This window comes from Lepidochelys olivacea (genome assembly GCF_965140295.1).
Source record: "Lepidochelys olivacea isolate rLepOli2 genome assembly, chromosome: 12".
NCBI classification, from domain to species: domain Eukaryota; kingdom Metazoa; phylum Chordata; order Testudines; family Cheloniidae; genus Lepidochelys; species Lepidochelys olivacea.
In genome coordinates, this window is record NC_140422.1 from 35,300,829 (window position 1) to 35,412,830 (window position 112,002).

A 112,002-nucleotide genomic window follows, 5' to 3' on the forward strand; every position below is an offset into this window, starting at 1 on the left:
GGGGTCATACTGACAAGTCTGTGAAGTCTTTGGAGCTCTGCCAGCTGAATATCTGGTTCATTAACCCGCAGAGTTTATTGTCCCTCATACAGTGGGAGCAAGAAAGGGCAGGCCTCTATATGAGTGGGCCATGAAAACTTGGGGAGGGATTCTTCCTCCTGCAGCAGCCTGTGTACACTGCAACAGCATATAAGCCCTGCAGTTGGACAAGGAAGAACTCCCTCAGCCATATGCCGGCTCTTTGCTGCCCTGAGAAGCCCTCTCACTGCAAGCCCTGACATAAAGGTGTGCTGAGGGTGGGAGTCAGGGGTAGCAGAGGGCAGACCTGTAGCACTGTGTGCTATGAGGCATTCTTGGTAGTAGCAACAGTGTAACTTAGGAAAAAGAAAAGGAGTACTTGTGGCACCTTAGAGACTAACCAATTTATTTGAGCATAAGCTTTTGTGGGCTACAGCTCACTTCATCGGTGAGCTGTAGTTCATGAAAGCTTATGCTCAAATAAACTGGTTAGTCTCCAAGGTGCCACAAGTACTCCTTTTCTTTTTGCGAATACAGACTAACACGGCTGCTACTGTGTAACTTAGGGCATCCCCCCAACCTCCACACACTCTGCTTAAGTTATACCAGGGGTTGTGCCATCCTGGAAACAATCCAGAACAGGGCTGGCACAAAAGTGTCATCATGCCACGTTTCGTCTCCATCCCCTGGAACTGAGAGTTCTTTCCTGTGCCAGCCAGGGGTACAGCTTGGAATCTCAGCCAGGGTTCTTAAAGGGCCCAATCTTGGTTCCTGTTAAATTCAATGGCAAAACTTCTGTTGGCGCCAGCAAAAGCAGACCCGTGTTTTTGTGCCAGACCCCTCGCTGTCTTGCCTTTCTGATTTCCCCCCACAATCAGGAAAAGAACTGATCAGGCTGAAATAAGGCAGCGTTTCAGAAAGTGGAACACATTTTCCCTAGGTTCGCAACCTCTTGAAATCTCCCAATCAGCTTTGATATTTTGCCCCACCCCTAGTAAAGTTACGTTGTTAAATATATAACTGCGTCTGCTGATTAAGACTGACAAGCATTACAAACAAACGCAAGCCAGCTTTGAAATCATGTTTATTTAAGTATTTTATAGCTTTTTTTTTTGTTCTCAAAACTCCTTTATATTTATTAACTTTGAAGCAACTATTTTTTGGCCCGCATGTTGTTCCAATAAACTGTATTTTACATATTCAAATATTTGCTTTCAAATTTTTCAGAGGGATTATAAAGAGCCTGGGGAATGTGGCTGGAGCCAGCTTTTGGCATGTTATACAGGATATATCCGTTGGCTCTCAATTTGTCTAAGCCCAAGAGGAAATTTATTTTAATTATTTTGGCCTGTGCTGGCCAATGTGTTACTTGACACTGGAAGGCGGAGGTACCACCTTAAGCTTTGATGGGGCATGGAAAATTGATTTTATGTGGTTATTAAGAGAAAAAAATAACGTATAGTTCCCCTGGGTAATTTCATGCCGTTCTATGTAGCTGGGAGAGAAAGCATGGATGTTATTGTCAGGAAACTTTTTAGAGATCAAGAAGTTGATCATGTACTAGATAGCAAGGGCCTGATGCTCTTCTCACACTGAGGAACCCATTGATGATAGTGGCGATACAGGGTGAAATCCTGGTCCCATTGACATCAGTGGCAAAACTCCCCTTGATTCAAGACGTTTCATTTAGTGACAATGAAGGGGGGGGATATGATAGAGGTCTATAAAATCATAAATGGTGTGGAGAAAGTGACCCCCTTCAAATAACACAGGAACCAGGGGGTCACCCAATGAAATTAATAGGCAGCAGGTTTAAAACAAACAAAAGGAAGTACTTTTTCACACAATGCACAGACAACCTGTGGAGCTCACTGCCAAGGGATGAGGTCAAAAGTATCACTCGGTTCAAAAAAAGAATTTAAGTTCATGGAGGATAAGTCCAACAAGGGCAATTAGCCCAGGTGATCAGGGATGCAACCCCATGCGCCGGGTGTCCCTAAACCTCTTGACAACCAGAAGCTGGGACTGGACGACAGGATGGATCACTCAACTGCCCTGTTCTGTTCTTTCCCTCTGAGACGCCTGGCACTGACCATTGTCAGAAGGCAGAGCTAGATGGACCATTGGTCTGACCCAGAATGGCCATTCTTATGTTCTTATATCTGGGCGAGTGAGAGGAGAATAAACTCCATCTGTGAGAGGACATTCTTCTTTTCCGGGATTTGTCTCTTCAGGGTCTGATCCTGCCTGCTTGCACACCTAGATTCATGCGTTTTAAGACTAGAAGGGACCATTGTGATCAGCTGGTCTGGCCTCATGCAGAACATAGGCCATAGCTCTTTACCCAGTAACAGCTGCACCAAGCCCAAATTCCTATCGGTTGCTCCAGGAATGCAAGCCAAGTCCCTGTCTCTTCACAATGCTTTAGCTTAAAAGCCTTTTAAAGCTTATTTTACTAACATAGATTATTTTAGTAATTTAGGGGAGGTGAGGGTTGTTCTAACAAAAGAGCAGTGTTCAGCCCAAACTCTTGTGATTTCTTTGATTGCGGATTTCCCTGGGTAAGCTCAGAGCAAGAACTGCTCAGATGGAAAGCAAAAAGGAGGAACGTTAATAGAAACTGTGTTTCATCACCAAAGGGTGAGAGCAGCTATGAACCCATGGGTAAAAGCAAAAATGTCAATGATTAAAAGATCTACAGGTTACTGTTGGCAAATCAGCTAGGGTTTAGCAAATCTGCTAATCTTAGTATGGTAATGAGTTTGTGTGTGTGTGTGTTTGCCATCTCCTGGATGGAATCAAAACTGCTCAACTGTATGTCATAGATCCTGCACTGCTCACCGCTCATGGTACATCAATAATATGTCACAAAATGTGTCTAGGACAGGGGTTTTCAAACTGGGGTACGGGAGCTCTAGTCAGGGGATACATGAAAAAAATCCTGTAATGGTAGACAATGCATTTTATTTAGTAAGACTTGGCAATCTAATCATAGGTATATTGTGACCTTATCTCCGATGGGGGTATGTAATAGACAACATTATTTGGAAAGGAGTACACAGCCTAAAAATTTTGAAACCCACTGGTCTAGGCCATGATTCTCCTCTCCAGTTGCTAGGGGCAGTGTCACCAGCTAACCAGTGAAAAAACACTTTCAGAAGAACATCACAGCACCAACATTTAGCTGCAGCCTGATTATGATATTTTCTGCCATTGTCAGGCATAGCTTGGACCTTGACAGTAATTCCCTACTGACTTTGCAGTGTGACCCTTCCTTTGCTTTTGATGAGAGTGAATCAGTGATTTGCAGCCGCAGTGTATCCCTTTAGTCATTTTCCTGTCTCACTGCATTATAGAAGCCTGTCACGGACATCAGAGTCCCCTTGTATACTGACGGTCACTTCTCTGTCACTCCACTTTCCTCACAGGGCACCTTGCACACATCTCATTGACTTCTAAATTATATCGCCACCTATTTCCTTTAAAATCTCTTTGCCGTCGCACAGTGTTTTCTACTGAGAATTCCCCTCTCATTTAGCAGGGAACTAGCCAGAATCCCATTTAGCAGAAGAGGAAGGGCAGGCTGGTTATGAACCCCATGTCAAGAACCCAGACTCAGATGTGGACTATCCTTGAATCTCCAGCTGAAAATCCAGGGATTCTGTTTTTTTAGCCATTTGTGGCAGATAAATTGGACTTGATTCTCCATTGTGCCTAGTCAGATGGGGCTGAAAGGAAGCTATTGTGGCTTTTCAATTCTCTCTTCATAGGTCATTATTTGCACTATTATTTACCAGTCATAGGATTCTCGATTGTTTAATGAGAAGTTTTATAAACAGGAGGAAGGCTTGAACAAATCTCTTTTGATGGGAACATACATAAACAGTAGCCAGGGTAGGAAATGGTTTTCCTGTTTTTTTGAGATCAAAAACTTTTAGTGTCCCAAATTGGGACAAAAAGTCAGTATCTCAAATTTTCACAAACCAAAAATTTGAAAATTTGTTCGGAGCAGGTCAACTCAGATGTTCCATTTCAATTATTTTGAAATGTTTTGTTCTGATTTTGACTTTTCGCTCTCCTTTTAAGTCCTTTTCTAGTGTGAATTAATTAAAATTTCTAAATGAAAAGATGCCTTAAAAAGAAGAAAAAGCCAACAGCCTCCATATAGGCCCCTAAATAAGCGGCAGGATTTGCAAAAGAGCTCAGGTCCCATTTAGGCACCTAAAAGTAGCAGAGATTAGGGGTTTGCTTGGCCTAATTTTTAAGCTCAGTTAGACCCAAGCCCACGCAACCTGACTTAAGCAGGTTGAGCTATTTTCTGATCCAATCCCGATGCTTCCTCCTGAACCTGAGTCTGCACTGCGATCAAGGCTGCCTCCTGCCTGAGGAGTCAGTGTGGGGGCAACTGCATGTCCAGTGCCAGCTGGCCACTGCCCCCTTCTGCACTGTGTGGGTACTGCGGAGCCAGAGTTGCTGCAACTCTACTGCACACACAGTGCGGCAAGGGGGCGGTGATCGGCAGGAGTGGGGGACACAGCCGCCGATGTGTTGACCCGTGGGTAGGAAAAGTTAATCAGAACCGAGCTAACCCAAGCAGGTTGGGTTGTTTTCCAGCCTGAACTTGACACTTGAAGTCAGGTCCCATCAGGTTTGGGTTGAGTTGCAAGGCTTTAGAGAACGTATTTTCAAAATATGGGACCCTTTTGAAAAATCTGCCCAACATTCTCAGTGTTCTCCTGCATTCTCAGCATTTTGAAAATCAGACCATTCCATTTAGATGCCTAAATGGGAGCTGAGCTCTTTTGGAAATCTGGCCCTGAAACAATACTTTGTAATTATAGCACAGGAGTCAGGGAATTAAAGTTAAAAGAACTCACAAAGGGCAAATCTTCAGGTGAACTGCAGGAATGCAGAACATCTTAGTTTCATTCCCAGAATACAGTCCATGTTTCTCCTCAGCTGAACAATTGAAACTGTGCTGAAATTACTGGGAATTTGAATGGCTGAATTCATTAATTTTAAATGTTGCCTGACACCAGAGTCCTTGTGTGATCTGCACTTGTCTACTTGAAAGTGTTAGAATCCATCATTTAAGCCTGATGGCTGAAGCACTCAAAGGCAAAAAGAAGTTAGAAAAATAGTTTTCATGCTAATGGAATTTGCTCAGCAGAGTGACCAGAGCTGGCATTGCTGTTTCCATTTTCCCCTGGGTGCTAGAATTGAAGCTTCAACTTTGAATTGATTTAAAAGCAAAACAATGAATTCACTGAATCTGTCTGATGGCAACAAAGCAAAAGAGGCTTTTAAAATAGAAAAATGAAGGAAGTGGCCTACTATTTTGGTTTTCCTGTGTAGCCTCAAAAATCCTGGAGGCTCAATGTCTGAGGGTATGTCCTCACCGCAGAGTGAACACTCATTGTCTAATGTGAGCTAGCCTAGCTCAAGTAAGAGCAGCCACACTGTGAAGTAACACTCGCACTGTTGTGTCCACACCGGTGCTGGACTCACGAAGTGTGACACTAAAACTTCTGGGTCGCAGCGGCCCATGGTTCTTTACTCTGCAGTAAATGGAGCTGTTCTAGGAACTGTTTCCCAGTGAATTCTGGGAGGATTTGTCTGTGCTTTCTGGGCCCAGGGGAGGAACTGTGGGAAGGCGTGGAAGGACTGGCAGTGAAGTTAGCCTGCATCCACACAACAGAGTGACTGTGTTAACAGCCGAGGAGTTGTGCTCAAGCTAATAATAATCTCACCCCTAATAATAATCTCTCTGGTACAAACTTCCAAATGTGTTCAGCAAAAGAAATCAGTTAAACCAAAAAGATACCCCCATATGATTGACTCGGTGCATCAAAATGATGCAAGCATGGAAATCCGGAACATTTTTGCATGCAGTAGTAGTGCCCCAATCATTAGCATTTCAAGCTTTGAGAGATGTTTCACTAGAAAGGAATGTGTTGGCTTAGTCTATTCTGGACACAGATGAAAGGTTCACAAACTCAATATCAGAAAAAGAAAATAAATAGCCTTGAGTTATCTTCCTTTGTGAATTGAAGTTTTCTCTGTGAATTTAAATAGCATTCCCAGCTTATTGGGTTTTCCACACCCCTGTAGAGCAAATAACGTTAAATACAGTGCACGTTTAATGCTATCACCACAGTAGGTGTGAAGTAGGTCACAGACAAAACCCTTGGTGGCAGTCGTAGCAATGGGATGGCCTGTGTGGTATGTCATCTGTATCTGACCTTTGTGGTGCCACTTTTTGGTAAGGAATCAACAAATCATTTTGGAGAGCTATTAGACCAAATCCTGAGGTCCTTAGATTTTGTTTGGCCCCTCAATCAGTTTGACTCCCTGGCCCTGATTGCGGGTTGTGCTCCAGACACGCTGAGCCCCTGTGAGGAGCACTATAGGTGGTGGATTTAGACTCTAAAGGATCTCCCATCTATAGGGAGAGAGAGGAGTCACTGTTTCTGCTCTGAGTTTCTTGCAGGAGATGAACCAAGAGCCAACCCAAAACTCACACCAAACCAAACCCAAGATTTATTTGAGGTTTGGAAAAAGAATTGGTTAGCTCTTCGTTAGGCCAAGTCTTTAGTCAGTCAGAATGTCCACTGCCTTCAATGTGAATGTTGTTATCGCAGGACAAATTCTTGCTGTCCCTTATATACAGTGTGAGGGGCAAATGGGGTACCCCCATTTTAGTAGCCCACAAACAGAAAAGTGGAATCACAGCCCCTGTGCTTGGGAATAGCTGTTTTTTCCCCTTCTTCCCAGAGGCATCTGGTGCCACAAAGAGGGCAAGGAAAAGGAAAGAACATGACTCTGCCATGCTATGCTCTGGCCTGCTAAGCAGGTCAACCACACCCCATAAAGGAGGCCATTTCCAGCCAGCCAGGAGCTCCAAAAGACATTTTAACCTTTTGAGACAGAATGCCTCCCAGGACTCTCTCTGGATATGTGCTGTTCTTTACTCTGAACTGTGCCCAAATGGCACAATAAACTGCTGAATGGGGATTGAGTAAAAGCTGTTGGATTTTGTCCTCTACTGTATTTGGATGAAATTCTGCAGTCTTCAGTTGGGAGTTTTGTTGTATTAGAACCAGAGGATTTAGCCCTTTGTTTGTATGTCCTCTTCATAGGATGTACTAGTTCTGGCCAGGACAGGAAGCAGTGATACTAGGAAACCGCAGGATATGTTCTCTCCATATTAGCTTAGATGCAATCAGGAAGTGCAGAAAATTTCAGGCCAGGAAATGATCTCACAAGATTTCCATCTTAGCTTTAATACCAAGGAAGTTCAGAGAAGCGTGAGTATACATTTAATATTCTGGATAGTTATCCAAACAACTATTTGAGATTCACCCATCATTAGTATCTGCTGACATTAAAAGCTACATCAGATCAGTGTAGATAAGGACTTTATGACTTTGAAAATAATGGATTCTGACTCGGGTACAGTTTACTGTGCAATTATTGCCATCACAGATATACTGTGTAAAGATAAATGTTTCATCTTGAATAACTTTCCTTGTCTGTTAAAAACAAAAGTAAAAATAATGATCTGGAATTTTGCACCATGCTTCTGCTATGCCTGGCCTTTTTTATGCCAGTTACAGCAAATTATTGATAACTAGCTGCAGAACAGAGACCTGTTCCCATTGAAATCAATGGGAAATTTGACATTGACTTCAATGAAAGCAGGGTAAAGCCCTGAAGAAAGAAATATCTGCCAAACAGTAACATTTCTGCTTTTAGCCTCATTTCTGACAGTGCTGAAAGAGAGCTGCAGGTTTGAACTTTGGGCAGAGGTTTTCAAAAGCTGCTTATGAGATTTGGATAGAGCTGGGCAAAAAATTTTCATCCACAACTTTTTTTGTGGGTGGAGTGGTGAAAAAAGTCCACATTTTGTGACACTGAAACATTTTGTGAATTCATGTTTGTTTTAAAAAAAAATCAAAACATCTCCATTGATTTATAAATTAGATTAGTTAATGCCTAAGCCAAATGCCTCTGTTATCAGTATATATGGACATAAAATAAATACTGTAGTTTTTAAGTTTCAGCTCATACTCTTCACTTTGAAGGTTTCTCAAATTTACCTCTTTAATACGCTCAGAGCAGTGGGAGCATACACTGGAGAACAGTTTGCTTATACAAAAATATCAGTTGTTGATGATGATTTATTCTGTTGGCACTGACTGTATACTCAGCATGATCCAGAAATAAAAACTAAATATAGTCTCTGCCCCAGAGATCTCAGAGGATAGAATGTATGAATCTTCTTTCCCTACATTCAGTAGGGATTAGCTCAGTAACTTAACTGGTAGGGAGAAAGAAACATATACCAGGATCTGAGCATGCATCAATAAGAAGTGCAAGACTGTTCACCTTGACTTAATGGTGGAAACTGGCTGGGAGACAGAATATTATGCAATTGTTGCACCATAGATACAGTATATACTAAAGACTAATTCTTCCCCTGTCTATTAAAAAAAATAACAATAATGATCTTTGGTGCATATCGCTAATGAAATCTTCTGCGTGACTGTTTGTGTAAGTTTTCATCTAGATGCTTAAGGGTTGCACCATATACCCCAACTTCAAATTAAAATATGATACATTATAACACAGATGCAATCTTTGTACCTTTTAGAATGGCAGAATACCATTAACCAGAGGGTTGTTTTAATACTTTTTTGTTATGTTTTAATAATTCTGCCAAATAGAGACAGACAACATACTTAACCATAGATATCAAAAAATCAAATGGCAACTTACTATACAATACATGGCACAGCACTGTTTAAGTGGAATAGCAGCTTTTGTAGTCAAGGGAAATAACTTACAAGAGCAACAGAATTTGGCTGCTAAATACACCCTAGGAATCTATTCAACATTAAATACAACTCAAGCAGTAAAAAATTACACTGTAGAAACAAGGGGACTGATTTTATAGCCATCTGGTCTTGGTAAATGTATGTCTGCAGCCATAAAATTATCCACTGATGATTTGATTTCACACTGCTTATTATTTCAGCAGTGTGCTGTTCCTAATTGTACATTCCCCCAAAATAAATGGTTTGCTGGTTTCTGTGTTTTGGCTATGGACCTTACCCAGAGACCACCTCTCTAAGTAGGTAATTATATGGCCTCCATCACTTGTGGTGTCTGAGGACCTCACGCACAATAATGAATTTATCCTCACAAAACCCTTGTTAGGCAGGGAAAGATTATTATTCCCTCTTTGCAGATGGAGAGCTGGGGCACACTGGAACTGACATTCTGGCCAAAATATTCAGTCCTACATACCTAAAGTTAGGCTTTTAATTCTATATTTAAGAAACTAAAAAAAGCTATACTTAGTTATCTTAATATAGGTTTAGGAGCCTAACTTATCTATCTATTTTAGGCGCTTATATGGCCTCCATTGCCACAGTATCAGAGCACCTCACTATCTTTAATGTTTTTATCCTCTCAACATCTCTGTGAGTCAGGGCAGTGCTATTACCCTTATTTTACAGATGGGAAGATGAGGCACAGACACTAAGGCCCAGATCTAAGGTACTTAGGCTCCTAACCTCCATTGAAATCAAAATACTTTTGAGGATCTGGGTCATGTGGTCATGTTACTTAAACTTTCTGACCCTCAGTTTTCCCATCTGTAAAATGGGGGTAAATCCCTACATTTTTTGAAGCATGTGGAGATCTAGGGATATAAAATATTATGAAGTATTAGATAATATTATTATTAAATAATATTATTGTGATACTGGTGTAACACCGACGGACCCCGGTTATTGACGGGCAGGATCGAACTTCTGGAGCGAAATGCATGAGCCTCTACTGCATGAGCTAAAAGCCACATGGCCCTTAGCTAAGGCTGTAGAGCAGACTCATTAATTTCTGAGTGGTCTTGGTGCCACTAGATAGGACAGAGCACCACACCCAGGAGGTTTGTGGGTTACACTGGCATATTAGCTGATGAATGGAGGAAAATTTAAGTTGAAGCCTGATTCTGCCCTATCCTTTATATACAGTTCTAGCTCAGGATGGAATTCTGGCTTTATCTTTGAATTTCCTTCATTATCTCATGTTCTGTGATACTATTAAACTCTCTTAAGTGTATATAGATATGCATTGTGGTTTATGAGTGATGGAAAATTTACTGTATCATCTCTATACCAAATTTTAATATTTTTAGGATCATTTTGCTTTTCCCACTAATTACTTAAATGTTTGAATCAATAACCGTCTCAGTGTTCTACCTCTGCATACAGTACAGCCTCATTTGTATTTAAAAATAGATCACACTGATCAATATAGAAACACTGAAGTCTGAAAAATCTTCTCCAGACAGTCACCTAGCCAAAAGAATTAGAGTTTTGCATCAAACTAAGATCTCTCCGAAGTCAGTAACCTGTCTTAATTCATCAAAGATTTATTATCTTTTCTTTGTCCAAAACTATCCTCTTAGTTTCTAGGCATAAGTGTGTCTTCTCATTGAAACCATGTGCTCATCATTGTTCTCATTCTGTGTTCTCTTCAGATATATAAGAAACCAGATTGACCTATTGCGAGAGCACTGCCTTTGAAAATTCTGGTTCTCCAACACGTTCTCCCCAATCCTTCAATGCTGCAGATGGGCAGTATTAAGAAAATAATTCTATTACAGAATGTTTTTATTGATCTTTATATTCAAGAGGCCTGAAAATTTGTGTGCCTATATTATGCCATCCAATTTCACTTGTGGCTACTGTACAAAGCACCTACATCCATACACTAGACGCCAAGTTCTCTGAACACCAAATATGGAACAGGGTGCCATAAACTATGCACCCCTACTCAAAAATGGGCAATCTTTATTGCAGAAAAATAAAAGTTTTCCCCATCATATCCAGGGGTAAAAAAATACAGGTATTGCATTAACTGCTGCACCCCTGAGTGGGTACTTTTAATCCTTCATTTTCCCCTCCCTTGTAAGGCAGTTTCTTCACCTTTCCCAGATGGCAGGGAAGGACTCAGGTAACACATTTATGTGCGGGGAGAGGCAGAGCACAGCATCCACAGTTCAAATCTCAAAACTCCAGTAGACATGCAGTAGTGGCAGCTGGATAAAGTTTAGGCCATCGCAGTTTTTCATGCACAAATGGCATATTTACACAATGGAAAAGATTTGCTCTTGTCCCTAGAGGAGAGTCTCATGTGTTCAACAGCTGGGCTGCTGCCTTCTCACAACCTCAAGAACACGGTGACACAGAAAAGTTTGGATAGAAGTAGATGCTTTTTCCTTTCCCTTTTCTTCTGTTGCACAAACAAGTGAGCAGAACAGGGAACAAAAAAAGATTAAAATGTGATTGTTTGGACAAGATAAAATGACTTCCCCATGACCAGCTCAGATGAGAACTGTCTATACTACTACCAGACCTATCTACAGATGGCTAATAAAATACCTGCTGTATCTTTGGACATGTACTGTAGAAAGCAGTATTTGTTGGAAGGAAGATGGCGCTATAAGAAAGTTTCTGTTCTGTAGTTTGCTTAAGAGAGCAAATGCAATCCTAGGATGTATAAACAGGGTACTATTGAGCACAGGGGGTGCTGTATATGACATTCTGCATTTCTGGTGGCCACACTTTAAAAAGGATCAGAAAAGAGCTACAAGAATGATTTGAGGTCTGCAAAACCTGCCTTACCATGAAAGGCTAAGGAAGCTCAATCTATTTAGTGCATTCAAGAGAAGGTTAAGATGTGACTTGATCACGGTCTCTAGGTACCTAGATGGGGAGAAGATTTCTGATAATAGAGGTTCTTTACACTAGCACATAAGGGCATAATCAGGTCCAATGGCTGTAAGCTGAAGCTAGAAAAATTCAAACTATAGATAAGATTCAAATGTTTAACAATGAGGGTAATTAAGTACTGGAACAATTTGCTTAAGGGACCTTGTGTATTCGTCATCATTTGAAGTCTTTAAATCAAGACCAGATGTCTTTCTAAAAGATATGCTGCCGCTCAGCCAGAAGAGATGGACCTGATGCAGGAATCGCTTGTTGAAATTCTCTGTGATATGCAGACGGTCAGGCTTGACTATCATCCAGTTCGCAGCTTACCCAGGAATGGAGTGGGGTGGGGTCTCCAGCACTCAAATCAAGATTGCATGCCTTTCGAAAAAATATACTGTAGCCCAGCCACAAGATGTGGTGCAGGAAATATTGGGTGAAATTCTATGGTCAAAGTTATGCAGGAGGTTAGATTAGATGATCCCTTTTGACCTATAAATCTATGGCCAGAAGGACTATTGCAACAATCCAGTCTGACCACTTGCATAAATCTGCTGAGGGACATACCCACATGATGCATGAGATGGAACGATTGACGTCTATAATTAATTACTTTTCCCCTTATGTATATAATGGCTCCATTGAACTGATTACACAAAAACCATGCTTGGGTGTTCCCTTCCCACAGCTAATGAGACAAGGGATCTACACCCCACCCCACTGGATTTTCCCTGGCAAGATAAATCAGAAATCCTTTGGGAAAATCTTTCACTCCACCCTAAACATGTGAAAGGAAGAACTTGAATGGGTGGACTCTGCCATTTCAGGGAACAATTAAAAGGAAACAAAAATAAATGAAAGTTAGATTAAGGATGTTTTTCCCTTTGGAAATGCTGCCTCCCATCCCAGTTTCTATTCACAATTCATCTTCATAATAGGTGTTAAGTAAAGGTTTATGGTATTTACACACCAGCAGGGAATGATAATATCCACTTGATGCAGCCTGATTTCATGCATCAGTCCACTTGAAACATTTGGCTCCCTTTCTCTGACACTTGACTTTGGCTGGAGCTTAAAGAAACCCAAGAGCCGCCTGCCGCTCTATGTTGGTGGCTCTTGGCACTAGAAACAGTTTTGTTGCAGTACAGTGAAAACATTTCATTCCTTCACAGTCTGTTTCAAATCCAGAGCTCAAGAAGAAGCATGGGGATAACGTCACCAAGGCATCCAACTCCAGGTACCTGGAGGAGATCTTGTACTGGCTTTCCACCCCAACAAGAGAGGCAGGAATCGGAGCTCCTGAGATACTGCACCATGGTACACTCAGCCACAGGTTGTGCGGGTACAGGGTGACAGCCAAGGCAGGAGATACATTGTCATCATGGAGTAGGCCACTTGCCCTCGCAGTGAGGCCTGCTCTGCTGCGTTATTTTTGTTTCTTAGCTTTTTTTAAGGGTGAAAAGGGTGCGCAGAGGGCCAATAATGGTCTAGGTACCACGTAAGGCTCACATAAGTCTTTAAAATTAGGGTTTAGATAGAATTTAAGTGGTGGGGCCTTGGCTTAGTCCCCTGCAGAGGGGTAAATTTCATCCTATGGACACTTGAGCCCATTCTGTTTAGGGATTTTAAAACAGCTGGTACAAAAGGGCCCTTCTTTAGAGAAGATCACAATGTATATAGGGGCTGAGGGAGATGCCAACTGTGCTTTACTCATCTTTGGTCAGCGTACTTCAGAACCATCAGTAGGCCTGGGGTCCTGTTTCTTTTAATGGAAGAGAGAGGCTAGCAACACTTTCCCAGATGGTTTATTATAACACTGTAAGCCTTACAGGCCAGAGTTCAAATCACTGGGCTCACCCTAGAGTTACTTTTCCTTTACATCCTCTGTACACAAAGTAAACTCTTTGAGATAATGGAAGGGAAGAGATCCACATATTACCCAGCCCTTTCCACTTAGATTCCTTCCTCACCAGTGTCCCTCAGCATAAATGCCTTGAGATTTTGCCTCTCCCTGGAGTTCATATGGCCATGCTTGTCATGTGACTGGCTTTTACTACCTGTGTTTTCAATTGATGGCCACCAGGGCAGGTACTTGGGGTATAGAAAGCAGTGTGAGATGCTGGCCATAGTAGGAAGTGAATACCTTCAGGACTTAGCCAAACAGCCTATCCTTTGCTCTCATTCAAGGGCAAAGATGTCTAATTGCCATCTAACTCCTGTTCAAAGTAAATGGCAGTTAAATAACTGTTCTGCCCATTAATGCCTTTATAAACCTCCTTCAGATTTCTGTCCAATCTTTCTAGTCTACTTCTTCAGGTGGGATTCTTGAGACTGTAACTCGGAAAGCAGTTACAGGTCCTCCTGGTCTCTACTAGGACAGACTTTTGCTTTACTACTATGGCAGTATTTATTATGTATTATGGTGCCTGAAAGTGAGGTAAGCCCCTTCCAGAGCCAATAAGAAGACTCGTTGCCCATGCTGAAGAACTTAAACATCTAATTGCAACTGTGACTCAACAAGGGGTAGTAACAGCATAGTAGAGAGGAGGTGGGAAAACACAGACAAATCAGTGGGACGTTTCCAGTGAATAGCTGCTCACTAGCATGGAAAAGGTGTTGACAGGTTGGGCCTGAGCCATTGGCTGTTCAGGTCAAGAGTGATGGTGAAAAGTGATAAAGTGACCCTGAATCTCTTTTTATTTCACAGAATAGGAGATGTGAGAGCACACCCGTTACTTCCCGTTTCCCCTTGCGAGTGAGCCTCAGCATTTAGGGCTGCCAGGGTCCACTCTCCATGCTCATTCTATCTCCGTCGTAATTATCAACAAGGGTGGCGACACTCATGGTGCTTTTCAGTGGGGTGGAACCCCAGGCACTGGGAATCAGGCTGACGTCCCTCATTTGTCTCCTGTGGGCTACCAAACAGCCAGAGCACACTAGGAGTTTTCTGCCGTGGTTACTGATTTGAGCCAGTCTTGTTTTAAAGACTGAACTCATATATAATAAACAAAACAGTGATACCCTGGGAGGTGGAGGAGGCGAGCGAAGCTTGTTTCTGTTCTGAGAACCTGCTTGTCTACTACAAATATTTTCTATAAAATCATATAAAAAAAGGCGTCATCCACATAACAGCCCCATAGTCCCCTCCCGTATCTGTGAGTATTGCTTTTATGAAGCAAATAAAATGAGATTAGTAAGATCTATTTCCTTCCTTGAATGCTCTTCGGAGCCAGGCTAATCTTCTGTTATTGACCTTCTAACACAGCCTGATCCTGCAAGGTGCTGAGGAGTCCCAGAGAGATGCTGTGTATACTTGGCTCTCCATGAAAGGGGTGCTCAGAACCTTGCAGGATTGGGCCCAATGTGCATCTTACAAAGATGTGCCAGATGACTAGAACTAGTCAAGGCTGGTTTTGAGTAAGATGCAAGAATGACTAATCAGATGCTAATTTAGCTGATGTTGGCATTACTTTGTGGCTTGGGGCACAGTCCAAGGATAAAAAAATAAATCTTATCTAAGCGGGGAGTCATTTGTATGGGATTAGTTACAATGTAGTCTTTAAAAAAAAGAGAGAGAGAGAGTTAGAAATCTAGGAAAATCCCATCTACAGTTAACACTTTGCAAAGTCTAGAATATCTCCCTGATACATGGGGAAAATCCTCGCTGCCTGAAAGGTAAATTTGACTTGAGTAAATGAGGTCAAAGAGAGTGAATCTAAGATTTTTCAAAACTTGATTTTGGCACCTTTCTTGTTAGTTGTGTTACAGGGTTTGCTAGATTACATTGCGCTCCACTGATAATGGGTTCATTCAGAGTTCAGGCTATTTGGCAACCCTCTAATCTTGGCCAAGAGTCTTCCTTTTGGAAAAGCCTCTGCCTGTTCCTCAAGACCCTTCTCTCCTCCAAATTCAACAGGATGTCAAACTGGATCCCATAGAATGCCTGTGTAGGAAGGAGTCTCTGAAACACAAGCAATGTCCTTGAGGATGGAGTTGTAAAATGAGGGAAGATGTCAAGGCACCTGGACGGTGATAGCACCCACATTCCAAACACGTAAAAGTATACTGCATTCCTGACAGACACCACTGCACATGTGAGTTTCATTTCCAGTCTTCTTGCTCCCAACTCCTCAATCTTAATAACAAAAAATCTTGAGATTTTATGCAAAACTCTGAAATAAAAATAAAAGAAAATATGGAGCACTTGGAACTTGACAGGAGAAACTGGAATATTGCCTGAGACTTCAAAACACAGACTGTTATTGAGAAAGAAATGTTTATTTTGGCATGATTTTGAACTGCCCATAACCAAACGACAAATATCAGAAGACTGTGCAGAACACTGTCATGTCACTTCCAACTATTTTATTAGTTTCAACACTTCACTTTGACTGGTACCTTCTGCCTTAAGGGCCTTTATCAACAACAACTTAGACCATGGTCTCCTGAACACTGAAAGATTGAGCCTGGACAATAGAAGGGAGAAGAACAGAGATGCTGTAGGTAGGAGATGTTGGTGATTCAGGAGATCTAACAGTCTCCCATTGGGTCAGCACTGAACCAATGCCTCCATGTTGTTAGGGGCAATATGATGACAGAAGTATTGGATGAGAATTAAAACTAAGGTCTTGACTACTGTCGACGTTGTATATTTTTCTATCATGGGTTTCATTTATCGATGCACTTGTGGACTTAATTATCCCCTGGCACATGACTAGTGATATCAACTCCAGTGTCCTGCCCAAATTCTGGATTGGTTAATTACATCTGCCTAACTTACAAGTCCTCTGTAGTTTCAACTGGGAGCAGGGCTCATCTTCACTCCCATTCTAAACTTGAGCTATCAACCGTTAAATAGTTGCCATGGTTACCTCAGAGCTGTCAGCACTTCAATGGTGGGTCAAGTTCCACATACGCAATTGTACCCCACATCCCCGATCCTGCTCTTTTTACATTGGCAATATTTCTATTGCTGATGGCAGGTTTAGGGCTATAATTTGTGGGAGCGCAGGTAAGCTGTCTGGATGCAAGTTGCAATTAGAAATAAACAAAACACCTAATGTATTCAATGAACTTATTCCTTTCTTCTCTTTGCAAACTATCCATGAACAGACGTAGATTATTATGAATTTGCTCATTGTTCAAATGTTTTATATGAACAGCTCTCTAAATCTGAGGTTTGTTTGCAAACTATTTGCATCCACGACACCTTTTCATGGCTTGCGCTTTGTCATTCTTGGTGTGTGATTGGTCAGCTAAATGTCACATAGCGTTGTTTGCAATACCTTATTGGATAAATGAAATTTTTATTAAAAAGGAAGGGGAAAATTAAGGTGAGTTCAAGATTGCTGTGTGATTACTTCTGTCACGACTCTCCATGCAAACATATATGCATGAGTATTTGCAAGACTTCATTTTCTGCAAACATCCTTCCAAACAAGAATAAATCACCTCCATGAATATTCATGAATGGGAAGGAAGGATTGTTCAATGATTAGGGCACTAGCCTGGTACTTGGGAGACCCACTCTCAAGTCGCTGCTGCTGTGGATTTCCTGTGTGATCTTGGGCAAGTCACATAGGTCCAAATCCTCAAAGGTATTTAGATATCTAACTTGCATTGAAATCAATGGAAGTTGGGCAACTAACTTCCTTTTGAGGATCTGGGCCTTTGTCTCTCTGTCTCAGTTCCCCACCTGTCAAATGTAGCATCTATAAAAGGTTCCTTCCTACCTCACAGGGGTGATATAAGTATAAATACATGAAATACTCTATGGCACTGCTCAGATACCATGGTAATGGGGGCTATATAAACACCTTAACTAGAATGTTTGTGGCAAACAGATAAAACAGGTTGTGAATATCACAGATGTGACTTTGCAGGGTGTGTGTGGAGCGGGGTGTTGGGGGGTGTTAGAATGAAAGTCTGAGAGTCCCGTTTGTTTTTATTTATTTTGCAGTACTCATCTGTCTCTAGACTCCAGAGTCTAGAGGTTTGAAAGCTCATTGAAGTCAATGGAAGTCTTTTCATTGGCTTCACTGAGTTTTGGATTAGGCAGTAAGTACTACACACATGCGAAGCCTTATGGGTTCTGGTCCTCTGTAATACTGATTCCTTTCCCCCCGCCACTGGCTCAAGTGACTCCACCTGGCATTTTTACAAGAGCAGATGGCAAATGGCAGAGAAAAGTATCATTGAAGTGACCCGAGTGCTAAGTGACACGACCCAGAGCTTTGCCCTGAAAGAACAGTTCACTGTGCGAATGCCTCACTGCTACACTTTTCAAAATGTTTACACAGGGATTACCATAAACCACACGGTGTTGAACAGAGGATGCAATCCAAGCTGATTTAGCCCAGGCCTTATCTGCGTCATATAATCATGATACAGGACACAGACACACAGGTAGAGAGAGAGAGAGAGAGAGAGGTAAAGACTGGACCTCTTCCCCTCCAGCCTTCTCTTGGCACTGGGAGGGGACTGTGGGGGAGCTGGGTAATGATTTGTCACTCCAAGGTCTTGGGGTTGTCTCTCTTTGCAAAGGAAACCTTGGCCATGATTGACAGCAGGGCTGTTTTGGCCTGTTCCATTGCTGTTGACAAGTAATAATGAAGCTTTGTCAAGCCATAATGGATATGGATATGCCAGATTATGTCGAATCCCTGGACTCCTCTTACACCATGCTCGAGTTTGAAAACCTGCGGGTGCTGCCAGCTAACACTGGTGAGATTTCTGCTCAATTCCTTTTAAATAACCCCGGTTACCTTTGTGGAAAAGTTGGACTCCTAGAAAAGCTAGATAGGAGGTGTGGGGCAAAGGGTGGATGGTCTAATATTTACAGCAAGGAACTGTCCACCTTTGTTGTGGTTGTGTTCAGGCCAGAGTACAATCGGTCTCTTAAAGACTGAAATGCATGGGGTTGTTGTTAGTTATTTATTCAGCCCCCTAGTGTGCTGGCTATGTTGCAAATAAAGACCCTGCCCAGAAGAGCTTGCAATCTGTTACGAACAGTTTCAATATCGGTGGTTCTCTGTATATGCGTTCTGTTTTATTTCTAAGAAGCAGCGAAATTACTTCGCACACAAAGAAAAATTGTTCTCCTAAAATGACATAGACACAAATGTATGGTGATACTTGTAAGGGAAAAAAGACAAGTGTGTATATATACATGGTTTGAGCAATTTAATCCTTATAACCACCATCTATGTTGTTACTCACAAAATACACTGTGAGCTGAGGTCACTTTATCAAAGATATTTAGCTAGTAAAGTAAATATCCAAATGTTCTGATCACCTACCTGGGAATTACAGCTCATTTACTAAGCTTGACCCAAGTCTTTTCAACACACAAGGAATATGGCTATAATGTGTGCTTGACCCTAACAAATATCTGCCTTGTCCAGAGAACTCCAGGAAAGTTGCACAGCGGCGTTTGGGACCAGAGCATTCAGAAGTTTGTTTGATGTCATTTTAAATAGTAAACACTCTTCTAGAAACACTAGTCGTCCACCGCCTGAAATGTGAGGTGAAGGACGTTGTAAATTACGCAATGTAAGTCCAACATCATAAATAAAATTGGGAACAGTCCAGCCTGCCTGGATAGTCTAAGTAAGTGAAATGTCAAGAGGTTTATTCTAGTTAAGATTAATTTCTTACTGCATCACTTATACTTGCTCATTAGTGGTTTCATCAAAAGGAAATCAGGAACAACAGCTTTCAAAATGTGTTTTGCCAGCAACTCAAAGTTATTCTGCATGCTTATGTGGGACACAAAGGATTTCAGACCTTATGCTCAAAGGAAAATGAAAAGGCTCAAAGAAAATGAGAATTGTAAACTGATTTCAAGAAAAGTTCATCCCTTGGAAAAAGACTTTTGAAAAGTTTGGCAGCTCAAAATTGAGTATTTTAGATTTCATGTTATTTTCACGGAAGGGTTTCCATTTGCTACTATGTCTTCAGTAAAGATGATGTGCCCTGTCACTCGCTTCTTGAACAACAAGATACATTTTTTTTATCCATTGCACAAATTGTCCCCAAATCCAATGTAACTGTGACATAAAACCCTGTATTTTTGTGGTGTTTCATTAGGTTAAAATTACAGGCTCCGTTTTTTCTAAAGGCGAAGGCTATCTAAGTTGGTATTGGACTATTTGCCTTATTGTTAATAACTAACTGGCTCTCTCGGGAACTAGCTGTTTTGAAATTAGCTTGTTTGTCTTTGGTAAGTAGCCTCTTCTACTGTTTGTGAGAATAGTTTTAAAAAGAGAGGGGAAATCTCTATGCATGAAAATATATTCCAAACCAAGTTTCCAGGATGCATGACTTCCCAATCTGACTCCTTTAGCAATATTTTTATAAAGTATTAAAATGGAGAAATATTCTCACTTTAGATAGTGTTTATAAAAAACAGTGAAATAGTTCAAATTAAATCTATATACATTTTTGCAGGACCCTAGTTTGTTCCCACTGAAACCAATCGAAATTTGGCCCTAGACTTCAGTGGGAGCAGGATCAGGTCTTCAATATATATATTCTGATGACTTTAGGGCCTTATTCTGAGTTTACAAGATTCTGATCATCCTTACACTGGTATAAATCCAGTGACTTCAGTGGAGTTACTCCTGATTTACCCTGGGGTAAATCAGAGCAGAATCAGGCCCATAATGTTCTTTCTAAAATGTATTAATCACTTAATGAAATTATATGGCAGAAAATTTAATATGGAGAACAGGAAATTCCAGGTCTTTCTGTGATTTATAATTAACTGGTGGAACTCACTGCTGCAAGATATTATAGGAGCCAGTAGTGATTACGGGTTTATTTTAAAATATAAGTAAAATATAAAGGTATATTTAAAAATAGAATGTGTAATTATACTTAGCTAGGATAAAAAAAAGATAAGGGCTCTCAGTCCTCATATTTCAAGGCATAAAATGATCATGAGCTGAGAACAGGAACTTATTTCCTTTGTGGAGTATATTAATGCGCTATATCTGGGTGCAGTACGCTTTCCTTTGAAACATATAACACTCATGATTCTAAGAGAGAGGATACCAGACTAGCAGGAAGATTGGTCTGTTCCAGTGTGGCAGTGGTAAAGGGTGTTAGTCTAAATGTGTCCTTAACATTTAAAATCATCATAGTTTTGTGTTTGTATAATTACAGTAGCTATGGATAAAAGGTTATGTTTAAAGGAGCTCCATGAAATTGTCAGTTCTTCTGGGTTCAGCTAGTGGAATTGGACACTTGTCAAATACTGTGGCAATATCAGAAGCACCTCTTGAAATTTGGCTTTCCCATAAAATCAGTATTTTCTTTATACAGCTTGTCAAAGATAAGCTCCACCCACAAACTAATAATAAGTGGGCAATAAATTAAGTGGACCTAGTTAGCCAAAAGGTGAGTATATGTCATAAAAATTTCAAAAGAAATAAACATTTTTCATTTATTTCAAAGATTTACATGATTTTTAATGAACAATTTCAAAATGAAATACTTGGAACTTTTTCCAAGAATTTTATTTTTTATTCTCTTGAGGGAAAAAAATACTGTTTTCTCTTGCTTTTCTACTATTCTCCTTTGAAAACTGGGAGGAGAAGTAAAAAAGAAAGAGAAAGTATTTTTCCCAATGAAAATTAAAACTTTTGTCAAAAAATGGGAAATTTCAAGGAAACTAGTGCTGTTTTGTAAAACATTTTTGCTTTCTTTGAAACACCATTTGTCATCAAAATTTGCCATTGATCGAACAATTTCAACCAACTCTTAAGTTAACCTTATTTAGCTATTATAAATTTCTTTTTACATGAGGGAAGCCTATGAATTAATTCTGAATCTTCAAGCTTCTTAGTACTTTATATACAATTGGCAAATGTGGTTAATGTAGCAAAGGTTAATTCAGAAATGAATAAAGGGCTCCACTGTGGGAGTGGAACATGGCATTAAAATGTTGTCTATTTCAGATAGAAAGAGTGGCACACACACAAAAAAGAGGGAAAATCAATATTAGTCTTTTCTCTCCTTTATAGAGTGTTATTAACTGGAGAAATATTCCTGCTTGATACAATCCTGTTTTATTTTATCTTAGCTACAATTGCATCCTTCTTGTTACTTAGTCCGTTATGTGGTGCTCATTGCATATTTCATCACAGTTATCATTTTCCCTGTAAATTTACATTAATCACTTGGCCAATTGCAGTATAAATAAAGTTCCTGTCTTTGGTGATTCCTTTACCTACCATAGCATTCAACAGCCAAACTGAGTCTGAAGAGTTCAGTGTGACCCTTTTAAAATCTCACTCTCAGCCAAGCTGCAATCTGACCCTTGTACACTCATAGTTAAGGACAAGTCCAGCTAATGAAGATAATTATAAAGCAATAAGAAATGTTTTGCCAGTTAGAGGGTGTGAATGTATGAATATTCCACGAGGTATCAAGCTGCTTGTAAGGAGCTTTGTCCATGCTGATAGGTCTCTGATAGGTCAGTTACTGTGTGGGTTTAGGAACAGTTAATCTAGGTTGGTTTTGATTTTGATCTTTAGAATACCTCAGATTGTTGGGGGTTGCAAAAAACTGATTTATAATGTAGTTGAATTGCATCAGAGCAATGTTTCAAAGTGGGCTCCAGTCCGGCCTCTGAATTTGCATGCTGCCATTTTGGAGCTGGCCATACCACTCACATTTTTGTGTGTCCTCCAAATTTAGATTTACAAACAAAAACTGAAAATCTGGCACATTTATATCCAGTTTTAGTGCGTACAAAATTGGTAACTAAACATTATATGCACGCCATATCATTTTAGGTACATGAAAAGTTTTTAAAAATGTGACCTATTATGTCATTGCAGTAATCTAAGTCTTGTCTGGGGCATGGATGGAAGGCTCTATCATCCCTCTTCAGATATCCACTAAAGACCTTATCATTACTGGAAGTAGATCTTAAAAGCAAAATTCAGATCTGAAGTGAATTCTGAACCCTAATCCAAATTTTGGGGCATTCAAATCTTGTGTGTTGATGAAGGCCCATTTTATCTTCTTATTTATTGTTTGTACTGCAGTAGTATCTAGTGGTCTCCACCAAGATCAGGGCCCCAGTCTAAATAAAGAAAACAAAACAGTTGGAGGGGAAAAAGTGACTGTCCACGGTCAAGTGGCAGAATAATAGCTAAGCAGGGAATTAAACCCAAGTAGCATAAATTTTACAAGGAGCGGTAGCTGAGTGGTGAAGGCACTCGACGTAATCACAGCAGTCATGGATTCATGTCTTGCTCAGTCTCTCACTGAAAGGTTACCTCCTGCTCACCCAGCTGCAGAATGGGTACCTGTTCCATAAGGTTAGGGAAGTCAAAGGTGGTTAGACATGATGGTAGCTGCATCACTCTGTTGTGTACTGTTGGCTGCAGAAACAGACATGCCTAATCATGTCAGCATGGTGAGCCATTTAAGGCAGACTTTGATCTTCAGTCTCAACCACAAGACCACCCTTACTCTCATTTGCTGTAATTGCATAATTTAATGTCTTCATTTCAGCCATGCTTTGCTATTGACTTATACACAGTATATACCAGAGATCATTTCTGGTTTCCTATCTAGATCTGAACTTTCCTGAGTTTGACAGAGGTTTTCATATAATTTTTAGCTATTAGGCTAGGCTATAAATTCCCAGAGTTTATGTTGATGATACATCACTTCTGAAACTCAGGCAAGTCTTGGATTTCGAGAGTAATTTTTCTGCCAGAGAATTTTGGCAGCAAATACGCTTCAGTGATACTCCCAGGGAGCAGACTGATATTTTCACTGCAATGACCATTCTATTCTGTCCAGAAATCATCCAGGACTAGGATCAGCTTTTCAGACTATATCTAATGACTGGTCCCTATTTGAAAGAACGCCATCAGGTGCATCCTTCTAGCTAAAGACCAACAGATGTCTCACAGGAAAAGTTTTAGGAAAGGTTCTGTTTAAAGACAGTTCTGTTATATTATGGAGATGAGCAACTGTAACTCTTACACAATGCTGTGTGTTTGTGTTGGACTAAGTATATGTCCTCTAGTGACTATGTATCTCTGCCTCCTTTAGTAGAACTCAGTCCACCCCCAAACTTTATGTAGGTTGAAAATCCAGATCCAACGTTTGCAACTCGAGCACGTATCTCGTGACATTTTCATTAAAACAGGATTTTTGTTGTTCATTTGCTCTACTTCCTTATTCGGAGTCAGTCAGTAGTTTGTGATGGGGTATAAATAGTGATTTGACATTTGTACGCACACTGGCTGAGGGGCTAACTACTGCCAACCATATCACTATCATCTTCGGAAAAGGACACATCATTGCACATGGTGGCCTGAACTTTGGACTGATTTATGCTGCTTTGGGTTAACGAATCCTCGCCTAATTTTACAGCTATACAATTCCATTGAAGTCAGTGGTATTTTCATAGGTGTAAATTAGGGCAGAATTTGGTCCTTAACTTCAAAGAGATCATGAGACTCCTTTGATGCACCATGGTGTCTCAGCCACAGGGAGAGACAGTAATGCATCATGGGAGATGCAGTCTGGCCAGAACTGGGTCCATAGAGGAGGACGGGGAACCCAGAACTACAACTCCCACTAGGCAGCTGCAGAGATTAATGCCAGCTTGAAACAAAATGAAATGTTTAATTTTCATATTCCCAGTGGAACATTTTCCCAACTGATCTCTTCTCATAGAAAATTTTGATGAAACCTCATCGGATGAGAAAATGTTTCATTCAAATTTTTTCACCTGGCTCTAATGATCATCAACATTGTGGGTGTACTTGGATACAGTGAGCTACCAATGCATTAATAAAGGGCCAGATTATGCCCAATTTACTCACTGAGTAATGCTTTCCTCACTGAAAATCAGTGGGACTGCTGCTGAGGTGAGCTACTACTTGGCGTGAGAAAGGCTAGCAGAATTGGACCCCAAAAGTCTGGAGCTGAAGCCTGCAGCCTTTGCTCAAGCAAAGCTCCCATTGACTTAGCTCCAGATAGAGAAACCCTCACTGATGTTGTGAGCAGTTACTCACTCAGTGACTTCAATGCAATTACTCTTTGTGCATGGGTTTCACAGTCTGGCCTTTTCCTGGGATATTTGCCCATAAGAACTGGGCTCTATTGAAAAATGAAAAGCCCACTGGATCCAAATTCTGTCCTGAATTGCCTTGGCCCAACTCCACTGAAGTCAACGTGGGTTGCATGGATGTAACTGAGAGAACTGACTTCCTTATTTATAATTTTTGTGGTGCAATTTTTTTTTTACTGGAACTCAGAATGAAATAACCAATGAGACTTTGTTTACTGTGGCCAGGATAACCATATGCTTGTTCAGGAAAGAAATAGGTGGGTCAAGAAGCTGCAACCACTATTGACACAATACAATACACTGGAGAGATTGTTCCAATAAAGTTCATTCTATGCTTAACCGTCACAAATGTAAGACTGGCAAGATCAGTGTAAGCCTGAGGGCTTTATCTCATGAGATATTGAACATCTTTTCCAAAGGGCTGACCACTCACCACCCACTGACATCAGTGAAAGCTGGGGGCACGGCACCTCTTAGAATTTGAAAAGTAGCAAAATTGTAGCAAATTGTGATTCCTGAACATACTATTGGCTAAGAATTATGCACTTATTAATGAATATTTATTTATTTATTTTATTAGGCTACCTTTTCCCCCTATCCCATACTATGGCTCACTTGTTTGCCTCATCCACCTGTTACACCTTGTCATTTAGTTAACAAGCATTTGGGGGTCAGGGCTGTCACTTCTTATGTTTGTACAATGCCTAGCCTGACCGGCTGGCTCACTAGGCACGACCACAAGAATAATAATAATTAATGAAGAAGTCACGAGAGCTGGTAGACATTTTTTGGTTGAGAAAGTATCTTCAACAAAAATACAGCGTTTCATCAAAAACAAATGTCACTTTTTTGATACAAAATTTCAGTTTACAATAAAACTGGATTTTGGGGGAAAATGTTCAGGTTTTGAAAACTAAAGACTTTTAGGTTTTCATGGGAAAAACAATTTTTTTTTCATGTGAAATTTTGATGAAAAAGAAATTAAGCAAATTTCTTTTTGAAATTTCCCTTGTAAAACAATTGGCATTTTCCGACCACCTCTGAAGGCCACCCATTCTAACTGGGAAGAACGTTCTCAGAGTTTTAATTCTGAGTATCGTTCTGTGTCCTGTGTTACCTCTTGCTGTTTGGGCTTGCTATTCTCTCTTGGGTTTTCTCCCCCTCATCATGATATAAACTGAGGTTTCCCCACTATCGGTTTGATCCTGGGAAGTGCTGAATGCCCTCCCATCCTATTGACTTTGTTGATGATCTCACCACATCATAGAGTCAGGCCCTATATACTGGAAAACACGGTCCTGACTAATGCTAACAAAAACCTTCCACCTGGGCACCCCTGAAGAAGCGATCTGCGTCATCTGGCTCTTTTCAGAAGTGTCTCATTTCCAAACTGCACCCACAATTATAAAGATTAAGAGGAAGGCTGGTCTTGTGGTTAAATTCAGTGCAGAATTTTCAAAAATGTGTAAATTGTAGGGGCCAAATTTTCACAGTGGTGTCAATTCATCCTCTAAAACTTGTGCCTGCAAGTTCTGTGAGTGCATGAGATGTGGCTTCTTAATGTGAGCTATCTAGCTACCCAACTTACACACCCAAACAGCTCCCTTTAAAGTCCATGGAAAGACATTCATTAACCTTGATAGGAGGCACTGGTAGCTACAGTTTCTGGGTTTCTTGGAAGAAATTTAGAAGTTGTTTTCAACAAAATGGCCCTGTGCACGTCCTTATTAGTACCTTGAGGGTCCTGAAAATGGTATGGGTTCCCCTCTGCCTAGAAGCAATGGCGTAGGCCTGGTGTGTGTTTACATGTTTCGGGTGGAGGGCGGGTGTGTACAATTATGTGCATATGTCAATGCTTTCATTTCATCCTGATTCCTGCTAAAAAGGCCTCACTGACTCTGTGTCTGGTCTGCAGAACCCATAGTAGCAGAGTCGACAAATGCCAGCCTGCTTGCCAACGGCATCAGCTCCTTGTGCTCCATCTGCGGGGACCGTGCCACTGGGAAACATTACGGGGCTTCCAGCTGCGATGGCTGCAAAGGGTTCTTCAGAAGAAGTGTCCGCAAGAATCATGTCTATTCGTGCAGGTATTAAACACTGCTGGGCTTCGACATTGTAAGCTCTTTGGAGGTAGAGACCATCTCTTACTATGTCTCTGTACAGTGCATGGCACAATGGGGCCTCTATCTCAGTTTGGGCCACAGGCGGTAACTGTAATATACATAACAATAATGAAATCTGCTTTTCTAAGCACAGGATTGGGAGCTGGGAATTCCTGAATCCTAGTTCCATCTCTGACCTGGATTCCTTCCTTCTGTTACCTGAAATAATCCCCTTGCTGTTTCTGTTTCTCACTTTTCCCACCTGTAAAATAGGGGACAATTATATGCCCAGGGAACTTGTGAGGACTGGTTAATGTATGCAAAGCACTGAGTCCTATTATCAGGTTCTCGCTTGGTGAAGTTTGACCCAACGATCTTAGCGAATGCCATCGTGGCAGGGTGCCAAAATTCCATTGCATTTTCTCTGTGTTAATTACAGTTTAAATCCGCAGGTCTCCAAAACTGGTCACCTCCCAAGCCTGCCCCTCTCTCTTTTTTCATTTTGTTTTTTAAAAGCACATAAAGGCTTGCATATTGCCATATATTGATTATTCTACAGTCGTGTGGTGTGACAAAAATGGGAAAGCTTTGATTCATGTGCGTTCTGGCATGCAGGAGTATACTCAGGGGGTTATTTACCAGGAACGGGCCATGAATTATACAGCAGTTATCTTGGTTGACCTTAGAAAAATTATGTTTACTTAAAAGAAGGGGGGGAAAAGTATAGAGGGTTACTCATATAGAACTGGAACTTGAGAAGTTTCATTCTGCTGCAGCGATATTCCTCAGTTGAAGGTGTTCCAACCCTATAAAAACTTGCCTCCCTGTTTGTTTTTTGATGAACCTGCATATAAGGCACTTATCACTCCAGAATACTCCATCCACAGAAGACAATAGGTTTGAGAGATTACACTTTCTTCCCCCCCATAAAATATATTTAATCCCAGCAGCAAAATGGAAATCTCTTTGGAGTAAAGAGTAAAGTAGTCATTTTGCTGTTTTATCCCCTTGGAATCCATGAATCACAATGTGATACTTAGCGTCTTAGGGAAGAGCCTCTGATTCAAATCCTACTCAATGACAAGCACCCTCCAAGCATCCTGTGAATCGCTATTTGGGCCATTCTGTCCTTAGCTGAGCTCAGAGCAACATTGTTTATCACAGATGCCAATTCCTCAGAGAGTTCTTGGGTTGTTAATCAGGCTCTGTGCCATTCTGTGAAACCACCCCAGCTTTTACAAGGGATGTTTTTTGACCGTACGGGAGCAGAGCTTTTCCCTATGGTAGATTCATGCTTCATTGTTCTCACTTTTTAAAAGTTGTCATGTGTACTTACTGCTCATGACACGTACCAGGTTGTGGTCTCTGGAGGCTGAAAATGCTTTGTCTAGCCACAGAACAGATACAGCGGGTGTGGCCTGGATTCACATTGCCCTGCCAATGTGTGTCAAGTCTAAACTAAGGCTGGTTGAAAATTTTTCATTGAAACTAATTTTTTGACAGGAAATTGGGTTTTCCACTAACTAAAAATTTTTGTGAAAGATATCTGCTTTCTGTTGAAAATTTTGATGACAAACTAAATGTCTGAAAAATGAAAAGCTTGTGGTTTCAAGTAAAAAAAAAAACACACACAACAATCACACATTTTGACCAAACCCCAGTATTTCTATTCTTAAAGGCACCACAATGCCACATGAGAGTTGTCGCTGGAGGGGTTTTAACCTTCGTCTGCAGCCTGTGGGTGCGGGTCACTTGCCAGGATTCCGATCACCAAGACCATCTATAGATAAGACAGAGCAAGGGACATGGTAAAAGACAGTCCCCTGCAGAACATTTGTTTTTGCCAAAATTTTCAGCAGAATTAAAACCTGTTGCTGTATTATATCATATAAAAGAAAACTTTGAAACAGAGTGGTTTCAAAAAGGAAAAATTGAAACATTCCATTCTAAAAAAGTCAAAACTGAACATTTCAACCTTATCAGAAAGCTTGATTCCATTTTTTTTCCAAAATGAAATTTTGTCAAAATCACATTTCCATGAAACATTTCACTTTCGATGCATCAACATTTTCCAACCCCCCCCCCCCCCAAAAAAAAACAAAAAACAACATTTGGTCATAAAATTTCTGACTGGCACTACTCAAGATAGAAGTTGAGTTCCATGTAGGAATGATGGCGTTACTGTTTTGCTTTAATTTCAGGCTATAATTCTGTGGTAGTCAGAGTGATTGCCCTTACCCTTCTATACTGATTGTAGCTCAATAACTGACATTTTCAACCTACTTCCCAATTTACTTATGATCCAGTGGCTAGGCCACGAGCCTAGGAGTCTGGCAGACCTGGGTTCTAATCCCAGGTTTGCTAGTGACCATGGGCAAGTTGCTTCCCCTCTGTTTCCCCTCTCACTCATTGTCTGCCTTGTCTACTTAGGGCAGGTCTACACTACAGCCTAAGTCAATATAATTTATGTTGGTCAGGGGTGTAAAAAAGTCCCATTTCCCCCCCAAAGCGATGCAAGTTTTGTGCTCTCCACACCGGCGCTATGTCTCCTGCCGACTTAGCTTCTGCTTCTCGCTGAGGTGGAGTAATTATGCCGAAAGGAAAGCGCTCCCCCATTGGCACAGTGTTTTCACCAGACAGATGCATTGCTATAGTGTAGGCTCGCCCTTAGATTGTAACCTCTTCAGGACGGGGGATGTATTTCACTACAGCATGAAGCACAGAGAGATGCTGATCTTGTCTGGGGCTTCTAAGTGCTACTGAACTACACCTAATAATAATTTACAGGACTGTCCTCAAAGTTTGTCCTGCTTTCTTCAGGTTCAGCAGACAGTGCGTGATCGACAAAGACAAGAGAAACCAGTGCAGGTACTGCCGGCTGAAGAAGTGTTTCAGGGCAGGGATGAAGAAAGAAGGTAAATGCTAGAAGGTTTTGTGTCCTCTATCATTTCAAAGCTATGTGCTGTCTCTCACCCTGTTCCCACAGCAGCAGATGTCACAATCGTGTTTCCATTTACAGAGCAGAAGCAGACGGTTCCCCATGAATCACAGTGAGACGTTTATTGCTCTCTCACTGCAGAAAGCCCATTATTTATTTCAGCAGCTGGGGATTTAATGTAGAGCCACAACCCTTTTCTTGAAGCAGAAAAGCCATTTAGTATCTATTTTTCTAAATGAGTGTATAGACCCTTTGCTTCTTTACAGTTAATTCACTGTAAGGTACAGAATAATATGACCGTTGTAGGGCATCCTCTGTAACCCACTACAGTGGGAGTATAGTCTTGTGGTCAAGCTAAGAGCCTGTGAAGCACAGGGTGTTTGGATTTCATCCCTGGTTGTACCACTGTGTGATTTTGGGCAAGGCATTTCCATGCCTGAGCTTCTATTTCCCATCCAACCTTTTGACTTATCTATCAAGACTAAAGGCTCCTCAGGGCAGAGGTTCTCTTCCTCTGCATCTACCACAATGTGGCTCTCTTTAAGGCTGGGTGGGAAACAGTTTTCCTATCCCAAAAGAATTGCTGACATTTCAAAAATTTTCACATCCCAAATCAGGATAAAGAATCAAAATCTTGAAAATGTTCATGAACCAAAAATCTGAAAAAAAAAAAGAAATTCATTTGGGGTCAATCAAAATGTTTCATGTTGATAATTATTTTAAAACATTTCATTTTGATTTCAACGTTTTTCCTTTAAACTTTTTTAAGATTAATTTCCAAAAAGTTTAGAAACAAAAAGCCATTTTGACTCAGAAAAAAAAAAAAAAAAAGAAGGGTGGTGAAGTGGGGGAAAGAAATGTCCTGGTTCAATATTATTGACTGTATTGTTTTAGCTGTTTTGGTCCTAGGATATTAGAGAGACAAGGTGGGTCACATCAGACCTCCCATGGACGAACACTTTTCGCGAAACAATCACCCCATATATGACCTTTGTCCTCATCATAAAAGGAAACCTGCACAACATCTTCAGAAGATGAGCCTGGGAGCTAAAATTCACGGCTTTGCTAAACACTCAAATTCATGGCCATAAAGACACTGGATTTATGGTTTATTACACCAATCTGTACCCCTCAAATCCCCCTTTTTTGTCCTATGTCCACAGAGGCGTTAACAGGCCACTTCACCTTGAACGGTCTCTTGCAATACATGTTAACTACTCATGCTAAACAATCTGCTCCACCTTGGCTTTAGCTGTGACACTATGAGCACTTTTCTCCAAAGTGGCAAAGAGCTCTGAGCAGCTTGAAAGCTCGTCTCTTTCACCCACAGAAGTTGTTTCAGTAAAAAAATATGACCTCACCCACCTTGTCTCTCAGGTTCAAGATTGTCCAAATGGGATTTTCAACAATTATGAAACCATTTTAACCAAAATAGTCTTGAGTCTGGTGTTTCGTCAAACCTGACACTGTTTAATGAAGAGTTTTGCTTTCAACTAATCAGCATTTTCTGACAAAAAGGTTTGTCAGAAAATTTCCGACCCTAATACATGTAATAATAAGACTTGCCTGCTTCAGAGGAGTGTTTTGAGATTTAATTTACTGATGAAGTGGTGGTCCCTTGTGGTCTATGACTCTATGAATGTGATACTAGCCCTGTATTAACCTGGAATCAGGAGAGTTATAGAATCATAGGACTAGAAGGGACATCGAGAGGTCATCTAGTCCAGTCCCCTGCCCCCACAGGAGGACTAAGTATTATCTAGAAGTGTAAAGCATTATTTAATATAGGTCCAGGACTTCTCCTGTTTATGTGCGGCACCAACACGTCCCTCATAGCTCTCTCAACAATTAGGTCTTGATCATGCTCCCATTGAGATTGATGGTGAAACTGCTATTGGCTTTATTGGAACAGGATGGAAGCCCTCACTAGTGTTGCTATCAGCCTCGGCATCTGTTTGGAGACTGGCCATTCAACTCCAGCTTGTTCTATCGAATATTATCAGATGCACTTTGACACACTTCCAACTGGTTCACAAGTGAAGAGATAACTGGGGTATTATGATGTGTCTAAGCAGCATCAGTTGGCAGGAAAGACCTTTGTACCAAGATGCTGTCAAAGATTAGGAAAAAGCTTCAGCTGGGATGCTGCTTGAAAGCCTTGAACAGCTACTTTACCTGAGTTACACCGTGAAAAACACTGCCTTGCTATTTACTATGGTATCTCCAGTACCTGATCATCTATCACCTGCTTGATGGGATATTGCTGGTGATACTTCTGTACCTCAATTGTAAGCTCTTTGGGCAAGGGCTGTCTTTTAGCTCTGATTGATTCCACTCTCACTGTGACCGGATTCTCTGCCTGCCTACACATTGAATACATGTGAAATCTCAGGCTGTTTGGTTGGGCAGCTGAAGGAAAATACCATGTTCTTTGTCAGATATCTTAAGGGTGAATAATCTATGCCAATACATTAAGAACACTGGGTGAAATCCTGGCTTCACTGATCTCAGTGGGAATTTTCCCATTGACTTCAGCGGAGCCAGGACTTTACCCATTGAGATCAAATCTCTTGCCAAACGTTTGACTGTCTTCCCTAGACAAAATTAGTGAGCTAAAATTTGGCAGAGGAATTGTTTTGTGATAGGAAGCAGCAAGAACATAACTTAAATGTTAGCAAAGAGTGGATGGAGTGGTTACAAGAGCTGGCATGTTTCATTGTCTGGAAATATTGAAATCTAGTTGATCAGCACTATACTTGGTTTGTGGCTTCATTTTTAAAAATAGATTTTACAATAATGGTTGTAAAACTTTGGCTTACTCATTTAATATTGACTGCAGCTTGGTGACTCTCTCTAAGTTCCACATCATCAAATTATTTGAAGTTCAACTTATGAGTACACTGCTGATTTTGTGACTTTTTTGCAAACCGGTAGGAAATATTTTGATGAGCCTAGAGCAGTGTCTTGACTGACTGCACACCATACTGAATGCAAAAAGAGTACATCATTTTCTTGCACGATGGTGTGCACAAAAATTCAAATCCATTTCTTAACTCTGAATAATTCTAGGTAATATTCAGCTTTATGAAAAAATCTTGTCTTCTGATTGTTCAATAGCTACGGTAATAGTGGAAACATTTGTGCATTGCCTTTTGGTTACATACACCCACTATGTCACCATAACACACTGAGACAATTAGACACAAGTCTGTGGAATTTGGCACGTTCTTCATTACTATATTTTAGCAAGCTTAATTGTAATAGCAACCAGGCTTTCCAGAATGTGGCAATAGCACTGTCTTCTCACCGTACATGAACGAGATCTGACATATTTAGTATTCAGACTCAGAACATGCCTTGGGTGTGGTATTACGAGGCTGTATTATCATCACTACAGAGTATGATCACCACTGCCAGACCTACTGCTGAATATATTCAGGTGCAAGCATGGAAACTTTGTGTTCCTAAAATGTTTTCATCTTGACAAAACTCATCAATATCCTGGAATGTTGGGTCTGGAGTACAATAATAGAGCTGCATGGGAACTGGTTTTTCCATCCTGCAAATATTTTTGTGTTCAGAATTTTTCCTGTCTAATTCTGTCTAAAATCAGACAGAAAAGTCAAAATCTCAAAAATATTCATGAACCAACACATACATCTATTTTCTTTGATTGGGGTCAGATGAAATGTTTGGTTTCAATACAGTAATTTCAAAATGTTTTTTGTTTATTTGTAAAATGTAATGAGTGTTTGATTTCAACTTTTTCCAGACTAATTAGGTTAAATTTTTAATTGAAAAGTCATTTCAAACCACAAAAATGGAATTTGACATTTTAAAAATAATTCTGAAAATTTCAAAACTGTATTTCTTGACATTTTTGCAAGTTGAGAAATTCATCAAACCCAATCCTATTTCCCAAGCAGATCTGGTTTTGACAAACTGGCATTTTGGGATTTAGGGAACCAGGATGATGTTATCCAAACTGGCATTTGCCAGGACCTAAGGCTGCCACCTGTTTTTGTGAAAAGTGGCATTGGATTTCTGACCTTGGTTTTATATCTCATCTGAAAGACGCCCAAAATGAGTTGTATGCTCCAAACTAAAGAATTTGGCTTAAAGAATTAGTAAATGGTAAAGTCTCATTGACTTCAAACAGAGCAAAATTAGGCCAAAATTGAGCACTTCTGAAAATCCTACTATAGAATCTCTGACAATAGAGCACTATTTTAAAAACCTGTATCATATTAGTACATTTTAATAACACATTTAAATGACCATAGAGTAAGCAACATCTGAAATTGTGGAGCAAAAGCACTGGACTATAACCACTTCTCCTTACTGTTTCAAGTTGTTCAAGGAACTGATGTGGGAGACTAGAACGTGGCCAGCCATTCTCAGGCGACTGGTTGAACTGGCTTACGAGACTGCAGCAGGATATATAGGTTGATTAGTTGAAAGGCATTAAATATTTAACTGGTGGAATTGACACAGGAGAATGGGAGGTGACTAGGTGTGGAGATCAAATGAATATATCCTATTGTAATTTTCACATTCATTCTCATTCCTGATTTAATATCTTTGGGTAGGCGAAGCTTTGATCCCTGCTTTCTTTCACAATGCTTCCATGTAAGTTTTCTACCACTGTACACTTTACCTTTCATGAAAGGAGGAAGTGTATCTAATGCTCAGGAATCAGGACACTGGGAGCTGTTTTTAGCCCTGGCACTAGGGTGACCAGATGTCCTGTTTTTATAGGGACAGTCCCATATTTTGGGACTTTTTCTTATAAAGGCGCCTATTACCCCCCACCCCCTGTCCCGTTTTTTCACAGGTGCTGTGTGGTCACCCTACCTGGCACTGACTTGCTGTGTGACCCGGCTTCAATTTAGATAGGCTGCAATTTTCAAAGAAGCCCAAGGGCATGTCTACACTATGGGCACAACAGCGGCATAGCTCCAGAGCCATAGCTGTGCCACTGTGGAGCGGTAGTGTGGACGCTTCCTGCATGGATAGAAGGGGTTTTTCTGTCACTACAGGAACTCCATCTCCTTGAGTGGCAGTAGCTAGGTCGATGGAAGAATTCTTCCATCGACGTAGCCACATCTGCCCCGGGGTTAGAGCAGCTTATCTATGGTGCACCGGGGTGTGACACACCCTGCTGCCTATGCCACTTCCCACAGCTCCCATTGACTGGGAACGGTGAACCGCAGCCACTGGGAGCTGCGGGCGGCTGTGGAAATGTAAACAAACTGCCTCGTGGCCCACAAGTGGATTACCCTGACGGGCCGCAGGTTGCCCACCACTGGTCTAACTCCTTGCAACTTTTTTGAAAATCCCAGCTTTAAACTTTGTGGGACTCAGTTTACCCATCAGTAAATAGAGTTAATATTTAAGCCCTCGATACCCCTTTGAGGGAAAGCATTAATGTTTGTAAAATTCCTTGGGTTCCTCTGATAAAGGGCATGTGCAGAAGTAGAAAGGATTATATTAACTAGTATTATTATTATTCACGTCAATTTCTTTTGCTAGGCAGGTATCCAGGGCTTTTTTGATTAATGGTTCAAAACATTCATAACTTGGTTCTTCGCTGTAGTTTTCACATCTTCTCCGCCTGATTTTTGAAACCACAAGTTCAGATTCTATGGCCATAATTTGGCTCCCGCAAGTAATTGCAGACACAGACACACGCACTCATGTATCTTCTACACCGCACGGTACTCATATAGCAGGCTGTTACATGGATCGTGCGGTTTAGTTGCAGATGCAAAATCACACCTACAACATCAGAAGTTGGGTTCAGGCCTTTTGAAAAATCAGACCCTTCTGTTCAGCCCAGGCAACAGAAAGGGTCAATTTGTTACTGTGGATCAGAAGATTGCGAAAGCTCTGTGCTCACCAGATGTCACCTGGTCTCCTTGCCAGATCCATTATTGTGTGACTCATAGCTGTCAGTCTGCGTGCACACACGCACTTGCTTCAGGACCTCCAGTTGGCTTATTGAGATCATCCCAAGAACGGCAAAGCTGAATGAGGCCGTTGACTGTTATAGAACAATGAACTTAGATGGATGGTTATTAAACAGGAGTTTTTGCTCAAACATCTATGGAAAGTGATGGGTTTGCTGCTGCTGAGGTGGAATCAATGTTGACACTTTTATTTATTGGATTTAGTGCACACTCATGACTCATGTGTTCTGTTCCCAGTTCTAGCCTATGTGGCAATGTAGCAAGGACAGAAAGGTTTGGGAAATAAGGTCTGTTTGTTGCAATTCCACTAATTGGATGACAAACACAGCACTATTTATTCAGGGGCCCAATATGTACAGCGCTTTGCAATCTGCCTGGATTCTGAGTGGCCAGCATGTTCAATGCGGTCCTGATGGAAGAAAGGTCCAGACTGGCTCTAATGATTTAAGCTCTCTCTTTTGTGTCAGATGGAGAATGTATTTAGTTTGATTTGTACTTTCCACAGTCAGGATAGTTCAAACATGCCAGGGCATGTTGGTTGTAGCTATAACAGATTCCCTGTTTGTCTCTTCAGAGACACAGGCTTAAGCAGTAATCAGGGACCCATGGCAAGGTTCCTTCACTCCCTCGTCATTATTGAAAAGTTCTGGGCATATCCTTCCTTTCATCACCCAGCAGCTGCTGCCATCAGAAGGCTGGCTTCTCTTTCGGCTGTGTCTGCAGCAGTGACTTCCATTCCAGACAGCACCATGTGCACCGATGGATTCTGACAGGAGCAAGCAAAGGTAGCAGAGCTCTTTTGGATGGGTACTGAGCTGAAGGAAACGCAAATGAGACTATAGCTTTGCCCATTCCCCAGTGCAACACAATCACCACTATCCCTTTGTTCTTTGAGTTGTCTGTTCCATCCTATCACTTCACCTGAGGGTTGGTTGGCATTATAATTTCAGAGAGGCTAGTAAAGTCTGCAGGGGAGCAAAGCTTTCACAGTCGGAGTGTGACAATATGGTTCAGACACTAACAACACACACTATAGAGACCTCGCCCCATATTCCCGCTTAGCTGTTAGAGTCAGCACAGGTTGGTCTGCTGTCAGTCATTATATTAATGAGGAACGGTCTGGGGAAGGCATTGTTCAACCACCAGGCCTGAGCTGTGGAATTCCCCTCGGTAGGAAGTGTATCGCGGGCCTTGAGGGAATTGCATTTCCCATTTAGGTCAGGAGGTCTGTCTATGACTCAACTGAGGTCTCTCTTCACGTCTGTTCTGCTCTTATGCTTTTTCCATTCTTCGAACCGGTTGGGAAATGATTACAGCCGGTCAGAGTTATTTTGACAAAAGGCTTTTTTGTGGAAAGGTGGTGTTTCAATGACCAGGAAAGCTACTCGACAAAGGCTATTCAGCACATTAGTGGCAGACCTAGAAATGGAACCCAGATGTCCTGCAATAGGTATTCTGAGCCTCAGGTATTCTGTTGCCCTCTGCGAATAATGCCAAGCACAGATCCCTACAAGTAAAGGATGTTTCTCCACACTAGCAACACTAACAGCTACCTGAAAAAATCTCAGTGCACGTAGACCAGTAACATCCCCTCATGGCCCTAGTCCTGCGGCTATGGGCTTGTCTACACGGTGACTTAGTGCACAGCAAGCCAGGGTGTGAATCCACAGCACGTGAGCTTGTCATGTTTTAGTCACAGTGTGGATGCTGCTACAGATGCATGTCAACACGCAGGCTCCACACAGTGACCCCCAGTACGTCAATACAGCAAAATAAAACCTGTGGCAATAAGTCTGAGGCTAGGTCAACGGACTCTGGCTGGTGGTACGGTGCGAAAAATAACCGTGTAGATGTTTGGACTCAGATTGTAGCCACCCACCCCCTCGCCAGCTTTCATAACCTGGTCTCAAAGTCAAGCCCAACTGTTTACACTGCAGTGAGTTGACCTGGGCTCTGAGACTTGCTGTCACGGGCCTTTTTTTGCTGTGTAAATGTACCCTTCATGCCCAGCAGGCTAGTGCGCTGTGGAGTCTCACCCTGGCTTGCCACGCATTCAGTTGCCCTGGAGGCAAACCCTTAGGAACTCACCCCAGAGAGGACAATTTGATGCAATTTCAGGTTTTGCCAATATGTGAAAGGTATCTTGAGCAACTATTCAAGGGGCAAGTACATTTGTGGTCTTGGAGTACCTGAGTCTTGCCCTAACTGTGGAACAAACTTCTCCTGGAAAGAGTAGGCTACAGGTGACTGTGGGATACTGCACTGGATTTGGCCCTTAGTACAAGTTTGCCAACTCCAATGCAAATTCCAAGCATAATGGTTTGGGTTGCTGGGGCCATCCATTTTTCGGAGTACCAGCCTTTCAGCCATCACAGCCACATGCAGCATTTCAGATTGACCTCTCTCCTATTTTTACAAGCATAATAAATATTGTAATGCAGTTACCGTGTAGCGATCACTTGATTTCATAGTATGTAAAATATTAACTATATTCGATGTGTTATGCCACGTACTTTTAGTGATAACACCAAAATCACCTTGAGAAAGTCATTCTGTACCATCCACTTACACTAAAAGATAGACCTTATCAAGGTGTGCGGGAAGTACTAAAATATGCGCCATAAAAGCTGTATTAGAAACTTGTGTGAGATAAACAACGAACAATTCAGTTCTTTTAAAGGGAGCTGTTCAGTATGGGAATATTAATGGGTTTATTTAGCTTTATGGGACCTCTATAAAATAAGTGGTAGGGTTTGGTTATATAGCCCATTCCTCCAACCCTCCTCACACGCATAAGCATTACTCACATGAGAAGGCCCATTCAACATAACAGGGCTACATTCAGATTTCCAGAATCAAGCCCCAGGTTTGATTGCTGCAAGAAGTTCCTTACTGATTGTAGTGTAAAATTCTGCAAAGCTTGTTTCTAGTTGATTTCATGACTGGCTTTCTAAGATGGTGAGATTTCTTCTGCATGCTGCAATCAGTGATGATTTTCCTGATACACCAGTGAAGGGGCAATAACATTTAGCATGTACCCCAAGCGTAGGTATCCTACAGCTGCAATACAATTAGAGCTACTAGCTTCCATGGATGGTAAATTAAGGGGACGATCCTGCAACCACGCTTTCATTCAAGTCGCACTATTGAAAGATCAAGCCCTAAACGTTGTAAGGTCTCTGGGGTAGAGACTATCTTGCTGCTCTGTGTTTGTACACACAATGCACTCCTTGTCCGAGACCGAGGCTCCTAGGTGCTATCACCCTGCAAATAACAAGTATAGCATATGAAAGCCATGCTTTGAAGCATCTGATCTTCTCACATCTGCCTTTAGATAAGAACAGCCCAGGGTTGTACAGGAATGGCGTCAACCTCCTATGGTAGACTACTGGAGTCTTTTAAGGGGAAAGGATGGTCCAGTGGCCCAATCCTCTGCTCTCCCATGGGTGTCCTGTGTGACCTTGGGACACTTAGCCTCTTTGTGCCTCAGTCCCTCATCTGTACAATGGGAATAATAAAGCTTCCCTCCCTCCCAAGGGGGTTGTGAGGATAAATGCATTAAAGATTGAGAAGATTGACTGATGAAAAGCCCTACCTAAGAAATAAGCATTTTTTTAACAAAAGATAAGGTGCGCCCCGTGTTACTGTGGATCCCAGGTCTTAGAAGGGATGTGTACACACGGTACCTAAGCATTACACAATATTCCAGTGACACTTTTGTATGGGAATCATGCAGTGTACTCTGTTATCCCCTCCCCCCCAAAAGAGGGAAGACTTATACAGCAAATTCAAATTCTCTGGGGCCAAATACTGTATTTCTGAAGAGGGTAGATAACAGAAGATATTTATCCAGTCACTGGTTGGGCCCTTTCACCTTCTTGGCTCTTAATCTAGTTGGGTCAGGAGGGCAGGCAGGTGGTGCTATTGAGAGTCCTGCTTAGTGCCCCATCTTCTCTCTGTCATGACAAATGATTCAAGGCAGGGCTTAAAGTCTCCCCCAGTATCTCCTGGAGCCTCGGGGCTTTAGCCCCATGTGGTGCAATGGGATTTGAGGCTTTAGCCCCAGAGGACATGCCAGGGCTCCCACGGGTTTGATAATATTTACCGGAGCTTTGCTCCGGCCGGCTCCAGCTGAATTTAAATCCTGATGCAAGGCCTTCAAGACACACCCAGCTTCCACTTGGCAGTAAGAAATTGGTGAGAGTTCTGGAATCTCCAGGCTTGTGACAAGGCTGGAAAACTACCCGTAACAGCAGCTTTCTTCCACAGCGAGGAGGGTGTGGAGGGAGATACGGTCTCTTTCCATAGTATAATATTTTCCTTAACGTGAATTTACTGTCAGTGAAACGTGCCCTGGAGCCTGAAGACATCTCTACAGCCCAGGTACATCGGGGCAGCCTGCCCTTCCTCTCCACCAAAGTACTTTCCCCACCTCCAAGGGAGTTCGGTCTCCATGTCTATTCAGTCTTTGGCAGGGCCGGCCTTCGGGAAAATGGCACACTGGGCAAACATGCATTTTGGTGCCCCTGACCCCCGTGGGCATGGCGCCCCCCCCGTGCCTCTGATCCCCATGGGGTCCCAAGGCACCCCAACCGGCCTCCCCCCCCAGCCCCTGCACTGTGTCCCCTTTGCCCCAATGCCTGCTCCCTCTCTTGCACCCCTAATCCCTACACCCCCTTCACTTCCAATCTCTGCCCCCCCTCCTGTACCCAACACCTCAGCTGCCCCCTCCTGAGCCCCTCACCCCTGCACTGTGCCCCCTTCATCCCAACACCTGTCCCCTTCTGTGCCCCAACCCCTGCACTGTGTCCCCTTCGCCCCAATGCCTGCTCCCTCTCTTGCACCCCTAATCCCTACACCCCCTTCACTTCCAATCTCTGCCCCCCTCCTGTACCCAACACCTCAGCTGCCCCCTCCTGAGCCCCTCACCCCTGCACTGTGCCCCCTTCATCCCAACACCTGTCCCCTCCTGTGCCCCTAGCCCCTATACTGTGTCCCCTTCACTCCTACATCCTGCACCTCCTTCCTGAGCCCCTAACCCCTGCACTGTGTCCCCTTTGCCCCTAACCCTTGCATCCCCTTCCTGCACCCACATGGGGAACCTGACCTGGATGCACAAAGCAGCTGGCATTGCTGCTTGCTCCCCCCACCGAAGTGCTGCTCCTCTGCCCCCCACAGCCCTAGGGGGCTGTGAGGGGGGAGCAAGGAGCAATGTCTGAGCTTCCTGCATCTAGGTCACTTTCCCTGCAGGCAGGAGAGCAGCAGCTCCTGCTGCCTCAGCACAGCCCAGGTCGGGAAGTGACCTTGATGCAGGGAGCCCTGGTGTGGGTGTTGGGGCCCTGTGAAGGAACCAGTGTGGGTGTGTGGTGAAGGAGGGGGTGGTGTTGAGGGGAGTGTGTGAGTGCACTGTCTCTTTAAGAAAGCCCTCAGGGTCAGGAGCCTGAACTAGGCTTGTTCAGACACAAGCAGCTGCCAGCAGCCTCTCTGGGTCCAGAGAGGCAGCAGCAGACACAGATTCCCCATGTCCCATCACTCCAGCTCAGTAGAAATGCGGGGGACACCCCACCATCAGCCCCCCCGCCCGCCCCAGAGCAGACAGGAGGATGCTCCCAGGCCAGAGGCGACTCCAGGAAGAAGGCAGGGTGAGGGGACACAGGACCAGCAGCGGCTGCACATGTGGAGCGGAAGAGGGGCACCCCCTGCTCCGGGCTCCGCGGCTGGTCGTCTCTCCCGCCCCCCCACGCTGCTGCTCTCCTGCCTGCCCTGCCGCCTCCGTCAGCCCAGCTGGCCTCTCGACAGCAGGTCCGGTGGGAATCCAAAACCTGCGCACGGCACCCCCTTGGGCAGGCCACTCTGGGCGGGGGCCCGTACGGCCCACCCCAAAGGCCAGCCCTGGTCTTTGGTCTCTTCCTTGAGACCCCCATAAGAGCGCCAGTCATTTTTCTGCCTCAAAGGAAGAAACCCTCACACTCGTTTTACTCAGGCGGCTGGAAGGAGGGTGACATTTGGTCACTATGGCCCAGAGCCTCAAAGGTGCCAATGGGAGTTAGGCATCTAAATACATTGCAGAGGCTTGTCTCTCATTGCCAGTCTGCCAGCATCTGCTCCTAAACGGTCTGGTATTTTAAGGACACGAGTGGCTTTTAAGCAAAACCTTTTGAAATGCCAAAAAAGACGACAATGAGGACCAAGCAAATAAGATAAATAGGAAAGCACAACTCTTTCCGCAGGCTGTTGAAACATCTTCATGGGTTCTGCATTTTTTATTCAAGTGCCAGCCAGCTAATCCTTAGAATACTGGTCTCTTTCAAACTGAGGTTAAAGGGATGATTAGGTGAACATGGATGGGTATAATATTATTATTTAATATTTGCATTGCAGCAACTCCTGGGAGTCCTAAAGACCATTCCTATTGGGCTAGCCACTGTCCATATATATGACAAAAAAGAGCTTGTCCCAGGGAATTTACAACATATAGTTATACAATAGAAACTTGCAATATCCAAGGGGGTTAATATATCATATTAAGAACTGCCGCAGAACCTTTGCTTGCTAGAGTTAAATCTAGTCTGCCCATCTGAGTCAGCCCGGTATGTAACCAAAGGGAGTTTTGATTTCAGACATGTACGTAGGAGTAGATAGAGATGTACTGTACTATCGTTACATGCTAAACCTTGCTGCTTCCTGAGCTTTAAGAAGTCATGGATTGAATTTCTGAGCTGTACGTCGCCAAAATGTATGAACTGTCAGGATACTGTTGAGTCTTTGTTCGAGATCCTTCCTCGCGTATGCTTATTGCAGTGATCATTCTTTGCTGCAGCGAGTCCATAGTGTGTGAACAGAGTTCAGCAGGCTAAACTGATGCTGAAATTAAAGGGAGCTGTAATTCTCAGCAAAGCCACTTGTTACCTTGTTATTACTTTGCCTGCATTCTATGCTCAGAGCAGAACAGACCTTTCTCACAGCTAGTTTCTGTTTGCAAAGAAAGGGGAGATTTTTTTTTTCATTGGCTGGGCTTTTATTCAATCGTCAACATCCATACAGTTAGAGCATTTTATTTGGCAGAGCATCCTGCAAACAAATTGTATCCCAATGTGCTTAACAAAGTTAAAGGGTCAAGGTTGCTAAGTCTGGTTGAACAGTGGGAAAAAAATGTATTTGCAAATTTATTTCAAAGAAGTTAAAAGACTTTATTTCAAAGAGGTTCGGCAAATGAGCTAAAATTTCCTTCTGAACCAACTGCGAGAGGGTGAACATTCCGTTTTGAAAAGAAGAATGGCAATTTTCAACTGCATCTAGGGCTGGCCGGAAAAATTCCATTACGTGAAAAATATTGACGTTTCAGAATTTTATTTCCTTCCTCAGTGGAACGAACCAAGCCCCTTTGAAATTTTTCATGAAAAAACATGAGACGCCCCAGAAGAGCCAACTCCCTTGGTGGGTGGAAGATCTAAACACAAATGTCTCATCTGCAGAGACTTGACCTCGGGTCTCCCATGTTCTAGAGGCACACCTTACCCATTGGCCTATAGCCTCAGCTTTTCTCATGCTCTCCCGTCGGAGTTATTTCTCTTTGCATAAATAATTAAATATTCAGTAGGCCAGAGCAAAAGATACTGACTCTAGCCCAGTAGTTCGAGCACTCACTGGGATGACAAAATGTCAGCCAAGCAAGCAAGCACTTGGGTTTCTTTATGTGAGCAGAGTATGGCGCTCGGCATTATAAACAGGATTCCTCTGTGGTGTTTGGTTGCTGTCATTGAAGGCAGGAGCATTTCCCGTTAGAGGTTTGGTGCTTGATCACTATTAAACAGTGGGGACCCAAAGCTGTGAGGCATCCAGGGCTATCAGAACACTCTACGAACCAAAGAATCCAAGGCCAGTTGTGATTTTCTTACTGCTTTCGATTGTAAAGCCAGATAGCAGTCCATTCATTTTCTTTTGCAGCACACTGAGTGGTAGAGCCCACAGCTGAAAGGTCAGTGCAATTTTATCCAGTGGATGAGAGTGGGTTTGTCCGTCTGTCTAGAAAGAAAATCCTGGCAGACAGTGTGATACTTTCTCAACTGAGAAACTTTCGCAAGTGTCTGAACAAGTTGCTGAATGTCTGACAATTTATGACCTGGGAATTGTTTCCCCTGGTGTATGAAGGGAAGAATGTTTCCAAAGGGGAGTTATGTTGCTGTTATTAATGGGACACTTTGATTTGAAACAAATCTTTTCTTTATTTACTTCCTTAGTTATGCACCAGCTTCCTCTTTTTGGTAGATAGCCCATTAATTAGGAGTGATCTCTTCTAAGGAATGATCAGCATCATGAACAAGTCTGCTGGTCTTTTATGGGGAGGGTTCCAGAATCTGTGGGTTTCTTTAATGCAGTGATCATAGAGATGGTTGCTGGTCTTCCTCCATCCCAACCCCATCACTGGGAAATCATCCCGGAGACCAAGTACCAGGAAATACAGTACAATTGTTGCTGCGTTCTCCTGATGCAGAGGCCCAGACTGGATTTTCCAATGTCACATGTGCAACTAGAGGAACATGGCCAAGTTCTTACCCTTTAAGGATCATCACAGATTTCACTGCTTTCTGTTCCAAGTGCAAGGCACACCTCTTTGACCTTGCCTTCTCTACCAAACACAGAGCACCACATCTATGTATTAATAACAACAAACCATCTTCCAAAACAAGACACTCCACTGCACACACATCTCACTCTGGGGAGAGGATGCAAAAAACAAACACATGGCAGAGAGGTAGCCATGTTTCTTAATGCGCTGCTGGAAGGAACTCAGATACTATGGTGATGAGTGTGAATAAGACCGTGTATAGAACAGGATAGAAATAAAGTAACCCTCCATAGGCACATCACACAACATTTCTCCCAGTGGTGTGAGTGTGGCAATAGCGTGATGGGGACACAAGCCACTGAGAAATGTGACCACATCACGCAAACCTCAGACAACTTCCTGTTCATTTCAGGGTCCCATTCAGAAGTCTCTTCCCAGGTTTTCAAACGTTCCAGGGCGTTGCTGCATCAAATCTCATGGGCTTAGAGCCTCTCTACAGACCACTGAAATCAATGAAAAGATTCCCATTGACTTCTTCAGACTTTGGATGAGGCTCTTAATCTTTCTCTCTGCACCCTTGCCAGCTTGCTCTACTCATCTTGCACCATCCTCTCTTACTCTTGCTCGCCACTCTTACTTCTTGGGCTGCCTCTTCTGCAGCTCTTGGCACCTGGACCAGCCTGCCTGTATTTCTTCATGTCGTCAACGCTCAGCCTCATCTTTTCTCCCTGGCTCTGATTTCCCACCCACTTCTGTTCCAATTTGAATGAGACAAAGTGGGAGAGGCAATATCTTGTATTGGACCATCTTTTGCTGGTGAGAGAGACGAACGGTTGACTTTGTGAAACACTTTGGGGATAATTTGGAGACAATGGGACCCATGCACACAAGGTTCTATTCCTGGCTCTTCCACTGACCTGCAGGGTCATCTTGGGGAATCAGGGTGATCAGGGTCATCTCTCTATGCCCCTATTTTCCCTCCCAGCCTTGACTATTTTCTAGCATTTATTTAGATTGAAAGCTCTTCACGGCAGGGATTGTCTTTTACTGTGGGTCTATACGGCACCTAACTCAATGGGTCTCTGCTGTCAGTGGGAGACTCTAGGTTCTACCATAATACAAATAATAAATACCACTGGAACTTCTCCATGTGGGTGCAAGGGTCTGTCCATGTGGATTTCGTAGCAGAAGTAGGCCCTGAAATTGAAGGGCATGTTACACATATGCTCTCCTACAGGTAGGACATGCTGGAACACTCATTAGAGAAGCCATTGTAGTCAGTAATCATTTTCCCCCGATACAACATACTCATAAAATTATTACTAACATTAAAATAACTATTTAAATTGCTGTATGCAGTGTTGTGGTACCCACGTTGATCCCAGGATATTAGAGAGACAAGGTGAGGGATGTAATACCATTGGTCGGCAAGAGAGTGGTCCAATAAAAGATATTTGCTCACCCACCGTGTCTCTCTACTTAAATTGTTGACAGTTTGAATAGTATGTATTTTATGGATTCATAAAATGACTAGCAAATTGTAGAGTTCTCGATGATAGTAAATAGCTGTGATCGGTGATGACAGGGAAAGGCAATCTCTGACTCATCACATGACTGTCCTCCTTTCTCTCTTTGAAGCTGTGCAGAATGAACGGGACAGGATTAGCATTCGCAGGAGTAGCTATGAAGACAATGGATCCCTGTCAATCACTGTGCTGACCCAGGCCGAGGCTATGGCACAACAGGTATGAACTACATTGATAATCATCATTAGAAGGGGGTTTATGGCCGCTTCATCTGTGAACTCGTCCAACTAAGCGGGGATGAGTCTACTCAGTCCTTGGATGGCACTTAGATGGAACAACTAATTACAACAGGAAGCAATATTAATGATTCTCTCTTGTTCTCTCTGGGTCATTGCTGACCCAGTGCCCAAGCATCCTAGCATCTATGTCCTGGCTACAGGTCTGAGCAATTACATTCTACCTACCAATTCCCCCCGGCAGTCCAGCAGGATACGGTAGTCTTCTTTGCTTCTTATCCTAAATTGCTGAATTGCTTTGCTGTCCACTTGATTTGCTTTGTTTCACCCCAGAGGTGGCTGCATTTCAATGATGCATGAAGAGATTCCTGTAGGTACAGTATATAACTTGTTAGGAACTAGGCTTCCCTCAGTATAAATGCAAGATCTGCAAATGTCAGAGCATTATTAGGGTAACAGTTGCAGAAGAGCAAAGAGCTAATAAACTAGGATTTAAACCCAATGGTCCCATCATCTTCTCCTCTCTCCCTTCCTCTTCCATTACCACACGCTCCAAGGTGTAGTTTGTTTTAAAAAAACAAATGAATAAGGGCATCTTTTTAATTGCCAATACAAATGGTCCTTTTCTTCCAGACATATGGTGCGGATTTTCTTTACATATAAAAATGTTTTCACTTCTTCAAGAATTGCTGCATTCGCAACATGCATTAGAAAGCATCGCCTTTCAGGACTTGTCTGCGGGCAACATTAGGGCCCAGGCATGACTCTGAAGTGCAGTAACGTACTCATCAAAGGGCACCATGGAACATTTAGTACGCTGCAGCAGTACCCACAAGAAACGTTACAGGGTGGCAGGCTGGCATATTGTAGATTCACACCCTGGCTTGTGAGGCCTGAACAAGTCCTTAGTTAACACTGCTGGGCCCATTTGTCATCATTGACCTTTGAAAAGAGATAGGAAGATTGATGCATGGGGTTGTTTGTATTTTATAACAAGCTGCTGCTTGGGAGACTGGGTGAGTTGACTGAGCTGCTTCTTTGGGTCTGCCATATTAAATAATTGGCAGGGCGCTCAGATCCTGTGCTTTTGACCAAAAGAAAGAAAATCCCTTTGTCAAGTCCGACGAGTCGGATGTAAAACACACAGACAATAAACTGCTCAAGTCACTATCCCTCTGTTTCAGAGTAGCAGCCGTGTTAGTCTGTATTTGCAAAAAGAAAAGGAGGACTTGTGGCACCTTAGAAACTAACCAATTTATTTGAGCATAAGCTTTCGTGAGCTACAGCTCACTTCATCGGATGCATACTGTGGAAAGGACAGAAGACATTTTTATACACACAAACCATGAAAAAATGGGTGATTATCACTACAAAAGGTTTTCTCTCCCCCCACCCCACTCTCCTGCTGGTAATAGCTTATGTAAAGTGATCACTCTCCTTACAATGTTACTCCCTCTGTTGTGACACAGCACCACCTGGTGGAGACTGCAAACATTCTTGCGTCATTTACGTTCAACACTGGATCCAACATACAGTTCTCCCCAAATCGTTATGAATGTCAAACATTATATTTGAGATAGGACAAAATTAATGGCTCTATGGAAACCATAAATCCCGTGATATGTAGGAAACACGTATTACACTCTACTTGACCAGACATTTTGTTCAACAAAGCAACACTTAAGTCTGTTCTACATCCAAATTCTGCTTTGTTTTTCTTTCAGTACTCAGCTCTGAGTCCAGTGCACAGTGCTGACATTGCGATGAAGAAGGTTGCAACCATCAATGATGTGTGTGAGTCCATGAAACAGCAGCTTTTAGCCCTTGTCGAATGGGCAAAATATATCCCAGCGTTCTGTGAACTTCCACTGGATGACCAGGTGAAATAGGACTCTGTGTCTGTCACTCCCTCAATCCATTTATATTTAATATAAACACATAGTCCCTGCCCTTTAACATCAAACTGGGTGATATTCAGTAGAATTCACCATGTAGAGCAAGAAATTCCTTGCAGGAGAGGTGGAATTTCAAAGGGCCAGGCTTTTGTTATTACTAATTCATTAGAAATGATTGCCACCCACTGAAGACAAGAAAAATATTGCATATAATCAGCTGAGCCAGCACTGGGAATGATGGGTCAAAAGGGAGGTTGTATTTTTTCTACCGTTATCTGCTGGTAGAAGGATACAATAGCCACTGTTTCCAGGGCAATATCAAACAAAACGTGTTCTCTTTTGCTTTGCAAAACGAGTTTTGCTTTAATGTTTTGTAAATGTAATGCTTCTAACATCTAAAGAGTCAAAGCTATAGTCAAGTTAGGGTCAGATTTTGCTCTCAATTACCCCAGGAGTAATTCCATTGTCTACAGTGGAGCTATTCCAGATTTGCACTAATTTAAATGAAAGCAGAATTTTCCCCATTCTGTACACATCAATCACCTGACTGTTCCTCTGTCTGCTGTCGAAGTGTAATACGCTCTGTTTCTTCCCTGTGATCTGCAGGTTGTCTTGCTAAGAGCCCATGCAGGAGAACACCTACTCCTGGGAGTTGCTAAACGGTCAATACCATATACAGATTTTCTATTATTAGGTAAAATAATATAATTCATTCTTGCTTTGAAGTTTGCACAGATTTACATGCTGGATAATCATTATGTATCCTGTCCATCTGCAATTGCCCTTGCATTCAACTAGCTAAGGTATATTTCACCTGTTATGCTTTATGCTGTTAAATTGTTGCTACTTCTCTCTAGAGGTGGCCGCCCTGCCATGGTGGATAAAGTCCTTTTTCCATAAAGCCTGTACATCTGTTTGTAGACCAAAGAGCTTGGGGAACTTTCTGGATGTCAAACAATATATAAATAGGCAAGATCATCGTTGTATTTTAGCCAACAAACTGTCTTGATAATTCAGGCTGCTAGAATGAAATTTTTTTTGTTATGACTAAGAAAAAAAAATTAAATACAAACCAAACCGTGGCCCCTTGACATGGTAACTTCAATTATAAAATGACACCAAATTAAATGCAAACATGCACCTTCCACCCCTCTGCTTCTATAGCGTTGCTAGAATGTCGATATAAAGCTGGGTTTCAGATTTTGCTTCCCTCCTGGTTTAAATTTAGGCACAATAAACCTTGTAGCAACCCAGCTTTGGAACATTGGAGGGCAGACTTACAGTGAGTTTGGAGGAAGAAACCTGCATGATTTGCTCTCTGTTAGGTTTATGCCTCTGAGTATCTAATTCATAGATTCCATAGCCAGAAGGGACCATTGTGATCATCTAGTCTGATCTCCTGTATATCACACGCCATAGAACTTCCCCAAAATAATTCCTAAAGCAGAGCTTTTAGAAACACATCCAAACTTGATTTTAAAATTGTCAGTGATGGAGAATTCACTATGATCCTTGGTAAATTGTTCTAATGATTAATTACTGTCACTGTTCAAAATGTATGCCTTATTTTCAGTCTGATTTTGTCTAACTTCAACTTCCAGCTATTAGATCCTGATATACCTTTCTCTGATAGACTGAAGAGCCCATTCTTAAATATTTGTTCCCCAGGTAGGAAATTAAAGACTGTAATGGTCACCCCTTAAATTCAGGGCCGCATCTCTGCATTCCAAGGAAAAACCCATAGGGCTAAGGGTAAGAAAATGTCCATGAGGTTCTCTGTGAGGTGCTTTCTTCCCCATGGTCCACTGAGGGGGGGGGGACAAACAGATCATGAGGCTCGTTCCAAGAACCCAGATATTGCCAGGATCTGCACAGATACTGAAGGATCAGCAGAATGCCAGGTATCCTATGCTACCTAACAGCGTTGGTGCTCCAAAAGAGCCGCTCTGATAGGACTTCCACAGTCAGTGGCTTCCATAGGAGTCCTCTTTAAGGAGGATTGTTACTTCCCAGGGCTGTACTGTCCTGCTGGGGAATCTCCACAGAGCCAGTGAAGAGATGACGTGCAGCCTCTCAGCCTCATAGAACTCCCACTGCATAGATCCTCAGACTCATGGATAACTTGGTACTGGCTCAACGAAAAAGCGAGGGGAGAAATACCGCAGAGACAAGAGCTCACTCCTTATCTCCAGTCCAGGTGGGGAGACTCATACATGGGTCTTGGAGGCCTTGAGTTTTAGTTCAATGTATTTGTGCTGGAGTTGGAATCGTCAGAAAATTAAAATGATTCTTTAGCTAGAGACAACATGTAAATGTTACCTCTGTTAATGCATGTTGAACGCTCACTGTTCTACTAAGCATTTTGGCTCTGTCCACACTGCAAAGGGAAGGTGTGATTGCAGCCTGGGTGGGCATGGGTGGGCATACCCATGTCAGCTTTAAGCTAGCTAGCAGGAGGAACAATAGCAGCGTAGACATGGTGGCACCAGTTTCAGCACAGGCTAGCAACCGGAGTCCAAGCCCTCTAAGGTCCCTGGATATGTACTTTGCTTGCTAACGTGTCACCAATCTACACTGGTATTGTTACCTGTGCTAGCTAAATTACAGCAGACACAGGGATGCATACCATGCTGCCATCACCTTGTCACTTTGCGATGTAGTCATCCCCTTAGATACTAATGCCTAGACATTAAGGTAATAGGTAGGTCCTTTAGAAATACTAAAGAGAGATTAGATCAGATATTTAGATTAGATAGATATTCCCTTGTAATTTAAGGTGGTGTTTTCTTCTACCATTTAAAAAACTGTCAGGATTCTCCACTGCAGATGGGGGGAAAAGGTTGGTCTCAACAACATTATGTTGGCCAACCTTGGGTAAATTAGTTCTACAAAAAATTATACATGAGCAAGGCTATGATTTAGTCATGGAGGTCGTGGAAGTCACGGAATCTGTGACTTCCAGCGACCTCCGTGACTTCAGCCTATGCTGGTCGGGAGCTGCAGGGTCCCCCACTGCCCGATGGTACCCCCACTGCCTCTGGCTGCCGCTACAGCTCCCAGCCACCAGGGGCAGTGGGAGAACCCCCCCGAGCTCCAGGCCGCCGTGGGTGGTGGGGGAAGTCCCCCAAACTCTGGGCTGCCGGTAGCGGTGGGGGAACCCCAGACCTCCTGGAGGCAGTGGGGGAATCCTAGAGCTCCTGGCTGCCCAGGGGAGGCGGGGGCACCGCACAGCTCTCAGCCCCCCTAGATGGGGGGGACCCCCTAGAGCTGGAGGCAGCAGGGGTACCCCGCAGCCGCTGCCAGCAGCTCCTAGCCCCTCCGCAGCTGCCCTGCTTCCGACAGTGTGGGGACCCGCAGATCCCTATTTTGTCACCATATTTTTAGTAAAAGTCACAGACGGGTCACGGCTGCTGTGAATTTTTCTTTTTTGCCCGTGACCTGTTTGTGACTTTTACTAAAAATATCTGTAAAAAAATCTTAGCCTTACACATGAGTTATGATAGTCTTGTGGTCAGATGCTCAGACAGGTATAACAGGATGTTACTCAGCACGTAATATCAACCTGATTTGCATGAATGGTTATGGCAACTGCATGCACAAATTGGGTAATTAAGCACACAAATGCATCTAAGTAGTTATTCGCCCATGTCAATTCTGAATTTGACCATGAAACTGCATGTGCAAATTATACACACAATCACATGCTGCATTCTGAAAATATGGCTGTTGGTGTCTGAAGAAATGGGTGATTTAATAATGCCATTAAATTATTATAAATTATATAAATTATACCAGCCCCAAAGAGCTGGTATAAATGGCTGAGACATATGTTTTTTCATCTTCTCAGGAAATGATTTCATCATTCCAATGCACTGCCCAGAACTGGAAATTGCTCGCGTAGCCATTCGAATCCTGGATGAGTTGGTAAAGCCCTTACGTGACATCCAGGTTGATGACAATGAGTATGCATGCCTTAAAGCGATCATATTCTTTGACCCAGGTAAGTCTCTCAGATTTATCAAACCACTATCATCAGTGGCAGATCATGGGATTCCAAGAGAAGAATCTTGATAGGACTAAAATGGCACATAAGTGGGTGGAGTGAGGGGTCCAGTCTGGGGTGGGGGGGAGAAGGAGGATCATTTATGGCATTTCTTGAAAATTCCATTATTGTCGATCCTCCTTCATTTTGTGGTGCTCTACTCCCTCATCTCCCCTAAGAAGCATAATTGCAAGGTTTGTAAGTATTAAAGCAAAGTATTTGCTCCAATCCAAGACACATGCAAAACCTTACAGAACCTGCAGGAACTGAGCTGCTTCCAGAGTTCGGCCTCACTCAGTGATGTATATCAATAGAAAATGAGGACATGCATGCCTATATTTAATTTTTCAGTGAATTAACCAAGCAACAGAATGGGAATTAAAACAGGGACCAGGAGGGAGCATAAAATCTACAAATGGTTAGGCCATGAGAAGTGTTGATTGCCTGCAGTTTCCATCAACATCAGGAAGGATGCTGCAACGTCTCACGGTCATGGCTTAAGAGAGCAAAATGACAGAATAAAGAGAAGATTTGGGGAAAAGAGAACGGGAAATTAGGGCCTGCTCCGAAGCCCGTCAGGAGTCTTTCTGCTGACTTCGGTGGCTTTGGACTAGGCTTCAAGTGAGACAAACGAAGGCACCTTCCAGGGCTTGGGAGAGCATGACAAATGCTTGGGCTCTAAAAAAATAACACTCTTTGGGCAGGCCAGTGTCAAATAAGTGATAAGAGTTGAGCTGTTTGATCAAACGTTGCTGAACCCTGGGCTAGACTCAGCAGGGGGAGTGATACAAAGAGCAAACCATGACTGAAGGGGATAGGATGGGGCCACCTCGCAGACAGGAAGAGAGGAGGGCATATCAAAGGCCTGGCCTGCAGTAGAACTTCAGAGACCTGCTGCTTTCCTAGCTCACATGGTCCTGAACAGCGGCGTTTCTTTACTCTAACCCCTTGCTGAGTGCTATCCATCCATCCTTCTGTCCCTCCCCCCACACCTATCTTTTTACTCACATGGCCCCCATTACTGTAATATCTGAGCCCTTCACAACACTGAGATCCTCTTTCTTCCCTGCATCTTGAGTCCTTTTATCCCCACTTTACAGCTGGAGAACTGAACCTAGGCCAACGCCAAATGAGACATTCTTCTACTGGCACTTACTTGTCACCATATGTGTCTTCAACTCATTTCTCATCATGGCCCTTAGCCCTTTCCTGTGTATCTGGAGGGCTGCAGCCTTGAAGCAACATACCTAATAGGAGAGGACTCCTTAGTCTATACTCTTCATGAGTGTCCTGAAGAGACTAAACTGCAGGCACCCAGCCTTACCTACCTCTCCTTAAACATTGAAAGTTGCTTCAATTCTTTGGGACAGTCTGGGTGAAATTTCCAAACAGCCTAAAACCACCAGGACTGGCATAAGAAAAGATTTGTTAGGAACATAGAGAGAAAATCCAATTAAAATAATAGAAATGCACTGCATATCACATCTAGGCTTATACGCTGCAAAAGCAAAGGCAGATACCATAAGTACCATCTCCATTAGTTACAGTATACAAAGCCTCTTTCCTGGTCCAGCAGGGCAGTGTATTTCAGACCCAGCCTGCGTGTGATCCCTCAGTTAGCCCTTTCGGGTTCCTGTGCCATTCCCACAAAGGTATTTACAGAGTTGAAGTCCCCCAGGAGGATAGGATGGTCTCTCATGAAGCATGCACTGGATGGCTCCCAAAGCCATTCAGGATTATTTTCACTACTTTGGATAGATAGTTTTTGATCCCGATTTCCCTTTACTATTCTATATAGGTTTTTATACTGAGCTCATCCTTTAGTATCTGAGTGCCTGCCAGTATAGCATTAAGAAATGTGACTACACAGCCGTCACACGTTGTTTGTTCTCTCAGCCTCCCCCAAGCGAGACACTTGTACAGAGGGGGTGTCTTAGTTTGGTAGTGTCTTTCCCCCCCCCCCAACTATAAATATCGTTGTAGCTTTGTTTTGATGTTGGAGAAGGCAGGCCAAAGAAACGTGCCTCGCAGCTGAAATGGAAAGCGGAACGGTGTGGGAAGGGGTTTAGTTACTGGGGGAGTTCATGCTGCAGTCTCAGACCAGCCCCCCGAGAAAGTTGGGTCTCCCACACAGATGAGCTTTACTCTTATGTTGAGGGTTCCATTGTGCCAAAGGAGGGGAGTTGTCAACCGCAGTTTTCATCCTGGACCTTTAAAACAATCCTTCAGTTTTCCCGTGCCCAGGCTGTGGAGTGCTTTGAAGGTACGAGGCAAGACTCTGAACTTAACTAGAAAATCTATGGGGAATCTATTGAAAATCTCTACCACATTTACACGAGGCATTCAGGCAACAGCTGTTTCTTAGCTCCACCTTCACAATCTACTTCCCCACAGGCCTCTACACCCCAAGGAACAGCCTTTGTTCTGGCATAAAAATCCTGGCCATGATTTTGAAAAATAAAAGACAGGTCCCTAACTTCATATTTATGCCCCAAAAGAAGTGACTTGGTTTTTCAGACGGGCTGAGCATGCATTAAATTCAAGGGCAGCAGCTGGGTCCTCAGCACTTCGCCCACTTCTTTTGGGGCATAAATAATTTTAATCTCCTATTCTTCATATCTTTCCCTTTGCTTGTTAACATGGGTGGCAGGTGAAACCCACCCTCCCCGCGCCCCTGACCAGGGAGGCTAGCCCGCTGGCCCCATCCCTTCTGCCCGAGGCCACAACCACCATGGCCAGAGGAGCCCGGAGCCCCCCTCCTGCAGCCAGAGGAGCCCTGTCTGGCCTGCCCCAGCCACACCAAGCCACTGGCCAGCCTATCCCAGCCATGCTGGCCAGCCCAACTCCCAGGCTGGTCCCAGCACCAGGCTACTGGCCAGATCCAGCCTGAGCTGCTGGCCCAATGCCCGGGCCGGCCTGAGCTGTCCCTGGCCACCCTGGCTGCCGGTGGGCCCAAGCCCCGAGCTCCAGGCCACCGGCTGGATCTGAGCCCCTGCCAGCTTCAGGGGAGAGGGAGAAGGAAGGTGGGACAGAGTGTGGGCAGGGCCCCAGGGCCTGGGTTAGGGGACACTTAGCCTCCCCAGGCCTCTGATACCCATCACCCATGCTTGTTAATCATGCTACCTGCATGACTCAAACTCCTATTTTCCTACTATTCCCTGTAGACATTGCTCTGCTCCCTGTGGGATATGAACTATTTCCAGATTAACACTGAGCTGCCACATTGCCACATTAGAGCCATTCCAACTTCTAGTCTAAAGGAGAAATATTTTTTAAAAAACCATCACTTGCCATATCGGTGTATTTAATCTTTTCTTCTAGAGTCTGGCTGACTGCGAGAGCTGTCCCAGCTTGTGTGTGTTTGTGTCTGGAGAGTGTAAATTGTCTGTCTCTGTCTCTCAGACTGTAAAGGCCTGAGCGAACCTGGCAAGGTGAAGAACATGCGATTCCAGGTGCAGGTCAACCTGGAGGATTACATCAACGACCGGCAGTACGACTCACGAGGGCGGTTCAGTGACATTCTCCTCCTCCTGCCACCGCTCCAGAGCATCACCTGGCAAATGATAGAGCAGGTCCAATTCATGAAACTCTTCGGTGTGGCAAGGATTGACAGCTTGCTGCAAGAAATGCTTCTGGGAGGTACGCCCCCGCTGAGATCCTCTTTCTTCCCTGCATGCCTTGAAAACCGTGAGTATTTCAAAGGCCTTAACAACAATGCTAACACCAATGCCGTATTTAGGGATGCCACAGGTTGATCAAATTAAAGAGACTTTGGAGCCAGATCAGCAGTTGATGTACATTGGCACTGAAGCTGATGGATCTATGGTGATTCATGCCAGCTGAGGATCTGACTCTTTTTTCATTAGCTCATGCATGGAACAGACACCCCTCTACCCCCCTTCAAGGGTACAACATTTTGTAGTAATACAAAAAGCAAATTGTAACCTTGTGAAAACATCAGATTCAGGGCTGAACTGGGGGCCACCCGCAAAGGGTGATTGGCCACAGATGAGTAGCCAAAATGCTGGAGCTGGGAGCAGCAGAAATCAAGTTCTTTTAGGTAACTAAGATGACAGCGTCACAGTTGGAAATGGTGGGGTGCCGCAGGAGAGAGGGGAGCAGGAGGAGGGGACGCAAGGGACTGAGGAAATTGGGGATACGTCTCCTGGTGATCCCGCTACCAGCGATTCTTCCGCTCCCTGTAAAAATGTGCGGCGTGCCTCAGGTCATAGGAATGCTTCTGCTGGTTTGTAGTTTAACAACAATGGGGAGAATGACTTCTTTTCCATGCTCCTATGCAGGAACCACTCTTGATGTACAATACCAGTCAGGACCCTCCAACCTCGACCTGGAACCTCTGCCAGGACACGTAGCTTTACCAAACATGAGTTCTGTGATTCACACAATTCCAGACCGTAGGTGTCCATCTTTATGCTATTGGCAGGCATAGTGCGGGGATTGGGTAGGACGCTGCTGGGCCTATAAGCTTAGTTTGGTTTATTTAAGCATCACGCTTAGACTTTGTGGGGCTAAATGGGACCTGTCATGTGTTAGATCCAGCAGCAGGAGACAAAATAGGGGTCTAAACCTCAGGATCTTCCTTAGTTTTTAGCCAGGCAAAACTGCCACTGAAGACAATGCACTAGGTCTTACATCTCACTAGGCCCTATTATGACAGTGTCATCATTCCACTTATAATTTAAGAAAATATTCACAACCAACATCCCAAGCATTCAAAAATCATGTCAACCCCACCCTATCCTTTCAAATCATGAGATTTTAAAAACAAACTCCAGATCCTTTTTATTTGCCTTCTAGGTTTTACACCTTTAGGTTACACACTTCCCAGGTTTCTTCCACAACCATAAGGGCAAGAAACTTACTTTTTATACATGAAAGCTGAATCCAGAAGCAGGGATTTTAAGACCACCACCAAATAGCACAAGACTCTCAATAAAAAGCAGGAGCATTGGCAATGCTATTCTTTATGCACAAAGGTAGAAGTGTAAACATTCAGAAAGTAGGGCACACAGTAGCCAGTGAGATCTGTTTTATTATATGCGAAGTAAATTGTCAGCAAAATAGAAATTATACCATTCAACCTGCGTGAAAGGCAATTTCATTAGGTGTAGAATCTTTAAAGCTTCCAGTAAACTTTTGTTGAGGTTTTTTAAGAAAGCCCACTGATTTTATTATTCCTTTCACGGTAGCTTAAGGTTGGTATTCACTGAATTGGCAGATGGCCCTAATTCTACCCCTTACATTTTTTCCATAGCGTGGACTGAAACTTAATAGAAACGCTGTGGAAAACTGGCTCTCCCCATTCCCATGAACTACCTCTTCCGCTCATACTCATAGGAACTACGGCAAATGTGTGCACGGAAAAATAATTAGCAATAATGTCTCTAAGATAAACAGCATCGAAAATTGAACTAAACTAACAGCTAGGCACAAGAAGGGGAGCCAGCATCATGTGACCAGTTAGCACTCTGCAGCCTACCACCAAGTCACAGAGCACAGTAAGAGAGTCATTGCTCTAATTAGAGATCAGCACTTTGAAGTGGGAACACATTTTCCCAAGTACTATTTATAAGACAATGCAGTACGTTGCTTGGTAAAACTCCTAATAACCCACCCGGCACCGAGTCCCTGATCACAAAGTGAAAGGCGGAAGAAGCTACCTGCATTCACAACAGGCTACCCCACCATTTTGGTATCACCTGTCCTCCAAGTGTTTTGGTGCAAGTCGAGAGCTGGGTTCAGTTCCTCAGATTGCGTGTGGTACCCTGGACAAGTCATTTAGTCTCTCAATGCCTCAGTTCCCCATCTGTGAAATGGGGACGATGAGCCTCACCTCCCTTATGCAGCATGTTGAGAGTGGTTGCTGAAGAACAACTTGTTAAAATGAAGCTATTAGCACTTCCCTACCTTGCAGAGGTGCTGTGAGAATAAATGTGTTACAGACTGCAGGCCTCAGACACTTAGGAACTTACATGGTCCCCACGATCAAAGAGTCATTTCCTAAATAAAATGATCTAATAAAACAATTTAGAAATTTTGTTATGCAAAAAGGTATTAACCATATCAACTATTGAGGATTGTTTTTAAAGCTAGCACATCTTTAGTTATTTCATAAAGACAACTCAAGATAGCCAAGAAACTATGCTAAGGTACTGCATTTAGTGCTGTTCATGAACTTGCATCTACACCACCATCTTGATCCTTGTGACTCTACTTTGGTGTCTTTAAGCAGATACCGTGCTATTCAAAACGTTGTCTCCTAATAGGTTTTAATTCTTTGTTTTTATTTTTCTCCCTTCCAGCATCTCCAGAAACATCACTTCCTTCTCCATCTACCAGCACAGGAAGCGAAGACTACAAACCAGGCCCAACCCCAGGGCCAGAGGCCCTTGTGAAAATACTGCCTCAGACCATCGTACCCAAGCAAGAGATTTTATAAGGGACAGGCAAAAGAAGCCAACAGCAATACCCAATGTCCCTATGTAAAGTTAAACCATCCCTGCTTTCTGCTATGGCAATGCCCAGCAATTGTCTGCTTATAATGAGATCTCATGATGACACCCTTTCCTGTCAGTGATTAAAATGGCACTGTCAGACTGTGGCTCACCAATGTTCTCTCTATATCATCACCCTCTTTACTGGAGGAGCCTGGACTTGATGCTGTTGTTCATTTTAGAACCACCAAGGCTGTAAGCTGGTTGGAGCAGGGACTTCTTGCTTCATGTTTGTACAGCACTGGGGGGTCCTGACTACAGAAATATAAATAAGTATCTCATATCTCTATGGTTGATTGCTAATGAGCATGCTATAGCTCAAATAGGCCATATAAGGAGGTCTGTTTCTATTAAAAGTTGAAGTACACGCCCATCACTCCTGCTGTCATTCAAGCTAAATCGAGAAAACCTGTCGAAAGCATAGATCAGAGGTGCTCTTCATAACCTGCAGAGTATGGCTTCCTTATTTCACACAGACCTGGTATTGTACAAGATTTTTATGCTGTTAGTAAAGAACAGATAATGCTGTGGATTATGAATCACGGATCTTACATTTAGACTAACCTGTGCTTAGAGCTGTTCAGCTATTAAAATATAACAATTCTTGAAACCTGAAGCCCATATTTGGTCTGTGACAAACATCCTGGGAAGGATAAAAAAAGTGTTCTTTATTCTAACTAACTTGGTGTACTCTGCAGGAGGCAGTATTTGTTTATACATCTGGAACCCAGCTTCTGCATTTCTATACTTCCATTCGGTCTTTTATAAATCTAATGTGTTGGTGGGGGAGCTGATCATGACATTGCAGATAATTCTTGGGAACAATGCAACTGCTAATACATGTAAGGAACCAACAAAAAAGGCTTGTGCTATGCACATGTAAACATCTTGGCTTCATACCGTATCTGGAAAAAAAATGACAGTCTTAAAACATGAAGACACTTTCCCTAGCATGTAGATATAGTTTTGCTGTAGCTTCATGGAGCAGACAGTATGAAAACATCCTTTTTTTAAAAAAAAACCAACTTCACAGCCCTGAATTATGCAGACTTTTAAAATTTTTATTTAAAGCAGCTCTCCCAAGGATCTGTCACTGAACTATATATTTTGAAAAAAAATTATTCAGTGCTTTTACATCATGGGATATCACTCTACTTAATGAGGAGTACTTTTGGCACCTTAGAGACTAACCAATTTATTTGAGCATAAGCTTTTGTGAGCTAAAACCCACTTCATCGGATGCATGCAGTGGAAAATACAGTAGGAAGGTGCGTGTATGTATATATATATTTTTTTTTCATTTTTTTCATAGCTATTATCACCAGCTCACCTTAATTGATCACTCTCATTATAGTGTGTATGGTAACACCCATTTTTTCATGTTGTGTGTGTGTATATGTATCTTCCTACATGCATCCGATGAAGTGGGTTTTAGCTCACCAAAGGTGCCACAAGGACGACTCCTTCTTTTTGCTGATACAGACTAACACGGCTACCACTCTGAAACCTGTGTACTTACCGTGTAATTCCTAAGTTAGCCAGGCTCCAACTACTTCGAATAATAAACGTATACAAGAAAAGTATTCTTAAAAAGCAGCCAGACACCACCTTAGTTGGCTGCCTACATTGATCAACAGTATTTTCAAGACAACTAACCACAACACTTTGTTTTTTACATAGACAAAAGTTCACTGAACGTTTAACATGCTTTTGAAGGAACAGGAATAAGCTCACAGTTGGAAAGAATGAAATTGTTATTAATACTGCCATCTTCCCACAGCAGCTAGTTCCCTCACTTTAATGATCTGTGAGTCTTTCCCAGTGCTGCACAAGGCAGAAATTCAACCCTTGACTATCCAGTCTATGAACCCAATTTGTAATATAACAGATGTACTTTTTGGACCTCAAATTTGCACTCTGTGAAATTGCCTTAGATGTCAATAAGCTAGAAGAATATTTTGATTTTAGTTTGTGAATCAACAACCAACCTTTCAGTATAAAACATGCATTGTGTACAAACATAGCATTATGTACTTCCATTCCTTCATGTACACGATCTGATTTGCACAAAGCTCTTGTAGTGGTAATGAATGAAATGTAGCTAAATATAAATCTACCAAGTGAGCAAACATTCCATTCTTTGAAGATTGTTAATATGGTAATGTATAAACAAAGCTCAGATGGAAAAGCTCCACATTCTGATTTACTTTGCTTTTGCGAATCATTTTAGTAGCTCAAGTTTCTGCACTGATTTTCCTGAGCATATCCTTTCTTTAAAGATTTTCACCCAAAGCATATAAAGGTTAGAAAAACAAACTGATATTGGTAAGCATGCAAGTAATACACGCCAACCTGTTTAATTGGACATAGCCAGAAAGCCACACAATAGCTTATAAGCTTTGTGTAGTTAGTACTTTATGGCTCAACAGGATGGGGGGAAATATTTTGCTATGGCAACATACTGATATTTGATCTTGTAAATACATTTAAAGAAGGAATCACATTAAATCTTTGCAAATTGGTTTTGTTAGCATCTCATAACTAAACACACTGTGTTCTTATCTGTTAAAAAACCCCCCACTGCTTGGCTGGAATTATTTTTCACAAGGAAGCACCCTCTTTGGCCTTTCCACAGGCCCCCCCGCAAGAGCATAAGCTTTTCAAAAAATCTCTAATGTATTTGTTAAGGTGTATTCAAATATGCTTTGGAAGTTGTTATAGCCCTGCTGTACCAGATTTCTGAATTTTCTTTTTTAAATAAAAGTGCAAGAATGAATTTTGAGACCTTTCTATACTTTAACAGCATGTCTATTGCTTCACTGAAACAAACAGATATCCGAGAAAGCACAGTGTTACCACTTCTTTAACGTTTTATTTATATGTATTTTACATAACAGATCAAAGCATGTGGAAAATATTAAGGTATAGTCTTGAGTATACTTCAACTTCTTACTGTATTATAGATCCAAAGGAAACTTGAAATATTCAGTACACAATAAGTTTTCACTTATATTAATAACTAGACTATGCATCTGTGATGTGTGGTGGTGACCATCCACTTTGTTATTGTGGTACTAAATACCGTTGCAATACAAATTACTCTGATTTGCTACTGTGGGACAGCTGGAAAATGCTGAAAGGACTGCTACCTATTTCTGTACGAAATTCAGAACATAACCAGCAAGCTATACTTGAATATAGACAGCTCAGCTCACGACACATTTTCAAAATAAAAAGCACCAGCCTTTTTTTTTTATCATATTCTATTAGCATTGCAAAGAAGTTTAATTGCCACTTGAGTCACATGGCAACATACAGAATGACCTCTGAGGGTATGTCTACACTACAGCTGGGAGCAAGCCTTCTAGCCCAGGCAGACACACTTAACAGGGCTTGAGCTAGACCACTACAAGTATCAGTGTCAACATTTCAGCTCATGCTCTCAAGTCCAGCCAACCTCCTGTGCTTGAAAGCCTGAGCTAGAATATCGACATTGCTAGTTTGAGTGTACTAGCTCAAGCCTGTCTCAACAGGCTGGAAGACTCGCTCCCAAATGCAGTGTAGACAGACATATCTTTATAGACAAATGAGACTACAGTACAGCTTAACAACTAGTGTATGAACTTCTCAAAATCAGAAATTGTTAAAACATGCTACAAAATACAATTAAAAGTGTTAGCACGAGTTTATATGAATGCATTTAAGGTAGTTTTCTATACAATCTGCCATGAAGGAAAAAAAGGATCAAATGATGGGAGCCTTCACAGCTTTGTAAATAAACCAGAGACTTGAGTCAGCTAGTGTAAAGAAAGAGGCTGCATTGTTTTGGATAAGGTTTTTATTACCGATTAGCAAACCAGGAGGTAGGTTTTGCCTCAGCTGAGGCTCAGAAGCCGTTTTAACAGACATCTGAAAACTGAACAAAAGTACGCCAAGCAGAAGTCTTGCAACACGTCTTCTTTAGCTCCTACTTTTCAAGAGTTTACTGAAATATCCCAATTATCAAAGTATCCATGTTAAAGAAAAAACACTACTTGATTTTCAAAGCTTGTTTTGCACAAGACTATTTTGTGATGCTTCAAGGGGACAGTTACAGAATTAACTGGTTCTGGTTTTAAAACTTCTCCAGGAAGCTACACAAGTAAAATATCAAATGGTAGTTTGTCTTACCTTAAGGTAAGACTCCCCAATTCTGCACTCTCAACAGCTTTTGCCTCCTCCCCATCTTTGATTCCTCCCCTATCATTAAGTCTATATTAAAGACCATCTTCTATGGTCTTCAATATAAATGGAAAGGGTAGTTTGCAGTTTAAAGAATACTTCAAAGAAGTAGAAAACTGCTTCTAACGTAGGGAAAGAGCTGACCCCAGATGTATTGGGGCCTTCAGTAGAAAACAGTTTAGTTCCTCCCAAAGCCACCAAAATGGGTCCCTCATCAATTTCCCTTCTTCAAGTGGCTCATCATCTTCTTCCTCTACCCTTTCCTTCTATAAGGCAGAAAACTTTTCTTTTTGCTGGCCAGCCTCCCACTCCTGAAACTAGTGTTTGGGATGGTCACCTGGAAATCATTGTACACAGCTTCTTGGGAATGGCAGAATTACAGCTATTGCCTGAAATGATGTGCCCTAGGCAGCTGCCTATCCAGAATACATCTACCCCACACCCCCTTTTTGGAGAAAAAAAGCCAAATACATAGGCAACAGCTGAGAAGACAAATTAGTTTTCGGCCTGTCTGAGAGTCAGTTTGGTTTGGTACCTTACTTTCCCATCCTGATTGGTGGAAAGGAAGTGCGCAAAGGTGAGCAATATTTCAACATGCCAATTTGTACAAAGTCATAAACAAAAATGTTTTTTTTTAATCCCAGAAGAGGTTTTAAGACCGTTACAAAGTACTAGTGAACAGACAGTAGTGCACACCTTTTCCAGCCCAGTATACTTTGAAGTGAGAAGAGATAATATGCACCAATCTTTACTCAGATTTACAATTTACAAGAAAGCAAAATATTATTCCCTAAGTATCCCGCACTATTTAAAGTTATGCACATACCCTGCTTCGGCATCTGTCACTTACCTTAAATTTTTAGTTGTATGTATTGCATGGCTAGGAAGAGGTAAGGATACATTTTATCAAGAAATATGGATTACCACAACTGTATGATTATAGAATCATAGAACTGGAAGGGACCTCGAGAGGACATCTAGTTCAGTCCCCTGGCACTCAAGGCAGGACTAAGTATTATCTAGACCATCCCTGACAGGTGTTAGTCCAATCTGCTCTTAAAAATCCCCAATGATGGAGATTCCACAACCTCCCTAGGCAATTTATTCCAGTGCTCAACCACTCAGAGTTTGGAAGTTTTTCCTAACGTCCCACCTAAACCGCCCTTGCTGCAATTTAAGCCCATTGCTTCTTGTCCTATCCTCAGAGGTTAAAAACAACAATTTTTCTCCCTCTTCCTTGTAACAACCTTTTATGTACTTGAAAACTGTTATGTCCCCTCTCAGTCTTCTCTAGACCAGTGGTCTCCAAACTTTTTGGATCGCACACCCCCAGGGCCTGCTCTAGGGAAGCAAAAAAAAAAGAAAGATCGGCCGCCGGCATCCCGCCGAAGATGGAGCGGGGAGAGCCGAGCGGCCGCTGAAGAATCAAAAGGTCCAGGAGCGTGGCTGCAGCCGTGACGGCGGCACTCCTCCTGCCGTGCACCCCCAGGAATGGTCTTGCGCACCCCACTTTGGAGACCACTGCTCGAGACTAAACACCGTCTATACAAACAGATACAGTGTTTTACGGAAATGAAATCTCCGAAGGAAAGAATTCATCGAGGATCATCCGACTTTATGGAGGTGGGAGGGGGGAGTTTGTTCTGTATTCATGGACAGTCACTGTTTTATAGGTGGCTGTTACCCAACCAGTACTAATTAATCCAGAGCATGCAGCAGCAGCTTCTCCCTTTGATTGCCAACACAGTGTAGCCATGAAGCTGAACAATAACAGATGGCCATTTTATTGAATGCCTTTAAAATGGATTGTGTCCTTAAGCATGACACAGGGTCATTATTTAGCATGTGTTTGAGGTCAGTCTGGATCATCACAGCAGGTCCCTTCTGGTTTTGTAATCTGTAATTTACAACATTTTGCACATGCACTGAGAAATTTAGTAAGTGTATTTGTAAATCTAAAAGGCAGAGAGACATGGTCCTTGAACTAAAGAGCTTCCAGTCTAAATAAGCACAGCTAAAGATAATGACCGAGATAGGGAGTGGAAGTTAATTAACTTAGACTTATTCATTACTTTATTTTTACATTAAAAAGTTACAATGTAACAAGGGTTTGAAAAGCCAAGTCAACTTGATTTCACACACACGCACAAAGTCACAGGTTTCAACTGCTTTAAATGGTATTTTCTGATTTTCATCAGTATATTTTATTAAACAATATACATACTAAAAGCCTCGTGACAAAGCCAGATAATTTTTTCTCCAATATTTATGGAGGATGTTGAACTGCATATTCAAAGATTCTTGTCCAACTTCCAACCTTCCCCCTCATTTACATGATACATGTATTTTTGTTCATCTGTCTGTGGCTTTATTGGATGTGTCCATCTGGCAATTCTCCATATTACATACCTACTCCCTAAGCACTGTATACATCTTCTGAAGTATTGCACAGTTTTGTTAATTGGACCATGGTATACTGAATGGATCCCTTAGTAAACGGACACATACTAGGACATAAATGTGATGAAGAATCAGTATGATTAAGAATTAAGATTCCACAAAGATTTGTACAGAAATGGAGAAACAAGTCACTAAGAAAAGAAAGCATGTTTTCAGTCTGTGAATGTAAACTCACTAATGGCAGATCCTTGAGCGTATCATACTGCTTGAGGTGGAATAAACTTGTTGATGCTAATGGCAAAACAAAAACTGGACAAGTTTAAGGCAAGTCCCAGAACAGGGAGCTGTTTACTTTCCAGGCACAGTTCAAGCTATGCATCAAGGCTCCTGCTTTATCCTCCTGTGTGGTGGATAATTCAAAGAGAATAAAGTAATAATAGAAGAATTTTTGTATTTATCTGTAGTGTTTAGAGAATCCATTTTCAGCTGTATTTCATCACTTGCAGATTGTGTGTCATTACTTGCAGATTTAGGAACACACCTTAGAACTACTGTTATTTGTCAGACCCACAAAAAGCAGTTATATTTCTACACTGTTCACTCCTTTTGTTTTCAATCAGTTTTGATTGGAAAATGGCAAAATGGAAAAATTTTCCCTTTACATACTGTATACTCATTTTCCATTTTACACTCTGATTTCTTGTATTTGCACAAAGGAGGCTGGGATTACATTCCCTAACGCTGAAGAAAGTCTCCCTCCGTTCAGTGATGGCTCTATTTAAGTGACTGGTGAACTGTTTACCAGTTTCTGAATGGATGTAAAATCTATACAATAAAAAAACAAAAACAAAAGGGCCTCCGGACCATACAATAATGATTGTTCTTTGGATCAAAGTTATACCAATCTGCAATACATTCATTTTTAATCCTACAGGAAGATCTAGTCACTGGTCCCTCTGATACCCACACACAAGTTCCTTTAAAGTCAATGCACTGAGAATTGAAGACAAGTATCACAGGGCAGAATTTGACCCATAGCTAAAAGTTAAAAATATTTGATTACTGCACATTTAGAACTTACCTAAATGCCATTTAAGATTAATACTGCCAAATACAAGACATGCTATTGTGAATCACGGAGGACATTTGGCAGGGCTGGAGGAGTGCATCTGACATGTTTATGTTACCACGTGCACAAATCTCGAATTATTAATATGCAAGGACTGCATGTCTGAAGTGGGATGTAACAGTATAATTTTGACTATCAGGACAAATGAAAACAAAAATAAAATTAAAGGACTGAATAAGTCATTATTCCCTGAAAACTAATGGATTTAGAGAGCTTGATGCCATTTAAAATGGGCTTCCAGCATAACTACTTGATCTCATGATTGACAACTGCACCTCAGTTCATAATTTTATAAAACACAAATTCCCAAAACATTTATCAAATAAACGGTTCAACAAAAATGCAAAAATTAATCCCATTAAACAATAAGTTACAGTAGTATGACGACATTTTGGCTTCTTTAGTGTGGTTACACACCTTTCTTTTGTTATCCTGCTGAAAGATCATTACAGCATCTAGTTTACGTTTCTGAAAGTTAATGAGATGTCTGTGACTATAAAACTTTGCTTGCTACAAGCAAATGTCTTGTTTGTTTCAGCTGGTCACAGATTATATGTAGACAGCCATTTCTGGCCCCAAATAAATATTTATATAGTATTCTTTCAAGTTCAAGTATGATTAGAAAGGCTCACACAGAGAACTCAGGTCCCCCTTTCTTTGCTCTCAGCAAAAGTTGCCTGATTCGAAATCCTGCAAAAGGATTGATCCACAGGAGTGAAGGCTGGCCCCCAAAGACAGATTTCATCCCTTCCCAACGTAGCCTCCTCTCCCAGGTTGGCTTTTCACTTTTAAGCCTCTCAATCTCCTGCACATAAATTAAAACAAACAAACAGTTATACACTTAACAGCCAGCAGGGTGGACTGATTTAAATCAAGATATAGGAAACCTTGATTTAAATAATCAATTTTAACAGTGTTTCGCATTTGTACTTTATTTTCCTAAAGAAAGGTTAACAGACTAACCAGATACATGCACACCTCTGGTTGCTATAGAACATTAAAAATCTTAAGCAAATTGAATGGCAACATGAAATATCTGGTTAGACAAAGTTTTGGACTAAAAGGGAGCATCATTACTGTACTATCATCAGATTCAGAGTACGAACAACTCAAATTCCGGCAGTCGAAAGGGTATCTAGTAGCAGTACAGTGCACTTCTATGTTAAGGAGTACAAGTGAAGATGCTGTTAGCCAAGACCAGCAAGGACTAAGTGTCCTGCATTTCTCTCCAGCAAACCTCTAATGCTGAATGGAAGACCAGCACCATGATCTGAAGAAACAACTCTATCCAGCCCTCCCCATTATGGGATGGCCAGAGCTGGGGTATCCCAAAAATTTTTTCCTGTCCCCCTTCATAGATATTAAGGTCAGAAGAGACCATTATGATCATCTAGCCTGACCTCCTGCACAACGCAGGCCACAGAATCTCACCCACCCACTCCTGAAAAACCTCACCTATGTCTGAGCTATTGAAGTCCTCATATTGTGGTTTAAAGACTTCAAGGAGCAGAGAATCCTCCAGCAAGTGACCTGTGCCCCATGCTACAGAGGAAGGCGAAAAACCTCCAGGGCCTCTTCCAATCTGCCCTGGAGGAAAATTCCTTCCTGATCCCAAATATGGCGATCAGCTAAACCCTGAGCATATGGACAAGATTCACCAGCCAGATACTACAGAAAATTCTTTCCTGGGTAACTCAGATCCCACCCCATCTAACATCCCATCACAGGCCATTAGGCCTATTTACCATGAATATTTAAAGATCAATTAATTACCAAAATCATGTTATCCCATCATACCATCTCCTCCATAAGCTTATCGAGTTTAATCTTAAAGCCAGATAGGTCTTTTGCCCCCACTGCTTCCCTTGGAAGGCTATTCCAAAACTTCAAAGAGAGAAGTGGGGGTCTAAACTAGAAATACTGCAAACCCTGTGCAGAAACGCAGTCAGGCACCGAACTGGTGTGCGTGAAACAAATTAGTGCTATTTCTTTCTAAGAAAGAAATCAGAATGATTCACTGAGCTGTGGGGGAATGCAGCACAATGTAAGTATTTAAAGCTTGCTGAATACATTGCATATTTATTAAAATATTTTTCTGCAACAGTATTTCATGAGAAACAAAACACTAAGCACCGCAAAAAGCTAAAAAGAACACTAGCTGCACCACATGCTAGGGATCTGTGCTAATAAGAAGCTGTTAACTACAATTATTGACTCTAGACAAAAATGAAATAAAACTTCCATTAAGAATCTCAACTCAAATCAGATCATTTACAGTACTCACTTCCCACTAATGACAGTGGAACACTCACCGTTTGTTTTCCCTTTTGTAAAGCATACAGCTATTCAATATCTAAGTGCAACATTTGCAAAGCAGCATCAGCTGAGAAAATTCAGGATGCCACTGTGAACTCAACTCCCTTACATCTTCAGTCAATTACTCACATTGGATGACATTCTTCCAATGTTTACACTGGGATTTGGGGAGGAAAATGGATTAACACCAAGTATCAGCCAGGACATTTCAGTGCAGTAAAAAAGGTGTAAAAAAAAGCACACCTCTAATCCCAGATTAGGCACATCATGTATACTTTTGGTGACAATTTAAGAATTATGAAAATCCCACTCATAGGTATCCAAGTAATTTAGAAAAGGAGTACTTGTGGCACCTTAGAGACTAACCAATTTATTTGAGCATAAGCTTTCGTGAGCTACAGCTCACTTGGAGCACAAGCCCCACTGAAAGACAATGCGACTTGTTCTAAAAGCTTTTGAAAGTCTCACCCTACTGCATCATGTGGGGGAAGTCAATACTAAAGGAGAACACATTTGTTACACATCTGCTTGTTAGCAAAAGCAAATAATTGTTCCTAATTCTCCCAGTAGCAGGGGAAATAATAGATGTGTGTTTAAGATTTGAATATTTCACCATCATAAAAGCCCCTCTATCATATGCAAATAAAGCTATATCTAGTCAAGTCTTATATTAGAATTATTACACCAAGCAAGGGAAGTAGGTTTTACCGTTTCATCATTGCATATTGAGTGGATTTGGGTGCCAAACATAACAGCAGTGAAAGTGAGAAACAGAAAACCCTCAAGGCACAAAAAGACCATCAGGATCACAGTTACAGGCGGAGAGAAGTCACTGCATTCTGTGAAAAGAATAAACTTAGTTATGAAAAAAAAATCACACCAAGAACCCATGCAAACAGCAACTCCAGAACAGCGTGCCTCCTCTTCAATACAAAGTGATAAAATAGGTTTGTGTTTATTTTAGTGGTGAAATCAGCTCAACTCCAGATTTTACTGTCCGCCCTACAGACTGTATAGTTCTAGACAATTCAGTTCATCGGACAAGTAAATGCTAATTTGAAAGTGACTGCAGTCCTGCCTTGTCATATGCCACATTGCACTGCATCAATGTGTCTTGCCCTGGGGTAACCACAAGGCTACATCAATTTGAGAGCCAATAAGCATCTTTGTGTAAGACTACGTACAACATTAGCCCAGGCTACACACATTACCAGATATAAAGTGAAGGGCAGATAGACATGAATTCAGCACACAACACAAAAACTGCAGCCACGAGAGCCCTGCCTGCTCCTGGTTGGCTGTTATATCTACCTGATTTTTCACCCTTGCTGCTATGTTTTGCTTGCCTTGTGTAGTGCTGAAAGAAAATTAAGCTGTATCTTGCAATCAGGAGCTGCTCAAAGTCTTATTGCCCCTTCTTCCCCCACTGGCTTTTTTGTCCATCCATTAGTTAAGCAAGGAAAAATTTGGGCCAGGGCCGGCATTAGACTTCCCTGGGCCCAGGGCCAAAGCCAAAGCCTTAGCCCCACTGTCTGGGGCCGAAGACCAAGGGCTTCAGCCCTGGGCGGTGGGACTTGGGCTACAGGCCTTGGTACACCCCCGCTCCTCATACAGTGTTGTGCAGTAATGTTTGTTGTCAGAAGTGGGTCGCGGTACAAAAAAGTTTGAGAACCCCTCCCTGCTCCAGGTGATAGAGGGGTTAATGAAAGAGTCTTGAGACTGACAAACCCCAAGCATTCGTTAACAGAGGAGACTCTGGCTCAGAAGGTATCTTTAGGGTTCCTAAAAGCTTGCAGTACCAATGGTCTCAAAGATTTGGCTGAGTGGGAACCTGTGGAGCATGAATTTGGTACCTGTGCAGCTGGTACCAAGCTCTTGGCATGGGATGAGTTGGCTCTGCTCCCCGCAGTAACTTAGGGACGTGAACAGTCCTTGGTCCTGTCTGAACTCAGTACTGAAGTCTGTCTTAGACGACAGACTCCTCTTTGCCTTTGTGATACCAATCTCATTCGGAGCCTGCATGGAACTCCCATTGGGACTTGAGGTCTCTGTAGCCTACTTGTCAGACGGTGACAGAGCTTCTTGGAGATTTACTCCTTATACCGCCTCCTATTTAGAGGCAGATGTAGATTCATAGATACTAAGGTCAGAAGGGACCATTATGATCATTTAGTCCGACCTCCTGCACAACACAAGCCTAGATGATGACTTTGGTACTGTAGATTACTCGGTGCTGCATACTTCTCTACTGATCTTCGGTGACTGAAATCTTGAGGTGGACGGGGCACTACTTGTACTGGGACATACAGTTTGCTCCATCATTAGAAGTTTAAACTTAATTTCTCTGTGTTTTCAGGATCTACCCTTGAAGGAAGTGCAGATCTTGCACTTACTGGGGATATGAGTATCACCCAGACAGCAGAGGTGCTGGGAGTGTAGGTCACTTATCTGAATAGCCTCGTAACAGAAAAGAAACTCCTCTTGAATCCCAGGAGAGCCCAGGATTCCTGAGCAAAACTAATAAAAATTTAACCCCTTCAAGGGGAGATCTCCAACCTACATTACTCTCTATGAATGATTTTTAAAAAATTTTTAATAGCTTGAGAGGAAGAAATAAAAGGAACAACTGTAACACCATAAGCTAAGTAACTATGAGGAAACTATCTGAGGAAAAAAAGTTAAGTGTTAGAGAACAGGCAACACAGATTCCATCTCTGGCCAAAGGCAGCTGGGAAGGAACTGAAGACCGTTCATCCCCACAGCCCCATGCAGCCTTGGCGAGCGGCATGAGGATGTGTGGGATGTCCCCAAGTGTTGAACGGGCATGGCTACCAAATGTCTCCCATTAAAGATGCAGGGACACCTGACATGGAGCACTCAAAGGGACACTACTACAAGAAGCGTGTACGACTTGGTTATTTTTTTTAAGCTTTCATAAATTCCAGACCGTTGATAGGGATTTATTATGAGTTCTTTCCATATTTCAGTGCTGAGGAAGTTGTTAAAAGTAGCAATCTGTTCACAGTATGCATGAAGACACTATAGATCACACAGCAGTTTGGACAGGTTCCTCTAGAGATGAGCCATGCACATTCCAAACTGCATAACAACATGCAAAAAATGAAAGAAAGAGATGTGTGTATGAAAGACTGAAGTAAGGCATTTTATGTTTGAATACCCTCACCCAGGGCTCAATGAACTAAGCCCCTTACTTGGTCCTAGGACTTCCCCCAGTATTGAGAGCCTTATGAAATGTGCCTCACCTATGCTCTAGAGCCCGTCCCTAGTTGTTGTTATTATTCAAGGTGACTCTTGAGCCCCTCATCCACATGCCCTCCCTGGTATTTACAGCAATGATCCTCCATCCCCTTGCATTAAGGACCCTGGTATTCCTTCAGCCATATAACTCTCCAAATGATCTTGACAGTCCAGCAAGCTCTGGTACACCAAAACATTGCCTTGAAATACTAATAAGCACAAGAAAGCATGAAGGAATTAGCAAATTTCAACTAAGCACCACACAAGAAAATAAGATGGCATGAGCAGGCAAGAGAACATTCATGGCACTTCACGTTAAACAGTTGAAACATTTGCAAACATTTTACGATTTTTTATTTATAAACACTGCTTGGTTATGGTGGTAGAAATAAACACATGCTTACCAGTCCACTGTCCTCGGACACAAGAGAAAAACTGAAACCCACACAGAATGAGTGCATGAGCTGAAATTAGGGCTATATACATCTGGAAATAAATAGAAATTTGCTTAGTCTTGATCATTTTGTCAGTCAGTAAAGCAGACATTCCTTGCAGCCAGTTTTTATCATTAGGAAATTACATGCTTGGGTGCAGTATTGTTTATTAATTGGATAAAATAGAGTAAAACCAGCTCCAGCAAAGTTCAAATAAAAAAATTTCAGCAAGTACAACAATGTACATTAATTTATTAGCTCTTTGGATCACATTACAATTACAAATGTAATAAAGTGAAAAAAAGGGTTACTAACCTTTCTGTAACTGTTGAGATGTGTTGCTCATGTCCATTCCATGTTAGGTATGTGTGCGTGTTGTGTGCGCTGCTGCCGGAGATTTTTCCTGCCATCAGTCAGGCTGGCTCTAGCTCTCTCTGGAGCAGTGCGGGTATGCGCCAGCATAAGGGGCGCCGCCGGTCCCACATCCTCTCAGTTCTTTCTTGCTGGCCAACTCCAACAGAGGGATAGGAGGGTGGGTCATGGAATGGACATGAGATACACATCTCAAAAGAACAGTTACAGAAAGGATAGTAACCGTTTTTTCTTCAAGTGCTTGCTCAAGTCCATTCCACATTAGGAGACTCACAAGCAGTACCTCAGGAAGCAGGCTCAGAGTTCAGGGACATGCTGACTGCAACACTGCTCTTCCAAACCTGGAGTCATCTCAAGCCTTTTGGGTGATGGCGTAGTGGGATGCAAAGGCATGAACCAATGACCAAGTTGCAGCCCTTCAGATGTCTTGGATTGGAACCTGCAGGAGGAATGCCGCTGAAGAGGCCTGAGCTCTCATGGAGTGAGTGATTAGGGTTGCTTGAGATGGGACATTCACCTGTTTGTAGCATGCCCGAATACAGGAGATTATCCAGGATTAGAGCCTCTGGACTGACCCTGGAAGTCCTTTCATCCTTTCTGCTACTGCTATAAAATTTTTTTGGATTTGTGAAAGAATTTAGTCCTCTTGCTATAGAAGGTGAGGGCATGCTTAACATCCAATGAGCGAAGCTGCTGCTCTTCTGAATTCTGGTGAGGCTTTGGGAAGACGACCGGCAGAAAAAATGGCCTGGTTGCTATGGGATTGTGAAACCACCTTTGGCATGAAGGCTGGGTGGGGGCACAGTTGGACTCTGTCCTTGAAGAACACCATGTATGAAGGCTCTGACGCAAGGGCCTTGATTTCAGAGACCCTTCTGGATGAGGTGATCATTACCAGGAAGGTGACCTTCCAGGAAAGTAGCAGCAGAGAGCACGATGCTAGCGGCTCAAAGGGAGGACCCATGAATCTCAAAAGGACCAGGTTTAAAACCCACATGGGGATCAGCTCGTGAACCTGTGTGTAAAGTCTCTCCAATCCCTTAAGAAAGCAATGTCATCTCATGAGAGAACCCTCATCTACCGCCCACTGGTGGGTGGAAGGACAAAATTGCTGTTAGATGCACCTTGATGGATGCGAGAGCCAGACCTTGTTGCTTTAGATGGAGCAAGTAGTCCAGGATGGACGCAAGGAAAGAATGAGTCGGAGAGATGCCTCGATGAGATGACCATATCGAGAACCGCTTCCAGTTGGCAAGGTAGGTAGCCCTAGTGGAGGACTTCCTACTGCCCAGCAAGACCTACTGAACTTATTCTGAACAGGCCTGCTCCTCTGGGTTTAGCCATTCAACTTCCATGCAGTTAGGTGAAGGGAGCTGAGGTTCAGGTGCAGTAACCAACCGTGGTCTTGTGAGGTCAGGTGTGGGTGGAGCGGGAGCAACGTGCCGAACCATGCTCAGGCTAGAAGAATAATTCTCGCCTCATCAAGCTTGATCTTCAGGAGGACCTTGTGAACCACCATAGAAACCGGAGCAAATACACAGAATAGTAGCTCTGTCCATGGAAGCAGGAAAACGACGGAGAGGGAGCCCAGACTGTGCCCACGCAACGAGCAAAATTGTTGGCATTTTCTGTTCTGCTTGGTCGCGACCAGGTCTACAGGGGAGGTCCCCGCCTCTTTGGAAGATGAACCTGGTGACCTCTAAGTAAAGGGACCATTTATGGTGAGAGAAGGATCTGCTGGGGTGATCTGCCAGGGCATTCTCCAAGCTCCCGGAAGATATGAAGCTTTGAGGTGCGTGGAGTGCTTCACGCAGAATTCCCATAGATGAATGGCCTTCTGACACAATGCAGAGGATCAGGCTCCCTCCCTGTTTGTTGATGTAGAACATAGCCACGGTGGTGTCCATCAGTATCTGCACTACCTTTCCTGGGATCTGTGGGAGGAACACTTGGCAAGCTAAGCGAACCACCCTGAGCTATTCCTGGGACCACAGGCCCTGAGTGAACCGAGGTGGACTTCCCAACCTAGGTTGGGAGCATCCAAGACTATGGACACCCAGGGGGTGACAAAGGGGAGGCCCACTAACACCGATAGGAGCTGCTTCCATCAGATGGGGGAAGCAAGGATGGGGGCTGAACAGTAAGCACTGAGTCCAAATGGTGTCTGTTTGGGGTGTACACTGAAGCAACCACATCTGCAGGTGTCTGAGTCACGGCCTTGGGTGCCAGACCACGCAAGTGTACACGGCCATGTGCCCCAGGCAAAACCATGTCGGGCTGAAGTGAGATAATCGATCCAAAACCAATGGGGAGGTAGGGTCCAAACTGGGAACTAGTATAGTGCCCTTGGGTGCACTTTCAAAAAGACCTGCTTGGGCCCACCGGAGTACCTATGAAACCCAGGAAGTGAGGTTGAGATTAAAGCAGTGGCTAACAGTGTTTGTAACCTCCTCCCTTTCTCTTAAAGGGTTCCCGTCTCAGAGGCAGAGCCGAGAAGTGGGACAGTTGCTGAGGCCTGAAGTGCTTCCTCAAAAGTTGACAGAGCATAGAGGCCCAGGCACCTGACGGTGGCCCTTGAGTTCTTCAGGCCATGGAGCTTTGTATCCGTCTGCTCCGAGAATGAGGAGCCTTTGAAAGGGCGGTCCTCGATCAACTGTTGGACCTCATGAGGTAGCTCCAAGGACTGTAGTCAAGAACATTGCCTCATGGTTACTGCAGAGACCAGTGTCCTTGCCACCACATCAGCTGCTTCTAGTACCGCCTGGAGTGAGGCCTTGGCAACATTCTTACCCTTCTCTAAGAGGGTAGAGAATTTATGCCTCAGAACTCAAGGCAGGGAGTCTTTGAACTTGGACAAGAAGTCCCACAGATTGTAGTCATATCTCCCCAGTAGGGTTTGCTGGTTTGTGATATGCAGCTGTAGACCGGCTGTCGAATAAACTTTCCTCCCAACAGCTCAAGTTTGTGTCCTTCTGTTTGGGGGTAGCGCCCATCTGCCTCCTTGTTGGCCGCCGATACAACAAGGGACCCTGGAGAGGGGTGGGAGTACAGATACTCGTACTTGCTGGCTGGCACATATTTCTTCTCAGCCCTCTTCGAGGTGGGGGACAGAGAAGAAGAGGTTTGCCACAGGGCCTTGACCAGACCCATTACAGCCTCATTAATGGACAGGGCCACCTCAGAAGGAACTGCTGCAGCCAGAATGTCAACAAAGGATGTAGGATGATTCCTTAAGTTCCTCAATCTCTAGCCCCAGGATAGCTGCTATCTGCTTTAGAAACTCCTGATGGGCCCTGAAGTCATCCTGTGGAAGCAAGATATTCAGCCCTGAGACGGCCTCATCTCAGGAGGAAGAGGCTTGTACCGGAGGGAGGAGTTTTTTTTCCTCTTTCTCAGCTTCAACAACATCCATGGGGGCTACATCCTGAATATGGATACTGGGGTTGGTACCGGAGTCGAGGTTCGATGCCGAGCAGGCTAGAGGGAAAGTCCACCTCTCAGAAGCAACTGAGTAAGATTGGCGGGAAGGTGGACCCAGTGGGGAAACCCTCAAGGATTCCAGTACTGCCATTGCATAGGCCACTGTTCACTTGGCCAGGCATCAGTGGGGGACCTGTACTGAGGTCGGGTGGTACACAGGATGGGTGCTGGTGGTGGCCCTTAGGCTGGACGTATGGTTCTACCTCAGATTCAGATGAAGAACCCTCCTGAAGTGAACATGGTGGAGTGGTACCCTCTCAGCCTCCATTCGATGCAGAGAGTCTGGACACCGGTGGCGGACAGGAGACTGGACATTCTCCCAAATGCTTCAGACAACTGGAGTATAGGTTGCTCCTGGGCACAGGCTTGCCACAAGACGCACCAGGTTTGAAACCCGTGGACCAGGCATGCCTGGCCCAGCAGCGAAGAGAGCCCCTTGACGGTAAGGAGACTGGGGATCTAACTATTTGCACTAATGCTATTTACAATATATACACTACAACTATACTTAAGACAAACTATGAAACAGAAGCAGAAACCACTGAGAAGAATGCCTTGCCAAAGCAAGAGTTGTTCCAGAAACTGTTGAGCAGTAAGAAGGAACTGAGGAGGATGCGGTGTTGGTGGTGCCCCTATACCGGTGCGTAAGTGCGTGGGTCCGGAAGGCACTAAAGCTGGCCCGATAGATACAACTGAGGGAAAAATCTCCAGCAATGGTGCACACGGCGCTCACACACCTAATGTGGAATTGACATTAGCAAGCACTCGAAGAAGAACTAATGGATTTTAAGTGATTGAAACACTTGACTCAAACACCCGATTAAAACAAGCATGGCTAATATCTACTAATACCCTCTCCAAGGCATGGGAGAAATTAGGGGAAGGAGAAGGGCAGTGGTACTCATCCAAGGTCTGCCCATGTGAGTTGCCATTCAGTCTGTTGTGCAGATGCTCAAATATGGTTGCTTCAATTCCTTGGACTTATGTCCCCCTCAGTGGGGCTCCGATTCCCAACTGGGCTCTACCAGGCTCCTTCTTTAGTGATGGAAAGAAGTGCCCTCTCCTAAACAACACTCACTTGTGGCACCAAAAGAAGTCACTCCTGTAAATTGTGCAGACGTAGGTATGCTCCCTCTCCTTTCTTACATGAGGAATTAAATTGTTAACAATGACATTTAAAATCACCACCAGCCATCTCAGAGCTACTATTCAAGGCTTACTGCAGATTCATGTAGCTATCACAATCAGTTCACATTCGAGATTTTCTTTGCCAGCCTAAACAGATTGTTTTTTAAATGAAAATTGAGATTCTGCAGAACAAGATCACAGCTTGAGCGAGGTACCAGCATATTATAATTATGTCACGTTGCGAACTTTAAAAACTAGTAACATACTGTGTTGTGTATTAGAACAATATACTGCGAACAGTGAAATGGTATAATGCTGTACATCCACGGTATGTATTCCTGGGGGAATTCTTCACCACGGTGCCTGCACAGAATACATATGTCCCACAGATTTTTCTGGGCAGAAAATACATTCTCCTGGAGAGGCTCTGCAGTTATGTCTTTTGCCCACCAGGGGCTGCTGTGGCACGAGAACAGAGGCAGCCGCCTAGTGGTCAGCAGCTGACAGGGAGAGAGCAGAAGCTGGGTTCCCCACAGAGCCCTGCCTGCGGGGGCCAGGTGAGGCGCCATGGGATACAGAGTGGGATTTAGAGGGGCATTAGGGGAACACACTGGATCAGGGGATGATTGGGAGTGGGGATGCAGGGACACATGGAGTCCGGGGGGGGGGGGGGGTTGAGTGGTGGTGCAGGGACACAGGCACAGGGGTAGATATGCCTGACTGGGAGAGGCTAGGGGTCAGCCCGAGTCTGCATGGGGGAGGATCCCCGACTCCCTAACAATCCCCCCTGCCCTCCAAAACCCCCACACAAAACTGTTCCATATTTCTCCCACCCATACCCAACAACCCTCCAGGTTCATTCCCAGGCTTTTTCCCAGCAATTACTTCCCTCTCCTTCGAGCCTCTGCACTGCTTCTGAGGGTGTGGAAAATATGGTTATGTACTGTAGTTTATATGAATGATTATTCAAAATTCTGTATGCCTAGTAAGGAATCTATTTGTCAAAAAACACTTCCAGAATTTTTTGTTGTCTATATTGTTAGAGACATACTTGTTAATTCATTTCAAAATACCTGTTAGCAAAATAACAAACTAACTTGATTATATTGTGTTATTTTGAAAAATAAAATATGCAGAATTTTAAAATATTGTACACAACATTTTTAATTTTTTGATACAGAATTCCCCCAAGAATAAAGGTATGGCTAAATAGCGAGCAATTTAATCCAGGGGTAAGTATGTGAAAAATTGTTACCTATAGTCAATTTTCATATTTAGAACAATTTGTTGGTAATTTGTACTTACCGTAAACAGCACAAAAAATCTCTGGTTTTTCTCTCCTACACAATTATTCACCCAGGGGCAGTGATGATCCATCTTTCGAATACATCGCTTGCAAATACTTGGAGGGAGGAGGGAGAAGAGAAAGAAATGGGCACTTTTTATTTAATATTTTTTTTTAAAAGGATCTTAAATTTCACTGTAGGAAAGAACATGTAGTGTGTCTGAGCCAAAAATTAATAAGCAGAATGTAATGAAAGCTGAAGGGAAAAAAGCAAAGGTCTTAACTAGTTTTGTTTGTTGTGGTTTACCAATTTAGAGCAATGTTTTTTTCAAAAAAATTTATGCCAAGACTTCTGAGAGTAAATTACTTTATACAAAAGACTTGTTTCATATCCACTAAAATGAATACCGACATGCTCCAAAAAGGATAAGTGTGTACATCCAATCATGTGTATTTTTTATTTTTTTTAATAACTATGTAGCTATGAGTACACCATATAAGTAGAGCTTCAATCCTCTCCAGATTCAAGGTAAAAGAACAGCCAAAAGCAATATTTGGCAGAAAGTACCTAGTTCATGGTACAGATATCCAAACTGTAAATCTGGTTAGGAATATAGAAAAGTTGACCTAATATCTGCAAGAAGGGAGATTTTCAATGTCTCCAGAAATTTTCACAGCTGTTTTACTACCCACACAGCTCCATCAAATATACTGAACGTGTGCACCGTCAAAATGCTTCAGAGAACAGTCTAAACTTCATTTGTAAATGTCAATTCCCTCTCATTTCTCAGAAATAAAATCTAACTATATCATTAAAATTACAAAAGATTCAATCAGGAGTAGCATAGGATATATAACATACATTCAGATGTAGTATCATCTTTATCCACGGCTGGATTAGTACCAATAGGCTGTTCAATGCATGCTTTCAAATTATATCTGCTTTTTTGGGGGGGAGAGGGGGGTAAAAAAGAACAGGAGTACTTGTGGCACCTTAAAGACTAACTAATTTATTTGAGCATAAGCTTTCATGAGCTACAGCTCACGTCATCGGATGCATGGAATGGAATATACAGTAAGAAGATATATATACACATACAGAGAACACGAAAAGGTGGAAGTTGCCATACCAACTGTAAGAGACTAATTAATTAAGATGAGCTATTATCAGCAGGAGAAAAAATACTTTTGTAGTGATAATCAAGATGGCCCATTTCAGACAGTTGACAAAAGGTGTGAGGATACTTAACATGGGGAAATAGATTCAATTTGTGTAATGACCCAGCCATTCTATTCAAGCCCAAGTTAATGGTATCTAGTTTGCAAATTAATTCCAGTTCAGCAGTTTCGTTTTGGAGTCTGACGCTTTTCTGTTGTGAAATTGCCACCTTTAGGTCTGTTACTGAGTGACCAGAGAGGTTGAAGTGTTCTCCAACTGGTTTTTGAATGGTTTCAGAGTGGCAGCCGTGTTAGTCTGTATCCACAAAAAGAAAAGGAGTACTTGTGGCACCTTAGAGACTAACAAATTTATTTGAGCATAAGCTTTCGTGAGCTACAGCTCACTTCATCGGATGCATTCAGTTATGATTCCTGATGTCAGATTTGTGTCCATTTATTCTTTTGCGTAGAGATTATCCGGTTTGGCCAATGTACATGGCAGAGGGGCATTGATGGCACATGATGACATATATCACATTGGTAGATGTGCAGGTGAATGAGTCCCTGATAACGTGGCTGATGTGATTAGGTCCTATGATGGTATCACTTGAATAGATATGTGGACAGAGTTCTGTTGGACATTTCTGGCAACAGTTCCAAGAAATCTCTCACCACGTCTCTTTGTTAGACCATATAGTAGCTAAGAGCTATCAACCAACATTTCTCTTAAAGTTAATTGCAAAAGAATCCAATCAAAATCTCTACATTCTACATGCAAGATAAAACAGTTGCTACATTTGTTGCTGTCTTTCCCCAAACTGACCATCTAAGTAATAAATCTCTTTCATTTTCCTAATTTAATGAGGTGAGCTTGTACAGTTACAGATTTTCTTGTGGAATATGCAAAGAAATTAAATCCCTTCAACTTCAACAGTAATAAATGAATAGTTCTGGTGTATTATGAATAAACATTCAGACAGATTAATAAAAACAATGGATGTTTGATGGGATGGTTTTAAAACCATCCCAAAGAAGCAACCAAAGTAACACTCAATAAAAGACTTGAATTTAGAAAAATAATGCAATTTTAGAAACTTTTCTCTATTATGTGATTATAATCTCAGTTATGATTCCCAAAAGATAGATTGCTTGGCCTTTTTAACAAGAGCATTTTCCATTCTTATATAGTGTTAACCTACACATACATATCCACCCCAAGCTATGGATGCTGTGAAAGTTGCTTACCTGATCTGTGCAATTAAATTTTCAATCTTAATGCTATCATAGCATTTCCATAACATTTTCTGGATGAAAAAAAAAGACTCAACTCTTGCTCCTTGAGACACCAAAGTAGTCATGAATACTGACCGAATCATTACCTTTCAATTGAAGGTCTAAAAAGTGCTTTACCATTACAATCTATTTAATAGATAGGCTAAGGCAGAGATTAAGTCAAATAAAGAGCCAGTTACAGAGGAACTTGGGCGACAGATTTCCAGGAACGAGGCTAGGAGATGCACTTCTTGGCTCCTGTACTACTGTCTCATGACTAGACAATGCCTGTGTCTATCTGTAACATCTGACCTGAGCTTGCCAAAGTGCAGGAAAGTAAAATTGCAATCTTATGAAAATAATACAATCATATTGCTTAAAGAAAACACTTAAAATTGAAATCATCAAAGGCTCTGATCCTCACAAGCACCATTCCTTACAGGCCAAGTCCTTGTTAGGTTTAAAAACAAAAAGGCATTGGAATACTGTGTATAAAGAATACGTATGAAGTCTCAACTGAATAGACTCTCCCCCTCTTGCGGGTAGATAATTTAACAATGATTACATATTTACATGGAACTTTTCCTCCCCACTCCACATACAAAACCAAAATTCACATCTAAGATAAGAACAAGATTTGAGCTCCAAGACAGACACTTTATAACGGAAGTGACTTCTCAACCATAACCTTGCCACAACTAGAGTGACAAAACAGACAATTTATATCAACTGCAGATTTTTTTTACAGTCATTTCCATAATGATTTGCATTTTAGAGTTCCAACAAAAGTCCATTCTCGTCCTTTAGGTGAGCAGAAACTGTCAATATATTACAGAGCTGGATATGCGTTAGAGAGGTGCTATTAAAAACATCTGTTAGTCTCTAAGGTGCCACAAGTACTCCTCAGTTTTTTTGCTGATACAAACTAACACAGCTACTACTCAAACATTACACACATGTAACTCTGTGTATATAAACATGCATACACAGTATACAAATATTTACAAGTCACTTAGCTACATAGAGACAGACATATGTAAGTTCATCTTTCTAGTGGTTGAACATTACGGGTGCATCTAAAATGCCTTCAAGCCAACAGGAACAGAGTGGATTTAAAGAAGATAGATTTACTATACTTTTTACTATACTTTATCAACATCCTAATCCAAGATTATGATAATCACATCTTTCATAACTCAGAACAGTCTCCAATGAACTGAAGAATATTTAATTGGTTTAACAAACTTGTTTATGCATGCTGCTTAGGGGAAAAAAAACAACCAAATAGTCAATCTACATGCTCAGGAATGTGTCATTTTGAACAGACCTCTTCAGAACTTTCAGGAAGAGCACACATTGAGGTGACCATTTCAAATGTACTTGTAATGAATTTCTTAATTTAAAATGACTCTTGTAAACGGAACAAAGTAAGACCAGTATATAAAAGATTCAAGTTTGTTTTTTTTTTTTTTAAATTTTTAGCTAAAGGAGTAAATGATAAGAGGAAACACTTTCTGCTCTACAACAAAACTTACCGAATAGCAATGAAATCCTTTAAAACTTTTAGGCTTATTCCTTTCTTCCCTGCCTCACCTCAAGGTTTTAGATCTATTTGATAGACAAATATACACACAGTTCTGTAGTACAAGGTCTGCAAAACTTTCATTAAATCAAAGTAAGGAACCTGCAGACCATGTTCATTAGTTACTTTATACTCTTTTTAGAATTTTATTTTCAAGTACCTTCATGAAGGTTCACTTTAAAGAAAATAATGGTATACCTGCAATGATGTGCACGTTCTGGTTTGATACTACAGCATTTTGGACATTTGTAGATCACTTCCCCAGGTTTCAGCTGCAAACTCTCCATGTATTCTTTAGTGGCATTTCCTTTTGGTACAGCCCCCTAAATATTTAAAATGGAGGGAGAGAAGAAATCATCTTAAATTAGGAAAGATACCGCTTTTTAAAGTCACCTTTTTAACTGCAGATTTGAACAGGTTTGACTAGTCAACATTAACATGGAGTGTATTGAATATAAAATGTTTTTCACACTAAGCCCATTTTAGCGTACAGACGTTATTTTCCTCCGATAGGAAACTACACTCAGCGTCTTCCAGAGACACCACGACCCATTAGTGCCAGTTCAGTTTCAAATGAACTACCACAAACGTGAATAGAATCCATGATCTTTCCCTACAAATGTCAAAACGGCAGTCAGCATCTTTGCTTAAAGTTGAAAAGATTTCTTGTAAATGAGTAAATCAGGAAAGGGACATGCCTCCTTTCAGGTACATAAAGTAGGTTAACTATTCTGAGGCCCAAAAGCTAGGGCAATCAGCTATTGATGTTACTAAGGGCTTGGGCTACACTTGTGAGTTAGAGCGCATTAATGCAGCCCTGGACGCCCTAGCTCACTACCCGTCCACACTGGCAAGGCACGTAGAGCGCTCTAACTCCACAGCCAGAGCGCTCCTGGTACTCTGCCTCTGTGTGAAGATTAACGCTTGTTGCGCCTTGGCTGAAACGCCCGGGTGTCAGCGTGAACGAGGTGTTGCATTACTGCACTCTGATCAGCCTCTGGAAACGTCCCATAATCGCCTTAAGTGGTCACTCTTCTCATTGTTTTTGAATCTCTGCAGGAATGCGGAAATGCCCTTTCAAAGCTCCATTTTTGACAGCCAGCTGCTTATCTGCTCTGAGACAAAGCAACCATTAGTGTGGAATGCTGTGTGTGAGAGGGGGAAACAGGCGGGGGGGGGGGGGTGGGCGGGGAAGGGGTCTGCTGCTGTCTGAACTTACAAGACAGCATGCTGACATGTTCTCAGCCCCCCAAAAACCCATTCTCTCTCCCCCCAAATACACACAACACACTCCCTGTCACACTCCACCCCACCCCCCATTTGAAAAGCACGTTGCAGTCACTTGCATGCTGGGATAGCTGCCCATAATGCACTGCTCCCAATGCTGCAAATGAGGCCACGCCAGTGCGCTTGAAGCTGTCAGTGTGAACAGACTGCAGCGCTTTCCCTACTGTGCTCTTCGAAGGCTGGTTTAATTCAAAGCTCTCTACATCTGCAAGTGTAGCCATGCCCTAAGAGGCCCAGAGTGAACCAAGAACAGTCTGAAAGCTTTTGCTTTGGATTGTCTTGCCTTTAAGGGTTTAGTCAAACTGCTAGAATGAAATCAAAAGGGTTTATATGAAGGAAGTGGGGAGTGTCTGTTACAAGGGCAAAGGTGTTACATGGTAAAAATTCACTTAGGATCCCCTCCGCCCAGTTTTCTAAAATGGGGAATGTGCTGCCTGTTTTTTTTTGTTTGTTTCTTTTTTTACACTCAGAACACTGTAATGCAAGGCTGATTTTCTGGGTGATGGTGGAGAAGTATCAGGAAAAGAGTAGTTGTATTTGGAGCCTGGAGTTATTGTCAGACTTTGCAATGTTTGTGATTCTCATTTACACAATCTAGCAAAAAGACCAGGTTACTTAAATGATTTAAGGAAGCTCTTCTGGAGAGAAGACTGAGCTCTGCCAGATTTTAACACAGGAATGGGTATTTCCCTCCTGTTTGCTAGGAGGTAATTTCCACTGAAGCAGAATGTTTTGTCAACCCATGTCCACGCCCCAGTGTTTCACATTCTATGGCTCCTCTTCGCTGCAGTATTAACTCAAGGTATAACACAGCGCTTGCCTTCACTACTGGGGTAAGTCGACTTATGTTATACTACTCCAGCTATGTGAATGGAGTCGACGTAGCTTAGGTCGACTTACCCTGATGTCTTCACTGTGCTGCATTGATGGTAGGGGCTCTCTGGTCGACTTACCTTACTCTTCTCGGAGAGGTGGTGTACCGGGGTTGACTGGAGAGTGCTCTGCTGTCAATTTAGTGGGTCTTCATTAGATCCACTAAATCGACCCGTGCTGCATTGATTGCAGCAGCACTGATCTCCCGTCCCCGTAGTAAAGACCAGCCCTTACTGTTGCTCCTAACCAGCCTCCTGTTGCATACAAAAAGCTCTAGCTTGAGTTAAGTGATTCGGTACACTTGAGCTAACTGGCCCATCAGGGGGCATGTTGATGCTGGAGCTAGTAATGCAGAGAGGACTCCACAACTCTCTGCTGCGCAAACATTGTTTATGAGCGTGACCATTCTCATTCAAGTTAGGCAAAATGGAAGTAACATTACACTGAAGACCAAAACCTAAGAGATGATTTAGTTAGTTCTAGAGGGATCCAAATTTGTAAGAAGAAAAAAAAAAAACACCTTCTGCCTCTTTTCCACTGATTTCATTCATTCATAAGCATAACTATCAAAATGTACTTGATCTCATGTCTTTGCCATTTTGCCGAATTAACGAGTAATCACAAATAAAAACAATGATACTTGATTCCAGTTACAAACATTGGAGAGATTATGACTTTTATAATCTCAAACTGTAGCCCGTTTACTTTTGATTAAATTCTCATGGTTATAAGGTAATAAAATCTATTTGTCTTCAAATGTAACTTTATACTTCTTATGAATTTTGAGAGAGACTTTATTCTAATTTTCCTTTACTCCTATTTAACAGTCAACAGTTTCTACTACACAGCTTTTTTTTTTTTTTTTTTGGGGGGGGGGGGGGGAATATGGCAAGTACATTAAGTGAAACAGATTAAGACATACCTAGTCTATAAACAATATCTTGGCTCTCAAGGTCTTAGGTATTTTTAATAATCAGTGCTTAACACACCCATAAACACACTAACTCGTTCTTCAAGAAGGCTTTGTTTAAATGCATCTCATTGGCTTCAAGAAAGAATTTTTCATCACTGGGTGGGGGCTCAGAACTACTCAGGCACTAGCATGCTTTAATGAATTGCCAAAATCACTTCTTGGATAGGTGTGTCCTACCCCCGCCCAATAAATACTCTCTTTTTGTATATGAACTGTAACAAATCCAATCCAATCCAGTTTACAATACCAATTCAAAACTTTAATTTTATGTAGACTGGGCTTGCTTACTAACAGAACTTTGGAAATTAAGTGTGTTTTAAAACTGAGCAGTGAATACTTGCTATAATGACTGATAAAAAGCTGCAAAGACCTGGACTGGCGAGGATCATTATAATCTCAATTTAACATTTCTGGATGAAGTGGTCCACTCCAGTATTTAAGCAGTGAGATTTTCCCACGACACTGCAAATCCCATAGGCTTCAATCTAGAGCTGAGGCACCTTTAAGATGTCAGTGTCAAGGCTTTTATAGCAAGATGTTCACTACTATTTCTAAGGATGACATTTTATACTAAACGCTAACTTGCCACCAGTTCCACCACAAAAGAGTTAACCCAGAAATTGAAGAATATAATTTTAGACAACTAGTTATAAGCAAAACTGCTATTAATCTGGAAATAGGTACATTGTTATAGCAATAGTTGAAAATACACCATTTAGGCTGCCATAAGCTATTACTATGAGCGTTGACAGAAATGTATTCTAAAATGTATTTGCATATATTAATTCAAATTTTGTGTAGCAGTAAAACTGTGGCAATTTGTAATTTTTACCTTGCAGAAACATTTTCGGTAGCAAGGAACAGCCTTATTTACCTGTAAATGCCACTTAACTACATCAAAACCATTTAAAGATAGTGAAGATGTAACTGCTTAATTTAGTTTTCATACCAAGATTTCCAAAGTAATTTTAGATTTTTGTATGTACTCTGTATACAAACTATATATTTTAAAGTTGTAAGAAGCTTGACTTTAAGTAGTCATACTGTGATGAAAGCTTTTAGTTTAACTGAATTATACTTTTTACAGATTTCCAGGAGGTGATGGCTAATTTTTCCAAATGTTTGTTTCCTATTAAAAACTAGGTGAAGCTACATTGAGTCTTATTAGAACACTAATAATTTAATCTGTTGATCTCATTAACTTATTCAACAACATAAAAATATTCATAACATTTTAAACTCAGATTTATTGAGAGAAAAATATCCATAATGCCAAGTGAGCCCTAGTCCTATCTAAGTTTCCTCCCTACATTGATCAACTTACTCCACATTTTAACTGTCAGATCAACAAACTCTGGTAAGTGTTACTGCCTATCAGTTTATACCAACAAGTCTTAACGATGAGTCAGATTTTGAAGACTGCCATAAATACTTTTGAAAACCTTAACTTTTCTATTCATTAAAAGCAGAAGATTTTCTTACCACACCACCTGGAATCAAACAACTTTTACAAAGTTATCTAGATTTGATAATATAACTAGGAAACAAACGAAGTTACAAAACAAAATAGGCATTTTAATGATCTTCTATAATGGACTTGAATAGTAAATATTTAACAAGTGACCCTACACTTCCCATTTGTCTTCCTTTCCCTTGAATTTTCAACTGTTTCTGCTTTGTTTTTCACTCAGTTCAAGGCTTGTTTATGATACCATAAAAGAAAAAAAGACTGGAGATTGAGACCAACCTCTGCTTCAATCAATTTCAAGATTTGCAACAAAAAGAATTATCCTAGTAGCAGGAGATAGACCCTACCTATCTATAAAAGAGAATTCACAGTTGCTCACCTTATTCTCTGCAACTGACTAAACATGAGAGAATGACCCAATTTCAAGTAATAATCATATACTTACAGGATCAGTTAGCATAGTTCTCAGGTGAGACGAGAGAGCTAGCACTGCCAAACAGTTAAAAAGAACACCATTGATCACAGAGTACCAAAAGTCTTTGGAAGGCAGCAACATGACAAAAGTCACTACGAAGTCTGCATACACAACCAGAAACCACGTCATGACAGCACAGACCATGCCACAGCCATCACGGATGAACCAAACCCTGTCTGCCATATCGGCTTCCGATGAAGAAGAATCATAGCTGTCATTTTCAGCAAGGAGGGGATGGTGCTCAATGTCACGGAATCTGTGCCCCGATGACTGCATGGTTTTCCAGACTTGCCCTGAAGAAAGATGGTGAGACTATGTTTATGCACAAATATTCCATGAAAAATAGAGGTCAACTTTTATTTTTATGACATGATAAGCAAAACAAGCGATTGAGAATTCACATTCTATGACTGTTTCAAGCTGGATTGTTTCTGTAAGTAATTGAGGACACTCATTTAAAACTCCTTAGCTGCAATTTTGTAAGTTGTTTATTGAAAACTTATTTCTAAAAATATTTACTCTGATTGCAAGACATCTGTAATTTTGCAAGTTTCATCTCTCCTCATGCACAGTCAGTACTGATGACAGAATATATACACTTCTGGTATATGCAATCAGTTATTTAAAAAGTTTACAAAAGAATAAGGAGATTTATATAATCAGTATGAGCCACTTGTGTGTGTGTGTAATACACACATTACTAAAGAGAAAAAATTCAGGGAGGAGTTTTCTAATTTGCATGAATATAAAAAGAAGCTTTAATATTCCTTTTGGATAATCTTTCACTTGACTAACGTTAGTTCTACCTGTGATTTACAATTCTGGATGCTACAAGGACGGTAAGAGGACAAGCCGATTTTAGTAGACTGGCCCAAGATTAAAACCATATAATCTATTTAAAAACAAAATACACAGTGCATGGAAAATTAAGGAAAATAAAGGAACTCCTCACTTAACGCTGTAGTTACGTTCCTGAAAAATGCGACTTTAAGCAAAACGATATTAAGCGAATCCAATTTCTCCATAAGACTTAATGTAAATGAGGGGGTTAGGTTCCATGGAAATTTTTTTCACCAGGCAAAAGACTATATATACAAACACAGTGTAAGTTTTAAACAAACAATTTAATACTGGTACACAGTGATGATGATCGTGAAACTTGGCTGAGGAGTCAGAGGGTGGGATTTTCCCAGGGAATGTCTTACTGCTAAACGATGAACTACCAATTGGCTGACCCCTCAAGGTTTAACTCTCACACTCTACAAAGCAACAGGAAAGGAGGGAGGGCAGACAGACACACACCCTAAGAGACAGAGATGTGCATTTCCACTTTAAGTATGAAGAGTGGGGTCAGAAGTACACTGCCTTGTTAATTAGATCAGCAAGCTGAGACCAGACCGCAGCTGCACCTGCTGCCTAAGGCAGCAGCTCCCTTCATTGGTCCATGTGTCCCCCCTGCTCTATGGAAGATGAGGTAAGCGGGGTGCAGGAGCAAGGGGGACACCCTGACATTAGCCCCCCCTTCTTCCCCTCCCTCCCACACAGCAAGCAGGAGTCTTGGGGAGCAGCTCCAAGGCAGAGGCAGCACATGGCAGTGGGGGAAGGGACAGCTGAACTGCCGGCAACTGATAGCCTGCTGAGCAGCTGCTGCACAGGGAACTGAGAGCGGAGAGCTGGTAGGGGGGCTGCCCGTCCATCCTGGTTCCGTCCACCCTGGTTCCAACCACCCACCAGCTCACTGCAACGGGCTGCTCTTCCTGCAAGCAGTGGACAAAGCACAACTTTAAAGGCGCATGTTCCCTAATTGATCAGCAACGTAACAACGAAATGACGTTAAGTGAGGCGTTTCTGTACGCAGACTGGAGATTTATGTACAAATTTGTCATACCTTCTGGTGGCAAAATCTAGTTGTGTGTGTAAAATCGTGAGGCTGGTTTTCTTTGAGGCATTTCCCCCCCATTTAAAAATATCAGTAATTTAAATACCAATTCCCTTATTTGACCAATTACTTTAAAAGGAGGGGAAGTATATTGATTTTAATTTAATTTTTCTGGAACCACTGCAAGTTTGAGTTGAGGAGGAATCTTTAATCCATATTTTTCAGAAGCGTTTTAAATATGAAGAGATTTCTGCCACCCGTCCAGTACAAATAGCGAGAAAAGGGTTGGGGAGAGATGCATTGTCTTTTTTGCTGCCTTTACACCACAACAGAGAAAAGCTTAAAGAAGTATGAACTCGCCCATGTTCATATACAGTGGCACATTACTATGGATTAAAACCCGCAAAACCTGGAAGGGACATAAATCCTCATGCTTCAGGGTATAAACCTGATCAACCAAGGTGATTAGAAAGAACCTTCCTCTACAAGCAGATAATTCCAAAATCTCCCACTTTAGGGTTTCCTCATATCTTCCTCTGAAACATGACCGCTGTCTGAGATAGTATAGTGGATTAAATAGACCATTGTTCTGACCCAGAATGGTAATTCCTATGAATTTTTGCTCGGATACCAGAAACACTATGCTTGTCTGGGCAGTTTCACATTCCTTTCCAACAGTGACAATAGTTAACTTGCAGAAACATAAGTGAAACTTCATGGCTTGAGCAGGTGTAATCAGATTCTCCTGCTTTGGAGCAAAGGAAAGAAAATTTTCCTGCTATTTTGTGTCGTACTTAAAATCAAAACTGCAAACCACTTTAAGTACTTTTTCTAGTCATAACAAAGTAACTGCAGACTCTGCAGAAAAGGCCAATCTATTAAGCAGAGGGTAACAACTTAGAACCCAAAAGGTTTTCGTTGCTTGTTCAGAGGATTAAATAAAACAAGGCGCACAGCTACACAATTCCAGAAAGTAAAAACTGTGATACTCTACAACAAATCGTAATACTCATTTATTTCCTGATGTTTTATGAAATGTTAGCATTAAGAATGAATAATCATCTACCATAAGCAGTCAAACAACAGGTGTGTTTATTGCTTCCTTCTTGATGCCTTGAAATACACCTAACTTCTGAAACAGGAGAGGAGACTGCAGTATTGAAATTCCATGCATGCTTAATGTTATTCCAGGGGAAATAAAATAAAATGAAGTGACCTGTAAAGTCTCCTCAAATCATTTAATGCTTTTTCCTAGTTCAGGTAAGCTATTTCGAGTGCTCTAGCTTGTGCCCTGGAAGGGCTCTTAGTTTAAAGTGGCTAATGATTAAGTCTGTGCTGGTAAATCATTTATAAAGGGAGCATGGGCTACTCCAGAATGTGAAGGACCGCAATGTTTTCATCTGATGACAATACTTTAGGCATCACTGTCGACATAGGAACAGGAACAGCTTCAGACTTGTAGCTTGTCTACATGCACATGGCACCGGTATAACTAAAGGCACGATGCTGCACTAATTTAGTTAAACCGGTATGACTCTACGGTGTAAAAAATTCTTAGCAGCTGTCTTAGTAAAAAAGGAAGAAAAACAGTGGAGGGGATGATGTAGTCTTACACAGAATAAATGGTGTTTCCCAGAAAAACTGCTATAGGCCATGAAGCAGTAATTCCGATCAGTTCACATGGTAAATTAGCAGGAAGGCCAAGGGCTGCTCGTCACACAAACAGCTATAGGCAAATAAAACCCCTGTATGAATTATGCTCAGCAATTTTCTAAGTAGCAATTTAATCTTGCAGACAGATGTACTCCCTGCTATTCACATTACCTATTTTTGTCTTTCAAAACAGTACTTAGTAGACTAGAATATTTTCACACCATGAGACAAAAATGGATATCAAACCAACATTCATTTCCTCAGAGTTGTTGGTTGCATCACAGCCCTAATGGTAAATATGAGGTTTTTATATGGGCTATATTTTTGTCTTGTTGACTTGCCAAACATCATTTTTCTCCTTGCATTAAAATGGGGCCTACTGCTTTTCAGTCCTGACTAATGGGGGCTTTGCCATACTGAACTACAGCTGTTGTCTCCCATGAACCTGCTGAGTCATCATATTGCCAGTGAAATTTGACAGGATGGTTTCTCAGGTCCAGCGTGGACTTTCTGGAGAGAAATATCAAAAACCTGACCATTTCAATCTGAAAAGGGATGTTTTGATACAGCTCTGTTTTGTGAAAACATTCCAAAGGTTTTGTTTTCATTCCAATGTGGAATGAAAACGAAGTTCAAAAACTTGAACGTTCTTGTAAAACAGAATTTTTTCCAGCCACCTATAACTAGCAGTGTGAAATGGTAGAATCAAAGTTTTATCAACAAACAGGAGACAGATTACAGTCTGAACACAAAGTTCCAAGAATAGCATGCAATCCTAGAAGTACACTCAGTCCTAAAATTGCTATTGATTCTGTACTAGTAAAGGGCATATCTGAGAGAAACTTGAAAGCACTATATTGATTGGTGACAGCTGAGCAGATGTCTCCAGTATTTTTTCTGTGCTAATGGTAGACTCCATATGACCACTGGGATTTATGGTATTTTAGGTCATACCTCAAAACCTTGAGTATATGTACTGCTTTGTTAATCCAAAATTATAATCTACAATGCCTACATTTACCAATTAATTTCTGAGGGATTCACACTTGTGATAGCTGTCAAACAAAGTTACACAAATATATGCATCTTTCATATACTTTTCACCATTTTTCTAGTCTTTATTACTAATTCTTAGCTGTCCTAATTAAAAATGTTCCATCTACTCCCTCCCTCTGACTCTAGTGTCGGATTGCTAAATCAAAGACTTACTCATTCCCAGGACAGACACTATTAACATATTGTAACTATGATTTAGAGTAGCTAAATTAAATTTATTCCATCAAAGTAAAGTGTTCTTAAATCATAGCAACAGTAAATCATGAAGCTATTGGTCAAGTAAATTCTTTTTTGTACAAAAGTCCTCTCTCATTTGAATGTAATACATTAACAATGCTCCTAGTTACAAACAGTAAAGACAGTTGCAGTCTAGAAAATGTCTTGGGAAAACAAACTTTATTTCTCCAATATAATTCATGCTTAAATTAACCTGATTAGGAAAGGTGTATTTCTTTCTAGTGTTTAATATTCAGTGACAATTCCAATGCATCCGATGAAGTGGTCTGTAGCCCACGAAAGCTTATGCTCTAATAAATTTGTTAGTCTCTAAGGTGCCACAAGTACTCCTGTTCTTTTTGTGGATACAGATTAACATGGCTGCTACCCTAAACAATTCCGAATGATTTCACCTTTGAGTTACCAGATTAAAAACAAATGTTGTTAATTTTTGTACAGTTAATACTGCAGCCCCATGCACGTATGCCCACTAGCATCACTAGGAATTTAGGATTCTAAATTGCTGCTCAGGATCAAGCTTTTGCCTCTCTTTTGTAGCTGTAATATGAAGTTTTAAATAGACTATATGACTGACAACTGGAATTTAAGTTAAGAAAACAAAAATGACTTCCCGGGAAAGCAAGAAAAGACTATACACAAGGATTACTTACGGAAATACATCTTTCAAGCATCTTTACAAAGGAATATATTACAAGGAAGTAACACGTAATTTGCAGGGAGCAAAGCTTTCAGACTTGGGGTTGAACCTCAACATGGCACAAAGAACTGAAGGCAAAACAAACTTTATAAGACAGCAACAGGATAACGACATAATGCATTATGTCAGGAAGTTTACCCATAAATAATGGCGTAGAGATGCAACAGCTTTTGGAACCTGTTGCACACAAATTAAAGTAGCAAAACTCAGTAAAACTCAAAGGGCTTGTAAATGGGCATGTTGACTCAGAAATGAGAAGTCATCCATAAATATCTTTCAGCTGGAGCAAGGCTTTAGCAGCATAAAAACATCAAACAAAAACATACAAAAAAAATTCCCAACCAAGGGTTCACCCAGCCCATTGTATTTCAAGACAAATGAGAGCTTTAGAGATTGATTCTTTTAATATTTTAACTACTTTAGCTTTAGACCCTTTCATTTTCAAGTTACTGTATTTTGTTTATGTTTAACAACTGTATTAAAGACAAACATAGCCTAGGTTAAAGTTTCAGCATAATACAAAACCCAACATACCTAACAAATGCTGTGTGTGTTATTCTGACATCATGCCCTTCCTTCAGGCTTCTAAGATGTACATGGTTGTATCTGATGTAATCTGAAAAGACAGTCAAAAACTGGTTAGAACTGCACTGTTGCTTCGGGGTAATAGTTTTAAGTATGCATAATCTATTACAACTGAAGGACTTTGGAAGTGTAAGAAGTATAGTATGCAAACCTATATCAATTATGAAGTAATTTTAGGACTGATCAGTCATGGAATCAATATATAGAACCCTACAACGGGAACTGTGTTGACTATCTAACTGAAGTAAACAATTAACAAAGTCTGTTCTGCTATGCAATTCTTCAATTTTTCTAGACAGACCAGATACGCATACTTTAAACATGATCTATTCCTCCATCATTTCTCTGTCAAGTTTTATTCTTGTTTGGTGAAAATATAAGATAGAGTGTTAAAGGGCTTCAGCCTCCAGAAAGTAATAGTCAATCCATTCTTGTTAGAGCTCTCAAGGCGGCATTTGGTAACAGCTGGGTAAGGCAAGCATATTCTCTATTTTATGTTATCAAAGGGTAAGTTACTATGTAAGTTTAGAACTATTTCCTACCCTAATGATCAATGCCCCCTTTATGGTTAATCTGAAAATAAAACAAATTATTCAAACCTATTTATTCAAAGTAGTCAGTATAATAAATGCAAAAGTTTATGCTAATGAAAATTTAAACAAAAGAGATTCTCTTGACTATGGTAATTAGCCACATTGGTAAATATGTATCTTAATATTCAATATATGCTCGACAAAAAAAAAAATCGACATTGCAATCAAAATCTCAATGGTTTCACTGTTTGATTTGAGTTTAAATGTACATGTTGCAAGACAGAAGAAAATGGACTCTACTAGGTACTTTTTGAAGCTATGTGCTACTATTAACTAACAGTGCACTACAGATCACCAGTGGTCCAGTTTGAGACACGCCACCTTAGTATATTACTTTTTATAGTTAATCTGTAGAATAAAAACAGTGAGGAGACGCTGAGTAAAAATATCTATAGCATCCTTAACTCAGTTCTGTTGGGTGCAAGTACCAATTACCGTACATATGGCTTGCAGTTAAACACCTTTAGGTTACCATCAAAGGTTATTAATTGTCTTGTTTTTTGTTTTAAAAAAAGACGACTAATAGTAATAAGAATTCTTAAATTAATTTTTGCTATGTCCTTATAGTATGGGTTCAGCCAAGAGAAATCTGAGAAGTTTAGAAAAGAAACTAAGTTTATTTCTGAACAGTTTAGTCCACAGCACCCACTTTAAGCTTCCTGACACGGCAGTTATACCATTTAATTTGGAAGCTTCAGCTTCATAAGTCTTGGTAGTAACAAATATTCTACCTATTCACCAGCTTTATCAAATGTTAAGCCACCACCTATTTTCAGTGAAAGAATTCCAGTAAAACTAGCCCCTGTTCCAAAATAGCCATTCCTTATTAAGCCAGTTTTTGTAACACATTACATAGAATTTCTCATATTTTCATCAATATTTTCTTGTATTATTAAAAATGAAAACACAAGCCACTAGATTTCCAGGAGAAACAGGAAGCGACAGCTTTCGAGTTCTACCCCTCTTTCTTCACAAGTTTGTGTATTCCTCTGAAAGTCTGAAAGCTAAGCAGAAGTTTAACTGTATGGGATTACTGGATTTTTTGTTTTGCCTATATACTTATTTTTTTATATTTGTTATACTAATTCTCTCAATTTATATTTACTAAATATTAATTAGTGTGAAAGAGACGATTGTTGAGGTAATATCTCTTACTGGACCAACTTGTGTTGGTGGGAGATACAAGCTTTTGAGCTATACAGAGCTCTTCTTCAGGTCTGGGAAAAGATATTACCTCAGTTACCTTGTATCATTTAAACCATGAGAACAACACTGTTAAAACACTGCAAACTAGTTATTACTGTGACCATCAGCTTGCTGCAAAGTAACATGTAAACATAAGTAGATGTTGATAAGGAGAATGCTGGTTAAGTGAATCACATGATCATCTAAGGTTACCCACATTATCAATAGTTTCCAATCTAAACTTCCATTTTTCATAAATCTAAAAAGATAGACATTGGTGCAAAGATGCCACATCCCAAATCTTTGGGGGTGAAACTTTTAAAAATACTATATCTACATTTACATCATTAAAACTTAGTTCCTTGAATGAGAGATTACCATAAGAACCATGTTCCCTAACTTCTCGATCACAATTGCGCAACATCAACGGCTGCTTATGTGGAAGAATGATAACAGTTGTGTATTTGTAACTGTAATGCGTTTTGTCCTTTCTGGAAAAAACAAAAAACCCACTATCTCCCTGGCCTATCTGTTCTGCTGGCTCACTATATTTGGTCCCTTGCTCCCCTGGTATAGACCTCTTCCAGTGGGAGAATTAGTGTTTGGAAAGCACACAGAAGATATAAAGTGCTAAGGGTTCTAATAGGGTTGTCTGCAGCTTTGCCCAGGACTATAGATTTGTTTACCCCAGTGTGTGTGTCACAACATGTGATTTTCAGTCAGCCAGTGCTCTTCACACATTCTGAGTACAGTTCAAGAAATTAAATATTCTGCCTTAAACTAAAATTAAGCTTTAGTCCAAACAACATTTTCTTCTCAAAATCCTCAAAATCTTTATCATGTCAGAAAACACAGATGCACAGTATGTTCCATGAATGATAACCATTTGCACAAATGATTAATTGAAACTGGATTCCAGTTTGGTTACCCGTTTTAGCACATCTGAGATTTTCCCTTGGAATATACCATCTATCATATAATTTGTATCCCATTGTTTAGTGAAATGCTGTAAACCCAAATTGCAGACATATTACCAGAATAACAATGACATTAAGTCAAATGACTCCCAGGCTGCTTAGTCAGGGATTACAAAATAAAAGCTACTTTTAACAACGTTATTGCAGATTAAGCCACAATGTAATAACATTTAAAATTAATAATCACAAAAAATGTGTTATTACACAAATGACTATTCCAACTACTTAAAAACCTTAAGATTTTCCAACAGCACTGAGCCAGGTCTCCAATTTCCTTACATACAAATAGTTGCTGGCTAACTCCTTTACTCCCTCACATCCTGCTTCTGCAAGACTGCAGCACTATTTAATATCAGATACTGCATCAAGGTAGTCCTCAAGAACTTTCTTCCAATAAGAGTAGAAAGAGGTTTTGGGAAAACGAAGGGGGATAACTAGTATGTCCCAACCTGTGTATGTGTTATTCACTAAAGTAAAAAAAAAAAAAAAAGCATGATTTACGACCAACTTTAGCAGGGAAGACTTTTTTTTTTTTTAATATATATATAAGAAATAGCATCATTCTGGAAAGTCCAGTCACTGGGATCTTACAATAACATGAAAAAAACTCAATATACAAATAAGATTAAAAATACTTCAGCAATCAAAGTTTATTTTCTGTTTTAGGTTTCCTTTTAAGTTACACAGTGAACCGTTTTTATTTTAAATAAAATTCATGGTGTGGTTGCACGCTGCAAATGAAAAACCTATTTCAACATTTCTACTTAATAGTTGGTGCTAACAACTCCACCAATAGATCTCTGAAGGGAAGCCAAGACGTGCAGTATTATAACACAATAGTAACACTCTGACAGGTCAATTTGTAAAGCTTAAGTGTGATTTACTTAAAGCCACCCGAGTCTTAAGACAAAGTTACCTACAAAGCACAGGATTGGTGCAACAGACTTTTAGCTAACTGAAAGCAACAGATTGCCTTTGAAAGGTCAAAATTTTAAACGCTGCAGTAATTCACACCTGAAGGAACGTGATACTGCATACAATTCCATAGGAGGTATGGACAGCAGATAGCAGCTGTCTGACATTGATAAAACTCACCTTCACAATGGTACACACGTGATCCTGATCCTCAAGCTGTCAGACAAAGCTAAGGCATCATATAAAATCTCTCTGTGCAGAGAGGTTAAGTTACGAAGACAGAATCGGTGGCTACTTTAGTAGAAGAATAAGTCCCTTTTCATTATACCTCTGTAAGACTCAGAAAAGACCCTTTGTTAAAAAAAAATCAGCTCTGGCTGGCTCTAGCAACTGTTCAGCACCTGACTCACCTATTATTGTGTATTTACTCCACGTATCCAATATTCAAGGTCACACTGTAACAGCCTAAGCAGTAACAGAATAACTTCGTTTTCTGCAACTGAATTTCAAAAAGGATTCTCTCTCCCCTCCCCATGTGACCCTTATATAAATGATCATCTCTGTGAGCTATAGCTCACAAAAGCTTATGCTCAAATAAATTTGTTAGTCTCTAAGGTGCCACAAGTACTCCTTTTCTTCTTGCAAATACAGACTAACACGGCTGTTACTCTGAAACATCTCTGAGAGCAAAAGGTGAATTTTGGTAAGAGTGTATATTTACACAGTACAATTTAGAGAATTATTCTAAAGTCCCGTATTATGCCTGTCTCTGCTTATCATCACTTCATATTATTTCACTCTACAGCAGGTACATGCATTTGAGTAAAGAAATACTGGAAGTTTCCCCTTTTATCTTTAAAAAGGAAATGTTTCCTCATCCCCCAACCTTCCAAAAAGCAACATAGTTAAACATCGCTGATTTAAAAAATGGCTACTTCAGCTGTACCAAGACCACTGAAAGCTTCATCACGTGACTGCACATGCCTCTATGTTGGTAACCCCTTACAAATGCCACTAAGACATGCCATCAAGAATTCTGAACAGACAATTAAGCAAAACGAAGCTAGAATCATCATATAGCATTTCTTAGGTATTTATAAATATCACCTATTAGCAACAAACTGGTAACTTTACAATACAAAATTAGCTTTAAGTTTATGTAAATCTCTGCATATCTTGTCCCTGAAATGGTTCAGTGAAGTCTGTTAAACCTTGACAGAGGAATTGCCTATGTGGTGCGTTAGTCTGCACAAGCAAAGATGTAAATTCTAATGCTCACTAGCATGTCACGCACTAACTGCCCCATGTGGACTCTACTTGCAAGCATTAAAAATTCCCTACTGCATGTTAATGTAGTCTCATTTCAAAACAGTACTACATTAATATATACCAGGGAACTTTTATTGCACTAATTGGGCTGTGTGGATCCTGCTGACATGCATGATATGCTGGTGTGCATTAGAATTTACATGCCTCCTGGTGCGCACTAAGGAATCATGTAGACAAGCCCTAAGGCCACGTCTACACGGCGGGTAGTGATCGATCTATCGGGGATCAATTTATCTTTCTAGTCTAGATGCGATAAATCGATCCCCGATCGCTCTGCCGTCGACTCTGGAACTCCACCACGGCAAGAGGCAGAATCGGAGTCGACGGGGGAGCGGCGGCCGTCGATCCCGCACCGTGAGGACAGAAAGTAAGTGATTCTAAGTCGATCTAAGATGTGTTGACTTCAGCTAGGCTGTTCTTGTACTGAAGTTGCATATCTTAGATCGATCCCACCCCCCTAGTGTAGACCAGGCCTAAGATACAACTTCCACTGCACCCTGAACTGTACTAAACTGGCTCTGGCAGGCAGGGATGTGGGATTTCTAAGTACACTGCCACTGATTCCACAAAATCCAGCCTCAAAACAAATAGTAAAAGCAACCCAGAAGTTATGACAGGTGGAAGTTAGGGTATCCCACAGTCTGCTTTCACATATACCAAAGATTCAGGTAGGCACTGGCCTGGACAAAATAGAGCAAGTGCAAAGGTGTCATATAGTATGCAGGGATAGCTTAAGAATCAGGAATGCCTGACAGCCTCCCTGCTCCAGATAGTCAATTTCTCTTCCTTTTTTAACTCTTACCCAAGAAGAGGAAAATTCATTGTGTGCTTCTATTGCTACACCTAGGCGAAACATGGAGTCCCAAGTTGAGTTTTTCATAGGTCTGCAGATGCCATGGTAAGTTTAAGATGCGATTTTAAATCTATGAACATCTCATCTCCTACCTTTCCCTCCTCTCATTCCATATCCAAAGCCCTGTCTAAGTACCTGTCAACTTCCTTCTCCTGAATATCATTCAGCCTAACCATTCCCTGAAACACTGATTACTGTAACCTCTTCCTTTCTGGCCTCTCAACTTTTTCCAGACTGTCCAAATGCCATTGATAGACATCTTTCATTTCCCTGTGCTCTGCCCATCCCCCTATGTCACCTCTTTATCTTCACCCCACACCACAGAGTCCTATAAAAATCTAACTTTCATTTCTCTCTCTGCCTCTGTCTCCCTACTCCACTTTTCCTCCCAATGCTCTCTTAGGCCCAGATCGACAAAAGTATTTAGGTTCCTAACTCCCACTGATTTCATTAGAAGTTAGGAACCTAAATACCTTTGTGGATCTGGGCCTCGATCCCTTTGGCTTACCCAGGCTCCTTTCCCACCTGCCTGCTCCATACCTTCTTCCGTGCTGTCCCCTATGTCTGGTCTAGTATTCCTCTCCTCTCTCCACCTTAAACCACTTCAGGCAATCTCTCCTTCTTCCTTATAAATATTCTCTTCACTAAGCTGTTTTCCTGGCCTACTGCATTTGCCTTGTCTTATTAGACTAACTTATTTGAAGCAGGGAATGTGTCTTCATGTACATAAACTACTAAACAAATGATTGTTAAAAAACTGTGTTATCAGCTCAGCACAGAAGGGCACAAAACCCCTCAACTCCTACTGAAGTCAATGAAAGTTAAGAGCGCCCAGGACATCACAGGATGAGGCCTTTAACTTTTTTTAAAAAAAGACCTTCAAGATGTTTCCACTACCACACAAGAAAGAGTAAAATGTGGCTGTGTTGTAAAGTTATAATATATTCCTAATGAAAATATTTTATATTTAGAAATGACAAAAATCTGCTGACAGCAGTAGTCTTCTAACCACTATGTTCTTTCTCCTGCTTCTGAATCTAAAACAGTCCATCCTTATAAAGAATACTAAACAATACAATTCACTACCAAAGAAGCATATGATTTACTAACACAGCTATCTGGAATTTTTTTTCCATTAATACATTTTTTGTAAGATTACCATTAGATGGTCACAAGGTTGTCACCCCTCATTATATAAACTACAGCTCTGAGACACCCTGCATAAAAACAAGTATTGAGAATGCATCTCCATAAAGATACATTCAAGTTACATTGCTATCATTGAGATACATTCATTTATTATCATGCTAAAAATATTGTTGTTTCATTAAGTCCATCTACCCCCACAACTTTTCAGAATTTAGATTTGCCATTGTCAAATCCTCGCTTAGGCATTAGCCAGAAGATGTGACCTACTCACTGCCTGTGCTCAAAGTCAACACAGGATTTGGGATGGCTGAAACTCCTGAAGTTCCACACTTATAGCAGTTTAGGTTTAAGACACAGGGCTCAATTCTCCACTAACTTGCACCTTTTATAGCAATCTTACACCTGTGTAAAGTAAGCGCAAAGTGGGTGTAATATGCTACCTTTCTGTTTTGGTAGCTCTTTACACAGGTAAAAGTACTAGCCAAGGCGTAAGGCAGTTGAGAAACAGGCCCAGAATTGATAACCCACTGAAACAAATAGGCAGTTCACATTTCTAGCAAAATTTCAGTCCACTCTTCCACAGCTGGAGTTGGAAAACCCATGCAAAAAAAACATCCTCCAATAGGACCTCTATCACAACAGGGATTTGGCGGAAGGGGTAGCAGATTTGCCTCTGCATAGATCCACTAACCAATAAATGGTAGAAGTTCAAATAGTTGAGTTACATTAGAAAGGACAGAGCAGCTGGATAGAGGCGTTTACCCTGGAAGAACACAGCACAGACTACATCTCCGGGCTGTGCACTGGTGGTAGAATTTGTGCCTTAGCTGGTTCAGATCTCTATTTTTTCAGATTCAGGCAGACCCGACTCCCTCTGTTCCATTCCTGAGGGCTAGAAAGCTATTGCCTTTTTAAAAAAAGTTAAGTTCTGCACCAATGGCCAGGAAAAATTTCCCCACTTGCTACTAATAAGTTGATGTGTCAAGATCCTAAATTACAAGTTTTAATATATCTGCTCTATCATTTCCAAGTTTAATCAATTTAAGCTAAATCCTTACCATCATTTGAATGTGGTTTGCCATATTCACTGACTGTACTTTACAACACAACACATTTTTCTGTCAATTAATATGCCCCAGAAGTGATCTTTCCTTTCAGAACTCAATAAGTCAACAAAGATCAAAGCTGAACTATTTTCACAAGCCTGTCAAGTTATTCCATTGTCAGTATTAATCTAAACCACTGTGATAAGTGTTATTATTAAAAAAAACCTCAACCATTTTGTCTTCTGAGCATGCCATACATGCAAAATCTGCTGGTTCTTTCCCATGCTTCACCAGCACCTCAGTTCCTAAATTGCTGTGTTAGACTATTAATTCATTCCCCTTGGGAGTAACCCAGGTAAAGCCGTCATAAAACACAGGTAAAAACTTTTTGATTCAAATACACACAGCACAAAGTATTTGAAATCAAAGTCAAAGTGAGCAAGTTAGAGAGACAGAACTGTAAGATGATTTGACATGTGCTTCTTCAATACAAAGGGTTGTCAGGTTCTGAACTTTAGTCTAAAGGGATTTTACGTCAGTTTTATGTAGTCATGAGTCACTAGGCCCCAGTGTTTTTCTACAAATCTGACAAATTAGATACATCATCCCCTGACTGAGCCAATATTTCAGAAGATCTTCTAAGCCTGTTATGAATGCACATAAGTAATCCCATTGAAGTCAACGGGACTACTTATGTGCTTGAAGCACATGCGTAAGCATTTGCAGGATCAGGGCATATGTTTATACATTCATATCTCCAGCAAACCACAGAAGAGTGATGAAGTCATGACTTTGGGTCTAGATACCATGGTACAGTGTATCCTACCCCAGTGTACAATAAGCAGGGCATCCCAGGGGTTATCCAACTTTATAGCGTAGCTCACATTATGATTTTATTGTGGACACCTCGCTTCCACTTGGATTATGTCCCTTTATTTGCATGCTCTTAATTTAATCTCCCCTTTTTATGTATTCTGTTCCTCCCAGATGGAAACAAAGAGGCAGCTCCATTTAAGAAGCTAGATCTCTGTGGCCCACCAATAAGCATTGCCCAGATAAATTTGAGAAACTGTGGAACAGAATGTGTGGTGCACCAAGAAATTGCAACAACTTCTTTGCCTACTTCAGCACTAGTGCATTGCTTAAGAGAAGTTTCAGATCTCTATTACTTACAGGGTAAGTACACTGAGGGGAAGTATATTGCCATTTTTATTAATTGTGATGCTAGAACTGTTTACTTCAAGTACTTTTCAATTTAGACTGCAGCACCAGCATGAGATTAAAAGACTCAGAAACTAATTTCTTATTCAACGGCTGCAGAAACTGAGAATATAATTGATTTTATCCAGCACACTCAACCAGCCAAAGAGAGCAGCAAATCCCAGCTCTGACACACACACACATACACTGTTCATTGCAGTCACCAATAATGGGATTGAGAATGGATTTGGGGGTGGGGGTGGAGCGAAAAGTTGGTTCTGTCTGATATTTTATTGATTAAACTCTGCTCCCTCCTGGTCTGACCCTCTGATCGAATGAGATGCAGACACTGCCCTAGGCTGAGCCGTGGGGAGGGAGAGGGCTCAGTGCCAAGGCATGTCCCAGCCTCCCCCCATAACAATGGAAGCAACAACAGAGCCCTGGCCAGTGATTAGGGAAGAGAACTCTAGAAGAGGAGCAACTTGTGCTGTGGGGGCAAGCCGTGAACCCCCAAAAATGGAGACCAAAAGCAAGTGGGGAAAGGAAAGTGAGCAGGGAGAGATGGGGGATGGCTAAGTGGGAGAGCGGAAACAGAAGGCAAGATAAGGAGGAAACACAAGGAGCACAGCAAGGCAGGGGAAGATGAGGGGGGTTGGGGCAGCAGAGCAAGGTGGAGCACGGCACAGCAGGGAGGGGACAAGAGCAGGGGCTGGGCGAGCAGAGCAGAGAGGAGACAAGAGGAGGGACTGGGGGGGCAGAGCAAAGGGGGGGCAGAGCACAGCAGGGAAGGGACGACAAGAGGAGGGGCTGGGGAGCAAAGCAAAGGGGGTCAGAGCATAGCAGGGGAGGGACAAGAGAAGGGGCTGGGGGGCAGAGCAGAGAGGAGACAAGAGGAGGGACTGGGGGGGCAGAGCAAAGGGGGGGCAGAGCACAGCAGGGAAGGGACGACAAGAGAAGGGGCTGGGGGGGCAGAGCACAGCGGGGGGCAGAGCACAGCAGGGGAGGGACAAGAGAAGGGGCTGGGGGGCAACGCAGGGAGGGGCCAGGAGGGGCGGGCGGCGGCGGCATAAGTCGGGGGCAGATGGGCCAGGAGGATGCGCTGGGGCGCAGAGCGCGGCGGCGGCATAAGTCGGGGGCAGATGGGCCAGGAGGATGCGCTGGGGCGCAGAGCGCGGCGGCGGCGGCCAGGAGGATGCGCTGGGGGGCAGAGCGCGGCGGCGGCGGCCAGGAGGATGCGCTGGGGGGCAGAGCGCGGCGGCGGCGGCGGCGGCGAGGGGGGAGGAGGGACTCTAGGGGGGCAGGGCGGAAGCCGGGAGGGTCCCTGAGGGAGACCCCGGGGCGCGGTACCGCCCCGGCCCCGCACTTACCGCAGCCGGGCCCCCAGCGCCGGGCCCCCGGCGGCTCAGAGAGCAGCGCGGAGCCCGGCCCCCCGGTCCTGCTGGCGCGGGGCGGCACGCGCCAGGGCCGAGCCCATCCCGGCGGGCGCCCCGGGCTCTGCGGGCAGCGACAGCGCGGCGCGGAGCGACAGGAGCAGCGAACCCCGGAAACGCGGAGAGAGGGCGGTGCGGCCCCGCGCCGGAAGCGCGATTCCCCCGCATTGCGCCTGCGCCTCGGCCGCGCGGAGCTGACGGGAAGACGCATGCGTAACGCGGCCGGTTTCCAGCAGCGTCTCGGAAGTGCGCGTGCGCCCCCTGGCAGGCTGGCTGCGAGGCGGCGCGTGACTCTCCGGCGGGCGCGAGAGGCAAGAGGTAGGCACTGCGCATGCGCCCCAGCTGCCCAGTCTAAGCAACAGGATCCAGGCACAAAGGGGCGTGCCTCTAGAGCTTCGCAAGAGCTATGGGCAGTGCCCTGCCCCGTGCAGCCCCACTGCTCCATGCACTCGCCTCTTCCATCACAGGGTTCCCAGGAAACATTCCGGTGCAATGCAGCTTGTTGCGTTAAATGCTCCAATGAGAAATTTCACTGACAACAGCCTTGCTCAGGATTAACATGCAACTGGTATGCGTGATCCTTCAGAGAGAACGGCTGCTTAAATGAGGACTCATTTCAGTGTTTGAGGTGTTCATCTATAGGCACCATTCTCAAATGCATTCTGTGGGTTCTAGCCCCAAGCACTTCTGCACCTGCACTCCCACCCATCCACCCTTACAAGGCAGCTGCTGGAGTTAAAATCAAGCGCAAAAGGCTGAGATAGGAGGAGTCCCTCTGCTAATACAGGTTGGAAAACAGAACCCAACCAACCCGGTTGATATTTATGCAGGATGGTTGTCATAACCGCTGGTGTTCCATTCAGCTTCAGGAAGCTGGTACAGGGTTGAAAAGATAAACTGGTGGTGTCAATGTTGCTGACGTTTAGCATCAACTAACATGCTAGCTGGTTGGAGTTAGTTACTTGTAGCTGTCAAATCTTAGATATTGCCTGTTGCTGGACTCCTATTCCTCAGTGGGAACGGTGTAGGAAGCACAGACTGATTTGTCAGGCATGGCGACATTGCATAACCAGAGACCAGCAACTGATAGTTGCAGCAGCAGCAGCTAGCGCAGGGGGGAAAAAGCAAGCCAACAGTAAGGCTTCTTCCTTTCCTTCAGCATTTTTAGGCTAGTGTATTGGCTAGCTTCTCTCAGAAGCTTCTAGGCAAATCAGACCGGGTCACTCCACTTCTGAGGTTGCTGGTGTGACAGATGAGGAGATGCTCTGTAACAATCCAACAATGTGGAGAAATATGAAAACACTGTATGTGACCTGGTCAGTGAAGGGAAGTTGTTCCACATCAGCATATTGACCTAGCTTTATAAGGGGCTATGGGAAAAACAAGCAGTAAAACACAATAGCTATATAAAAGCAACTTCCCAGCTAATACCCCTGGGGGAAGCAGTTACAAGACAATGGCATCCTTCCATGCTCCAGGCCAAAGTGATACAGCTGTTCTGCCAGTGCTGGAACTAAAATGAAAGACTATAAACAGTTAAAAAAGGATACCCAGAAGTCACAGCCACAACATCAGCAGCTCATTCACCTGCACATCTACCAATGTGATATATACCAGCATGTGCCAGCAGTGCCCCTCTGCCATGTACACTGGCCAGACCGGACAGTCTCTACGCAAAAGAATAAATGGACACAAATCTGACATCAGGAATTATAACATTCAAAAACCAGTAGGTCACTCCCTGGTCACTCAATAACAGACTTAAAAGTGGCAATTCTTCAACAAAAAACATCAAAAACAGACTCCAACATGAAACTGCTGAACTGGAATTAATTTGCAAACTGGACACGATCAAATTAGGCCTGAATAAGACTAGGAGTGGATGGGGTCATTACAAAACCTCATTTCCCCATACTGATTTCCCCCTACTGTTACTCACACCTTCTTGTCAACTGTTTGAAATGGGCCACCCTCGTTACCACTACAAAAGTGATTTTTCCTCTCTTGGTATTCTACAGTTAATTGAATTGTCTCATTAGACTGACCCCCACACTGGGTAAGGCAACTCCCATCCTTTCATGTGCTGTGTATTTATACCTGCTACTGTATTTTCCACTCCATGCATCTGATGAAGTGGGATGTGGTCCACGAAAGCTTATGTCCAAATAAATTTTGGAGTCTCCAAGGTGCCACAAGGACTCCTCGTTGTTTTAGTTAAAAACAAAAACACACTCAGGGGTAGGGTTGGGCTGTCAATTGTCAAGAACTGTCCAAGGAGACCTCCTGATATAACCAGAGTCTCTGAAGAGGAAGTCTGAAAAAGCTGGGCTTTCCCAGGTCCAGGGAATGGTAAGGCTTAAGGAAAAGAAGGTATGAGTAGAGACAGGTTGTTTGTTTTGTTTTGTTTTTAAGATCTGTTTTCTCTTAAATGTTTTTGTTGCAAAATAAATAAAACATTGCTTTAAGAAGACTGCTTGGTTACTGAATACCAACAGCATTGCTCTTAGAGACAAGACGACTGCAGGTGCTGAACATAAATCAGACCTGATAAGGTCATCACGGTTGATCACAGGGGACTGCTCTGCAGCCCAAGGCATGGTCAGAGTGGGAGAATCACGTGATTCTATCCTAAAAGAGAGGGGACAGCTTGAGGCCCAAGGCCTGAGAAGGGTGTACTTGAATTGCCCAGGAGGGGTCAGAAGTGCAGTTAACAACTGTGACAGCTGGCATCATCAAATGGGAGTGGATTAGGTTACCTTTACACAAAGGAAAAACCTTCCTACTCCAGTAAATTTGGGGTAAGAAAGTCCATAGATCCAAAAATATACCTATTCAGTTGGTCCGTAGGTAGTTTGAGGCATTTGAGGTCATGGGTCAGTCCAAGGCATTATCTCCACCATCCTAAAGGTAGCAAAAAGTTGGAAATCCTATGAAGATGCTGATCATCCATGCATTCAGCCATGCACAGAGAGGGAGAGTTCCTGTTTTAAGGACAGATGCTTTTAACTTCCCCCTTGATATTTCAATACTCAGCATCAGACTTTGAACAGCATTTTTTTGACACAATGGGTGGTCAGAGTAAAGTCTTTTCCTCCTTAAAAAACACACTATTTGGGGGTTAAATTTTTATATGCAGGCCTATCTGCCTCACATTTTCTTTACACCTGAATCAACAGGAAGTCCCAGAACATTATTATTTGTATTACCATAGAGCCTAAGAGCTCTGGTCTACAGCATTGTACCCCCCTGTGCTAGGTGCTGTACAAACACAGGGGCGGGGGGGGGGGAGAAGAGAGACAGTCCCTGCCCCCAAAAGCTTACAATCTAAATATAAAAGACGAGAGAAGTGATTGCAGACAGACAAAATAGGGGAGACCAAGGAAACAATGAGACAATATTGGCCTGAATGACAGTGCTCTCAACAGACCAGTAGCCCAACCATTATCAAGATTTTTGTAGGCCTCATGGCAAAGGAGAGATTCAAGGAGGGTTGTGAGGAAGGATAACGAAGGCTAGTTTTGTGGATGTTTATGGGGAGTGCCTCCAAAGTATAAGGAGCAGCAGGGGAGAAAGCATGATGCTGCTTGTTTGAAAATATAACAAGCTGGATGGAGGCTGGCACCATGGGATGATCAAAGTGGGAACATGGGACTAAAAGAAACACTTTTAGAATATAGGTATTGCTAATGTGATAACCCGCACCCACACTCCCGAAGGGCATGGTTTGAGGGTTCAGAGGATGGTCCAACCATTCAGTTTATTAGCACAGTACTATTGTCAGGAGCAAGAACAAGCCACCAGATGGTGCTAACTGTGAGCAATGCTTTCCTGTCCCTAGTGCCTGTTGGAATCATGCCTTGGCCCAGTGGATCTCTGCAATAGGATGTACCCGCCTGCATTTTTTAAACCACATCACTTCATCAGCCAACACATATATAAATATAAAAGTATGCACTTTCCATCTTCCCCCGATAATCCCAGTGCCAGTAGCCTAGTACTGGTGTGCAACCCTACAACAAGCTAGTGTATGCCTGCAATATCTAGATAAAAAAGTTCTGGACAGACGATGATTTGATTTCAGTCTTTCTAAAGGGATTTTTATTGAAGTTCTGCACATCATTTTATTATGGTATTTCATTATTTTATTTTTGTTATTATAACAGATGCTTACAAATGATCTTTTATAAATAAGATTCAGAAGGGGGAAGCTGTCATTTTGTATATCAAACCATTTAAAACAAAACCGTAAACAGTTGAACTATGACAAACTTTGAAAAAAAATCACAGGTACTTTTTTTTGCAGTGCATGATTTTTGCCTTTTGCAATAAATGCAATCTAGTGGGTCACTGAAAGAAACAGCATAAAGCAACATCTGTGCTTGTCTACACTAGAAAGTTTCACTCCTTTAACTATACTGGTATAGTTGAAGTGGCAAAAAAAAACAAACAACCTACTGACTGTGGATACAGTTATCATTATATAAATGCTTATACTGCCATATAGTTATTCCATTTCAGGAAGTGAAATAAGTTATACCGGTATAAGGCACCTCTTTGTTGTTTCAACTGTGTCCACACTAGGGCTTATATCAGTATAACATCACACCCTAACAGACATAGTAATATTAATGTAATTTTTTTCTAGTTTAGCTCAAAGCTTAATCATGGGACACGAGCAACTTAAAAGCATGGGCCCCAGTCATCACTGTGTGTTGATCCCTTTATGCCAGTGTAAAGGGGCCATTAAGCTGATAGATATATCTTCTGGGGACTCTACTTCACATAGGGAGTTAACCAGGCTGAGAAACAGGTCCATGTCCCATCTCTGCGAAAGCCCCCAACACAGATGTTTTGGGATGTGTAGTAAAGTAACTCACCAGTGTGCTGCCTTGTGGCCAGGACGAGCATTGCAATGTTTAATTCCTCATAGTTCTCCTGCTGCCCAGGCACTCTAGTGCTCTCCTTTTGCCTTGTGACTTGGCCCTCGGGCTGGGTCACCTTTGGTCTCACCCCTTTTGGGGTAAATCAGGGTTTTCACTAGGGATGTAAAAGGTTAAACAGTTAACCGGTAAGCATTAGGCTTACCGTTAACCAACCTTAACCATTAACCACACCAGCAGCCTGCGTCGGCTGGAGGGACCCCAACCCCAGCCGCACCGGGCCGGCTGGAGCAACCTCAGTTAACAGTTAATCAGTTAAATGATACAATTTTAATCGTTTAACCAGTTAACCTTTTAAACCGATATTTACATCCCTAGTTTTCACTCAGTAGTCCTATGCCCTTACACAGGTTGATGGTCTTGGTCCAGGCTCAAATAGTCCTTCAGGCCTCTTGTGTCTTCCAGCTAGTCCTCCCAGCAAGGCTGTAGGAGAACTGAGTCTCTCTTCCTATCCTGGGTTCCAGCCCAATAGCAAGTAGTTAAGGTCAGACCTCTTGCTTCTTCCCTAGGCCATTTCTTACACAAGCTCACCTTCTCCTCCAGGGGCTCATATTCTCAGCAGGGGTCTGCACTGGGACCCAGACCCTAGTCTCAGTCCTCAAAGTAGCAAAAAAGACAAGAAACTATAGTAACAGAAATAAAGAGCAGCTCCAACTCCTCTGTCCTACCCAGATCCTCCAGCCACCTGTCCCACCACTCTGTGTTCACAGTCAAGGTAGTTTGGCTCTACTGTGCTCCTCTGTGGGAGCTGAGGGTGAGAAGTTTGTCCATCTCCCCCAGGCTGAGGCCTTCTGACCAGACCTTCTCCCTTTTTAAGGCTTCTCCAAGGCTCCAGTTAGATGGGGCTGCCAGAGCCAAAAGCTGCTTCTTAACACCTTCGTGCCTGGTGCTGGCTTTGTATACCCTGTCACAGGATGTGTCCAGAAGACTGAGTAGGGGAGCGGCCAGGTGCAAGTTAGGGCTGTTGCACAAGCTGGCTGGAAATTGGGGCAGCCCTTGGGCATAAGTGGCTCCTGACCAGAGGTACAAATGTGGCATGGAGCCACAGCATAGGGATGAAATAGGCCCTCTATGTTTTAGTCAGACAAATGGAGTTCTGCTTCATAACTAGGACTCCTAGGCGCTACTGTAATATAAATTCATAAATAATTATTGTATTTATTATTGCATAGTAATTCAAGTCCCTAAACAGCAATCAGAGCCCCATTGGACAAGGCACCATACAGACAAATAACAGACAGACCCTGCATGGTAGAGCTCAGTCCCTTACTAATAAGACTTCAGATTAAAAATGAAAGTTAAGAATTCAGTTTACATGTAAAATGTAAACACAGAGCATAAATGGTAACATTTCCTCTAGTTGAAATGATGAAAAATTGACAGACATTTTCACTTTAGTTTATAGCCACTTTTCATTTTGAGGCTCTTAACATTGCAAAGTTTGGAGCGCTCAAGGGAATGTTTAGTAGCTAGATCAACAAAATAATTCCAGGAGCTGAGAGTTCCATTTAAGAAGAATACCCTGAATCAGGGCTTGAGCCAGGAAGTTCTGTTCCAGATCTGAACTTTCTCAAAGTAAAGGAGTGTTTGAATCAGCCCATTATAGCTCTGGGGCCAGCCACATGGTTTGGATGTAGTGTCAAACAGCCAATCCCATCTCCTAATCATTTGTAAAGAATGCCCTTTCCCGTTTTCCTTTTTAAATGGGCCATTTCCACTTTGGGCTCAGTAAATATTGCCACATGTTGAGTATTTAGTACACAGGAACGGTTGAGAGAACGGGTTGAGCAGGCTTTGAAGTCTGCATTCAGAAGGGTCCAACCAACATGTAACTTCAAAACCTGCAGGGGCATCTCTCCTAATTTTAGAAGCCCGTCAGCTAGCCTTAAGCCAGCTGGAGTACAGTGAAGAGAGGATGCTTATAACTAGAGTTATAGCTTATGCTCAAATAAATTGGTTCGTCTCTAAGGTGCCACAAGTACTCCTGTTCTTTTTGCGAATACAGACTAACATGGCTGCTACTCTGAAACTTATAACTAGATCTCCTGAGAGATCTAGAGTAATCTCCTGAGCAAGGATTGCTAGCCAGCACTGTAGAGGCTTAGTTCAACTCAGGGGGGTCATAAACTTGGAATAACCAGAGACTAGTAAATCCAGGTTATACTGTATTATATACTGTTCTGCATGCTTAATATCTAGTTCTGATTTCCACCACAAGTCTTAAAATTTGAAGGAAGAGGGTTTTCTTTTTAAGCTTTCTTGAGTCTCATGGAAGAGTCTGGATCCTCAGCGAGGCTAGTGTCACAATTTCCGTATTCCAAGTACTTTGGTGACTAATACTGTGGACTAGGTGACATGATTTAATATTTAAATAGCAATACACAAATTCAGAATGAAGCATCTGCAGTAATAAAAGTGCCTGTTGCACAATCTTTTCCCTTGGAATAGCTGTCTGGTGAGCTGGGCGTTGTGTAC

At 42.1% G+C, this 112,002-nt stretch overlaps 2 protein-coding genes across 4 annotated transcripts; one reads left to right on the forward strand and one right to left on the reverse strand.

Annotated features, from left to right (window-relative positions):
- The first annotated feature begins 18,246 nt into the window (after positions 1–18,246).
- Positions 18,247–61,453, forward strand: LOC311529168 (hepatocyte nuclear factor 4-beta-like). Of its 3 annotated transcripts, none has more exons than XM_084644927.1 (10): positions 18,248–18,521; positions 26,816–26,987; positions 29,823–29,917; positions 46,117–46,223; positions 47,965–48,120; positions 48,742–48,829; positions 51,983–52,135; positions 55,580–55,816; positions 56,479–56,592; positions 58,501–61,453. In XM_084644927.1, exons 1-10 carry the CDS (start codon positions 18,407–18,409, stop codon positions 58,635–58,637), a joined length of 1,374 nt encoding a protein of 457 aa, XP_084501053.1. In that variant the 5' UTR covers positions 18,248–18,406; the 3' UTR covers positions 58,638–61,453. The 3 variants fall into 3 exon arrangements, with proteins under 3 accessions (XP_084501054.1, XP_084501053.1, XP_084501052.1); XM_084644926.1 differs by having other exon boundaries at positions 18,249–18,521; positions 55,580–55,864; XM_084644928.1 differs by lacking the exon at positions 56,479–56,592 and having other exon boundaries at positions 18,247–18,521; positions 55,580–55,864.
- Positions 61,454–64,953: 3,500 nt separating this feature from the next.
- On the reverse strand, positions 64,954–104,743 carry ZDHHC7 (zDHHC palmitoyltransferase 7). Its single transcript, XM_084644737.1, has 8 exons — positions 104,525–104,743; positions 93,860–93,941; positions 87,774–88,096; positions 82,926–83,050; positions 78,736–78,832; positions 72,421–72,502; positions 69,467–69,597; positions 64,954–67,247 (listed from the first exon to the last, which is right to left on the reverse strand). The coding sequence occupies exons 3-8, from the start codon at positions 88,077–88,079 to the stop codon at positions 67,071–67,073; spliced, it is 918 nt and encodes a 305-aa protein (XP_084500863.1). The 5' UTR covers positions 88,080–88,096; positions 93,860–93,941; positions 104,525–104,743; the 3' UTR covers positions 64,954–67,070.
- Between the last annotated feature and the right edge of the window lie 7,259 nt (positions 104,744–112,002).

Bases quoted from the DNA above. Each gene is read 5' to 3' on its own strand.
- ZDHHC7 (XM_084644737.1), bottom strand. From the start codon at position 88,079: ATGCAGTCATCGGGGCACAGATTCCGTGACATTGAGCACCATCCCCTC. The intron at 72,503-78,735 runs GTAAGTACAAAT...ATTTATTTCCAG, and splicing joins GATTTTTTGTGCTGTTTACG to ATGTATATAGCCCTAATTTC. The intron at 69,598-72,420 runs GTAAGCATGTGT...TTCTTTTCACAG, and splicing joins TGTCCGAGGACAGTGGACTG to AATGCAGTGACTTCTCTCCG.
- LOC311529168 (XM_084644926.1), top strand. From the start codon at position 18,407: ATGAAGCTTTGTCAAGCCATAATGGATATGGATATGCCAGATTATGTC. The intron at 48,830-51,982 runs GTAAAATAATAT...TCATCTTCTCAG, and splicing joins TACAGATTTTCTATTATTAG to GAAATGATTTCATCATTCCA. The intron at 52,136-55,579 runs GTAAGTCTCTCA...TCTGTCTCTCAG, and splicing joins GATCATATTCTTTGACCCAG to ACTGTAAAGGCCTGAGCGAA.